The sequence below is a fragment of the Vipera berus genome, assembly GCF_964194415.1.
Source record: "Vipera berus genome assembly, chromosome: 1".
NCBI classification, from domain to species: Eukaryota; Metazoa; Chordata; class Lepidosauria; order Squamata; family Viperidae; genus Vipera; species Vipera berus.
The window spans coordinates 78,702,395-78,824,290 of NC_138202.1; the positions used below are offsets into that span (position 1 = coordinate 78,702,395).

Sequence of the window (121,896 nt, forward strand, 5' to 3'; positions counted from 1 at the left end):
GCTGCAAGATTAGGTAAAGTTGGCAACAAGGACATCTTTGTAAGGTACATTCCTATACCAGGGCAGGATCTGGTTTGCCCAATTTGGCTTTGGATTAGTTAAACTACCTGTATATTTACAAAGTCTTTTGCTTTTGGGGGGTGGGTGGGTGGGGGGAAGATTATCTGGAAGCTACAGCTTAAAATGCAGCAGAATGAGTAGCAAATGCCACTTCTGATTATGCCTATGTGTCATCACTGCTACTGGGTGCAATTCACAGTGCTGATTGTCACCTGTCAAGCTCTTCATGGCATAAGGTGTGGTTATCTGCAGGACTGCCTGTCTCTCATTGTTCCTACCTAATTGGTACATTCAGGCAAAATGGCTGTGCTCCAGGTTCCCTCAATTAAATGTTGTCAGCTTGTGGAACTGAAAAATGGTGCTTTCTCTTCTCACAGTGTCTGCATTCTGGAATAGCATCTCCTCAGAGATACTGTATGGATGGTGCCCTCTCTCTTGGGGTCCCTCAAAACTCTCGGACTGCCTCAATGGAAATAAAATTGGGAAGGCATTCCAGCTATATTTCACAAGTTTGGGATCTGCAGCAAATCCAATGATGAGTTTTAGTTTTATTTGACCTCTTGGATTTGAGACATTCTCAAATGTCTCAGATGCCTTAAATGTATTTAGTATGAAACTACACAGTGATTACTGAATATTTAGGGGAAAATATTCTATCCTGGCAACCCTTTTCTCCCTGTATCACTGCTATGCTAGTATCAGCAGTGATCGTGTTAATGAATGCATCTCAGTACGCTGTGTTTGTAACACCATCAGCCAATGCATCTTGCAATACTTCTGAAAGAAGTGGTAGAAAATTTACCTTTTATTCTCTTGTTTGTGTTTATAGCAAGAGATTATGCCAATGCTGTACAATGCTGCATCATAGGAGAGGCAGCCATCTAGGAAGTCGTTACTGGTTCCTTTGTTTTATTTTTTAAAAGCACATTTTCCATATACAACATGTAACCCGATATAGAAGCACTTAGAAAATTAGGCTGCCATATACTTATTGAGTGCAAATGTTTTCTGCTACAATTCAAAGATGAAAGCAGGGGAGGGGAGGAGGGGGGAAATGTTGAAAAAAATGTTTTTTTTTTATCCTTTAGGATGTTATGACTGATAAGAATAGTTTTGTCCCTTCCCCCAAATGGAACGTAGATGGCTCAGTAGCCCAGTAAGACCACAAATTATCTAATTCTTTTAAATCACAAATGTGATCTCAGGGTAAATAGTATATTAAAGGATAAATGGCATGAGAAGGATGGATTGAGAAAAATATGGGTGCACAAGTCAATCAGATATTATCGTTCCAAGAACGAATTCCCACTGCAAATCATTTCTGAAATTGAATTTTAATATGTTTCAGTAGTGAAATTAATGCATCTATTTATACTATTTGGGTGACTGGTTAATCATCCAACAATCAAAACTAAATAAATGAAACTGAAGTGAATATTAGTTCTCACTAGCTGATAAATAGTTCTAGCCAATTTCATACATTGGCCGAATACTAAAATAAGGGTTATATTTAACCTGAAAGGAACAACAACAACAACAAGGCTTGTCATCTCTGTTAGCAAAGATCTTCTGTAAACTATTCACTCTTTCTTCAGAGTTCTTAAATATTAATCTAAATCATTTGTCATTTGTGTCCCATGTATCCTCCTGCAAGCATCCCCCTCTTTAATTTTTTGCCAGTTGTCTCCTTGACTACCTGGCCTTACCCTTCTTCCAGGGCCTCTGAGTAATGAAACATCTTTTATTGCCACTCACAGAAACAACTAATAACATGCCCCTATGGGACTTGACACTCCATCTGTTCTTGAGCAGGTTTAGATTAACCTAATGAGGGCACCACTGATTCACTGAGATCTCTCTAGAACGCTTAGCAGCCTATATTTCAGCTTTCACATGATATACTAGAGCTGTAAAGCATGATTATGGAAAAAGGAGACATTGTCTGATGTAGCTTACATTAAGATTATCAGCCAGGGATGAGATACAGTACATGTTGCCTTTATGTACACTAGGTTCTGATAACCAGGATTTTGCAGCCAAGATATGTTTAAAAAGGACCCAGATTGTTGGGGGCAATTAAGCTGACTTTGTAATAATGCTGCTTGGGGTGTGTGTGAAAGCCCTAATAAGCAGGCATATACATAGAATGAAGGCTACTGCTAAGCTTGTAAGCCGCCCTGAGTCTTCGGAGAAGGGTGGGATATAAATGGAATTAAAATAAAAATAAATAAATAAATAAAAATAAAAAGAATCTTTTTATGTTAAAATTCTAATGAAAATATTGCTTTGTTTGGTGTAGTGGTTTAAGTCACCAGGCTAAAAACCAGAAGATTGTGAGTTCTAGTCTTGCTTTAGGCATGAAACCAACTAGGTGACCTTGAGCTAGTCAGTCTTGCTTGGAAGAAGGAAGAAGAAAGTAGCAAACCACTTCCAAAATCTTGCCAAGAAAACTACAAGACCTGTCCGTGGAGGTGCTAAGACTCAAGAATGACTCAAAGGCTTGAAAAGAGAGGAGAGGGCAGAGGAAGTGGGGAGGAGAGGGAGACAGAGAAGATAAGTATCTTAGTTCTAAAGTGGAATGACCTAAATTCTAATTTCTCCTCTCTTGGATTGTTCTCTTATTCTTTTCATTAGAAAGCCTTTAGGGATTTTTTTGCAAGATGTTTGTGGAAGATTTTTGTTTAAATTAACCAGAACAAATACAATTTCTCTACAGGGGAGAAGGGATGTATTTAAAGCTATTAAAATGAAATTATTCCCGTCATATATATTATTTTGCCTTCAAGTAATGTGGTGGCCTACTGTAGGGCCTTTAAATATTTGGTTCCTTAGAGACTCCATTACTGTTCTTCTTTAGGATGGAGGGACTTTATTGGAAATAGCTCCATTTGGAACATAAAATGTGTTTAATGTAATAAAAAAGCACCCAGGAAGTAAGACATAAGATGCAAACTTTTATTCTAGCAGGGGATAAACTAAGTTTAGTGAATTTTCAATTTGTATCTCTGAAAGAGTGCAATTCTTAATAGTTTTGAAGCACATGTTTTTCTTGGAAGGTGGATTAGAATCTGATAAGTCATTTTAGCAGGTCCCTCATACCTTCCCAGATCTCAAGCATGCGCTGTCTAACATGATAAGGAGATTTGCTAAAAAGAGCTGCCACTATAGGGAAATGTAATAAAAAGAAAGCAGTCAGTCATAAATCAAGAATTTCAAAGAAAAAACTCATCAGTATTCAAAAGTTAAAAATAACTTGCATTATTTTTAGAGTAGGGCAACAGTCCAGAATTTCTATCCATGCCCTCCAGCTATCATTGGAGGGTTTGCATGTAATGCCTTCACTCCTGCAGTAGATGGTTATTTGGCAGGACATATTGCTAAAGAAACACTTCTCCAGAGAAGCCCGATTGGTGGTTAATCCTTGGCTTTTCCAACACTATATTCAGTACACCCCAAAGGTGCTTTTTTCAAAAGGCAAATGGACTTGTTTTTGCTTATAGATGTTTTACTTGTCATCCAAGAACTGAAGATGAGAAGTCAAATGTCTTCAAGCAAAAACAAAGAAAATCCAGTTGCCTTTTCAAATAGCACCTTTGGGACAACCATGACCTGGAGGACTGAAAATCTCCATAGACATATATTCAGTACTACCGTATGTATGTATGTATGTATGTATGTATGTATGTATGTATGTATATATTTAGATAGGTAGGGATTTATTCATTAATCACTCAATCAATTTGATAAATTATCAAACTTGTATGACACTCAATTCCTAACTACTGTACTCTGGATGACTTATTATAATCAAAATAATGAAATTATAGTTAAAGCAATCAAAAGGAAGGGCAAAGATAAAAGATGGCAAGTTTGACTTTCTATTCCTCACCAAAAACCTCAATGAAGAGCCAGGTCTTCATAGCTCTTCTAAACAGCAACTTAATGGGACTCATCTGCCACAGAGAAGGCATGTTTCCAGAGTCCTGATAGATAACACTATTTAACTGAAGGAACAGGAGCGCAACAACCCTGCAGGATTGAATTGGCCAGTCAGATACTATGGAGATGAGTAACAAGTAACCAGGTCCTAAGCCAGGGTCTTCAAACTTGGCCCTTTTATGACTTGTAGCTGAGGAATTTGGGGAGTTGAAGTTCACAAGTCATAAAAGGGCCAAGTTTGAAGACCCCTGCCCTAAGCCATTTAGGACTTTATAGGTAATGACCAGTACCTTTAATCACATCCAAAAGCAAACTGGCAACCAGTTTTTATTTTCCCAATCCTTTTAATGTTTCACAATTCAGTTGCTAGGTCATTTTTTTAGGCAGTTGGCTATTTATACTGTTTTTAACTACCTGTTTTTATTTTGTTGTTGTTTGATTTTGCCTCTCTCTATGCTTTAATTATATGTTTTAATGGTACGTCTCCTTGAGAGTTATTACAGTAGAACAAAAGCAATTACAACATATTTAACTGCCTTGCTACCAGATGTGGACTGTAACAATCCAGACACTTACTAGATGGCAGGGAAGAGATACAGAAAATTTTGCTACTATGTGGTGGTTATCCAGGTTTTTATTTATTTATTTATCAAATTTATATAGCAGCCCAGATCTTGTAGCATCACCTCACATCTGAGATTTAATGAACTAAATAGGTTTATTTTTTGGGGGGGGGTTTACATGCAGTTGTTTTTAGTTGTCCCAAAGAACGTGGACAATTTGCTAGTATATCAAAATAGCACATCTAAGTAAGTTGTTTGTAGAAAAACTAGTGGGTATTCTCTCTGGTGGGTATTCTCAATTATCTTTAATAACATTTGAGGTATATTTCACTTGTTTACTAAATGTTGAAGATACCTTTAATTGCTATCTGGGTAAATCTTGCCTCAAACAGAGACTGGACAAATCTGCTGGGGATGATTCAATTTTAGTTCCTACACTCAATAGGAGTTGGTGCCCTAAAAGTCCCCATCCAATTCTATGATTTTGTCATAAGGTCTCTATAAAGAGTTCTTTGCATACAAGCATCTGATTTTGTACTTTGGATATATAATTTTTCCACTAGTTCAGTCTTGTGGCAAAAAGGTTGATGATAGTAGTTAATTTTGGATATGTGATAGTGGCCCCAGAGAGCTTTTAAAAGGACTTGCAAATGTTATATATATATATATATATATATATATATATATATATATATATATATATATATATATATATATATATATATATATATATATATATATATATATATAGATCTAGAGTCTCGGGTTTCTTCCCGCGTTCCTTTCATCTTCAGAAAGTTGTGGCGACGTTTCGACGAAATCCCATCCGTCATCATCAGGCCAGAGTGTTTCTCCTGCTGCTACCAGGAGCAATGCGTGGTCTGGCTGTTCCTTTCTTTCCAACTGCCGGTGGGGCTGTGTTCTGACTGGGAGGAGGTGTGGCTGCTTTCTGATTGGGTGGGGGTGTCCTCCTGCTAGCAACATCTCATCAGCCGGAGGTGTTAGCCTGTAATCATTTAACTCAGAGAGCAAATTCTGGCCCTGCAAATGTTAGATTGCAGCCTTTATTATCATTCATCATGTTTGATCTGATGGGTATCATAATCTAGCAGCTCATGAGTTTCCCAGCCGTATTCATTCTGTGCACTGTATTGATTAGAGTCTGAATATTCATCACATCTGTTAAACAAATTCATTTTTGTTTGTTCTATTCTAGCTCTCCCCCTTCTGATGACTTCCAGATAAATTTGAATTATAGCTTTCAGAATTCACAATCCATGTGCCTGGCACCAAGACTGAAAAGCTTATTGTCAAATCACTACCAATATGGTGTAAAAGGCTATCTTCTCTAGCTAATAAACCGATGGTCTGAAGATACAGAAAAATTCTTCTGATGTTGCCTTTCTGTAAAAGTCAACTGTAAATAGATCAGTATGCTCTAAGCAAAAGTCTTTTCTTGAGTTTTCTAAGGATAAGCTTTATGGTATTCAGTGGAGGTTGTACTTCCATAAAACATCTCTGTCTTCTAAAACTAGATATTTGCATTTTAAAACATTCATTTTTCAGTTTAGGTACTTATGGTAGTTCCAAAATTACTTTGATTTAGCTATGGAAATGGAAAGGTCAGGACAGACATTAAGAAAAGGTTTAATGTAAAGCCTTAATGCTACTCCAACTTTTAATCCCCACTCGATTCAACATCACAGCACATTCAAATTAAATAAACCCATATAATACTGTGCTGTGGAATGTTCTTTTTATTAGCAGTCTCTAGACAACTTCTGCTTCACATATATTCCTTGACAATATGGTCATTTTCTCTGAGAAATTATTTCTTTCTGTGTAAGATATTTCACAGCAATCCTACTACTTTTTACTGGATATTTTGCTACAATGATATCTTTAGAAATCATAAAAAATGACTATTCATTTTTATTCTATTATCTGGTATATTGAGATATTCTAATCAAGTAGGGCACTAATGAGCTTACTGAGAACCAGTTTAGTTCAGTGGTTAAGACATCAGCTTTGAAATCAGGAGGTCATGAGTTCTAGTTCTGACTTGGGCATGAAGCCAGCTGGATAAACTTAGGCCAATCATTTTCTCTCACCTTAGAAAGTAAGCAGTGGCAACACTTCAGAAAAACCTTGCCACAAAAACTGCAAGGATTTGCCAAAGGCAATCACTAGGAGTCAAAAATCGAGGCACCCCCCCCCCCCACACACACAAATAAAAATAAAGGCTAATACATGATTTCATGATGAGTATTTTCACTTTAGCCTTAGCTTATTAAGTTGATGTTCAGATGTATCTTAAGGGATGCAAACATTTCTGACAGTGGAGTATTTATGTCCTTAGTTGTTTAAAAGGGACATTTTTGCCTTTGTCAAATCAAGTTTTGAAGAAGAAGAGATTCTACATGGTTCAAGAGAAGCGCCTGAAAGCTAGGGTTGAATAAGGTTCTCCAGTCAAAGCCCCATGAGTTATGTTAGATTTTAGTTCCCATAATCCCCAGCCAATGCATAAGAGCAATACAGGCAGCACAGTGATAGGAGACAATTTAGCCAAAAGATTCAGGGGCCTGAATTTAAAACAATATATATTTTGTGTGTAAGAGTGTAAAAGACTGTAGGCAATGTGGATATTCCAGGTGTGCTTCAGAGAAAATGTAATAAAATAACACTATGCAGGTGTGAGCTGTCACATGGATCCCTAGAGTGCTGTTACTATTCAGTAAAATTACTGGGATAAGACACCAGTAATTTTCTTCTATGAATTCATGTATATAGCATGTCAAAACCCAAGCTGTCCTGCCTTTAAAGGGATAAGGGAATGGTAAAAGAATTGGCCTAACACAATTATTTATTTGTTAGGCAGAAATCCTATGCTTGCAATGCTGTTTGCATTTTTATATCATTTAAAGAAGTTGATATGCAGAAGTATGTTTTTCCTTATTGCTTTCTTAAAGAACCCAAAATTGCAGTCCATGTCTATTAAATTCAATAAAGTAGGAATTATTTCACAATTGGTTCTCAGAAGCTTTTGACACCACTGCTCATAGATTATTGATGGAGTGACTCATTGGATTGAGAATTGGGAGAAGAACAGCATATTGTAAAGAAAGGAGAGAAAGAACAGGATAAAAACCATAATTATTTATTAGTTTTATAGCCAATCTTTTCTACAGCACATAAGGTGACTCACATGGAAATATGTCTTCTTCATTTTATTCTTACAATAAACCTGAGAGGTTGATTGGATCATAAGAGAATAGGTGAGCCAAGTTATCCACAGAGTTTTCACAGCTGAAAGCACACTTGACCCTGGATTTCCCAGTTGTAACCCAATGCTAAGTGATAGGACAGATCTCTCCACAACAAACTATAACCTTTGGAGTTAAATACAGGACAGGCTGTCACATCACAGCACTAGCCTTCAGCAAAGAAGAACAAAGAAATTCTGGAACCCACCATCTGCCAACATCTCTTTTGTAGGACCAAAGCACATAATCCTGCATGCATAGATAACAAAATATTCTAAAGAGGTAAAGGATAAAAGGCAAAGGAGAACCTGTGGCTTTTACTCTGTTAGTCATAGTCAACTTTAGCGAGCGGTACTCTTCTCCATATTTAAACCAGCGGGGTCCAAAGACATATCTGGGGTCATGTGGCCAGTATGACATCACACCACAGCACAGAGCACACAGTGAAACAAGGAGCATTGTTACCTTCCACTGAAGCGGTACCTTTTTATCTACTTGCATTTACTGTACATGCTTTCAAACTGCTAGGTTGGCAGGAGTTGAGGCAAGTGATGGGAGTTCACTCCATTACAGAGTGGTAGAACTTGAACCACCAGAGCACAGACCTTCGCTGGCCTCTTTGAAGCCACTGAGCCACTGCACCTCAACACGAGAGAGAGAGAGAGAGAGAGAGAGAGAGAGAGAGAGAGAGAGAGAGAGAGAGAGAGAGAGAGAGAGAGAGAGAGAGAGAGAGAGAGAGAGAGAGAGAGAAGATATTGCTGCTCTTCTAAGCAACAATCTTAAGTGAGGCTCCATATAAACAAATCAAGGGCACAAACTGTTCATGATTTTACCATGTGACAGTGTAAACAAGCCTCTGCTTGGAATAGTCTAGCGGTTTTTCTAAGGTAGGTAACAAGCATGAAATAATTCATTGGATCCCACTGGATCTAAGAAGCACTGGATCTTAGATCCCACTGGATCTAAGAAGCTACTGTAGCTACTGTTATGCAACATCTATTATCTTGACTACTTGATTAGTAGACAGAGAGTTCAGCAGCCAGAATCATAATGCAAATAATCAGAGAGGTGTTCTCTACTGAGATAGTGGAAAGGATGTAGAGAGGAAAAAGATAAAATAAATATTTCTTTCAGTCCTTGCAGAGCTACTTTTTCTCTGCTGCAACGGCTATTTACCTGTGTGTGTGCTTCTGAGTCACTTTTTGACTCCTGCAGCTTTCTTAGCAAGATTTTTTTTAAATGGTTTGCCATTACCTTCTTTCTAGAGCTGAGAGAGGGCGACCGGCCCAAAGTCACCCAAATGGCTTTGTACTTAACCTCTCAGTTTTTACCATGATGCCTTAACTGCTGTACCCAGACCAGCTAGTAGAATATAATACATATAAACAATCTAAATGATCTCCTTCATTAAGGCAGGGAATAAAAGAAAGAAAATGTGCTGATCCTATGAAATAGAAGGTATGCATTCTCAGTTTAAATAGCAAGCACTTCAAATAATGCTATAACCAGCAAAAATACTAATTTGCGGTTCCCTGGATTATCCAGCATAACAACCACATTGTCATTCTTAAGCAGTGACAAAGCATCAGTTTGCTTATCATATGAGGCAAAGACCAAGGAAATAACTGAGCTACAGATAACCAGTGGCTTATTTATTTCAGATTTTTTTCTTCACAATTATAGTTTAATATTTGGCTTACTATCTAAAATAGTTTATTTGATATCCGCTAGCAGGCAACTAGTTGTGCCTTGAACACTCCAGAAATCATGTATTGTAAGCAGATGTGTGTGTGGGCACACAGGAAAAAGTGTTGGAAACAATTTTTTCCCCCGGGGGAAAATTGTTGGTACTGACTATAATAATATTATAATGAAAAACTTGGATTACATACTTACTGAAAACAATGAAATTAGTTATAGCACAAATGAGATGTTAACGGTGGTTCCTGGATTATTCAGGATAACAATTACGTTATTATTCTTAACCAGTAGCAAAGTCTTCTAGTTCTATTTAGTATGAAGCAAGAAGCAAGGAAGATAACTGAACTGCAGATATACCGTAAGTGACCTATACGTGCCAGAATTGCTTCACAATTATAATTTGATGTTTGGCTTGCTGTCTAAAATTGCTTACCCAGTTTTCTGTGTCTCTAGCTATCAAAGCTGCAGTGAATCTCTGAGGTGGCATCTGTATTGTCAGAAGAAAATAAATGCGAAGCACAAGTTGAACATTAAAAAGAAAACTGCTAGTGGCATTAATTTTGGAATTGCTTATGTTAAAAATTGTATGCTGCTATGCTTGGCTGGCCAGGAGTGCACAGGAATGCTCCACTGTCTTGCAGTCTGTTTTCCTGAGATAGATGGGATGATTTGTTGAGTTATGTGGATGTTTTTGTTTGTGGGGAGGGGGATTCAATATCCATACTGCTTTACATATTTAGGAGTGGTACTTAAGATTTCATGTCTCTCATCACAACTCTGGACTTTTCCTTACTAGTGTGTAACTTTCTAAATGCAACAGACCACATACATAGTTTGGCACATTGACCACTGATCAGGATTAAAGAAGCAAAGTATTCTTTCCTGCCTAGAGGAGGTGATCAAAAGATTTACGTTAAAGAAAATCTCCCTACGTTTGGGAAATCTGTACAGTTCTAGGCCATTCTCAAATATGCCATTTCTGAGACTGGCGATCAGATGTGATGGTATTGTTTGAATTTTCCTTTGGAGACAGAAGGAATTGCTACAGCCACAGAAAGGATCAGACAAAAGGCAGCTTAGTCCGCAGCAAGAATATGGATATGATAAATGTCTCAGGAGAGACACTTCATATTTTTTTGGCATGGCAGAAGAGAAACGTATTTTCAGACTTGCAAGAGTCTGTTTATGTAACTGCACAATTAGAGCTAGGTCATTTGTGTGTACTTCTTCCTGGATTACCTCACAAGGCTAACTAGTCTGAAATATGTTTTCCTTTCACGTTATATACCGAGTTCAGTTAGATTTTACCAATAATTTTCATTGTAGTACTACTAGTCTATTGGTGTGGGGGGAGGGGATTCTCAGCACTTCACAGATAAAACGCCAGCACACAAAGACCATCTTGTGAATCTTTTTTGTTGTTGTCATAGTTCAAGATTAAAAAAACTACAGCATGTAGCTGAAGCAGATTAAATAAACAGATCTATGTATCATTTCTCCCTTTATTTCTGGTGTAATTACTATAAAAGCAGTTAATCACTTTATGTCTCTAATTGCCCTGCCATTTAGGGATTAATAATTTCTCTGCCACCAATTAATGCTCCTGAAGTTAGTGGATCTTAGTTATTACTTCTTGCGTGGCTGTATCTAAGTTCGTATAAGAGTTAATCAAGCGCTTCAGATAAAACTTAGCAAACGCCTCTCATAGCTGGTAGTCTATTTGAGTTTCAGATTCTCTTGTCCCTCTTTCTGTATCAGGTAGACACGATCTTCTTCAAGCCTAGCCTGTCTCCATCCTTAGTGATCCTCCCTTCACTGAGGAACTTGTAGATTCTCAGCAGCCAAAACTGCTTAAATCCCATTTAATTTGTCAGCCATCTTCTTCATCTCTGCAATCCCAACAGCAGCTTCCTTCTTGTTGCTTTCATCATCCACTTCAACTTCGTCTCTTCTCTCCATGAGTGACTGTGGTTAAAATCCTTATCCATTTCATTCTCTTGTATTTTCCCAGGCCAAGCTTATGATTTTTTAAGCAAAGTTTCTATATTTGGGAGATCGGACAGCATAGCAGACTGGATGTATGTTTCACAGCTGCATTTTCTACTGGTGAGCTTCAATTTTTTTTTTGATGCTCAAAAATATAGGCCTGTGTGGGGAAGGTATGCCAAAATGCTTTCTACTGTGTAGGCCACAATATTTAAGATGCAGCAATGATATGCAATATGCTAAGACACTTTGAGTCACTTCCAAGCTTCTGCTGGTACCTCCAGGAGTTCATTGCATATACATGCAAGAGATGAAGGAGGCCCTAGAACTGATGTGGCAACTTTGCTTCACTATTTAGCAATAGGGACCACACTGCTTATGAAGCTTTGCTTGAAGTATCTTTTGAAGTAACTTTACATTCCCCTAAGGGAAGACTAGGGATGCAGTGGCTCAGTGGGTTAGGACGCTGAGCTTGTTGATCAGATGGTCGGCAGTTTGGTGGGTTGAATCCCGAGTGCCGCGTAACAGAGTGAGCGCCTGTTACTTGTCCCAGCTTCTGCCAACCTAGAAGTTCGAAAGCACGTAAAAATGCAAGTAGAAAAATAGGGACCACTACGGTGGGAAGGTAACAGCATTCCGTGCGCCTTTGGTGTCTAGTCATGCCGGCCACATGACCACGGAGATGTCCTCGGACAAGCGCTGGCTCTTCGGCTTTGAAACGGAGATGAGCACCGGCCCCTAGAGTTGAAAACGACTAGCACGTGTGTGCGGGGGAACCTTTACCTTTACCTTTAAGGGAAGACTGGTGGGATGAATGTGGATGTGGTGGGAGGGATACACGGGAAAGGGCTGTACTGCTTGAGAAATATTATCTGGAGCAGTTTGGTCTGGGAAAAAGTCATAGAAGGATGCTTTCAGTGCCCTTTAAAGAAGCTTCTAGAAGAGGCTGGACCTTGCTCTTTTTATTGTATTCTATTTACAGATGCCTAATTAGTATCCAAGCAGTTAAATGGGAGGCTTTATCCAATTAATTATCATACTGAAATAACTCCCAAAGTTAAGTACATTCATGACCAACACACTCTGGAAGAGAACATTTAAAACAATTTTCCTTCTGTTATGAATGCTACCTTCCATTTATCAGTGTTTAATATTTTCCATTAAAAACCTAATCCTTTTTTTTCCAGGATAGTCGATGAAAGTTTTGCAAATTGTCCACTTAAATTAATTGACTGACAGAAAAAATAATTGATTAAATGTCAGATAACTGCTAGTTGAAGGAAATGTCTTAGCTTATCACCTTCTTTAAGATGCACCAGGTACCCTCAAGTTAATCAAGAGGCATTTGAAGGAAATAGAGGCAGAAATATGTTTTCTTAGTCTGAAGATCAGACATGAGATCAAAAAATCAAAAGGTGTTTCATTATTAAATCTTTCAGGCAGCTGGTTCTGCTGCTGTGAGGCTAGGAAAGAAAAAAAAATAGTGCTGCTTTCTGGATAGAACTAGAGTGCAAGTATTATCACTATAACAGAAATGGAGAAAAGAAATAAAATCTTCCAGGATCACTGAAATAAGTGAAATAGTATATAATTTTTTTTCCCCTTCTTGACAGTCTCTGCAGGAACCCTTGTCAAACAGCAAGACATTTTCCTTCACTTTAGCATGTGTGTACTGTATTTCTTTTAAAAAATTCAAAATATAACATTTCCTTCCAGGTTGACTCCTGTGATTACATGGACACAGAATGTTTTTATGTATATTTTATTTTATTTTATTTTAATTCCATTTATATCCCGCCCTTCTCCGAAGACTCAGGGCGGCTTACAAGCTTAGCAATAGCCTTCATTCTATGTATATGCCTGCTTATTAGGGCTTTCACACACACCCCAAGCGGCATTATTACAAAGTCAGCTTAATTGCCCCCAACAATCTGGGTCCTCATTTTACCTACCTCGGAAGGATGGAAGGCTGAGTCAACCTTGAGCCTGGTGGGATGCGAACCTGCACTAATTGCAGGCAGCTGGTGTTACTTTTTATTTAAAAAGTTTTACAATACATTTTGACTTTAATCCCCCCCTCCCCCACCCCTACCTAACCCTCCCTATCCCTCTCCCCCAATCCCTCCTCCCCCCCGACTTCCCAGAGCTAAATACAGGGTATAAAATCAAAAAACAAACATAAGCACCCCTATGTTATCAGCAATAAACTATTAATTCTATCTCCCTCTAGCTCATATAAAATGAATACAAACAATATTAATATTACAAATGAAGTAAAAAAGAAAAAGAGGAAAACAGAAAAAAAGCTTTACTCAGAATAGATTTTCTTAATCCCAGTCCTTATTCATATTAATTTCAAAAAAAAAGGAAAAAAACTTTCACCTACTATTTAGATTCTCCAACCTTTCTCTAATTTCTAAACAAATTCTCAGTTACGCGCCAAAAGCGCCTATCTCTATTAACCTTAATAATCTCCAACCAAACTAAACTATGATCAAAAATAGTTCTTGCATGTATCACGCCAAATGTCTCGCAGTTCCAAATCATCCTTGAGTTCAAATAAAAAGAGTAAAAAAAAAAGGTTTAAGCAGTCTATTAGACAACTTGTTGTTAATTAGGAGCTTACATACCCATTCTTAGTTCAACACATACTTTTAGTCCATAACCCTCATATACTTTTCTAACAAACAAATAACATCAATCTTAAATTATGTTAAATATTAAAAAAACAACCCTTCTTTCTCCTCTATGATAAATTTAATCCATTGACATTCTAATTTAAAAATTTAATCACCAATCTTAACGCCCCAAAGCTTTTGGAGCACATCTGTCATGACCCCCAAAACTTCTTTGGACCGCGCCCCTTCCACAGCTTCACTGTAAGTACACTTTGGAGATTCCATAACTTTCTGCTGGTCTTGCTCTTGCTCTCGTCTCGCTCTTCTTAGGGCGGCACGCGTCATCCTCTGGCCTCCTGCAACATCCGATGAAACTGTATCTTGATCCCCTCCAACACCATTGTCCTCTATCTGTCTATCTGCAACATCTTGATGCTTTCCCTCGCCGTGTCCCTTTACAGCTTCCAAAAATGATAGGGGGGTTGCTTTTAACACATTGCTATAAAAATCACGTGCCTGGGCCACAGTAACCAGACGATGTCTTTTACCTTCATGCGTCACCACCAGTCCAACTGGAATCTCCCATCTAAACTTAATATCACATTTCTTAAGTTCCTGTACTAGAAATGCAAAATCTTTCCTTCTCCTTAAAATCTTCGGAGGAATCTCTTTTAAAACCAAGACTTCTTGCTCAGCCACTACCAATTTAGTATCATAAGCAGCTTGAATGACTTCATCTCTAATTACTCTCTTTGTAAAATAGACCACCACATCTCTGGGTAACTTCCTCTGTCTTGCAATCCATGAATTTACACGAAAAATTTTGTCCATATTTCCCTCAATTTCAGATGCTGGCTGGCCCAATACCCCTTCCAGAGCCTCAGAAATCAGCTGCTTTAAATCTTCTTTACAATTCTCCTTTAAACCCCTGATTCTAATAGCATACTGCATCTGATGATACTGAACAAGGCTCAATTCTCCGTCCATTTTATCCCTTATATTTTCATTTTCTAATACCTTTGCTTCTAATATAGAATTCTTTTGACTGAGATCCTTCACTTTTACATCCAGCTGTTGCACACATTCAGCTACAGATTCAATCATAGACAACATGTCCACCCTCATTGCTCTAAACTTCTCTTCCATCTTCTTCTCCAATTTCTCCATTTTCTCCTCCATTTTCTCCTCCAGCTTTTTCAACTTTTCATCCATCATGTCAGACATCAATTGTGAATGCTTTCCAAGAGTGTCTTGTAAATCCTTAAGCGTCAATGCCGGAGGAGGTGCAGGAGGAAGCAAAGCTTGCAATGAGGTCTGTTGCACCAGGGAAGACCCCGCACTCCGAAGAACTTTAGAAGTTTTAGCCGCCATCTTCCCCCACTTTCACTTATTGCGCACTTTCACTTTAAAGCTATAAAATCCATTGAGCTAGAGAGTAAAGATAAGAGTCCACATCACCTTGAACTCCTGTACCGCTCTGCCTGCATCTTGACAATCAAAAGTATTTCCGTTTGGCAGGGGTGGTTGCTAACGCCTGGCTCTGCTCCATAAATCCCGGAGCAGGGGCGCTGCGCAGCTCGGAGCGACCCAGGCTTTGGGGGGGCTCAATCCTTCAGCCGCCCAAACTCTCAGCTCAGGCGGCCCCGGAGAGCTCAACCCCTACCTGGGGCCTCACCCCCTCCTCTTCTCCCGAGGAGGGGGCTTCAAATCCATCTAAACAGCTGATCGGCGCTGTTTACGATGGAAAAACACAGCTGCGGAGCGGGCAGCCCGAAAACGGCTGTCTTCGGCGTCGCGTCGCCACCGGAAGGCTCAGCTGGTGTTACTTAAGGAGGCATTAGCCCACTGCTCCACCAAGGCTCTATATCAGTATGAAATAGTGTGCCACTAGCCATGCTTTGAATAGTCCATGAATCATGTATTATAAGCAAATGTGTGTGCATGAGGGCCCAAGGGAAAATTGTTGGTACTAACTATAATAATATTATAATGGAAAACCTGGATTATTTATTTACTGGCAGCAATGAAATTAGTTATAGCACAAATGAAATGTTAATGGTGGTTCCTAGATAGTCCAAGATAATAACTATAAATTGGTTAGGATAATTATTCCTAACCAACAGCAAAGTCTTCTCTTAGTACTCAGTTCTATTTAGTAGATGAAGCAAAGAGCAAGGAAAATAACTAAATTGTAGATATAAGTGGTAACCTCTTGAAGAGAAGGACTGAATGGGGAACAGGGAAACTTTCTTTTGGGAATGGAGGTAGTCTTATCTGGAAAATAATATCAAGTTGTAAATAACCTTTATCCTAAGTTTATTTTGGAAATATACAGCATAGATGAGTCAAAAAGCATATATTTACTGAAGTTATACAATGTTTTTTCACAACATGAACAAGGAAAACAAGGAATGTATTTTTTTTATCCATCCAAGAGAGAATATTTCTCTTTTGTCCTACACCCCCCCCCAAGTCAAAGTGTTTCACGAAATGTTTTCTCCAGTAAGGATTTTGGGAACTCAGCATGTTACATGGAAAGTAAGATACTGTCTGTCCCAAAGGAGGAAAACATAATTTTAAAATGTGGAATCCTTGGTGCTCTCTGAGCTTGGTGGTTTGCTTGCAGACATTTCATTACCTGACCAGGTAACATCATTGGTGCACCATCACCACCAAGAACTCTTCAGTCCAGCCCTAAACTACAGATGTTCTCTTCAATTGGAACTTTTAAAAATACACTTTGAAACTTCCTAATATTCTAAAGCATCCTGATTGAAAAAAGAAGAGACAAATATTGGATCAAATAATTTAAAAGTTATTTCAGATCAGAGAGATTAAAGCAATTTGGGGACATTTTTTTACCGAATCGTATCAGTTTGGAGGGAGAACAGAAAGAATTTCGGAGAATTCACACTTCTGATCTCCCACTCTCAAAATTTATTTTAAACATCATGGTTATTGTCTTTATCTGACGGGTGTAGTTTTAGCTCATTTTCCTTTTTCTTCTTTTGCTCCGTCTGTTGCCTTTGCTGACTGTGATTGATTCCTTTTCTTCATTTCTCATCATGCTACTTAGCCCAAAAGGGAAACTGTATATATAGATTGATGGATGGACAGATGGACAGATGGATTCAATAATCTTTTGGATTAAAAAAAAATGCATGTCTGTGCAAATTGTCTTTTCCTGGGTGCCTCAAGCAAAATGGAATCTAAGGATTCAGGGTAGAATCTCATAATACCAGTGACTCTCATGGGAAACGTACACTATTCAGCCCCTTCTCGAGTTTTGAAAAAGAAATAATATGAAGTTCATAGTAGTTACACAGGCAGGAAACAACCATTAGAACAAGATCCTCCCAAAGTGGTTTAATATGGATCCCCAAGGGTTGATGGGGCTATCCAAAAGATTGCTACCATATTTCCCTGAAACTAAGACCGGATCTTAAAAGAAGCCCATTAGGGCTTATTTTATTATTATGGCTTATATTCAGGGAAATATGGTACTAAGTGCATCCATCTGGCTGACAATCTTAACTGAGGCTTATTTTGGGGGTGGGGCTTATATTACGAGCATCCTGAAAATCATGCTAGGGCTTATTTTCTGGTTGGGTTTTATTTTGGGGGAAACACAGTAAATGTCTGGGGGTCAAAAGGAGGTCAGTAAATATCTTGGGGTCAAAACGAAGTCAGTAAATGACTGGGAACCCAAAGGGGGTCAATAAATATCTGGAGATCAACAGGTGGTCAATAAATTATAGGAGGTTGATTGGTATCAATTAATCTTTTCAGGTCTTTGTAGTGCTCCAAGCCAGTCCTAGTCCTGATGGTGATGTGGCTAGCAGTGAGACAATGTTACTCAGAGTTGGCTGGTCACCCATCAGTGAAAGTGGCCTTGAATTGTCGTTAATTTTTATTGCTATTATTACTCTCAGGGCTATTAGTTCAAGTTGGGTAACATCTGTAGTCAGCTTTTTCTATTATAGTTGCTTATATTTAGTTTTGATTAATAATTTAAAAATAATTTAAATGCCTTGTTATACTTTACAAACCCCAGAAAATAATTCCCATGCAGAGAGTTGGCTGCTTTCTATTTTGTTGTTTTTCCCCCTTAAATTAAAAAAGAAAGTCACTTATATATTACTGTGTACTTGTCTATATATGTGTGTTATTTATTTAGTTCAATTTCTTATGGCTGCTCCAGGGCATTGTCTTGTTTATGGGTGTCTAGTAACAGTATAAAAAAACACAACATAAAAAATAAATGCATACTCAGCAGCTGAGATAAACCATGAACAGCCATCAACCTAACCAGTTTACATAGTCTGTGTTCCAACTCTCATGCTCAGTAACATAACCAAGACCTTATGAAAGGTAAACAGAGTTGGGCTAATCTAATCTCTGGGGAGAATGCTGATACCCAGAACTAAAGATGGAAAATCCCTAGAACCTGCAGGCCTTATAAGAGCCACTCACTCATGCTAGGGTTGAGCTGAAGCCTGTCCTTCACCATCCAGATTTCCACAGTCATCCTTGAGTGGGATTATAAAGCTGAATATCATCAACATACTGATATCTCACCCAACACTATTGGATGCTCACCCAGTAGCTTCTTTTAGACATTAAACAGGTTCCAGTCAGTGTTGATGGGAAGACAGGTATACCACGGTCTCTGCAGCATCCAACAGAATTTGACATCAACACCAACTGGAACAGGCCCTGAAGGAAGAAGAAGAAACAGTACAACACAATATGGTGCTGTCTGTCTCCTTCTGCTTATAGATGGTTTAATTTTAATTTAATTCTAAAAAAAAGGCTATTATGACATTTCTATAACTTTCAAGGAACATTAAAGGCCTTAGATGTTTCTCCAAGAGAAAGCATATACTTATCAAATTGGGCAACTTTTTAAAAAAAAATTAAAAAATCATATTTTTTCTGGAAAAGAATGATCTCTTTTCTGAAAGAGATGGGATGTAGAAGTAAGCATTGTAAAAATTCAGAATCTGGAAGAGATGTACAATTTTGACTTATAATTGCTCAAAATAACAAATGCATGACCTAAGAGGATTTTGTCTAATATTGAGGGAATGTTTAAATAAATGTACTATATTAATTATTTATAATAGTCCTACTAAGGATTTTGTAGACACATTACACATTACATCGCATGTTCTAAAAATCTTGTGACTGTGGATCAGATAATTATGGCTGAAGATTTGAATCATGCTTTGGATAATTAATTAGCTCAGAATGCTAACCCATTTAAATCTAATTCTTATGAATCAGATTAAATTAAATTTGATGGACATATCCTTGACAACAAGAATATACTTTTCCCATTTCACATCAAAATGCTCTTGGAGTATTTGCTGCTATATTGATCCTTTTGTTAAAAACATAATTATATTAAAGTTTTAAAAAAAGAAAAAAAATAGAAAAGCTAATAAGACAATAAAGAAAATAAAGACAAAGCTAAAAATGCAGGAAAAAGAAAGAAAACTTTAAGAAGTAGCTTCCAATTTTCTTTATAGCAGTTATACAAAAAATAAATAAATTTGCCTGTTATGCTATGGTTACATAATATCTCTAATTTTTCTGTAATCCATTTCTTTTCTAATTATTAATTTTATTTTTATATCTATCTCCCATCGGCATTGACTATCTCCCATCGGCAATAAATACAGATATTGTCTTTTCTCTGAACAAAAAAGTTGACTTGGCCATCTTAGCAAGTTCCATCATTTTCACCATTCCTTCCTTCCTTATGGGCAGCACTGAATCTTTCCACTTTGTATATATAATAATCTTGCTGAAGTTATCACATATCAATAACTTTTTTTCCCAAATGTTCATCCACTAATCCCAAAAGACAAAACTCTGGTTCAAATTTGACAGTGTTTAAAATCTTCTGAATTAGTGGATGGATTTGAGTTCAATATTTTCTATTATTTTATATGTTCACCAAGCATGATAAAATGTTCCTTCATGTTGTTCATATTTCAGCATAAGTGTGAAGTACCATTATACATTCTAGACAGTTTTTTGAGTGTTATATATCAATGATGCATCATTTTATAAACATTCTCTTTAAGATGATAACATAATGTAAATTTCAGTCTTTTCAACCACGTTTTCTCCCACTGTTCCACTTGTATGCTCTCAGATTGTTTCCTGGTTTAACGATTCTTAATTGAAATAATTAATAAATGTAATATAGGTACTACATCTGATCATGCCATAGTAACATCACCAATTGCTATAAGAAAATATGCTTCATAAAAATATAAAAATACCAAGTTAAATAGAAAAATATGAGAAAGAACATTTTTGAGCATATACGTAAGATGAGTACATCAGTATTATATATAGCTTTTATGAATGCTAATAGGTCTTAATTTATTTTATATACTTGAAACAGAATATTCATTGAATTGAATAACTTATATTGAGAGTAAGGTGAACATTCTTGCAAATTATTAGTTCTTTGACTGAAATAATTATACCAATCTAATATTACCTCTACTTGTATGACTCTCCAGGGTAAAATTCATATATCTCTAGTTCAATATATCAACATTTTATAAATTTTACTCTTGATCATATGAGTCAAATGTAACTGTGGAGGTAATTAATAAAGTCTAATATACTACGTACAACGTAACTCAAATGTGATGAAGCTGTGCCTGTATTTCTCAAAAACAAAAACCATTTTATTTATGAAAGAATGATAGCCAGTAAGGGGTATATATTGCTGTGAATATTGCTGTGGTATATAAAGGTAATTATTCAAATGTCACTTATTCTTTAATTAGTCTCCCAATCCCATATTGATAACAAGCCTTTTCTTTTCCAATGCTGTGCTGTAGTTATTCAAGTCATAATTAAATAATAATTTGTAAATGCTGGCTAATAAATTATCTTGAGTCTGAATAACTATTTCAAATTCTGTCATCTTCTCATGCTTCTTCTTTAAGAATGCCTTTTATTTTTCCAGTTATTTGCAAATACTTTAACCATGGGAGATTCTTTCCTTCATTAAGCTATTCTTGTTGGCTCATCTTAAGTTAAAGTTTTATTGCATTTCCTTTACAAAGGTAGGAGGATGCACTTGAAAAAAAAATTGGAATGGAAGTATAATGTTGACCCATATTCACATGACGAACCTGTGATAATTAGAGGTGTTAATAGCTTGCATCAAGTTGTAGCTGATGAAGAAGTCTTTAAACTCTTAAAATTATTATGAAATTTGAATTGCCTAAAATTTACAAAATTTAAACACATCTTGATTTCACACCTTAGTCCACACAATTCCCAAATTATTTCCAGTGTCTTGGATAAATTTGGATTGATTCTAACTTTAGGGTTGTTGCTTTTTTAAAAATAGCAATAGCACTTAGACTTATATTCCGCTTCATAGTGCTTTACAGCCCCCTCTAACTGGTTTACAGAGTCAGCATATTGCCCCCAGCAATCTGGGTCCTCATTTTACTAACCTTGGAAGGATGGAAGGCTGAGTCAACCTTGAGCTGATCAGGATCGATCTGCCAAACTGCTGGCAGCCATCAGTCAGCAGAAGTGGCCTGCACTATTGCATTCTAACCACTGCACCACCAGGGCTCTTGTAACTTAGTTATAACTATCAATACTGTTTAAAGAAGTGAATGCACTTTTGTATTTTATGCAAAAACTAGAATGTATAAATATATGATGAATTAGGGATTCACTAAACATGGAGGCAAAAATAACAACAAAAGATTCTTCAGTGTGGTGAAGAACATATCAGATTTATAATCACTCCTTGCTTTCTGTTTATGAGCTGGCTCTCTACCAATTTTCTCTAGAAATACTGGTATGTTAATCTGTGTGGTTAGAATTTGTTTGTTTAAATATTACATGAAATTTTTTTTATACAGTATGTAACATTTTGTTTTTGTTGCCTTCTTTTTTACTTGACAATGTAATTTTCCTAATTTCCCTCCTCCCCCTTTCTCTCAATCTCTCCCTTTTTCAATATTAAGGCAATAAAAATACTTTATTTTTAAAAGAACTATAAAGATAAGCACATGCAATGCTCTCTACATGAGGCTGCCCTTGAGGACCACTCGGAGGCTTCAGCTGGTGCAGAATGCAGCCGCGCGAGTAGTAATGGGAGTGTCCTGATACTCTCATGTAACACCTCTTCTCCCTGAGCTGCATTGGCTTCCAGTTACCCTCCGGGTGAGATTCAAGGTGCTGGTGATGACCTATAAAGCCCTAAATGGCATGGGTCCGGATTACCTTAGGGAGCACCTGCTACCAGCATCAGCTTCCCATCGTCCTGTGCGTGCCCACAGGGAGGGCCTCCTTAGGGTTCCGCCGGTTAGAGATTGCTGGCGGGTGATTCCCAGGGGGAGGGCGTTCTCTGTGGGTGCGCCCGCCCTTTGGAACGAACTGCCGATGGAGCTTTGGACTGCCCCCGACCTTCGCTCGTTTCGCTGGGATTTAAAAACCTGGTTGTTCAAATTGTCTGGCCTGGACTGAGGGATTTTAAATTTTAAAGTATTTTAATTAAATCATATTAAATTATATTAAATTAATTTTAAAATTTTAATTTTATTGTTATGAATTGTGGGCTTGTACTAATTTAAATCCATTTTATTCTCTTTTTGTACTGTTTTAACTGCCCTGTGAACCGCCCTGAGTCCTCCGGGAATAGGGTGGTATATAAATTCAACTAATAAATAAATAAATAATTAAATAATAAAAGCAAGAAATATCCTGTCTCTCTGGAAGGCCAAATTTTCAGCATTTTGACTGCAAATATAAGACAAGATATTGATCATCTGTCTCATAAAATTGCACTCGTGAAAAATAATTTTAGTGGAAAAAACTTTACGTTAAATTGCTATTTCTGTAGCTCATGCTACCTGCCTTTCAGCATAGTGTCTGTTAGGACTACATGATTCTAAATGGCACTCCCAAACTGCTGTTACAATTGCATTTCCATTTCTGCTAAACAATAAGTGGTATATGTGTTATTCCAACAGTCGAGATTTATTGTTAAAGATAGATATACCAGGACTTTGTTGTGACTGCTGCTGTTTAAAGTCAAGAGCTAACTGAACTGCTAAAAGGATTTGTATTGTGGAATGTGTGCATGTGCGCATGTTTAAGCTGATCATTCTTCAACAGTTCTTCAGTAAATCCCCAGATAGCCTGAGTTTTGTAACAGTAGCAAAGACCATGGATTCCTGCATTAAATCACACCATATTTTCTTCATATTTTTTTTTCTTTTCCTCCATAATATGCAAATGCTTCTCAATATCCTGCTGGATGAAGAGGCTTTTTGTGATACATCCATACCTGCCGTTTGGTAATGTGTTCTGTGTCTATCCTGGTGCCTGACAAATGCCTACAAATGGCTGTTTTGTTTAATTAATTTATGCCTGATGTGTGCACACAGCATATTTTAAAAAATCTTGCAAAGGTTGTTTGCTTATCAACCTCCCCCTCCCATCTGCCACTGCCTGCTCCTTTATTTCTCATTACCTCCTTTAGCAATGTAATATATTTGCTCAACTGATTGTGACCACTGAAATTAGCAATACTCTAAATGAGAGTATGGAGGGAAACCTAACATACTGACAGATTTTTAGGAATCATATTTCACCTGCTGCATTTTGCTTCCTGGAATTAAAAGGATCGATCCATTTGCTCATTTCAGGCACTGAACATACTGAGGTAACTGCATTGCAAACTGCATTTGTAGCTTTGCATCTCATTGAGAAATACAGAGGAACACTGAAATTATGCAGACATTAATGTGCGTATAAAACTGGATACAAAAACAAACATGTTCACCTCAGTCATCGGGATCATAGTTGTTTCAAAGGAGCTTTTTCCTTCAAAAAGCAACTGGGCTGTTTTGTTTTTTTTCAAGACACCACCTATCTCCAGTCTACAACAGCAATTCCAAGAAGATTCCACAACCAATTGTACCCTGATTCAAGTGACCCTGAGAGCACAGTAAAGGTAAAAGGTAAAGGTTCCCCCGCACATGCGTGCTAGTCATTTCCGACTCTAGGGGCCGGTGCTCATCTCTGTTTCAAAGCCGAAAAGCCAGCGCTTGTCCGAGGATGTCTCCATGGTCATGTGGCCGGCATGACTAGACAACAAAGGCGCATGGAACGCTGTTACCTTCCCACCGTAGTGGTCCCTATTTTTCTACTTGCATTTTTTACGTGCTTTCGAACTGCTAGGTTGGCAGAAGCTGGGACGAGTAACCGGAGTTCACTCTGTTATGTGGCACTCGGGATTCGACCCACCAAACTGCCGACCTTCTGATCGACAAGCTCAGCGTCCTAACCCACTGAGCCAACCCCCAAATGTCCTCAATAGCTCTCAGACAGAGTGTTAACAACCAGAGGACTGCAAAGAAATACAATCCATCAACCCACCACCACCACCACCATCCTTTCAGAACCTATCCTTCCATCCCTCTACAAGTCACAACTGTCAGTACCTATCCTTTCATCCCCCCCGCATCAGAACTGATGAAGCTTCTTGGCTGAGAACTGAAACATTTTTGTCTTCTTCCTCAAGGAAAAAAAAAACCACTCCAGTTGCCTTTTGAAGAAAAAAAAAATGTACCTTTGAGACAAACATTTTCATACCTACTGTTAATTCCATTCCTATCTGCATTTACTGTGTCACAAGAAGTTGGGAACAAAGTTATAGAGATAAATAAGTTAAGGAATGTACTCACATTCTAAGAAAGATATGGAGAATACCCCGAAGTCAAATTTTACTCTTAGTATTGTCTCTGTTGCTCCTACTTTCTTTTCAGTATGCACAGTCTCTACAGAAGGCTGGAGGAAAGACACCATTCCCTACTATCCATGCTAAATCTCCAGCACTCCTTAGAACAATACTGCTCTTTATTGTATCAAAATAAAATAAAACCAAACAAGGGAACTTCCTTTCCAGTCAACTATTGCAAAGATTACTGAGACATTTTTATTGTAGATGACGTTCTGTGGTCTCCTTGATTTGCTGTGTCATACTTCCATCATGCTTAATCAGTTAATCCTTTGTACATATTTTGATGGGAAATATACTACTGTTAGAGAGTGCCTTAATTTCACTTATGGAATTTAAAGAATTAAATCAATGGACAAATGAACACTAATTGGACATTAAAAATGCTAGCAGGCAGAAAGTAGCAAAGATGCATTTGATGCACTAGAACACTCTGAAATGACCACAGCCCAAAATAAAACAAAACCAGAGCAAAATAGGGAAATATATAGAGAAATGAAGTTTTCATATTGGATATAATTAACCAAAATGACATCATGTAATTTGATCTCAATAGCTCAAACCTCCACTCCATTCTGTTACAATGTAGAAAAATTCACTTCCCCCCCCCCCTTTTTCCCCTCCTTCTTTCGTTCTTTATATAAGGTAATACCAATAGCAATGTTGAAGCCAGGGAAGTTGTAACATGTCCATTTTTGTTTTTAATTGTATATTCAATAAAAAAAATTAAAAAAGAAAAGTTATATTGTTGTCTTTTAAGATGCTTGTTTATAATATTCATCTTGCTATGTCTATTCAGTATGATGTTAAAGGAACCCATTGTGCATTTATTTTCAAATAAATGGGATAACCTCTCTAAGAGAATCTTTAGAAAGACACATAGTTTACCAAGTCTTCTTTGCTTTGCATCTTAAAATGTTTCTTGGCTCAGAAATTGCACAACCAAGAGCCATGTGTATTTATGTCACTGATATCCCACTTTTTGTCTGAGACCTTATGATTGCATATGCAGGGGGGTTTCCCTACATATATTGTTCCCTAAAAAAATAACTTTGTGTGGCAGGTTGGGTGAAAGAAAAATAACTAGCTGGGAGGTTCACCCAATGACCTCTGACCCTGATTGGGAAACTGCCCTTACATTTCCTTGATCCAAATCCAGTACCTTGACCACTATATTACTTTGACCTTCATAGCTTCACAAATATGTACATCAACAAGTGTATTTTAACAAGCTGTGTTCAATTTATTTGAGAAAGTTGGATTTGTAAAAAATACCACAAAAAATTAAAACAGAAAGAAATAATCTTTTCTTTTTAAAAAAATCCATCTTTTAAGTGCATGCCATATATTTACAGCACGGGTCCCCAACCCCCAGGCCATGGACTAGTACCCCCAGGCCATGGACTAGTACAGGGCCGCAGCATGCCAGCAACCAGTCCGCACAAACAAGCAAAGCCCCATCCGCGGGATGCAGGCAGCACACAAAACCACGCCCCCTCCGGTCTGTGGGAAAAACTCTCTCCATATAACCGGTTCCTGGTGCCCCAAAGGTTGGGGACCTCTGATATACAGCACACACACACACACACACACACACACACACACACACACACACACACACACACCATGAGGAGGTTTCCCCAAGTTCTGCTGTTGTTTGGAAGAACCATAAAGAGCTGGCTGTTCACTCAGGCCTTTGGCAAGGGAGACTGAGACCCCTCGCTTCATCATACTTGCCATCATTTATTGATTTTATTGTAATGTATTTGATTGTTGTGAGCCAGCCAGAGTCAACGAATGTCAAGTGGCATACAAGTGTAATAAATTATTTATTGTAATGTTATTATACATTATTTATTGTCACTAACAGGTATGGGTTGAATGGAATTCACTCTCAGCCTGGTTGGATCTTATTCATTTGCCTTGTTTTTGTTTTCGTTTTTGCCGTACATGGCATAGGGCTGTCAAATGCTCATAAATAATCATTTGCATAGCTTGAAACTTTTAGCCACCGATATAGAAGAAATCTTCCCTTTCTGTGTGAACTATTTAGAGGATCACTTTACTTTTCTGAAGAAGTTCTGACTTATGCCACAAGCATTTTTTTTCTTTCTTTTTTAAGGTTTCCTGGTTTTGCTATAATAGCCTGACCCGGCTCTTTCTCGTGATTACCTAACTTTTGATACCAATATCTAGGAATCATTCATCTGAAGCCCAAACATGTTTTTCTGTCAAAATGTTTTGGTTGATAAGTCATTTTCTGACATTCATGTGCTTTGGATGGATTTATAAGAATGCCTAACATTTCATGGGCCTGCAGTGTTTTAGATCCATCTCATTTATTAAGGTTTCATCTGGAGATATTTTATTAAAGTCAGTGTATCTCATCATGGAATATATAAACAATGCATCTACTATAGTATATGTTTGATAACTGTTAAGATGTGCTTGTGAATAATGACATGTACTTCTCTACAAATGGATTATACATTTTCTGTACATAGTGATAACATTCCTTAAAGTCTTGAGGACTTCTAAAGAGATGACTACCTTAGCAATTCAAAATTATCCAGGTATTCTCATCTGGCCTTCATAGCATATGTGGCAGGCTTTTATCTATGATGTTGCTGCTTGCAAAAGAACCACAATAGCTGGAGATGTTTGACAGGAATTTGGCCTGCAATAGGAGTTATCAGTCATTACCACCCTAGTTCATTCAATAAAAAACTGTTTGTCCTTTAATTCATCCCCTGTGAAAAAGACAATGGTTGTGCTTCATATGAATCATAAATAACCCATAATTGGAGATTCACATGAAAAATAATTTCTATGATAACTGAAGGCTTGTGGAGGAGCAATAGATCACTTGCTTCTCAGGAAACTGCCTTTTGATGGGATGCACAGCACAGTCATCTCAGTTCACCTCGTCTTATAATCATTGATTTTTACACTTAGAAATTCAGAGTACACGATCAAGCACAAAGTCATATTTCATCAAGATGGGGCTACTAAGGAATAATTTTTGGAACACACTTGCAGGCATTCATATTCCTGGAAGGTCAAGAACAGGAGATGTGGAATAGGAATTTCTCACTTTAAAACATGGTATCCTATCCACTGTGAACTTGACAAGTTACTTGACAGCACATTCATCATCTGGTCAGAAGAAAGTTCAGAGAGGCTTTTTCCTCAGGTAAGTGAAAATAAAATTTCAGGCAGCGCTTGCAATTCTCTATGGGAAGCTTTTTACCACTTAAACAACATTAAACCTGATGCCTTATATGAGTCACAAAAGCTTCAATTTAGCAGAATCAAGCTCTGTCTGTAATTATACCTATATAGCATGTAGTGGTCTAGTGCAGGGGTAGGCAACCTTGGCTCTTTTATGACTCATGGACTTCAACTCCCAGAATTCAGCTACGCTGACTCAGGAATTCTGGGAGTTGAAGTCCATGAGTCATAAAAGAGCCGAGGTTGCCTACTCCTGGTCTAGTGGTTAAGGCGCCAGATTAGAAACAGGGAGACTAGGAGGTCTAGTCCCACCCTAGACATGAGAGCTGTCACACTCTCACAGCCCAACTTACTTCACAAGGCTATTGTTGTGGGGAAACATCTTGCCATCTTGGATTATTTATAAAAATAAAAGTGGGGTATAAATAAAATAAAAAATACAAATTAAGCAGCACTTTGATCTGCACATATTATATTAAATTAAAACACCAAATTATTAATCACGGATCTGAGAAACTTCATGCCTTGGTTCAGAAACCAACTCAGCCTCACTTTCTCTAACTGCCAACAGGTACACAGTCACCCTTTGGGGATAACCCAAGTGTTCTGAAGATGCTACCCATACTTATCAAGTATACTTTAAAAGTATACTTAATAAGTTACTAACTGAACTTTGGTCTATTGAATTAACCTGACGGCTTGGACTTACACAAGACACTGAATTACAAACTGATCACACCAGCTTGGTTTGACAAAAGTAGTTAGCCAGAAAGTAGCTAACTACTTTTAATTTTGTGGGTTTTACTAGAGGGAGAAAAGAAAGAGTAAGAGATGAGCACAGCACCACTGCCTACAAATGGCTCTATTTTATTAGGAGAATCTCTTCCTTCTCTGCTTCAACATCACCAATCCTATAGTAAGCATGTCTGAAGGAGGAATATGTCAAGTGAAGATCTTCCCATTGCCACCCACCTATTATTTCCAACTGTTCTATGCGAAGGAACAGTAATATTTCTTCTATTGCACATTGGGAAGGGTTAATTCTGAAAAGGAGGATATAAATGATTGTAATGAATTAATAAACCAACCTCGTGGGTCCCCCAAGTCAAAGATAGAAGCCAGCCCTTTATTAGCATACTTCGATGTGCATTTGTAGAGCATGCAAGCCTAAATATGATTTTAATTTGTGATTTATATATTTACCAGCCAAATGTGTGTGTGTGTGTGTGTGTGTGTATGCCCAGCTTGAATATATAAATGTTGGCAGCTAACAAACCAGTTCACAAGAAAAAACAGTATTTTTTTTAAAAAAAGAACAAAGCTGCAAAAGAGAACAGAAGACATAGTTAAAAATAAATTCTGTATATCATGCAAAACTAGCTGATGTGATCTACATTTTCTGCCTTGAGAGTACAGAGTTGTGATAAGAAGCAAACAATGCTGTGTGCATCAAACCTATGCCTCATTCATTTTGGGTTCTTCCAGATTTTGGGGTTAGGGAAAGAGGAACAGCAACAGGCAGCCGAGTGAGATCTGGGAGTCCCAACAACGCCCTCAGCGACCAACCCCCCCGCTGTATATCTGCCACCACCAGAAAACTCCAAGACCTGCTTGACGAAGTTAGGAGGAAGCCTCATCCATCTACTCCCAGCAACTCTTTCCACATTTTCGTGGGCGGACGTCCGTGCAATGCCTTGTCTGCTTCCAGGACAGCAGGAATAATTCACAGGCACGTGCCGGTAGCCGGGTTGGGGGGGGGGAGGGGGTTGGGGGTGGGTGGGAAGGCCCTTTCTTCTCCCCAGCGAAAACTACCGACCGATGCCCACTTTTTGCCCCGTAGAGCCACCGGCTTCCGGCAGGCGTCGCTTCTCCAAGTAAACGGCGCAGCGTGTAGGCGGGCAGCAATATAGCCGCTGGGGGTGGTGGTGGTCGGGGATGGTTCCTCCACCGCCCCCCCCCCCCCAGTAGGATAGTATATGGTAATATGGGGGCGCGGTTAAGCCCGGCCTCCTTTTTCTTATGGGAAGCGCGCTGGCTGATCCGAGGAGCTGGGCTTCGGCTTGTCCGTTTCTGGAGCTGGTTCTTTAAGGAGACCCACAAAATGTGACTCACGGCCTGGCTGGTCTCACTGGCGGTGCAAGGATTGTGACTCTTTCTCTGGGTTTTGCCCTCCTTGGCTGCACTAGCAACCCTTTCTGCGGGCGGGACATGTTTTGAGGCTGTAAGTGGATTTTCCTTTATTTACTCGCTGGGTGTGGATTCCTTCTGACTTTCCAAACTTGGACGTTTCCGTTTGCTTACCTGGGTCTCCCCGATCGCACTAGTGAAACACTTTGCGGAGAAGGGGGTGGTGGTGGTGGGGGGGAAGGGGGTGGCTTCCCGTGTCTCCAGGAGTCCGTATAAATAAGAGCTTGAGTCTGAGAAAGAATTGACGCGGCGTTCTCCGGAGTTGTGGAACTACAAGTCCCATTGTCTTGGATCGTTCTGACCCTTCGCCTCCCGAACAGCTATCAATCTTAAATCGCAAACATACTTATTTCGAAGGGCTCTTCCCTAAAACAGGGGGACAGGTGATAGAATCGGGACTGCCTCGTCTTCGTTTCCTTTAACCAACTTAGCGGCTCCGCGCCCAGCTGACGTTAACTTTCTGGAGTTAGAAAGGCAAGGAGAAAAATCATCTTAATTCAGCAGGGGAATAACTTCCTGTTTGTAGGGAAACAAAACGAAGCAAAACAAAGCAAGACCTCTCCGGAGGACAAGTGGTGGTGTTGGGGGAGGGGCGGGGGGAAAGAGAGAGACCTGACAGCTGTTTGATTTGCGGTGTTTCAAAAACATGCCTTTGTTCAAAGAATTCGCAGCCAGGTTTGCCCATGTCTCAAAAAAAAAAAAAATGGCTTAGAACGGTGTGCTTTGAAATTAATGCAGGCAAATTTGGATCTCGTTTCGAGTGCTGCTGATGGATCGGATCGGTTTTTGTACATGCCACTTGCAGAATCAGTCGTCGTGGAATGACAGTCATAATGATAGGAGAAGATTGTGAAAGGGACACCCCAACTACTGACAAGCCAGTGTGGGGTATTGAATTGACAGAAGGCAGGTTTGGGGAGGAGATGCCCCACACTTGATTTCCTGTAACTTTAGCTCCACTATATTCTCCATAGAGCAGCTCCCTTTGTTTAAATAAAGATGGGGGGGAGGGGGCTAGTTGTACGGTAAGGATATTACAGAGCTGGCCATCCCTTCCTTGTTAATTTGAATATTGTATGTATAGAAACATGCCCTACCATGCTGTGTTCCATGGTTCCGCTATTTCTTTCTTTTTCTTTTTCTTTTTGCTATGTGCCAGTTGTAGCATCCAAGGATCATCCTAGCCATGCAACATGGTAGAAAGGGAGGAGATTCCTTTGTCAGCTTCCTCTTTGTGCCGTTGGTGGAACATTGCTAAGAGAGCAGCATCAAGTCCTTGGACAGGTCTTGTCCCTTCCCCCCCCCAAAAAAAATGGGGGGGGGAGAATAGACCAAATATTGTATTTCTGTATCTTGGCAGGGTGGACTGCTTCTCCCCTCAGAGATTTGAGATTCTCATGTGCTCTTCTGATTTTTTTTTCTTTCTTTCTCTCTCTTGTCCGGACGCTTGCTGGCTCTGCTGTCTTTTAGGGGTGCTAGCTATGAATTTTCTAGTGCAAAGTTTCATCTGGGGAGCCAGGTGAGGGAGAACTCCTTGCTCAAAGATCAAAAGCATCTGTGCCAAGAAGAGAAGCGGGTGTGGTCTTGGCAGAAGGGGTTGACTTGCAGTGGACGCACACTTCCTCTAGCTGGTCTAATACATCCTCCTTTGTGCCAGTTTTTTTTTTCTCCCCATGGCTAATTCTCTTTGTTGGTGGAAGGGAAGGGAATGAATGCTGAATTCAGTCTGGGAGAAATGGAGTTATAGCATTTAAGCAGGAAGACAGAAAAACGAGGGGAGGGGGCGGGGTTGGAACAGCATTCTCCCTTATTTAAGAGCTGGGAGACTGTTCTGGTTTTACCTCTACTGTTCCTTCACAGATTCAGATTTCTTTTCCACCATTCGTGAGTAGCAACGCTGTTCTACCTTGTAAGCAAGTTGAATCAGTCTTCATCAGCTCTTTGGACTACAGCCCCAATAATTCCCAGCCAAGTGATATAAAGGACTCTGGGTTTGGGAATATCACTGAAAGTGGTAAAGGCTCTTTTTTCTGTGGAAAAAAAAATCCCCCTCCCCCTTGGGACAATTTGTTGCTGGTAGATAGTAAAGAAATAAAAATGTCCCCTCCCCCTCCCCCAGGTGTGGCAGGTAAGTCTGATCTTTTGCTTTCTATTTTTCTTGGCATTTCACCCTCTTCTTCTCTGTAGCCTGCTTGAGGAGGGGAGGGACATCTTTGCCAAAAAGCTGCTTACTTGCAGAGTACTTCCTTCATTCAGTGCTTGGTTAGGATTGCACATTTTCTTTTCTTTTCTGCTATTTTCCTGTACTTTATATCCCCAACCTCTTGGCTTGTCACCGCTATCAAATTATACTGTAGGGTACGGGCATTTTTCAGACCGTATTCCCTACTCGACCTTGCTGTAAAGAATTTGAAAAGTATTTCATCCTTTTGAAGTATTAGTTCTGTCACTGAACTGTTGCTTTATGTGATAGATGGAAATAAAGCAGATTATTAGGCAACGCCAGTTGTCAGCCCTCAAAATCTGGCTGACTTTCTAAAAGAAATATACAAAGTAACTTTACAAAGACTAAGGCAACAAGTATAGGATCCAGTGTACCATAAATGCTGCAAAAAAGGAGCTGACTTTGAATATCTTGTGAAATAAACTAGGCCTGCTGACAGATATCATAATATTTGATAGCAGGCCTTAAACATTACATTAAAAGTAGTTTAGTTTAGTTTAGTTTATTATATTTGTATACCGCCCTTCTCCCGAAGGACTCAGGGCGGTGAACAGGGCACATATAAAATACAAGGTACAAAAGTTAAAAAGAGAATTAAATACAAAGCCCGAGCTAAAACAATAAATAATAATGTAAAAAACCACAATAAAAAACCCCAACACATCCCCCATCAGGCCAGGCCGGCTTGTTCAAAGTAGTACCTGAGCAATCATATAGCTTGGAGGTAAACAACTTTGTGCCCTTCAGAACATTTGATCAGCTTGATGATCCCTTGCTGTTGAGATTTCTAGCTTTGCTTGCGAGTTACTGTCAAAAGAATCTAGAAAATGTTTGCATTCGTTTTATCAAATTTCTACCCAACCTTTCTGTTTTTTCAATGGTCAACAGGGCTTAAGGTGATTAAAAATAAAAATTAAAAAAAAGTACAATTAAAATAGAATTACATTTAACACTGAAATAAATTTAAAAGCTTGGCAGAGGATAAGAGTTTACCATCTTCCTAAACGTATTTGGAGAGTGGGGGACTGTTCCATAGCCTGGGAGCTTTGCAACAGATGACCTTTTCTTGTCTACTAGATGATAGAACTTTTGGCCACAGAGAGATCTTTTCTAGGGCCTTTCCTGATGCTCTGACTAGTCAAATAGATTCACAGTGACAGATAAGATTATAAACCAAGGAACTGATTGAAGCCTGGGAAACAGGCACCTCATCAGTCAACAGGAGTGCTGATTTACCACCAGTTTATCAGCTACTTAGGAGCTGATCACTTGGCAGCACATGGAAACCAACAACCAGTCACCGGCCATCAACACATCAATCAACCAATAGATAGGTACCACATAAATACAACAATAGAATAGCCCAAAGCACACATTCTGGTAGAGAGAACTTCCTTAACGATGGGCTCCAGCATGAATCTGAAAGCTCAGAAGACTAAACCTCTGGTCCCAATAACTGACTCAGATTGGATCTTGCATTTGTCTTCATTCATGAAAGATAAGATTCCCTGTCTCTCACATTAGTTATGTGCCATCAAGTCATAGTCAACTCTAAGTAACCACGTAGATAATTTTCTCCATGCTATGCAGTTCAAAATCTAGAAGGCCAGACTAAGTTTGAGGTCCAAAAGAACTGAGATAGGAGAAACTAGTTCTTTCCCATGACTCCAAAGTACTACAATTTCAATTAAGGACACATAGAAACTATCTGTTGTTTGGGAATTCGACTTTTTTTCATGAGAATAGGCTCTTATTTTCAGGACAAGCTTTTGTGACTTTTTAGAAATCTTATTTTTTATGTGCTGCAAAATATGACATCAGGCCAATCTCTTCACTTTATGGCATCCTTTGAGTGGGTTTCATGCTTTCAACTTTTCATAATACATTGCTTCATTCATACATTCACAAATATATAGCCTATAAGAACCAAGTCATTATAAGTCAACATGCAATATATAATAACTTCATAGAAACCCTGGTAATATGGTATCAAATTAGATATAAGTTTTTAAATTGTATGAAAGTATTGCTCCTTCCTGGCTTTTAAAGCTGAAAAAAGGCTCTTAGAATGCTTTCCATATCAAAATAAACATCAAATACCATGATTATTGTTAGGAATTCTGTTTTATTCTATAGAAATGATAGATGAGGATTAAGTATTATATAGCCATAGAGATTGATAGCAGAGGATGGTTACATAGCCATATATATCAAATAAAGTGTACAGTCACCATGGGCCCTACTGCTTAACGCTTTCAACTGTAACAGGAAACTCTCCTCAAAACATAAAGAACCATACATTATAACCATAGATGCAAACTAAACACTGCCATCTACTGGCTGAATAATTCTGTAGTTGCTGCAATACAAAATACATTCTAACATGTATTCCAACAACCCCACTCAACATCTACTCCTTATACTAGTCTCATTTATGCTTCCTGTTTCTTATGATTCTTCTTGTCCTTTTTCATTTTCTTCTTCTTGCTGTCCTGGCTCTCTACAGAGCTGGCACTGCTGCTGTGGCTTCAATCTTGGCTCTTTGAAGAGCTGGCATTGGAACTGCTGAGGCTCTGGCTGGGCTAGGCTGGGAGACCCGGATGGCAGCTGTAGTCTCTTTTGAATTCTCCTTTCTGTCTGTGGGTTTTAATGCTTCGCGAGCAACATAGGACAGACTTTTGGCTGGGATGCCTTTATTGCTTCTGGTGTATCTCCTGACTGAAACCTCTTGTTGCCTGGTTTCTGCTTTTAATCCACTTGGATAGTCTTTCTCAGTTAATTCTTCATTATATAAGGACTTCTGTGTCCAAGTCATCTGTGCCATGTGTGAATGCAGTTTGAATGTTTTTCCTTTTTGACAGTATTAAGCACCTGATTGAGTTCAGCTGGTACAGTTTATCTCTAATTTTAACCTTTGCAAGCAAGATATCCCCTTTTGTGATGACCCCTTTAAAGGTCACTATGTTGCCTTGTTTTGTGACCTTTTTCAATGACAAAATGTTAGTTTCAAGAGCAGGAATGTACAGTACATTTTTCACAAGTATCTTTCTGGTGACACTCTTAGAAATAGGACAGTAAAGAAAACCATCTCCTGTTCCTTCTGATTCCTTCTACTATTTTCCCTCTGGCTGTGGTGATTTTTTCTGTTGTACTCTTCTCAAGATGAATAAAGAAATTCCTCTCATTCGTCATGTGACTCGTAGCTCCTGAATCAACATATCATACTTGCAAAGATGAGGTGCACTTTTGGATTGAAAAGATGTTCATTATCTGAAGAATTTTTTTTTTCCTTCACACTTTTGGCTTTTTGTAATTTTAGCATTTAGCTTTCTAGATTCTGCAATCTGTTTTTAAATGACCCTTTCTAATGCACACAAAACATTCACATGTTTCTTGCTTCAGGTAACTGTTTTTCCTATTTTTCATCTTTAAAGCAGACTCTGTGATGAAAGCACTGTCACTATTAATGCTTTCGGTTTTATGCTTATATTCATTTATAAGCTTGCCCTTAACATATTCTAATATTAGTTTATCATCTGAACATGCCTCAAGCACTGTGACAAGCATTTCATAACTTTCTGGTAAACCACTAAGTTGTGGCTGTGACATGAAAATCTTTTATTTCTTCTCCTATACCTCTCCAAGGTATGCCTTATACCCTGGTCTTTCATCAGCTTGGTTTGGTATAGCTTTCTAATCAAATATAGTTTATTGCTTAGATTAGCTATTTCATGCACCTTTTATAATCCTTCCCACATTTCTTTAGCAGTTACACACTTACATATATGTATGATTTGATCATCTTCTGTGCTAAGAGAGGTTGTGCTCAGATTTTTTTTATCTTTCTCTGTCCACTCATCTGAAGAGTATTTTGGCCTAGCTTTATTTATACATTTCACATACCGGTATCTTCCCTTATTAGCAGCATTTTCATCTGGAATTTCCAAGATTGGTAGTTCTGGTTTGTCAAATTTGCAAATGAAATCTTTGTTTCAGCTGTGTTACTGGCCATTTTCTTTTATTCTGTTACACTCTTTTTTCTGTTGCTGTATCTTGCACTTATTTACTGTAGCTGGTTATGACTGGTTTGTTCTGTTCTGTGCTGAACTTTATATTTCTCCTGCAATCTGGGCTTATACTGGTTTTATACTGGGTTCATTTCTGGTTTATCTCTGGGTGCTGGGCCCATAACCTGTTAGAAATTCCATTTTATTATATAGAAATGGTAGCAGAGGATTATTATATAGCCATACAGATTGGTATCAGGGGATGGTTACATAGCCATACAGATAAAATAAAGTGTATAGTATACATGAATCTTGTTGGTTAATAGTTTAACTGTAACAAGAAACTCTCTTCAGAATAAAAAGAACCATAGATTATAACCATAGATGTAAACTAAACACTGCCATCTACTGGCTGAATAATTCTGTAGTGGTTGCAGTACAAAGTACATTCTAACATGTATTCTAACAATAATGATATAGGTTTTCATAACTGGTATCTGTTGGGCAATCTCGCACTTCAGGGTTTAGACAACAGATGTCTAGACAACAGATTTCCTAACATTTTACCAGCAATTGTGGCTGGCATCAGGACAATTGCCTATAAAGATAGGAGCCCAGTCAGTCTCTGGTCAGTTGCCTGTGGTCTACATAGCATACCAAGCACCAACCGTCTACTAGATAAGGGAGATGCATTCTTTCTCTTGGGGGAAGGGCATAATGGCAAGATAGTTCAGAGCATCCCCAAAGTATCCCCACTTCCAACAGAATGGCAGGCCCCAAATAATAGTTACAAAAGCAGGGTTTTCTTTGGGGAGCTGACATACAGCCCCTTAGAAAAATGTCAGGTCCACCTGCAGAACACAAAAATGGGAGATGGAGAGAAAACAAACAAAACAATCACATTAATCGGGTTTGTCAGGTTACTTAGCATGAAAACATTTAAGTAACCTAGGCGCTCTTATGTGTTTTTTGTATATCCATTCATTCTGAGAGGATGGAAGATCTTAAGATGTCAGCCATAGTTGCTGGTGAAACAACAGTATGTCTGTTGCCTAGACCATGACCATTAAACCCTGAAGCCCAATCCTATTCATCAGTTACCATGCGTTTTGATTTGAAACCAATATTCTAAGTGAAACCTAGGAATGCTCCTTGTAACAAACCACTAGCAGCAATGAAATAGACGTGGAATGTTTGCTATATTTCTGCCAGTTGATTTCTCACTTGTTTGGGAAAGATGAGATAGGGATCTAGATTCACACCTCATGCTGAATAAACTATGCATGCATCTTCTGCTTTAAGATGATTTGGCAGGAGGTTTTAAGAAGCAATATATTCAATCAGAAGACCACAGGAGCTTGCAGATTTCTTCAGACTTAGGAAGACAAGTTGTCTTCACATTTATGGGGATGTCTGCAAAATGTTCAGTTAGAGGCTAAAATGACCTGGTGGAAAGCACATCATTAGCTCTGGAAAGAGTAACTTGAGTAGCCCGTGCAACACAAAAAGTTAGAGCTTGTTACTCCCAGTGAGTTGGCTAGTTTACGATTTCCTTGGTTTCCTCTCCCCCTTCCTCATTTGAAAGGCTTAAAACTAAGATGAATATCTTCAATCTAAAACTTGACATTGTAAATTGACTCTTGAAACAACTTAATGTTATGATGATAATCTTGTGCTGCCAGATTTCGGTGGTTCAATAAGAGGTATATCTAAACTGTGCCATTTAGCAAGAAAGGCTCTGTGAGTCTGCAAGTTTATTTATTTATTTATTTATTTATTTATTTATTTATTTATTTATTTATTTATTAAATTTTTATACCGCCCTTCTCCCAAAGGACTCAGGGCGGTGTACAGGGCAATAAATATCAAAATACAAATACAAAAGTTAAAAAAGATTAAATAATTATGCCCAATATAATACAGTAATTAAAAACTATGCTAAAACCCAAACCCAAACCCCAAACCCATCAGACCAGGCCAGATTGTTCAACTAAATAGGTTTTTAGATCGCGTCGGAAGGAGCGAAGATCGGGGGCCATCCGGAGCTCAACCGGCAAGCGGTTCCACAGGTCTGGCGCGCCCACAGAGAACGCCCTCCCCCTGGGGGCCACCAATTGACATTCTCTGATCGGAGGCACCCTGAGGAGGCCCTCTCTGTGGGAGCGCACTGGACAGAGGGAAGTTGACGCCAGCAGCAGGTGCTGCTGTAGGTAATCCGGACCCATGCCATGTAGGGCTTTATAGGTCATTACCAGCACCTTGAATCTCACCCGGAGGGCAACTGTCAGCCAATGCAGCTCGCGGAGCAGAGGTGTAACATGGGAGTATCGGGAGACCCCCAACACCACTCGTGCGGTTGCATTCTGCACCAGTTGAAGCCTCCGAGTGGTCCTCAAGGGCATCCCCTTGTAGAGAGCATTGCAGTAGTCTAAATGAAAGGTCACGAGGGCATGAGTGACTGTACACAAGGCATCCCGGTCCAGATAGGGCTGCAACTGGCGCACCAGGTGAACCTGGGTGAAGGCCCCCCTAGTCACAGCTCCTATATGATCTTCTAAGGAGAGCTGTGAATCTAGGAGGACCCCCCAAGTTGCAAGCCCTATCTACGGGGGGGGTTTCTCCTCCCTGTAATGATTTTTCACCAAGATTGAAAGAAGAGAGAACCATGGATGAATCTTGTGCTGTATTGCTTTCTACATTTAGCCTATGCCATCAACAAATAAGCCAATGACAAAATATAAACTATGAAATGGTGGAGGATAAGATCTTAAAATAAAACTGTCATCCCCAAAGTAGCTTTACTATTTACACTGTAACACACAGTTGTTTGAGAAGTGGGTTGGAACAGGCTCTAGAAAGATTCTTCTAGGTCTGTTTGAATGGCAGAGGATTAAAGTGGGATTACCAGGTTGTTTGTCTGCAGAAGAGTGTAGATGCTACCATGCAGTGGTGGGATTCAGCCAGTTTGCACTGGTTCAGTAGAACTGGTAGCTAAATTTTGCTGCATTCAGAGAATCAGCTGGCTTCCAAAAGTCCAGTCTAGGTCTCGGAGGCCTGGAGGATGCCTCCCAGGCCTAGAACGGCCCACCAGAAGTGCATGGATGCCACCTCTGGAAGTCCATTCTAGCCTCGGAGGCCCAGGCCTGCATCAAATAAGAGAATTGGTTGTTCAGGTATTTGAATCCCACCACTGCTGTCATGCCTCTGAAACTAAGACATAATAAGTTAGCTCTCTGAGAAGTCTTCTGCATTCCAGCTTGAGAACACACACACAGGATTGAGCAGGTAAAGGTTTGATAGATCTTCCTTGCGGACTATACTCTTGTGGACCAAATGTTAACCATCTCTTCCCAAATAACTGGCTTTCTGGATTATTGAGAGAATAGTTTGAATTCTGTATGGCTACTGTTTGTCATGTGAACTACATATATAAACTAAAAAGCAGAGGAAAATATTGCTGTGCTTGACGTCTTTTTAAAAAGACTTTTTGCTATTTCTTATATTGGGTTTAGCAAATGCCTGTTTTACATTTTCTTCTTTAGAATGCCTAACTTTGCAATGACGTTTGTCATACTTACAGAATATTTGCATTTCATCAGTAGTTCACAGATGAGACTGGTAGTTGCCAAAAGATGAAGCGTCAATGAGGTACTGAGCTAGATTTCACCAAAGAAAAATCAGTTTAGCCACAGCACAGTTCTGTCAGTATTTATTTATTAAAACAAAACTCCTTTTTGTTTTATTTAAATTCCCTTAATTCAATCCTGCTCCTCTTATAGTTCCCAAATCACCAGCCAACGGAGCCAGTATCTGGGGATGATGGAAATTCAATACTTCTGAAGGTTATGGTTGGAGAAATTTAGGTTTAATACATATCTGAAAATGACATATTTAGTCCATGAAACATACAAGAACTGGACCATACTTTTTACTTTAGCTCCAAAGTTAGTGTAGCTTTGATCTTGTTTCAGCACCATCGTTTAGAGCAGGGGTAGGCAACCTTGGCTTTTTTATGACTCGTGGACTTCTACTCCCAGAATTCCTGGCTGGCTCAGGAATTCTGGGAGTTGAAGTCCACGAGTCATAAAAGAGCCAAGGTTGCCTACCCCTGGTTTAGAGGGATGGTAAAAGCATGGGCAGAATATGATTCCAGAAAGACTTATATTTTTCCAAGTCCTCTCTAGCTGCATTTGGATTTATATGCTATAGTTGTTTCCAATGCTTTGTCAGCCTGAAACTTAACAGCAGTGAGAAACAGCTTGTGTTAAGAATGAGAAATTTTAGAATGCTGATGAGAAGACAGTCTTCATTAACATCCTTATTCAGTTGCTCTTAAATTTTGGAATCCTTGACTTTTTTTCATTGAAAGTAATGTGCCTTTTGCTATTTATATATCATGTAGAAAAGGTCCTGCATTTTTCAGGCAATCTATCAATTAGTCCTTCTAGGCTTGAGTTCAAATTTCTGCTTAGTTCACACTTTAAAAAAAAGTCTGTGTTCCTCTAAAAATACTGATAAAAATGACTGATGAAGTGATATAGATTGAGAATTATGCACATAAACTTCTAATCACTTGCTAAGCTTTGAGCTAAATAATTTCTGGCCCATTTTCCCATTATTTACAGCATCGCATTGTTCCCCAGTATATATTTTAAAAACATGTCTGCCTTCAATTCCTTATGACCTTCATTATACTATTATACTATTCAGTAAATATTTTTCTCAAAAATATGGCTTCTAGTACTCCTGAATCCATGGACATCAACTGGCATCTTCTTATGCACTGATAATCCCATCCTGGAATAAGAACATCAAAACTAAATGCCGGTATTTGGGGTTTAAAGCCAAATGAAATGGCCTGTTTACACCATGGGAATGTTGCTTTAGAGAAGGAGGAAGCTTTTTTAAAATATTTACCTACAACTCGTAGAAAAGATTAGCAGTAATGGAAAACAGAGTTATTTGCAGGGTTTGAATGTCACAGCAGACAGACAGTAGTTTGTCCTCTCATCAACCTGTGGGAAAATGTTGACTAGACTAGCAATGGATCTTACTTTAACCCTGACTATGGAATAATATTCACACACCCCCCAATGCTGGAGGCTATTAGTTTAAGGTAGCTGACTGGTATGTATATGGAGCATAAACAACTCGATCCCTGAAACAGCCAAAGAGTTCATGGGGAGGCTGCTGTACTGCCTCTGTCATTTACTGCTTGAAACAATCATCCAGCTCTCCATAATGGTAGAACTAACCCTCACTTTCTATTCATCTCTTGGAAATTTCTTCCTTAGCTGTTAGCCATCCCCCTTTTGTTTTGGCTCAGATCAAATAACCATCAAAAGTTCATGGAGATGGCATACACAGTAAGAGAGTTTTCCTAAGTTAGGAATTTTAGCATGGGTGGACTTCAACTTTCAGAACTGCCCAGCCAACCCACACCTCTTAAAGTTTCCAAGTTTGCAAAACACTGTCATAGAATTATGACAGCTGAGGACATCTAACTTCCTGCCCTTGATTCTTTGGCTCGCTGAAGACTGAGAAATACTCTGAATAGCTTTAATAGTGAGTTGGGACCTGAATGGAATGAGGGAAATAATTTAATATATACCATATGCTGCAGTGCTTCCTTTTATCAGAGTTCTTCAGATATTTTGAACTTGCTTTTTTCCCCAACAGAAAAGTCACAAAAAGGACTTTTAAAACAGGATCATACAATAAAGTTTACTTCTAAGCAGCATTTGATTATGTGTGCATTTTGGAAAATAAGCGTTGATTGGACCTGACCTTCACTTTCCATCACTATGTGAATGTACATATAAAGTAGTCATTTTCTGTTGTAGGAGTTTAATTTAATTGTGTCCCTTGCTTCCTTCACCCTTCATACTTAAACCTTACTTCCAACAGTTATTGTGTCCTCTTCAGTTGCAGCAATTCATAGGTCTTAACTTCTTGCAATAATTCTCATTGTTTGTTGTAGGACTTCAGTCACTGAGAGTGTGCTTGACTTGAGCACTGAAAATGTTTTAGGAGGAAACCATAGGTAGTCATCTTGTTCTTGCAAAGACTACTGAATTCCTTTACTCCATTAATTTGCCTGATCCACAGCATTCCACGAACACAATTAATTTTGAAACATTCTCTTTTTTAAAATGATGGTGAAGTTACCAAGTGTTAGAAATGTGGAACACTGAAGAAAATTCGTAAGATTCCAAACAGCCATGCTTTACATGAGCCACACTTGAAGTACTTTCTGATTGAGGCTGGATGAAGCAATGGAACCATTTCATTTTACTTTTTTTGTTTCATTGTGGCCTCAAATGAAGCATTTTTCATATGGCATCCACTCCTTTTCTCCATTCTCACGGAATTTTGTGATAAGGATAGATAGAGTTGGGTATCTGTATCAGACGCTGGGTAACCTCCTTTGGGGCTCTGAAAGTTCTCTAATATTCTCTAATATTGCATGAATCAGGCTCCAGAAAGATGCTGAAAGGGAGAGAAGAATGCTTTCTGGCTCCATTGAGACATTTGGGAGTATATCCATTCTCAGGAAGGATACTGGTTTCATTGAGAAGAATGTACAGGAATGCTGCATGGTATTACAGAAAATACCATGTTGCCAAAAAAAGGGCATTCTAACATAAAGTATGACATTTAAAAGCATATACATATAAAACAAAACTGTGCTTGTTTTTCAAATGTTATCTCAGTTGGTCCTTGGTCCTCTCTGAGCTTGGTTGTTTTCTTGCAGCTTACCCAAACTAAGTAATATCATCAGTTCTAATGATGTCACCGAGTTTGGGTAATGAAGCATCTGCAAGAAAACAACCAAGCCCAGAGAGGATCTCTTACCTCGACTCCGAGCTACAAATATTCTCCTTTATTGAAATGATATTTCTCATATTTCCATCTTTCCACATTTTTGGAAGGTAATAATTTGTAAGGTCTGGCCTGATGGGGGAGCTGTGTTTTAAATTGTCATTTTAGATTGCATTATTGTTTTTTAATTGGGCACTGATTTAATCTTTGTTTTAACTTTTGTATAGTATTGTATTTTTATTTATATGCCCTGTGAACCGCCCTGAGTCCCCAGGGAGAAGGGCGGTATATAAATTAAATAAAACATAAACAACATAAACATAAACAATAATACTGCTTTCTTACAATAAGTACTGTTGAGCCTAGTGAGATTCATTAAAGTAATTATGCTTAGAGGTGTACCTTTAGGTTGGAATACACTGAATACTTACTAGGAAGTAAGTCTTTATGAGGTTTTCCGACCTTATATTCAGGCTGTACTCTTTACACCCTATGTTATTTTGATTTTTTTTTAAAAAAAAATAGCTCTGGACCCAAGCTCAGCAACAAAACTGCAGCTGACAGTGAAAATCTAAATTTTCTTGGCAGCCAAGTCTTACTATTAATATGGAGAGCCTAACTCACAGAAATAAATATGCAGGAAACTAGCCTTATGGGAATCAGACAGATCACAGGATATTTAGCTGATGCAGCAATAACAGCTGAAGCAGGAAGGATGTAACAGCTACTAGGGCTGAATAGCCTTCTTAGGGCTATCCAGCAAAAATTAGTAAACTGTTATTGTGCCCTTAATAGTCAACTTGGGACTGGATGGATATATCTTAATTTATAAACAACATATATTAAAAATAGTATATGCAAAAATAGATCTAGTTCATTGTGGGATATTTGGTCTGAACTTCTTTTTTTAAAAAAAATAAAAATAAACGTGGTTGGAAACAAGCTCCAAGAATAAAGTCTTGTTGTAACAGTTTCTGAATATCTGCATTTTGTATTTGAAAGGGGGGTTAAGACTTTTATGGCAGAATTCTAAATAAAGTATTCTTGGACTACTACTCATAACATTGGTAATAACAGTTATTGTGAATAACAGTAATTGGATGGCTTAGCACCAACACAGTGAAGCAGAAACAGACAGACAAATTTGTTTTAGGTTTTTTATAGTTTCCAAACCTAGCCGCCCTTTGAACAAAAGGTTCATGGTTAGAGAGGTCGTCCTACTAAGAAGCTTTGCTAGTATTTGTTTTGTTTTTTCCAATAGTAAAACTATAAATTGGCTTATGCTGGATGAAGTCACATATCATAGTAAGATATCAGAGGTTCTGTCTTGGTACAGTATGTGAATCTATTCACTGTAGGATATTAAGTAAAGATTTTTAGCTCAGTGTAATGAATGAACAAAGGGACGCGGTGGCTCGGTGGGTTAGGATGCTGAGCTTGTCGATCAGAAGGTCGGCAGTTTGGCGGGTCGAATCCCGAGTGCTGCATAGCAGAGTGAGTGCCTGTTACTCGTCCCAGCTTCTGCCAACCTAGCAGTTCGAAAGCACGTAAAAATACAAGTAGGAAAATAGGGACCACTACGGTGGGAAGGTAACAGCATTCCGTGCGCCTTTGGCGTCTAGTCATGCCGGCCACATGACCACGGAGACGTCCTCGGACAAGCGCTGGCTCTTCAGCTTTGAAACGGAGATGAGCACCGGCCCCTAGAGTTGGAAATGACTAGCACACATGTGCGGGGGAACCTTTACCTTTACCTTTTTAATGAATGAACCCAGGGACTGAATTGTACATTGGTCCATCTAATATTGCCCACATTACTAGAGATATTCAGAGTTTCAGAAAGGATTTCCATCCTAGTCATTCTTGAAAGTTCCAGGGATTGAACCTAGACCTAGAGTCTTTGGTATGTAGCAATGCCATAGAATTATGACTCTCCTCAGAAGTATAGCATCCTATTGGAGATATCTAATAGAAGGGCAACCAATTTTTTTTTGCATGTTTGCCAAGTAACTCAAAGGGTATACTACTATATATGGAAAAAGAACTTGATACAAATCTGAGTAAATTTTTACTCTGTGTGAACTGGGTAAAGAATGTAGATGACAGTAGTAATACAATTCAGGACTTTTGTCTTTGGAAAGATATTCTGGATATATTAGCAAATATGACTTAGGACATCTAACAGTACACTGAAGGTTTGGGTTTTTAATTTTTAATTTTCAGGCCTATTTAATTTAATTCTATTTTATCTTTGTATATTGTATTGTTTTAATTGCCCTGTAAACTGCCCTGAGTCCTTTGGGAAATAGGCGGTATATAAATCCAAATAATAAAAAAATAATAATAAATTATTTTTGTGTCATTGTAGTTGTTTTTTTTTAAATCCCATTTATATCCCGCCATTCTCCGAAGACTCAGGGCAGCTTACAATTTAAAGCACAAATCAATGTGCTTAGCAATAGCCTTCATTCTATGTATATGCCTGCTTATTAGGGCTTTCGCCCACCGCCCCCAAGCGGCATTATTACAAAGTCAGCTTATTGCCCCCAACAATCTGGGTCCTCATTTTACCTACCTCAGAAGGATGGAAGGCTGAGTCAACCTTGAGCCTGGTGGGATGCGAACCTGCACTAATTGCAGGCAGCTGGTGTTACTTAAGGAGGCATTAGCCCACTGCTCCACCACGTTTGTTTTGGTTATGAACGCTACCTGACTTTGGCAATTCTTAAATATTAACCACTTGGCGGGAGAACCAGCCACTGCATTTTCTTGACTGAGAAGCTGAAAAAAGCAGCACTTCTGCTGGAATGATTGTAGACTATGAATCAAGTTCAATTTCTTTTCCTTTTCTTTAAACTAGACTTGAGTTATCTACTTTTATGTACAGGTAGATCTTGATTAGTGCAGTTAATGAATCCCATGAAATGGCCATATTATTTGAAAATACATTATTTATTTATCCTTTCCTCTCCATAAATACACATCCATGTACATCAGATACATTTACTTCTACTGGGAGTCTCCAAATAAGTAAGAAGTGAGATTTTATTTGCTGTTGGTTTCATCCATGTGTCTGTCTTATGTACAAATAAAACTGGGGAATATCTTGTTTCTAATCATAAAAGAGATATGCAGAAAAGTTTTGCTAATCTGTTTCTCTTCTTCTCGGTTAATCCAAAACCAAATGTGTGTTGGGAACTAAAATAAGATGTCGGGAACAATGGACTGAAGGGAGATCAGAAAGGAAAAAGCAGCTGGTTTGCTATCCATTTCCTATCTGTTCACTGGTTCAAGCCTCTTTTATATACATGAACAGAAATGTATGCCCACTCCAGTTACATATACTTCATTCCTAATTAATAAGCAATTGAGAGTTATGGTGTAGTGATTAAGGCATCAGGCTAGAAAGCAGGAGACCATGAATTCTGATTTTGTCTTCGATATGAAGCCAGCTGGGTGACCTTGGATCAGTCATTCTCTCTCAACCCTAGGAAGCAGGAGGCAATGACAAACCACTTTCAAAACTTACCCTAGTACACATTCAAAAGTGTTGCCAAAATCCCTGCAGGGACTAGTCTCCAGGACTCAAGATTGACTTGAAGGCCCCAAAACCAAACAGACAAACAAACCCCCCCACACACACATTAAATTGGACACTGCATCTTCTTTGTTGTAAGATCATATATTACATTCTTGTTTAATTTGTACACAGATGGGGTTATTTGTTTGTTTCTTGCAGCAACTTTTATAACACTGGCCCCCAACAACTCCTGGTGATCTTCAAAAAGCCCATATAAAACCATAAAAACAATCCTGAGCATACATATTTTATATTTATATTTATTTGATTTGATTACCCTCATGATACCCTCATCCCAAGAACCTGGCCTTCAGACAGAAATGTCTATTGGTCTTCAACAATTAACGCCTAAAAGTCCTGTGCAGCAAATGTTTTCATTGATTTCTGAATGTCTGTTAGGGAAGGATGCCATCAGATTTTCAAGGATTTCCATTTCCAGTCCGTTCCAAAGTGCTTGGCAGAACCTGAAGAAGAGCATGTTCTAGCCTCCTTCCTTTGATCTCTTATGGGGGTGCCATCTCAAGTTCGTCATTTGGAATGAATGAAATGGATGTGTTATGTTCTATCTGAAGTATGTTTCCTGCAGTAACCTAAACACCTAGCCAATAAGAAAGAAACCAGTGCAAAACAGTATTCTCAGCTTTTAGCTCTTGCTGACAACCTAGAAGATTATCATGGCCTCTGAGAATAATTATAGGATCAGTGGGATGCTCTTCCCCTAATCAGGTCTGGATGCAGGCCATTCAGGGCAAATGAGACAATTTCCAACCCATGTCCTAATCTGAATGTTGATTGAAAAGACACCAGATTATTCACTTTGTCTAGTGTGTTTTTTTAAGTTGGAGCATCGATTTATTTATTATCAAATTTATATTGAATTTATACTGTATAGCCACCCATCTCACCAAAAGTGACTCTTAGCAATCTCACCAACTAGGAAAGATAGGAGTCTGGCTGCTAGTAACAAGATTTGCAAACTGTAGGGTCTCTTCAGGATGGACTGCATAGCCATCTTCTTCAAGGACAGAGTATAATCTCTTTCCTCTGAGAGGCAGTGACTAATTCCCAGGTTCAACTTCACACCAGCACTTTGTACCTCTCCAAAGAGCCAGTTATGGCACGGGTCAAGCCTTCACATGGCAGACCTCATATTAACGATTACCCCTCTACTTCCTTGGAGCCTATAAGCTTAAATGAAATTTCATGAAATGTCATATGCTCGTTTGCTAATTTTCTGATCCAATTTTACTCATATAGAAAATGAATACGGTCAGTTTTTCCTGCAAAATGATGTCCTAAGATTTTACTACAGCTCTTAGGAAGATATTCCTGTTGCCCATGGCTTCAAAGGACATTTCTTAAAACAGCCACAGAAGCGCTGCCTGTGGATGCAATATGGGGAGAGAAGATCCTTGCTTTGCTAATACGTACAGCCACAATCTAGGTTTCAACAGGCATTCTTACCTGTATTCAATCCAATCATTCATGGTCTTCTTTTGCCCACGTTGCAAGTGCCCTTTGTTTCATCAGTTGACTGTACTCCAACCCTAGGAATTGCCTTTGCCACCTAGAGAGCAATTGGTTCTTTTTCTGACAAGATCCCTGGCTCAGTGTTTTCTTACATCTGTCTTCAATTAAAATTTGGTCTGATCAAGCCTTCTTGGAGAAATCCAAATATTGGTGAAATGACTGAGGGCTTATACATCTCATTTCAGGAAAATACATTGGTTCCTGCTCCACTTTTTTTAAAGTGAGAAATTCTTTCCTTTGCACTAGAGCCCAATTAGTAATACTCTTTGAAACAGCCTAATCCATTTTGTACTTTATAAACCATTTGAATTATTAAAATTCCTATTTCATCTGCTTCATTGTTCCACCATCTTCTCTTTCTCTTCACCAGGTTTAGTTCTCACAGAACTTCCTGTCCTTCCACAAACTGGTTTTGTCACTGAAGTCTTCTGCTTTTGTTTTTGTTTTGCTTACCCAGGCAAGGGAATTCTACACCTTGAACTAATAATAATGTGCTGGGAATAAGCTTGTTTCCATAGAAACTAAGATGGTGTCAAACAGATGCAATGGCACTTCCACAATTTAGGAACAAGGAACATACCAGCTAGATAATGGACTGCATCATCTCTGGAGAGAAAGAAGGCTGAATTAGTGTTTTGATTTCCATAAGTCACAGGGTGTTTTGAGTTTCTAACTTGCATTTGATCTGCAGAACAGCTGTATTCTTCTTTTGCAACTATAAAAAATATGCTGGGAATTTTGCAGTGAATGATGAGTTGTGAGCTGTCATATTGAAAATACCATGGAAGGGAATATTTTTGGCAGTATTAGTAGTATCTTTTACTAGTCCATCAATGATCTGATTGATGTATACACTGGCCTGATAACTGCATTTTAATCCCATCCAGATGATGAATGTATAGCATAGCCATTTCCCCTATCAATGGAAAGTGGATGATATTTGCATTTAATTTAATTCTTTGAGATGTATCTGGTCTAATAAATTCAATCACCATGTCTGTTGTGGTTGATAACTCTGATTTTTTTAAAAAAATGAACTGTTGAGTATTCTTTCAAAATAATAGACTGCCCAGCTCTCAATAGAAAGATATTCCTTAAGAAAAGTGAATTTGTTTCTAAGCTTCAGTTAGATGGAGACATTGCATAGAGAGGTACTGTTTCTCATTACTTTTATGTCCCAGCTTGGATTATATGAATTGCTTTCAGATTATTATTATGAGACACATAAGAATTTACAACATGGAACAAGTTGTAAAGAAGTTGTGAACAGCTTGTGTTTCCAAGCTAGCTTTCTTAACTGTCATCAGATTATAACGACACAATTAATGTGTGCAGTAGCTTTTCCCAGGAGCGGTGTCACGTCTCCAGACAGTAAGTTTTACAATGTCTGGGTGGGATCAGAACTGTGCAGAAAACTAATATTTCTTCAGCAGGCAGTAAGATTTTAGATGATGAAATTAAACTAACGTGTAGTTTTCCTATACCTGGAAACAGTGCTTTTTTTGGAGGTAAAAAAGGTGCCGGCACTCACACATGTCATATAACCTGCCTTGCCTACCCTACAAGGTTTACCTTTGTAGTTGAAAGAAAAACCCTTCAATTTTTAGTGTATCTAAAGAAGACTAGATTCTGTTCAAAGTAAGTTAATAGTACCGTATTTTCCGGCGTATAAGACGACTGGGCGTATAAGACGACCCCCTACATTTCCTGTTAAATTATAGGGTTTGGGCTATACTCGCCGTATAAGACTACCCCTCTTCCAACGCACACCAAATAAAAATTAAAAAACATCAGATTTGATTTTAATATGGTAATTTTAATTCAAATGCTTATGACATGCAGGTGCTTAGTAGGAAAACTGTCACTTATAAACATAAGGCTGTTTGTCATCAAACATGTAAACATAAAACAGTGCAAGTGGATTAAACTATAATAATAATAATAATAATAATAATAATAATAATAATAATAATAAGAAGAAGAAGAAGAAGAAGAAGAAGAAGAAGAAGTAGTAGTTGGAGGGGACCTTGGAGGTCATCTAGTCCAACCCCCTGCTAAGGCAGGAAACCCTATACCATTTCAGACAAATGGCTGTCCAGTCTCTTCTTAAAAACTTCCAATGTTGGAGCATTCACCACTTCTGGAGGCAGGTTGTTCCATTGGTTAATTGTTCTAACTGTCAGGAAGTTTCTCCTTAGTTCTAGGTTGCTTCTCTCCTTGACTAGTTTCCATCCATTGCTTCTTGTCCTGCTTTCAGGTGCTTTGGAGAATAGCTTGGCTCCCTCTGCTTTGTGGCAGCCCCTGAGATATTGGATCACTGCTATCATGTCACCCCTCACCCTTCTCTTCGTTAAGCTACACATACCCAATTCCAGCAACCGTTCCCTATTTTCCTAATTCACTTTTTCACTTTTCCTAATTCACTCTAAAGCTTTCCCTGCGCAGAGCCTTAAATAACACCAGCTGCCTGCAATTAGTGCAGGTTCGCATCCCACCAGGCTCAAGGTTGACTCAGCTTTCCATCCTTCCAAGGTAGGTAAAATGAGGACCCAGATTGTTGGGAGCAATAAGCTGACTTTGTAATAATGCTGCTTGGGGGGGGGGTGAAAGCCCTAATAAACAGGCTTATACACAGAATGAAGGCTATTGCTAAGCACATTGATTTGTGCTTTAAATTGTAAGCCACCCTGAGTCTTCGGAGAAGGGCAGGATATAAATGGGATTTAAAAAAAAAGACCAAATGGGAGATCCGCTCCAGGTTTTCCAGCCAGCCCGCCCAGTTCCTGAGTCAAATGTGTCCTTAGAGCTAAGCCGCTGCTCTGGCTGCTGCCTTCCCCACCTGCCTTTCAAGTTGGGATATACTACAGCTGCTCTTCAACTTTAGAAGGAAAGACGCCCAGACCCCAGCCTGTAAAAAATCACAGACTGCAGCTTCTTCTCCAATTGGTCCCGCTTTCCCTGCGCAGACTAAATGGGAGATCCGCTCCAGGTTTTCCAGCCAGCCCTGTCCCTAAATTTTTAGCACCCGGCGTATAAGACGACCCCTGACTTTTGAGAAGATTTTCATGGGTTAAAAAGTAGTCTTATACACCAGAAACTACGGTATTAATGTTACCATAATGTCCGGACCCACCCCAAACCACGTCTTAGGAAGACAAAACTCTTGGAGTCAAATCTAGTCCAAAAAGAATCTTTACTATGACATACTTGGTTGTAGGAATACAAGACAGGACTTAATATTGTCCCATGAACTAAACCCTTATAAAGAGTTCCCGGTTTAACCCCCCTTAACCCCATTTGGTCAGTCCCCCATCATTTACCTCGTATCATCTTTCTCGTGGGAAAAAGGAACTTAGGACCTTTTATGTTTATTGCTCTCTTCCCTGACACAAGCCAGATGCTAGCCCCCCCCCTTTCGTTTCCCCAGTTCAAAAGGCTTCTCTTTTCCTTTGAAATGCCTAATACCGGTTCAATACACATCCATTCTCTCCTCTTCGGGAGATGGCAGAATCCATGGAATAATGTTTGAAACATACATTTATGAATATGATATAAATGGATTCTGACACATGCACTGTGTGGCTTTAAATTATAAGAAGGCATTTTATTAATCTTTTGGGACATTTATCACTGGCATACCCATTTAGTTTAATGAGTGGAAATGTCAGCTTTCTATTGTAGAATGAAATTGGCCCAATAAAACAAAATTTGGTTGCTTGTAAAAGATTGAATTATTTTTAACAAGTTGCCAAACAAGCTGGAAAAATTTACATTTGGAGTTTAATATGGATATTGACTTGAAACAAATTAAAGTTGAAACTTTGTCAAAGATTACTTTTAATTTACTTTTAAATTAAACCCAATTTAATAAATAGATCTCATTAAACCTCATACTGTAGGTCTACCTTTACATCTGACCAATATATAATTAATATATATTATTAATAATAATACCTCCAAATCACAGAGACATTGGCTTTATTCTTATTCTTTTCCTCTGCAGTTTGAATGTAAAGGATAAAAGACTAAAAAGAGATTTCCGTAGACATCCCAGCCTTTGAACTACCCAAGGAACCGAAACAGCAAAGTTTCACTGTTGGGCAAGCTTCCACGCCAGCTGCCTTTCTTTCCTCTCACTTTGCCTCTTTTTAACCTCACACCCCACCTTCTGTAAGGGAGGGCAAAAGGCTCACTCACCCTGTCACGAAAGATGGCTTCCATGTTTATGTGTCTCCCACCGCAACCATCAGCTTCCACACCAGATGGTCTGACCTAGCCAATCAAGCCATGTTCTGGCTGTGGTGCTCCGACGCCTCATGGCTCCTCCTGCAGGAGGCAGACAGCACCAGAGGGGATGCCGTTCACCCCATACTGCCAGCAGGGCATTTTCAAAAACAAATGATAGGAAGGGAAACAATAGGAAAAGAACGCAACTCTGGAAAATCCATCGAAAAAAGGTGCCGGAACTCTGTTCTGGTGCATTCTATGACAAAAAAAAGCCCTGCCTGAAAAAAAAAACACCTTCCTAGCATCTTTTGATTTGTTTTTATTCATTTATATTATACAGAAGCATACCAACATTCTTTGGGAGGTTTACAGTTAATAAAGAGTTGCCCCACAGAGAAATTTTCCATCCCTTTGCTTTTAATAATTTACATTCAATTTGAGGAAGGAAAAATCTGCTTTAGAAAATATTTCAGGAGAGGAAATGATTTCAGAAAAAAATCATAACTTATTTAGTTATGTGGTGCTTATTAAGAGATATGTTCATTAACAATCAATTATCCAGCAATGTACATTCTTACTACATTCTTATATTTCAGTTAAATCCCATTCTAAGGTAATCCTTTCATTTTTTTGACCTGATTGGGAAATATTGACAACCAGAGTGATTTTGGAATGGTCAAAAAAGATGTAATACTAACAATTGTAGAAGAAAGAGCTTTTATCACTTTCAGCAGTAAAGTAAGCTTAGAAACCCCACCAAGATTAATTTAAGATAAATTTCTAAGTTCTGTGAAAATAAGGCAAATAGAACAAGAAGCTACAAGAAAATACTTCTGAGAAATTGCAAGGTGGATTCAAAATAGCTTTAAAACAAATTAAGTTCATTTTCCTCCTTTGCTTCAACTAAAAATCTGATCTACCAGGTGATAACATCAACTGAAAAGACAAACTACAAAACTATTGGTAACTGTCCCCCCCCAATTATATACATTCTTAAAATAAGGAATGGTCTAAAATCTGCTGTCTTTTTTCAAGAGATATGCTTTTGAGTGGCTTAACAAAGGGTACACATCAAAAATGGCCAAGGTGAATTGGCCATGTCAAGTTGTCCTATAACCTTTTAAATGATAGTCATTCCACCTGCATTTTGTCCTTTTCTATGTATCCCTTCATTTATATATACATATATTCTTCCGTGCAAACAATGGTGAATCTGCAGATAGATGGTCTTCTGATCAATGATCATATTCTATTTGATGTAGTATTGTGACCTCATACATAGAGATATTTCTATTGCTGGATGAAAGGTTCTATTTAGATATGACATTGACTTAACACTTGGCCATTGTTATCAATTCCCTGTTCACATTCTATATAGATATTGGAAACACATCTGATAGTGCCCTTAGGAACACTATTTGAATGCTAAAGGTTTTGTTTTTTCCCCACAAAATTGGTCCTCTCAGTAAGCCACAATGACTTGTCCCATTCTGCATTTAAATGGTGGATAAACATTGCAAGTAACAGAGGATAAAAAAAATATGATGGTATCTCAGTGGTAGAACTGGGAACAAATTCACATGAGCTCACATGCCACATGCTAAGGATATGATAGCTGGAAGGAAAATGGCTAAGAGGAAGTCACCAGTGATAAAATCTGTCCTAAAATAATGAGGCCAACCCCAATAATCTAACAATAATCATATCCATCAGCTTAAATGTAATAGTCATTTGTAAAGTCTAAAAGTGTGAACAAAGATTAATACTATCTTCATATTTTGAAGATTATGCAGCACAAGATAAGATTAATATTTTTAATACATACGTTAGTTTTTCTAAAGTGATCCATTAGGGCTTCTTACTAGACAAAGCAAAGGACATCAGAGAAACAGAGGAGAATGAGATGTCTGTTGCAAGAGATTGTTTTTTTTTTCTGTTCGATCTACAAATTCTATACTTATCTTTTAATTTTCTTTTCAAATGTCTTTGAACAAAAGAATCACTGAATTCTGTCATTCCAAAAACTAATTGAATCCACGTCTATCCAAAGTAGATCACATCACTTTCCCTTTTAATTTCTGGAAACATTACACGGGCATTCTAAACATCCAGCATCTTATCAACAATCTACCTTTTGATCTTGACAGAATACTGTATTACAGTATTAAGCAGAAGAAATGAGGAATGATTGAACAACAGTTCATTGTTTGGACAAGGCCTGTTAGCAAACTACTTTTATATTTTCTGCTTTAGATTCTGTAAGCACTAACAATGTTTTGTTTGGGCAGCTATTTAATAACGAAAGGCCAAGTGTATTCTCATATGCCATGTGTTCTCTATCATAGTGTTTGGTCATGTGGTTTGAGCTTAATTTTTACTGATGGAGCTGGTGGGTAGCAGAGAGAGATGGCACTACGGTAGTGGAGAGAAGACCGCATTCAGAGCATTGAAACTCCTGCAGCTGAACCTCACAATGAGATCAGAAGCAGAGCTGTGAACATTGCTTGGCATTAATGTAGCCAATGTGTCCTGCTGTGGCCTAATGAAACTTTATTAAATTTTGGCATGCTGTCAGACTCTTCCATCTCAGAATGAAGCTGCTTTGAGCCAAGTTTACATTCTTCATGAAAGGTCTGTGCAGTCCTAATTCTAAAATCTGTCAAGAAAAGATGGATAACAAACCACTTCTGATGTTACATGCACAAGCTGTATACTAGTGTTGCATATGTTTTCTGTGCTTTGTTTTTCTTTGCTGTTTGGCAAACAGCTGGGAAATGTGATAACACTGAGGAAGCCAGGGATCCTTGAAATCTTCTGAGTGGTTGTCTAGCTCCTAGGTTTTCTTGCTAGGAAGAGGATACCAACTCTTCAACAGGATGGAGAAGGTTCTCTGTAGTCCTTTAGTTGTGTATTTCCAACCACTATTTTGCCATAAATCATAGGGACATCTTTGCCAAAGAGTGGTCTACATCTATAAATAAATCAGTGATGTCATATGACTATTATGAGTATGTATAAGTGTACTGCATGTTCCTTCAAACTGGTAAAATGCAGACAATTATATGTGGGCATGCAGACAAAATCCTATTATTTACTGAAAAGGACTTCTACTGAAGGACCTGTACTTTAATTAAGCAGAATATAATTTGGGAGATGTGCTGCTTGTGGTTGAATACTGGAATGCCACAGCTGAAAATAGTAAGAATTAAAATGTACCATAGTTGAATGGTATAAATAAAGCAAGAAACAACTCACCAGTTTCTGCTAATCCAATGATTCATTTATCACTAAATGTTCTTTTTTTAAAAAAACATGTCTATATATGTGGACATCACTGGATAGATCACATAGAAATCATACTCACCATGTTATTGGTATAAGGAGGTTGGGGAACTCAGTTATAACAGCAAGGACATAACAGGGGGCTGATTGTGGAGCAGTTTGTGAACCGCTCATGTGGAAATTCCAAATCAATTTAAAACAGATGAACAAAATTAAACTGGTTTCCATGATACAATCTTGAGCATCTGCCTATCTACTCTGTACCTCTATGGGAACTGGAAAAATCACGCTGTGTAATCTATTACATTGTGCAATGTAAGCTATTAAGAATGAATATAAAAAGAGGCAGTCAAAGAACCAGAAACAGAAGAGAACAGTGAACAGGAGTGTCAGGACAAATAGGGGAAATGGCCAAGCAGAAATGAGAAGTCAAATCCAAGAATGTCAAAGAACTTGGGAAGAAATTTAATAACGAATTTCAGAGAGCTGTTAGAGAAGGCAAAAAACAGTATTTCAACATCTGTAAAGACATCAAAGATGAAAAAAGATAAAGTCAATCTTCCAAAAGATATCCAAACTCAAAAGATACCAACCTTGAATTGGTATTATAGAAGACCCCAATGGACAGGTAATAACTGATTTCAAGAATATCACACAAACCTGGAAGGAGTATACTGAAACATTGTACAGTAGAGAAGTATTTTGCAGATATTTCCTATTTACTTCTAGTGCTAGAAAAAGTACTAGTATTCCACCATTGTGGTAATTATCACATTGGAAGATAACAGGAGTAGATGGTATAACTGTAGAAATATAGAAAGCAACAGAAAAAGAGTCAGTTAAGGTGACAGCAAATTTGTAGAATGGCTCAGTTGCCAACAGCTAGGAAGAGGTCAGATCTGTATATCAATACTCAAGAAAAGACACTTGACCAAGTGTGCAAACTATCGCACAATATCTTGAATTTCATATTCTAGTAAAATAAAGTTGTAATAACACAGACATCTCCCTAGTTAGCATGGTTGCATAAGAGAACAGGAGCAGCACAGTCAGACTGCAAGATTATGTTACTATAGCTAATCTAGGTAAAAACATCTTTATTGTTTGGAATTTATTGCTCGGTTTGGTCTGCCACGTGGTGCTTACAATTGCAGACTAGCACTGTAATACAGTAAAGAAAGGAAAGATATTCAAATGTTGTGTCGTGTCTATTTTTACAATGATCAGAAGCACAAAGGCATTGTTTTTCCCTGTGACACTTCATGGATGTGAAAGTCGGACTTTGAAGAAACAGAATATAAAGGTATTGAAGCTTTTGAACTTTGGTGTTGGAGAAGACTCTTCAGAATGTCATAAATAGCCAAGCAAACAAACAAATGGATCATATAGCAAATCCATCCAGAGTTGTCTCTCAAGGAACAAATGTCCAGTCTCAAATTACCATATTCTAAACATATTATGTTAAAACCTATTTCCCTTGAGAAGTCCATAATGCTGAAAATGATAGAATTAAGAAGAAGAGGACAATCAGCAGCAAAGTGGGTGGACTCAATTACAGTGGTGGATGCATGATTGGAGATCCATAGAGAGAAAAGAAGATGACCTTGACAGAGATATGCAAGATCTGTTGCCAGGATGATAGGGTGAAAGATATTTTAGTCCCCAGTGGCCAGACACCTCCCTAATTCACTGAACTAAAAGTGGGGAGGAGGTATAACACTATCAGATTTGCAAGATTCTGCTATTATGGCCAGTCTCAATAACAGTAGTTTTAGCCTTCCTTTGGAGTTTATTTCTTGGTCTGGTCTACCTAATAGGACTGACAGATCTGAAGGGATAGACTGGGAACAGATCGTCTTTCAGAAGGTCTTTCTATATAATCGCTAAGAGTTTAAACTGACTTGATTAAACTGATGTAATTACTCAATTAATATAGCTGAAGAAAATGTGGAGACATTTTTCAAGCTCAAGATAAGCTTATATTAGGAACAGTCTTCCAAGAATTGTTTGCAATGGTGGGTGAGGCAAGAGAAGAAAAAATAGGGTCAAAACTATATTCAAGTTTATTGGCAGTTCCTTTCTCTCTCCATGCTGCCCAAGGCTAGAAAAGTCCTCTTAAAACAAACGGCACCCTTAAAAAATGCAACAATCTCATTGTAATAATAGAGTCAGTGTTTTCAATGTCTGGCAGTTTAGAAGAAAGGTATTACTAATTTTCTCCTCCCTAACTGCTGTGCCTTGTGCTTAAATTCTCACATCTTGATGGTGGAAGAAAGAACCTTCATGTGATTGAAACAGTTTTCTATACTAAATTCTGGGTAGGGGGGAAGAATGAGAAGGGAGGGTGATTAAAATGTCAAGATGGTAGCCACATTCATTTGATTGAACCCTGTCTTCTTTTTAATATGCAGGGCTTTCATCATGCAGTTACAATCCCATCTTGACATTTTGACTCCTGTCTCCACAAATGCCCCTTGAGAGGAGACCATGAACTTATCTTACCCACAAATTGGAAGACAAAGGAAAAGACGCCTTCAGATGCAAGGGCAGGAAAAGAACTAGCTCTGAGCAATCTATGGGCTGCTGTTCCGGGGTATAATATGAAGGGCATGGATATTTTGTTTCTGGAAATGCTTGGCTGTTTGCTTCTGTCTATTAACTTTCATAGCTGCAATACTATGTTGGTATGTAAGCAGGTCAAATCTCCAGTAGTCTCTCTTCCAGATGAAAGAAAACGTAGGTGTGATGTTCTTTGGCATTTCTTATATCCTACTATAATATCCCATCTCAGCTTTTTTTTTAAAAAAAAACAAAACAACAACCAGTCATTAGTATTTACAACATTATATATTTTCAACAAGAAAAAGATAAATGACTAAGTGAGTTCTTTAGCTGTTGTACACCTTATGTTCTTCAACTTTATGTGATTATAAACCCTACTAGTCCCTGTAAGCATGGCCATAAGGACAGGGGATGCTTTAGTGCAACATATTTAGATAGCTCCAGGTTGGGAAAATTGAAGTAGAAGGCTAAGTCAAATATACGGTGTGTATTTCTTAAGCAATACTTGGATAATTAAAGTTTGTATCTGTATTATAGTGGAATGTTTTTATAGTCCCATCTTTTCTAGATAACATGCAGGACACCATTTCCCAGAATTTGTTCCAGTGGATAATGGTGATACAGCCCTTTAAGATGTTAACAAGCCAACCACATTTTCACGTTATTGGTTGAACAAACATGGTATGTTTAGTTACTTTATGTTTCAGTGTGTTTCATGGACTGAGAAAATTAAATTGTGTGAATTATGGTTCAGTCAACCATGACAAAATGAATCCTATAAAAACAACCTGTTTATTTATCCCGATTATGTGTCTATCTATTCTGTTGTGCCAATTATTCAGAAAAATTATAACATGATTTGTTATAATTGTGAGGTTGCCAAGGACTCCCAATGTATGCATATTGCCCTAAGCTATTCTGAAATCTAGACTTTCCACTGCTGTCTACCCAGGTTAAAATGATAATTTACTTCTCTTTACAGAACAGTTAGACATAGTGACAATGGCTTTGTCAATTGATGTGTCCAACTGAGTGAGACTAAGAAAGTCTTGTTTCTTGTAGAGATGCTGAAGGGGAAATACGTTTGTCTTTTCTTCACCCACATCCTGTTATTGGGTTTGAGGAATTTTCTTTTTGTTTCATTTTTAAACCACCCAGAGCCTTGTTAGAATTAAGCAACATAGAAATTGTAAACATAGACAAACAGACTTCTTTCAAATGAAGGGTTGTGCTTCTTTGAAAACACGAAAGGCAAAACAAAGAGCAGAGAGGTCAGGTCACTGTCCTAAAGTCATTAGAATCATAAAAATCATATGATTATATATCTCTGTTAAATAGGCACCTCTCTTGAAAGGTCCTGTGAACACCAGTACTTACAGAGATTTTGCTAGTTATCCAGTTTCTGGATTTATTTCAAGGTGCTGCTTTTGGTCTTTCTAATATTTTATGATTTGGATGTAGACTTTCTGGTGAAAATATTCCCGAATGTACTCTCTTAGTAACAAACCTCTGCTGTGAATGTCACCCCACCCCACCCCACCCCTCTTTGGAGGAATGTCCTGAAGCCACCCAATCTGTTTCCAAGGCCAAGAGTGGGCCTGAAATTATCTCTCCACAGTTCTGATTTAACTTTTTAACCTATATCACCACACTGCTGTTTGTATATTTTATTCTCATTGCTAAACCAGTTTGTATTTTTAGCCTCTGTAGTATATATGTGTTTGAACTTAGCTTGGGTTTCTTTAATTTTTCTAAAGGCAAAATATATGTTTAATTTCAGTGCATCCTTAAAGTGCTAAAGGTAAAGGTAAAGGTTCCCCCGCACATGCATGCTAGTCGTTTCCGACTCTAGGGGCCGGTGCTCATCCCCATTTCAAAGCCGAAGAGCCAGCGCTTGTCCGAGGACGTCTCCGTGGTCATGTGGCCGACATGACTAGACGCCAAAGGCTCCACGGAACGCTGTTACCTTCCCACTGTAGTGGTCCCTATTTTTCTACTTGCATTTTTACGTGCTTTCGAACTGCTAGGTTGGCAGAAGCTGGGACAAGTAACAGGCGCTCACTCTGTTACGCGGCACTCGGGATTCGACCTGCCAAACTGCTGACCTTCTGATCGACAAGCTCAGCGTCCTAACCCACTGAGCCACCGCGTCCCTCTTAAAGTGCAACTAGACTATTATTTGTTATTTTTTAAAACCTTTTACTAAAACTATTAGTGTGCAAGATATATTTTAATTTTGTTATCCCTATTGAAATTTGCCTCTAATGCTTTGGAGACTTAAGGGAACTCATTATTCCTCTAACAATAATTCTAACATTAGAAGAATTACTGTTATGACCCATCTTTTATAATGTACAACAGAAATAGTAGCAGTCAAGCTGTGGAAATTTTGCACATTGCATGTATGGAGTCCTTTCAAGACTGTTAGTGCCTCTGAAGTGCTACTTGAGTTGCTGCATCACTCAATTATTAAGACTATTTTCCGGATTATACCTTTGAATCAGGGCTGCTGCAAGGACTCTCCAGTGATTGATTGCTACAGTTGGTGTAAAGCTGAGGAAACCATATTATCAGAGAGAGTATTTTTGAGTGGAGTTCTGTTTTATGTTTGTGAATCTAATCTGAGACTGAAATCATCTCTACTATTTATGAATCTTCAATAATAGCAAGGTCCTAGTGGTGCAGAGAGTAAAGAAGATGATTTTGAGGGAGATAGACAATATTTCTTACCAAAGTCACAAGGGGTAAAACATACCTTAAATCCACAACAGATACAATTTAGAAGATGCTCAGATAGACAACTCTCTAATTAAGAGAAGTACAAATATGGGTAAGTGGGGGATGGAGGAGGTAAGATTTGCAAGATTCTGTTACTATAACCAATCTCAATAAAAATAGTTTTAGCCTTCCTGTGGAGTTGATTTCCTAAATTAATTTACTTGAGGCTGACAGGTAGAACTGTAGGAAATCTGCCTTATGAGACAGCATAGTTGCTGGATTTACCTCACAATTAGGGTGTATATGTTCTCACAGTGGTATAAAAACTGAAACTAACGTATAAAGATGTCATTAATGTATGTGAATTGAGACATTTACCAGATAAGGAATTCAAAGGCAGGTGAAAAAGATGTTCTACAACAACAGCTGTGAAATAACTTGAACTTCACTGAGGATAAGGGAGGGTAGATTTACAGCATTTTCAGAAGAAAGAGGAGAAACAAAGTCAATCTATTTATTTATTGCTTCAGAAAAAGGGGAAAGTAGAATACGGCTACTTAGAAACTCCCAGGAGCAACCAAAATCTCCCCTGACTTCTCTTTGCCTCAAAAACACAGTTTCAGTCTTTGATCTGAATGTGATAATTGCCTAGGAACACATATAATTTTCAATCTCGAAGCTCATTGAGATGATAATAGGAAAATGAGGGGAGGCAGTGCATTTCTTAGGAAGTCCTGAGCCTAGTCCAGCCATACACCCCACCTATCTGAATATAGGTCACAAACTGAATTTAGAATAGAGGGTTCACCTAAGTCTTTGATATCAGCTGGAAATAAACAGGGAGATATTAAAATGAAGGAAAATAGCACAATGGAGAGCAGGGCAGAGAAGCTAGCAGTATTTTGAACTCTGTCTGCCTATAATATCTTTGAAAATTCCAGCATTATGTCCTATATTCTCATTCAGAAGGAAAACCAACATCATAAATTTCATATCTCTAGCAGCTCCATTATTGCATTGTGGAATGCTTAATAGAATGTAAGCCTCTTACAGCAATATGAATTCACATCCAAGCACGATAAAGAGATCCTCTCTCCATTCTCTAATGCAAGCAGCCTAACTTCAATATGGATAGGCAATTTGATATGATGATAATCATTGTTGCTTTGTGTTATTGCTCTTTTAGACCATAAGAATGGAGCAAGATGAAATGAGTTTGTCTCAAAAGACAGGGCAGTGGTTAGAAAAAAAAAGGTTCACAAAAACCCAGCAACTCGTGGCTGTATCTTGAGCACATGAAAGGATATTTATCAGGTTGAGAGTTGGGATCAAGGATTGAGCAGTCATATTGTTTAGCAAAAGGGCCAAATGGGATAAAGGTTATGAAAGATTGACTACAAAGCCACAAGTGTATAGAACAAACACGATGAATCGTGGATGGCTGCCAAGAATTGTGCAGTGAGTAGAAATCAAAATTAATAACACAATTTTCAAGAAATATCCCTATATCAAAAATAAAGAATTGGTTATATTTGCTTGCATGATTTGATCCCTGACTTCTGGCCAGTAGTGGGATTCAGCCAGTTTGCACCAGTTCAGCAGAACTGGTAACTAATTTTTTGTTGCCCAGCCCAGCGGTATCCACACAGAGAACCAGTTGTTCACATACAGTATTTGAATCCCACCATTGCTTCTGGCTACCAAAGAATATTAAAACTGTATTCCTCAGCTGTCAAAAGGCATGGCATTAATCAAGAAGATCACAAGGAATTGGAAGAAGCGCTTCAGTAGCGCTGTTATCTACTGATCACTTGAGGCATAATTATTTTCGAATCAGACCACTTTATCCATTCAGACTTCAGAATTTATGCTTGCAAGTTATTTGATCAAGGCAGTGAGATGATCCTCAGACAGTCACTGGCATATCTGGAACCCTCCATTTCCTCCTATTTCTAAGACATTTTACAAGTAGCTTTTGACTTACAGCCATTCATTTAGTGAAATTATAATAGCACTGAAAAAAGGGACTTACAATTGTTTTTCACACTTACGACCACTGCAACATTCCCATGATCAAAATTCGTATGCTTGGCAATTGGTTCATATATATGACAGTTTTAGTGTCCCAGGATCATGTGATCACCATTTGAGACCTTCTGACAAGCAAAGCTATTTGGGAAGCCAGATTCACTTAACAACTCTGTTGTAATTTAACAATTGCATTGTTCACTTAATAATTGTGTCAAGAAAGGTCACAAAATGGGACAGTTGTCACTTGACAACTGTCTGGCTTACCAACAAAAATTTGGGGCTCAACTGTTTAAGTCGAGGACCACCTGTATATGAAACTAAAAGCTGATTAGTTTACTATCATTTTCCTTGAAGCTGTCATTAATTTTTTGCTCATCTAGATAAATTTTTTTAAAAACTTAGCATATTAGACAGAATACTAAGGTGGGACTTAAACAAAGGCCAAATATAAGTTATGCACATTTAAACATAGCTGATGTTCTCAATTACATCAATAAAAAGAAAACATGTTCTTACATTTTCTTGTGAATTACTGCAAAGATACTGGAATGCTCAAAACAAACAAGACAAATTTAAGTTTATTATTTGAACATGTCTATCTGTTTGCCATTAATATTTTCTCTCCTTTTCATCAAATGTAAAGCAATAATAATTATGTTGCAGTATAAGAAGTGGAGGAACTGGAGAAAATCATGAAATACAAAGACCTGCAACAGAAGTAGAATGACTGTGGCGAAAGAAAGCAAATATAGTACTATTACAATAACAACAGGCACCTTGGGTGCAATCTCCCCCCAAAACTGGAGCACGTGAACATTATTGGCATTGACAAAATTACTATCAGTCAATTGCAAAAGGAAAACTTGGAACAGCATACGTATATCCTGTGATGGTATCTTTAATACCATCAAACAACATCTGCCTATTCCAGGTCCTTGGGAAGACTCAATAGGTGGATAAAAATGCCAAAGCTTGTCTAAACATCTGGCTGCAAGCAACCATAATGTACTAAACTTATATATCACCCAGTCCTAAACAGATCTGGATAACTCACAACAATAACTTTTGTATGTTTTGATTTTTAATTCCCTGTAAACCGCCCTGAGTCCTCAGGGAAAGGGCGGTATACAAATGCAACTAAATAAATAAAAGAAATTACAATGGAATTTTCAAGCTTGAAGCTTGCTTTGCTGGTGCAAGAATTATTGCTTCTTAGCTTGCCAATGAACATGGGGGGAGAATGGGGAATGCAGGCTACAAAGATAAAGAAGGCAGATCATGAGAATCAAGAACAATTCACCAGGTGCCTGACCCAACTCAAAGACATTTTCTCATAACAATATAACTGCACCTAACTGGGCAATGTGACCTGTTCATCGACGGGAGGAGAAATTCTATTCTTTCACTATAGGGCTTTGGGCTGGTGTTTGCTAGAGCCGGTTTTGCTTTTGTATGTGATGAAATGATGTACTCAATAAAGTCTTACATTAAGAAATCGGAATGTCTCGAAGGTGTTTGCTTAGTTGGGTTCATCGGTTGGAACCTTGACAGGAATAATAAAACATGAAAGAAAAATATATATAAAAATGAAAAGCACAATTAAACAAGAAGTCTCCCTTTCCCTCACTAAAGCTCTTTTAAACAGGAGGATTATTGGATTTTAAGGGGAATTTCACTGTAGAAGGCCATGCTTCTGGGATCCTAATGGATATAAGGGAATGTAGGACACGGTGGCTCAGTGGGTTAGGATGCTGAGCTTGTCGATCAGATGGTCGGCAGTTTGGTGGGTCGAATCCCAAGTGCCGCGTAACAGAGTGAGCACCTGTTACTCTTCCCATCTGCTGCCAACCTAGCAGTTTGAAAGCACATAAAAATGCAAGTAGAAAAATAGGGACCATTATGGTGGGAAGGTAACAGCATTCCGTGCGCCTCTGGCGTCTAGTCATGCCGGCCACATGACCACGGAGATGTCCTCGGACAAGCGCTGGCTCTTCGGCTTTGAAACGGAGATGAGCACCAGCCCCTAGAGTTGGAAACGACTAGCACGCATGTGTGGGGGAACCTTTATCTTTACCTCTTTAGGAATATCCGTGAGGAACAAAGGGAAGCACCATAACCAAAGCAACAGTCAGAGAAAAGAAATCTGAGTCCAGAGCAGAAATGTAATTTGAGTAAGAGTCCCAGATATGGATGTTCCCTAATTCTCATGAAGATAAAGATAAGGGGGGAGGGGGGAAACCACTTTCAGACTTGCAAGATTCCTTACAATAAAGTAGTATTAGAATTCATAATTCCACTGTCCCAATTTGGTCTACCTTGAAGGACTGACAATAAACGACATTGTTTAATCAAAAGAACCCAGTTCACATCAACTCTATGGGATCAAAGTGGCTGGGCAAATGTAAGAGTGCAGGCAGTATCTATTTTTTTATCTACTTTTACACATTGTGGTTATGCTCAAGCGAAATGGAATCTGATTTGGCTTGGGCTCCATTGTTGTATCAAAAATGCGTGGAACTCTCGGAGATTCTTCATTGGTGAAACTGACAAACTGACTGTGCAGCTTGATGTATTTAGCACGGAATAGGAAACATGACCCATCTGATGAATATAGCTATTTGTCTTCGGTTTTCTTCTCCTCTTCCCCAACCCTTCCTTTTTTTTAAAGAGCGAACACAGACACCTTCTGTACATTTGGAAATTTGGAAAGCAATTACCAGCCAAGTAATTGAGTGGGCACTGTGTTTAATTATAGTACATACTTAAGGAGCCTAATAGAATAATTGAGATGTTTCATGTTTCTATGATGAAAGAAACCGATTTTTATCTCTCTCGAGATGAAAAGTTTCAAAACAAAGAGACATTCAGGAAGGCTATCAATCATTAGTCTTTTGGCCAGAGAGCTTGTACAGTATTTCTTTTGTGCCCTTATCTATAGGAGAGTGTCTCTGCAGAGAATTGTGACCCACAGCTGCATTTCCAGTAGGTCAATCAATGGTAAGTATTAGAAATGCTAGCTGGAGAGCAATCTTTATAGTTATGCATTTTTTAAAAAAAATAATGCTGGATGTAGCATAAGTAAGTAATTGCAGACAATTTCTGTTAAACCACTGCATAAGATATTATTGTTTTTATTTATTTAGCATATAGCGGTGTTACATTAGCCAGGAGACTATAATATTAATGCAGAATAGTAGTTTGGATGCCTGTTTGTTAGCTCTGTTTGGTTCACACTTGCACACTTCTCAAGATGCACTACAGGAAGGGGAGTTAGCTCTGCATGGGAAAGATGAAGGGCTTTCCTGCAGTGTCATCTTATGCCTTCTCTCTCCACAGAAGCTGACTCACAAATGGGCGTCGCAATCAGTAATGTTCAGTGCTGGCAGGATTCTAACTGTCTGCACAAAACAGCCGCTCATCTACCCACCAAAATGGTACTTATTTATCTACTCGCATAGAATGTGCTTTCAAATGCTAGGTGGGCAGAAGCTGAGGAGGTCACCCCACCATGCAGTGCTAGGACTTGAACCACTGGAGCAAAGACCATCTCCAGCAGCATTAAGTCACTGAGCCAACACGCCTCTTAGTGTATTAATTAGGACCTTAATTAGAAATCTTATTTGAGATATTTATCAAAAATATATTGCTTCTGTGCTTAGAGTCTAAATTAATAAATGAAGCACTCATTCTGAAATTCCCAAGTTTGGCTAGTACTCTAGTTGAGAACCTAGCCATGGTAATTTAACACCATGTATTTAGACTGCTGTACTGCACTTTACATGGGATTGGTCTTAAAACGTACTCAGAAACTACAATTTGTTCAAAATGCACTGAGCTACATGTGTTCAGACTCCCACCACTGGGAGCGTATTACATCATTACAGATCCTGCTGTAGTGAGCTGTGAGAGTAACCTTGGGAGACGGGAGGAATTGTTGAAGCCTAGACCACAGTATGATGAATGAAATCTGAGTCCAAAGCAGGAATGGGGGCAGAAAAAAACATCTCTGAAGGGACCCTCCCTAATTTCTTGGAAAATAAATGTAGGGGAGGGCAGAAGTGCTTTCAGCAAGATTATGTTACTGTAATTTCACAGTAAAGATAGTGTTAATAATTATAGTGTTGGATTTCTGCCTGGTTGTCTGGAAGGGCTGACACCTTAATTGGTTACTGATTGGTTTCTGAATCGAATTTGAAGTACTGCTATCGACTTATAAAACCCTCATAAAAGCCAACCAATGGTACCTTCAAGGTGAACCTTCTGGATCACCTACTCCTATCGATAGATTGAGAAATTAGTGCTACCAGAGAGAAACTACTGCAAATCCCACACTTTCAGAAGATTCAGGAGTTGAGGTGAAGCAGTATCATAGGACAACCTATCTGTGAAGACCAGATTAGCTACTTCTTTGCTGACCTTTCTTAAACTCCTGAATCACCTGATGTGAACATTGCCATGTTTATATTTATCTGCTTTTTATGTAGAGTATAATGCATGGTTTTAATTTGGTGAGATAAAGACATTAAGTAAATAAAATGGTGTCTACCTATTCAATCTAAGCCTGTTTAGGCACGGTTCAGTTTTCTGACCTAATCTTTGTGCTAAAATACTTGCACAAAATATTCTAATTTACATTTACATGACATTACAGGTAGTCTGGATACCTGTGGGTTAGGATACTGAGCTTGTCGATCAGAAGGTCAGCAGTTTGGCGGGTCGAATCTCGAGTGCCATGTAACAGAGTGAGCGCCTGTTACTCGTCCAAGCTTCTGCCAACCTAGCAGTTTGAAAGCACGTAAAAATGCAAGTAGAAAAATAGGGACCACTACGGTGGGAAGGTAACAATGTTCCATGCGCCTTTGAGCCACATGACCACGGAGACGTCCTCGGACAAGCACTGGCTCTTCAGCTTTGAAACAGAGATGAGCACTGGCCCCTAGAGTTGGAAACGACTAGCATGCATGTGCAGGGGAACCTTTACAGGCAGTCCTCTCAATAACCTTTCCATTCCCTGTTATTATCTTTGGAAAGTCAATGCTAGAAGTTTGCACACTAAGGAAAATTGGATTTTATTTTAGCTTTAGCATTCAGTTGTCTCTTCCATTTCAGACTACTTTCTATGCTCAGACAAGCTCCATAATATAAACTTGTTTTGTACATTTGAAGCATTGTTTTTAAAATTGACTAGAAAACCCCCAATCTGTTTTATATCAATAGATCTCAGGATAGAATACAGTCAGTGAAACAGGTAGATATAATAGATTGGTAATCAATATCCTGATTACTCGATGCCTGTTCCAATTGATTTTTCACAGCAAATGATTGTGTAGGTAAGAGCATAATTGGTGAGGTTTTTTTTCCACTTCTGTTTTTTTAGGAGTCAATTCAGTTTCATTCAATGTACTCCCTGTTTAAGGTCATGAAACTATTAAGAGGTTAGTAAGACCTCACCACAAGTATTGTATCTAGTTTTAAAAATATTCAGATGATCTAAAATAGAAATCCAAAACAAGGCAGGCAGATTCATCAGAAGAATAGAGATTAAGTTTCGTAAGGTGATACAAAGAGAGTTGACTACATTTGACAGAACGAGATGTAATAGTACTCTACAAGTACTTGAGAAGATAGAAGATTGCAGGTCAACATCAACGTCAATTCTCCCTGAACCTGAGGATGCAGAATAAATGGATTTAAATTTTGAGAAAGCTGATTCTGATTAAACATCAAGGAAAGCATGTCCCAAGGATATGAGCAATTAAGCACTGAAACCAATTACTCAAAGGGGTGATGAGCTCCTTTTGGCTGGATGTGTTCCAGTGGAGGCTAGACAACCACCTGATGAGGATGCTTTAATTTGGATTCCTGCATTTAGCAGGGTTTGGTTGGTTGTCTAAACATTCCCTCCCAGGCTTTTGATTCTGTGAGTCAGACTCACCAGCATTTAAGCATGCATTTTTAAATGAGAAGTGGAAAACCTATGCCTTCTCACACCTGAGTGAACTACAATTTTTATTGAACTCCTGCTTTTAGTGGAACTAATGGCCAAAGGGGTGGGATGCCAGCAACTGCAATTCAGCATATTTGGGGAAACTGTTTCCCCATCTATGCTTTAAATATGATAACACTCACCAGAGTCTTAGAATCTGACATTATGTTAAAAAACATAAATAAATATCAAAGTCAACTTGCCATGAATGCATTTGTAAAGCAGTAAAAGGATTTAAAAGTATTAACACCCTCAAGTCATGCTTGTGAACTCCTTGTGGTTGGCCATTATAGACTAGAGAAAATAGATGAGAGAATATTTGGTATGCTTAACTTCTGAATGATGGAGCTCTTCTTAAAGACTGAATGAATGAAGTTAAACTGGGGCCAGGTGGTCGAGGATGACAAAACTGTGCTGCCAAGTTTTAGAATGGCAAGCTGTTAAATTCATCATGGATGAGCTACCCCTTCTAGAAGGCTAAACCTTCTCGTTGCCTGGAAGGGTAGATTCTAGGACAGGATTTGTTCATTGTCTCACCCAGGGCTTTTTTTTTGTCATGGAATGCTCAGAACGGAGTTCCGACACCTTTTTTGGATGGAACCTTGTAGGGTAGGCGAGGCGGGTTGTATGACATGTGTGAGTTCCGGCACCTTTTTCTTTTACAAAAAAAGCACTGGCTCACCCATACACTTACAATGTCAATTCTTAGTCTTAAAAACTGTTTGAAAATATTTGGGAAGAGTTAACTAATATAAGGAGGCGGCTGCCCATGTTTTGCCAGATTTGTTGGGAAAGGAACAACAGTAACAAAATTAGTTTGACTAGTTCTGAGTGCTTCTTCGTTTATCAGTATTGACAGGAAAGTCCAGAGTTTCTGAAAGAACTTTTTCATACCATCCATTATCTTCTCTATCTCTTTCTTTCTTTCAAAGCTTGAGAGGAAGGTATGCTTTCTACCATCAAGCTAGCAGAGTTAGAATACAAAAAGAAGAGAGAGCAGTGGTTCAGCAATAGAAAATTTAATAGATACTCTGGGATAAATGTTGCATGGCCAGTGTTTATTAACTTACACATTAGATTAAACTAAGGAACATTATATGCAGATTTAGATGAATGTACGCCCATCCTACCTTGAATGAATGTTTGCTGATGCTGAACTCCCTCAGCCTTTTCAAGGCAGGAAGCAATTTGGGCTTTTTGTGACTGTAAAATAAAAAGCTTTTTCTTTTAGTTAATTTGTATTCCTCAGCTTTACATTTTTAAAAAATCTCTTTTGGGTCCACCAGAGAAATATCAAAGAAATATCATCTAAAAAAAAATCACCAGACAAATTTAATAACTTCTGCATTCTGTCTCTTTTGTTTAGTCATTCCGTGATAAAAGAGCAAGACAAATTAAGAATGCACATTAGAAATCGCAGGTCTGGCATGAAGAACATTGAAATCCAATATTTAGTAGCCAAAAGTTAGATGTGGTATGTTTCCCAAATGCACCCTCAGCAAGATTTCACAGAGTTCATCTTAAAAGAAATTTTTCTTACAGATGTCTGAAATGTACTGTAGTTATTAATGTGACAAACGGTTTACAAGATCTGACTCAAGCCTTTTCATTAAGAATTCAGACTTGACCTGGTAGGACAAAATAAAGCATATTTAAGGATAATTTGCTGAACCTAGTGTTATCCATGAGCTGTGGATGTGGGCTATTAGTCTCTACAAATAGAATAGATGCACATTCATGCAAAGAGGATTCTTCATATTTGCATAGTACAGAACAATCTATTTCTAATTCCTCTATATTTAATATAATATCAAATGAGATTCTTAGGCAAACCAACCATCTATTCTTTCAAGACCATGTTTAGAATAATGAGAATTGTTTCAAGCATCGGATGATTCAACCATCAGTTGACATTTTTGCCATGTGGAGCTAATTTTGCATGCACATTATCATAGGCCATTCATCTAAATATGTTCTCCTGAGAGGATTGCCATTATTTCTGGAAGGAAAGAATGTTCCTTATTATTTAGAGTAGGTTGCACCATTTCAGACATCTTGTTATATCTGGTTCAGACTTGCAAATTATTCACTATATTGCATGGTACAGGATATTAGAAAATACTAGATGTTTTGTACCTTGCTTTGGCCTCCCATCACTTTTGTACAAAAAATGGTTAAATCAGCCTTATATAATACAGAGGATTCTTCCTTGTGGGAAGGTTGCAGTTTTGGGAATGTTTGGTTTTGTGGTATTTTCCCAAAATATCCCCAAATGACTGAAAGCATTTATCATGAGCATATTTATTCAGAGCAGCAACCACCATACTGACTATTTTATTGCCTTTCTGTCTAAAATTTGCACTGAGCTGAGCTATTCTGCAGGGAGACAAGATATGCATGTTGCCTTTGAATGCAACTGAAGGAGTTGGAAACACTCTAGGAACCATGAAGGTGGAGGCAGAGTAAGCACCACATGCAAATTTTAATTTGGAGGAGAATATTACTACTTCAGAGGAGCACAATGGCTCAGTAGTTAAGGATGTTGAGCTTGTCAACTGGACAGCCTGGGTTCAAGACCTGAGAGCTGCACAACAGGATGAGCTCCCATTACTTGTCTCAGCTCCTGCCCACCTAGCAGTTCAAAAGCATGCAAATGTGAGTAGATAAATAGATACCACTTCAGTGGGAAGATAACAGTGTTCTGTGTGCCTTGGCATACAGTCATTCCAGCCACATTACCATGGAAATATCTTTGGACAATACTGGTTTTCTTGCTAAGAAACAGAGATAAGCACTGTCCCCTATAAAGTAAAGGTAAAGGTTCCCCCGCACATGTGTGCTAGTCGTTTCCGACTCTAGGGGCTGGTGCTCATCTCCGTTTCAAAGCCGAAGAGCCAGCGCTTGTCCGAGGACGTCTCCATGGTCATGTGGCCAGCATGACTAGACACCAAAAGCACATGGAACGCTGTTACCTTTCCACCGTAGCGGTCCCTATTTTTCTACTTGCATTTTTATGTGCTTTCGAACTGCTAGGTTGGCAGAAGCTTGGAGGAGTAACAGGCGCTCACTCTGTTACGTGGCACTCGGGATTCGACCCGCCAAACTGCCGACCTTCTGATCAACAAGCTCAGCGTCCTAACCCACTGAGCCACCACATCCCTTACTGTCCCCTATAAAAGGTAAAGGTAAAGGTTCCCCCGCACATGCGTGCTAGTCGTTTCCGACTCTAGGGGCTCATCTCCGTTTCAAAGCCGAAGAGCCAGCGCTTGTCCGAGGACGTCTCCGTGGTCATGTGGCCGGCATGACTAGACGCCAAAGGCGCACAGAACGCTGTTACCTTCCCACCGGAGTGGTCCCTATTTTTCTACTTGCATTTTTTACGTGCTTTCGAACTGCTAGGTTGGCAGAAGCTGGGACGAGTAACAGGCGCTCACTCTGTTACGCGGCACTCGGGATTCGACCCGCCAAACTGCCGACCTTCTGATCGACAAGCTCAGCGTCCTAACCCACTGAGCCACCGCGTCCCACAACTGTCCCCTATAGTCAGATATAATTCAACAGGGGAAAACTTTACCTTTATTCAACCCCCCCCCTTCTAAATTATTTAGGCACCAACCAATGAAGTGAAAAGAATTATGAAAAGAATGGCTAAGTTGATAGAAATCATCCTATTTTGATACAAAGCATTCCAGTTCTCTGATATCTGATAACACAATATCAAATCCAGGAAGAACTATAAAATGCTAGGTATTAGATTTATAAATTCTGATTTGATTCTTAACCAAATAAAGCTTAAGAAAGTGACAAACACAAAAATGTGTTACATAAAGATAACACTTTATAAACTGGACGGTATCTCTTTACTCTCCTACCATCTGGTAGGAGATATAGGAATATAGCCAGCCGTACCAACAGGCTGAAAAATAGCTTTTATCCGTGGGCTGTTAGGCTTTTAAATGGGACATAATCTTACGCAGAATTGACTTGGGAGGCCGGTGTGTGGTGTAGTTGGTTCACATAGTGTGGTGGGATGGAGGGTTTGTTGTCACTGTGTGTTGGGGAGAAAGAGCACAGGGGGAGGCTCAGCTAATCTCAATGTACACATGTTGTACTTTGACAATAAAGGTTTATTATTATTAAAAAAACATATCGGTAAAAGCATCTGACATAAAAAATATCTTTCATTTCATAAGGATGACACACTTTAATTTGTTCCAACATCTGTTGAAAGGCAGGCAAACTCTAGCAAGCATGGTCCTTCTTGGAAAATGCTGGCTTGTCTTGCTGACAACTTTCTCTTTCAGAAGGTAGAAGGCATAAGAAAATCAACATCATGATCCTTATTGGATACAGTCATACTGTAGATTTTGACTCTGCAGAAACTTAAACTTGTATCTGAGAACATTCTTGGCAGAAGCTCACTGATATGACATGGGTAGATCAGTTTCTTCATCTGAAACTAGAATGATGCAAAATACACATAGAAGAATCACTCAGTGTAAATACACAAGAATTAAAGCCCACATATCAATTTATGCTCCAGGATTGAAATGTTAGGGGTTTCCCTCCTTTTTTACTCAGTTGGCATTGGGCCATTTCCTTCAAGACCATTGAATTCATGTGGATTCAGTTGGTTCTCCTGGGGACTGCTGATTCCTGGTTTGTTAGCTTCATTCCTGACAATCTTCATTTGATGTTACTTAATAGGAAAGTCTGGGACACTGGAGGAAGAATTTAGGACATTAGAAAAAAATGTCACACTGGAGATCTTCATTTTAGGAAAAAAACTAAAACTAAATAAAATCAAATGTGTATCTCACACTTCAAAAAAGCAGACATTAATAAACTAAAGCAATGCTAAGTCTACTCCAATTATATATTTCCACCAGGTAATTTTGATGAGTCCACCAAATGTGATAAAAGGTGCCTTCATAATGATTATATTTCCAGCATATACCATTATACATCTTTGACAATTTATCCAGTGTTAAATACTAATGATACATCATCTTGTAGAAATTCTCTTTCAGATTATAGCTCAAAGTGAGCTTCATGTTTTCCCATTGATCTAGCATTATATTACCGGTATATCATTTTGCCCACTTAAGTACAGTCTTTAATATATTTATTTTTAATAAAAGTCTGTATACATCTTGGCTATGATATCCTCATCATCACTACACAAATCCAGTTCAAATTCAGTTTTCTCATTTGTAAAACCAAAATTCTAATTATCCAATTTAAATCTTTAATTTATTTATTTATTTATTTATTTTATTTATTTTATTACATTTATATACCGCCCTTTCCCGAAGGACTCAGGGCGGTTTACAGGGTGATTAAAAAACCAAGATACAAAAGTTAAAAACAAATTTAAAAAAAAATTATATTTGTCCCTGCATAAATAAAACCCCAGTTAAAATAAGATTACCGTAATCCTCAGCCTGGGCCAGAGAGCTCGAAGAGCCAGGTCTTCAGGCCCCGGCGGAATGAACGGAGGTCGGGGGCAGTCCTCAGCTCCACTGGCAGCTGGTTCCAGAGGGCAGGCGCCCCCACTGAGAAGGCCCTATCCCTGGGTGTTACCCGCCGGCAATCTCTTACCAGTGGCACCCTGAGAAGACCCTCCCTGTGGGAGCGCACTGGACGAAGGGAACTTGATGCCGGCTCATAAGAAATCATTGATATATGAAATCCCCCTTTTCTAATTCTTCCCTTGTTTTTTAATTTAAAGTCTCCCTTTATGAAAGTAAAGTTTATGTGGCTATTATTTCTCCCCAAGAAAAGCTTTTTGGGGTATTTCAAAGGATAAACCAGTACTTTATGAGGATTTTCTTCATATTCCCAGTACATCTGTTTAAGGCACTTGAACAGATTCAATATAGAAAATATATAATCATTGATTAAGCTCTAACTTATATAATCTAAAGGTGTGATATCTTCCAGAACATGTTTTGCTGCATATATCAAAAACTTCTTTTACTTCCTTTTCTAACCCTGAAAGATGCATAGGCTATTATTGGATCACTGAGAGCCTATCTATTTGAAAAATATATCTCTACATCTTATTGTTGTTTTAGCTAAAGAAATATTAAAATACCACCATCTAGTCTAATTGAACCATTATTGTGGAATGGGCTAAATAAAGCATTAGTTATACTTATTTGAACTTACAACTTTCATGCTTTCTCATCTAAACTGAATTCCTCAATTTTTGTGCAAAGAGCATTCTAATTCTGGAACTCTTTTTCCCCCCTCTGAAATCTGTTTCAAGTTCAATAGTGGATGAAAAATTACAATTAATTGGTCTATGTGTAATTCCCAAACCGAAGCGGATATATAAAAAAAGTTTTATCTTTGGTTCCAAAACTCTGAATTTTTACAATCAAAAATTTTTACTAGCAAAATTATGTAATAAATCCTTTGTGCCCCAAATCCCTCTTTCAGCTGTAAAATTAAAGGAGTTCTTAATTAGATTTTCTGTCACTCTGTGCATATGAATCTGATCAACCCAGCCTATAATCAAAATATATTTTTCATCAGGGAGAATATAAATGTTTCCTGAGAAAACAACTTCAGGGTGTATTATCATCAATTTATGAAATATCCTCTTCCATTTTATTATACCTCTCAACACTGTTGTGTTTCTTAAAGCAAAACAATTTGAAAAAACAATTAACAGTATCAGTTATATTCTTTCCTAGAATGGAAATAAGTTTAGATTCCAAGTCTTAGTTAAAGTACAAAGTTCAAAAAGGAGTTGGGTTGAAATTACAGTATTACAGTCATTATATCGAATGATTCACCCATGGAAGTACAGATGGCTTTAACTCTCCTTGTTTTTCAGAAGCAAATTAAAGTCCTACTGCAGTGGACTTTTTTCCATTTATCCCTAAATAAAATATAAAAAGTCAAAATGACAAATACTAAAAATAGGCCAATAAAAAAGAAAAAACCCAGAATTGTGACTGCCATATTTTTAAAAAGTCATGTACAACATAAATAAATTAACCACAAAACCACAAAAATAAATAATAAAATAATAAAAACTAATATTAAGATAAACTAATTCTTTAAAGATCAGGCCACAGAAGCTCTTTTTCTTTCCCTGTTAAGCTGCAAATCCTTAAAAAAGGGGGATAAAGATGGCTCATTCTGTATATATGTGATAAATTATCCTTCCAATCATACAACTAATTTCTCAATGAATTGTGGTAGTGTTTCTGTCATAATTTGAATACCAACAGTCAACAGTCATTTCAGGATCATAGATCTTCCTTGAGCAATATCTCAGGACAGCCAGAAATGTACAATACAAGGACAAAATCACTACCATTTGTTGCTTAGCCATGATATGTCCTTGATGAAACTTTATGTTTACCATATTCATATTCCAACCCTTCTGGGAATAACATTAGATTTTTTTTACCTTATATTCAATAACTTTTGCATTCCTGGCTACTTGCAATACATTAATAATGATCAGAAAGACTTTTACAACAACAGGTTTAGGATTTCAAAGACAGTCATACTCTGAAGGCATATGAAAAACTGAAGCAAGCAATTCATCAAGGTCTACATGCTCTGAATGTGTTTCTCAATGGCATTTGCAGGGGGTTGTTTATCTTTCTATAATGAAAATTCAGAGCATGATTTTTTCCCCTACATGCTTGACTTTTTCTTAATATTGTCTAATATTTGGCTATTTTTGCTTTTTTTTGGGAAAAAAATCATTTTACCCAGTAGAAGCTACTTTACCAGCATCTTCTGAAAGTCATCCCACTATCCCTCTCTTAATGTAGCCTAGCACTGCATTGGCTTTTTTGGCAGTTTCAGCACACTGCTTGTTCATACTTGTGTGGTAGCTCACTCTAACACCTAGCTCCCTCCCAACAGTTAGAACCAACACCATGCCAAACTTGCCAGAAGAGCCAATGCAATCCTAGGCTGTATCATCATCAAGACGAGAAGTGATAGTACCACTTTACACCATGCTGATGAGACCACACCAGCATGTAATACTGTGTCTAGTTCTGGTCACCATGATACCAAAATGATGTTGAGACTCTGGAAAGTGTGCAGAGAAGAGAAACAAAGATAATAAAGGGTCTGGAAGCTAAATTACATGATGAATGGTTGAGGGACCTAGCCTTTTATACAAGAGAAGGATGGGGGGGGCATGATAGCTGTCTTCCGGTACTTGAGGAGCTGTCAGAAAGAACAGTGACTTGACCTATTCTCTAGGGCTGGGGTAGGCAACCTTGGATCTTTTATGACTCATGGACTTCAACTCCCAGAATTCCTGAGCCAGCATGGCTCAGCTCGGAAACCTCTCCCTTTCCCCTCAGCATGGCTGGCTCAAGAATTCTGGGAGTTGAAGTTCATGAGACATAAAAGAGCCAAGATTGCCTACCCCTGTTCTAGGGCATCAGAGTGCAGGACAAGAAGTAATAGGTAGAAGCTTGTTCAAGAGATAAAACCTAGAAGTAAGGAGAAATTTTCTGACACTAAGAGAAATGAATTAATGGAATAGCTTGCATCCTGGAAGTATGGGTATCCTGTCACTGGATGTTTTCAAATATGCCCTGGAGAATCAATTTACTGGGACAGTATAAGACTGTTGCCTTGAGCAAGGTCCCTCCCAGCCTTATGATCCTGTGAATTCTATGACCTCATCAACTAATTTCTGTTAAATTCACCAACCACTCAACACTTGTTCTGTATCATACAGAAGTATTAGCAGGAATTTCTGCTGTGAAAATCACTTTCGAAAAAGAGATTTCAAAGTGTTTCAGCAAAGTCAGCCACAGCTGTGGGGGCTGTCCAGGGAAGAAGCCATCTGTTCCATGGGAGGAGGTGAGACAAAAGAAGAAAAACTACACCTTGTATTGACAAGGCATTTTATCTGCCCAAAATTAGAAGGGTGAGAAAAAAGGCAGACTTGTTTATTATTATTATTATTATTATTATTATTATTATTATTATTATTATTATTATTATTATTATTATTATTATTATTATTATTATTATTATTATTATTATTAGTTTTTTTCACTATAGTCAAAAACTTGCTGAAGGAGAGAAATAACTATCTCAACAAACCCCCCCCCCCATCTTGCCAGGATTCCTGACAACTAATTAGTTACCTAACTGGCTTGACAATCAAATTCAAAGATGTTCATCAAATTGAAAAGCGGTATCAAATAGAGTGTCAGAAGGATTAGTCCTGGATTCTTTACCATTCAGTATTTTCATTAATAACTTGGATGAAGAAGTGGAGAGATGGGGAAATGAACTGAAAAGTAGCAGAGTATCAGAAAAAATAATATTCCAATGTCGTTCAGTTTAGGAATCCACAATCAAACGTGATCATCATGTGATCATCATTCTTCAGAAGAAATGCAGTTGTAAGTTGCATCAACCGAACAACATTTCCAAAGCACCTGTAGCCCTTCTTCTTCGTATCACAGCTGGTGCTGATTGGAGAAGCGATTTCACCATGGGATCCCCTGGCAGGATCTCTTTCAATCCTTTGCAAATCACTCTAAGCAAAAGGTTGCTGTCAAAATCTTCCATCAGCTCAGAGGCTCTGTCTAAGGAGTAATTTCTTTGTTTTCTGGGCATATCCACTGAGAAAAATATAAGATCTTTGTAAAAATGTGCTGGGAGAACAACAGTCATAGATAAACAAATGGTATCTGAGGATAATAACTTTAAGTAACATTAGAGTAATACAATACAATGGGGTGAATCTCTTATGACCCGCAAAAACATCAAAACTATCCTGTTACCCTCTCTCACACATACATGCAGAAAAGTAAGCAGTCTCCTTAAGGAGACTTCCTATTGCTTTGGCTAAAAAAAGCTGCATAAGAATCTTCCTTCCTTCCTTCCTTCCTTCCTTCCTTCCTTCCTTCCTTCCTTCCTTCCTTCCTTCCTTCCTTCCTTCCTTCCTTCCTTCCTTCCTTCCTTCCTTCCTTCTGAAGCAAATTGGTTGAGAATTTGGACACTTGAAGTCCCCAAAATTTTGCTTTAGGAAAACATTTCTCATCAATACGGCGATTTTTCTTTGTTTTGATATTTTGTTCAGGTTGCCTAATTCAGTGCACATAAATTATCTCTTTCTCTTTTTTTAATTAACAGCAGTAGAATGATTAACATTCCTCATGCCGTATCAGCGCTTCTGTTAATTGCTTTGTATCTATTACATAAGAAGAACAAAATGTATTGGGTAGATTTTATGTTCTATTTTCCTATCTTTTCTAATTGCTTTAAAAGTCCTTGTAGTCCAAGTTATTGTATTGCATCTAATTTTAAAATGCCTAAAGAAATCAGTTTTGTCCTCAATAGCGGGGGAAAAAAGTGTTAGGAAATTAAAAGAAAATTAGGAAGAGAATAAATTATTGAGCTATAGTATTTTAATGGGATTTCATGTTTTTTTAATAGCTTTACCAAATGGGGTGTTCTCTAGATCTCTGCATTTCAACTTATGTAAATCTTGTCTACCTTGGGAAGTCCATGTTGCATGTTGATTAGAAAAATTAGATTTTTTTTCTCCCTAGAACAACTTCGTTTTTCACACTGTTTCATGCTGTGGTATAGTTTTAAAAGACTTTCTCATCTGAGGTGCCATTCAAATATGTGGACAGAGAGAGAGAGAGAGAGAGAGAGAGAGAGAGAATGTTTTCCATCTCTGTGGTTAATGGAAGAAAGCACTTTTCTAATATGAATTATAATTAACCCATGGAAACAAAAATGCAAAAATGAAGCCAGTTTCCAAAGCATACTTGCTTAAAAATAATTTCAATAGAATGGATTATTTTTTTTGTAAAAATGATCACGAGAAATGTTCATATGATTTGATCATTCCAGGTTCTGGACTGTAGCTCAGTCCTGACCCCTTTCTCTGCCATTTTTTTTCTCATGGTACCACAGTCTCTCACAAATTGGTTTATATTACCATCATAATTGCTGGATTTTAATTTATGCTATCTCTCTCTGCATCTTGGCCATGGGGGCACACTGGCATGACTAAATGCTATACTTTCTTGTATAGCATTTAAAATAGAACTGGTAACAGCAAACCTCCTATAATCCTTTTGGAATCATAAGCCTCCCCCACTTTCTATGAGCCGGAGGGAAGACAGGCTCTTGGCTGATAACAAAGCTTCCCACACCCACTATAATTAATAAGACGAAGCACACAAAGCAGCTGTCTTCAGTGGATTTCAATAACTGCCCTGTCTTGTTTCAGAACCCGGGAAGTCGGCAGATACCAAAAACTTTAATCTGTGACACATCTCCCTCCAGATGTATTGAGAATATAGCTCCCAGAATTCTCAGCCAGCATGGCCAGAGATGACCACAGACTTATCTAGGTGATTCCAAAGTGGAAATGGCTGATCTTCAGGAATGTGAACATCCTGATTAAAGGTTTCTATTCTAGCAGCAGCTGTTAGGAACTGATCACTTGTGCCTGGGAAATGCCAAGTTGGGGAAAGTTGGCTCAGAGTATTAGTTAATGATAATAGAAATCCTGGTTCCCATTGCCCCTTGGATGTTAGTGATTGTCTTTGAGTAAATCTTTCTCTGGCACTAGTAGAACACATGGATTGTTATGGAAATAACATTGGAGTGGAACCAAATGTTAGGTGCTTACAAGGTTCTAGGGCAGGGGTCTTCAAACTTGGCTGTTTTAAGATTTGTGGACTTCAATTTCCAGAATTGCTCAGCCAGCCATGCTGGCTGAGGAATTCTGGAAGTTGAAGCCCACAAGTCTTAAACCAGCCAAGTTTGGAGACCCCTGTTCTAGGGTTATGCACAAAGAGGTTGTTCTGTACCAGCCTGCTACCGGCCCTGCAGAAAAGGCAGGGACAACCCCTTTACAAACGGCAAGAGGCTGGAATTAAGCCTGCCAAATTTATTAACATAAAACAGAGCAAAACAAGACACCAACCATGAAACAGGAACTATGAAACAGGAACTATTCAAGCGGTTGCCTTCAGCAAACCAGCCCTCCCACGCATTCCCCTTTTATACAGTTCAGGGCATGGCTTCTCTCTGCCTCCTTCCGAGGTGCCCCATTGCCTTCCTCTCTTTACTCCTGATTGACTGCCTCCTGCGTCGGGCGTCCTTGAACAGGGCCAGCTGTGGGTCATCTTCATCCACGCTGTCAGGCTCATACAGCTGGGTCTCCGTCATGACCAGGTGGGAGGGGCCTGGCTGAGGGCTCTCATCAGCAAGCTCTTCAACCCCCCCTCAGCAAGCTCTTCAACACCCCCCTCCTCCTCTGAGTCGTCCGACACAACTGCCGAACCCACAGGCTGACCCTGAATCACAACAGAGGTGTTTTACTTCAGCAATGGTTCAAGAAAAGTGACTCTTGGTTTTGCTCAGCAAGAGCTTCTTGTGTTCAGATACTGTTTTTTTTTTGAGGTAGATAGACCAATTGATGCTGATGAGTCCCACCTTGGTTTTTCACCGAGGCAGGGTAGAGTCATGGGCCAAAATTTTGCAGTGCCAGGGTGGTATGCAACACCTTTGTGAGGCAAGGCAGATTATCTCACTGAAGCAGATCCCTGTGATTGCTTGCCCCCCTGTTTTGTGAGCTGAATCCTATGTCTGAGAGTTTTGTTGCTGTTGCTTCTCCAGACTAAGAAGCATGAAAAAGGTGATCTTGTAAATGTTTAAGAGTCCTTTGAGATATGACTTGAGAAGCAAAATTTATTGCCACGCTTGCCTGTTCCTGTCAAAAGTTTTCATGATTATAGATGCACCATGAGAGGGAATCTTAGTGTGCTCTCATCATTCAAGTGGAAGTATCCAAAAAATATTTGATGGTTGCAATTGTTGGGGGTAATTAGATGTTTGTAACAAAAAGAATAAAATAGTTGACATACTGTGTTTGGCTAAATCATTTACATTAAATGAAAAAGATGTCCATGGACATCTTTAAAAATATCTGGATTTGGACCTCCCTAAGAAGTATGTTTTTTTCTAATTTATCTAACCTCTAATCTGTCTCATTTCAGTTTCTGCCCAAGCCAGCAAGTACCCGCGAGTCACCATGGCAACCAAGCAGCCTCCCCCTCTGATGAAGAAGCACAGCCAGACAGACCTTGTGAGCCGTCTGAAGACAAGGAAGATCTTAGGTGTTGGTGGGGAGGATGATGATGGCGAGGTTCATAGGTCAAAGGTAATAGGCGGCCAAGAGTATCTATAATTATGGACCCTTAGAATCAACAATTTGTCTTGCTGAAACAGTTTATATACTTATATGCTTTGAATACATACTGCAAGAACTGCAGGAATTGAGGTTAGGCAGGGATGAGCAAGATTCTATCCTCCAGAAATTCTTAAAATTCCAAAACCCATGAATCCTGAATGCAGAGCCCTTTGTGAAGGTTGGCAAGAGTTGCAGTCCAGCAACTTTTGGAAGATGACAACTTGACCATGTCTTGACTAAAAAATTTTAGAATACTTTCTAGTTCTAAAATCATATTCCTGGTAGAACAAGGGGCACTTGGCTGGACAGAAGAAGCTGGTGGATTCCATAAGAGCTACCTACCTAAGATGAATACCATATGCTGTGTTCATAAAAACATCCAGAATCTGAATTGCCTTTCAATAGAGGATAAAAGTAGAGAAGGGAACTAGGGGATTAGCCATATTGGATTTAATTCTCACAAACAGAGAAGAAATGATAGAAAATGTCGAAGCCACAGGAACCTTGGGGAGAAGTGATCATGCAATATTGGAATTCAACATTCTGGAAGCACAAGCAATAGAACACAGCCAAACTAGAGTCTTGGACTTTAAAAGAGCTAATTTCAATAAACTTAGAGAGACCATGGGAAGAATTCCATGGAAGAGAATCCTAAAGGGGAAAACAACTCAAGAAGCTTGGGAAATTTTGAAAAGTGAGATAATAAAGGCCCAGTCTAGTACAATACCAACAAAGAAGGAAAATAACAGCTCTCAAAAGAAACCAGCATGGCTGCATAAAGAACTCTCTGATAAATTGAAAGATAAAAAGGACAAGTATAAGAATTGGAAAGAGGGGTACATAACTAAGTCAGAATATCAGCAAATAGCCTGTGCCTGCAAAGATGAAGTGAGGAAAGCTAAGGCTCAAAATGAACTAAGGCTTGCGACCAAAGTAAAAAATAACAAAAAATGCTTCTTTCAACATATAAAAAACAAGAAAAAAGTTAAGGAAATGATTGGTCCATTAGTGGGGAAAGTGGCAAGAAGGTGACAAGCAATAGGGAGAAAGCAGAGCTATTTAACTCGTTTCTTGCATCTGTCTTTACACAAAGGGAAAAAACAGTCCAACCTACCAAAACCAGTGCCATAAAAAACAGAATAGAAACGCAAGTTAAGATAGGCAAAAAAAATGGTAAGTGAACACCTGTCCAGCCTAGATGAGTTCAAATCACCAGGACCAGATGGATTACACCCCAAAGTACTCAAGGAACTGGCAGACGTGATCTCAGAACCACTGAACTATATTTTTCAAAGATCCTGGAGCACTGGGGAACTACCAGAGGACTGGAAAAGAGCTGATGTAGTTCCCATCTTCAAAAAAGGGGAAAAAATAGATCCAGGAAACTACAGACCTATCAGCCTGACCTCAATACCTGGGAAGATTCTGGAAAAGATAATCAAACAACAAATCAGCGAACACCTTGATGTAAACAAAGTCATCACTAAAAGTCAACATGGGTTTGTCAAAAACAGATCATGCCAGACAAATCTTATTACATTCTTTGACCAAGTGACAAAATTAGTGGACCAGAGGAATGCCGTAGATATAATTTACTTGGACTTCAGTAAGGCATTTGATAAAGTAGATCACAACCTACTACTTGATAAGATAGAAAAATGTGGGTTAGATAGCATCACCACCAGATGGATTCGTAGCTGGCTGACAGGCCGTACTCAGCATGTGGTCCTCAATGGAACTGCATCTACATGGAAGGAAGTGGGTAGTGGGGTGCCCCAGGGCTCTGTTCTGGGCCCAGTGCTCTTCAATATCTTCATTAATGATTTGGATGAGGGGATAGATGGGGAACTCATCAAATTTGCAGACAACACCAAGCTGGCAGGAATAGCCAATACTCCAGAAGATAGGCTTAAAATACAGGAGGATCTGGACAGACTCGAATACTGGGCACTATCTAACAAAATGAAATTCAATGGTGAAAAAAGTAAGGTTCTACATTTAGGCAGGAAAAATCAAATGCACAGGTATAGGTGGTACCTTGCTCAATAGTAGTAACTGTGAGAGGGATTTCGGAGTCCTAGTAGACAATCACTTCAATATGAGCCAGCAGTGTGCTGCAGCTGCCAAAAAAGCCAACACAGTGCTAGGCTGCATTAACAGAGGGATAGAATCAAGATCAAGTGAAGTACTAATACCACTTTACAATGCTTTGGTAAGGCCACACCTGGAATACTGCATCCAGTTTTGGTCACCACGATGTAAAAAAGATGTTGAGACTCTAGAAAGGGTACAGAGAAGAGCAACAAAGATGATTGGGGGACTGGAGGCTAAAACATATAGGGAACGTTTGCTGGAATTGGGTATGTGTAGTTTAACGAAGAGAAGGGTGAGGGGTGACATGATAGCAGTGTTCCAATATCTCAGGGGCTGCCACAAAGAAGAGGGAGTCAAGCTATTCTCCAAAGCACCTGAAAGCAGGACAAGAAGCAACGGATGGAAACTAATCAAGGAGAGAAGCAACCTAGAACTAAGGAAAAACTTCCTGACAGTTAGAACAATTAACCAGTGGAACAACCTGCCTCCAGAAGTGGTGAATGCTCCAATACTGGAAGTTTTTAAGAAGAGACTGGACAGCCATTTGCCTGAAATGGTATAGGGTTTCCTGCCTGAGCAGGGGGTTAGACTAGGTCCAAGGTCCCTTCCAACTTATTATTATTATCATTATTATTATTAAATCTGCTTAACACCCTATTAACGTTAATCAGATAGAATGAGCATATCTGAGAGAGGGTGTAAGTGTGTTTGGGGACTAATTATGTTCTTATTTCCTCTAAGTTTCTAAAAAAAGATGAGAGTTGATGGAATGTAAACCAATGGCCCCTGGGTATCCTTAGACTCCAAATTCTGTCAATTTCAGCCAGAGTAAAGAATGTTGTGGTCTGTATGCAAACAATACAGATAATTCCCAATCCTCATGTCAAAGGCTGTGTATATGTAGAATTATTCAAAACTAACAAGAGCCTGTTCTGTCCCTTGACATGTTGATTTTTGAAAGATTGTTACACTTGGTGAGGGAAAGAAAGAGTCTGTCTTCATCAAGCCCTTGCATCTGTGTTTCTTGAGGCTTTTTGATGTTCTTGTTTGGTCATACCTACAAGCAAAAAACAAATGCCCTTTTTTAATCCAGAATTGAGGATTGGAGGATTATTAACCTAATTACTCAAATATTTTATTTGATCAGAAAGGAAGGGTGGTTGTAGGGTATATGCGTGAAGAAAGAAGGTGGTTCGGAACAATGTTTGCAAGTCGCACAAAAATATCTTGAGGTGGGACTAACTTTTTAATAGTGGTCAGGCTTGTAGGACAAACTACTCAGAATGTTTAGCAGAAGTTAGCTTTGAGAGGCTGTGTACATGAGTTCGTGGAAACCATGATTTCTCCTAAGTTCAAAGCAGCATTTCAACAAACAAGATTTTTTAAAAAATAACCTTTTTGTTATTTGGAAAGAAGGGGTTGAATGATCAGATAGAAAAGGAGAAGCAGTTAATGGCAGAGTGGAAATGCTACATTTAAGCCTCGGTCGAAGGAATGAAACTGCACTTGAAAGGCAAGGCGGATGAGACAGGAGAAAATGGAAATTCATAGTTTGTATCTATTGCTTTGGTTTCCCCTTAATTTTATAATTTTTCTAATCAATTGCATAACTCTCCCCTTTCTACTGACACATACATACAGAAGTGTTGGTGTATGTGAATTAATTGCAAAAGCTTGAGGATAGCTTCACAGCTGTGGGTGGGAATTGTGAGGCCTATGGGGATGGGTGGTGGGGGTGGATGGTTGAAGCTGCTGTTCTCAGCTTATTAGAGACATGTCTTTGTAGGTGTAAGAAAACCTATGGTTCTCTAAACTGAAAGAATACAGAGCTTTGATTTCTAGGTAACTCAAAAAGTTCATCTTTTTTTCAGTACAGCTATCGTATCTGTCTTCTTCTCTCTTTGTGCCATTTTCTCGCAATGTTCTCATATTAACTGTTTTTGCCTTTGATCGATGATGTGCCACAAAGCATCAATTGCCTTAAAGGGGGATGACCAAGAAGTGTACAGTTAACCTGTTGTTTGCTTTTCAGAATGTTTCATCAACTTCTGGACTAGTCTAAAGTTCTACGCCCAGCGATTTCCCATCCAAGGGTTAACCACATCGCACCTTAAATAGTTTGGATTTTCTTAAATGGGCAAAGGCTATCTAGGTTGCAACCCAGCTAGCATGGACAGTTATCACATGGTGTCTGTTACATATCAGTTAGTGCAAATTTTGATGAGACTTTTTGAAGTTTGCTACATAGCTTGACCCATGAGTTATAAACATGCCCCAGCCAGCTGTTTTTTTTCCTGCCACTTCTTCATGTTGTTGCCTTCAACTCATCCACAACTCACACCTGAGGCAGCTTAATGTCCTCCTTAGTGATTCTACAATTAAAGTAGTTTTTCAGACAGTCAGCCAGGAAAATTTCAGTGACCATTTGGTCAGTGTGGACTCAACTTAGCACCTATGGTCACTTTATGTTGATGTACTAGTTTTTGGGTATTGCCCTCTGGTCCAGATGTTTCCAACTGGTCTTTTTCTCTCTCTCTCTCTCTCTCTCTCTCTCTCTCTCTCTCTCTCTCTCTCTCTCTCTCTCTCTCTCTCTCTCTCTCTCTCTCTCTCTCTCTCTCTCTCTCTCTCTCTCTCTCTCTCACACACACACACACACACACACACACACACTTATCAGTGAGCTTGGAAACAGAAGAAGCAGCTGACCATGGGTAAAGGTGAAAGGTCTTCAGAGTGCACTACCATTTACTGTAGCTTTCCTGTGGCAGGATAGAAATGTCACTGAGATGCACATTTTATGCTGATAATATTCTGCCAGCATTAAAACTGGTGGATAACACTTCAAGTGAGATAAGCATGTCCTCTGAGTGCTCCTCTTTGAATGGGCAAAACAGCAGAAAGGAAGAATTTATAGTGTTCCCTTCCCTTTCCTCCTCATTGCATGCCTACTTCTAACCGTATTCCTTGAGCGCTGCTTCTTATTCAAAAACAAAAATTAAAAACAAAAATGAAATACTTTGTCCTGAATGAAATGCCCTTGGGCAAAAACTGAAAAGGAAACGGAAGGAAAATTCAAGGAAACATTAATGGCTGAGAATCTGCTGATGCTGACTCATTGTTGAATGAATGCATTTTAATAGGACCCAAGAGGGTGAATTCGACAACCCACTTGTTGCAAAGTTGCAAAGTGTGACCTCTGTGGCCAAATTCAAAAGCCAAGTTGTTAGAGGAAAAGATAATGTTTTGCTTCTTTTTCTGGCAAATCTAAGCCTAGAATGTACAGATCCAGTCCTTTCTGATTGGGGCGATGCTGTGTGGTGAATTTAGGCATCCATACTACCTTTGTGTCTGGGATTTTCCAGGGCTGTTGTAATCCACTGCTTCCATTGCCACTGCATGCCATTCATTCCCTTTTTCTGCTCTAGATTTTTTATCACCCTTTCCAGAAGAGCAGTTTATTCTACTTGTGATTTTTATTTATTTATGTATCAAATTTTAAAAACTGCCTATGTCCCTCGCAGCGTGAAGAAGTGGTGTTGTTAAAACAGGGAGAAGGTTCTTGGGTCCATAGGATTGCAATGTCCATTTCTCTGTGTGAACTCTGCTTCTTACAACTGGTTGTGTTTTTAATCAATGGATTAACCTTTTGTCGCTGAACCCCAGCAGTTGCTTAGCAACTTAGAATGATCCTTGTCAGATGACTTTCTGAACAGGTGCATTTCATGTATGTAGCCTTTTCTGTTCTGAAAGTGGAATTACAGTAACCTTTTTTTAAAAAAAATAGAATTAGCTTAAAATGCTGGTAATTTTAAAAGGTCATTGGAAAGAGTCCATAGTACAGTTACATAGACGACAAACAATTTCTGTAAAGAACTAATTTAGTGCTCCATTTTGTTTTATGGAGGGTTTTTTTCTTGGCAGATTCTTCCCATTGTAGATAGTTTAAAAACTCTCTCCTTCTCTCTCTCTCTCCCTCTCTCTCTCTCTCTCTCCCCCAAAAAGTATGACAAACTTTTAGACAAACACTAGACTTCTGGCTAAGAGTTCACAGAATTTGGAACAGTAAGAGGACCTATGGGCAAGAGTAACTCATGTCCTGAAGGTATCCATGGTTACACAACACTCTAATTGGCATGTGAGGCTTAAAGGTCACATAGGAAAAACAATTTTATTTTTTACATAGTAATATGCTGGCTTCATCCTGTAGAATCCCAAAGCTTGGGAGCTCTGTCCCTATGGTTTGGTGATTTCCTTTGCAATTCCATCCCATCCCAAAGAATATCACTTTCTTGAAGAGGAAATTGATCTCTGTTTAAGATGAGGGGTGATGGGTTTTTTTTGTATTGGGGAAACCTAACTATGTTTCATTATTCTGCTCTGTGGCCCAATAAAGTAGCTGGCCTATCCAGTGAGCTCAGAGAAGGCTATCTCTCTCTTTTTTTTTCTCTTGCCAACTTTTCAGTTCCTTTTGTATCATTTGTTAAAAGCAGGAAATAACTACGTAATGCATATGCAAACTGTGCTTCCCTAGCTGATAATGCTAAGCCGGAGATGGCAGGAAGCAACTGAAGGCTGTTTAAATTGCCTTTGTTCTTGCTTCCTTGGGCCTCTCTCTTTCCTGTGATTTGTAGTTTCTTGATTACACCGAGATACTTTGCTGGGGTATTCATTGCATTATTGTCTTTTTTAAAAAACTATGTTTAACCATCTTTTTTAGGACACTTCCCTCTCTCTGCCATGAGATGGGTAGAAAATAAATTTGATAAATTAATAAAAATAAAAAATAAATCTCTGCAACAGGCTGCAAAATTCTGCTTTTTAAACTCACTGGTCTGTATCTTAAAACTAAAATCCATTCTTTTGCCTGTTGTGAATATTGAGTGCAATCCATTGGGAAAGTATTAAACATTTTCTGGTTCTCTTCCCTGGAGTCATCCTAGTAAGTACTAAACCATGTTGGGAATGCTGCATTAGATGTAACCTATAATGAGCACTGGTAATTTGCAGTTACTTTCAGATAACTCTCTGTGGATTCCACAATTTTTGTCACTGATATTTCTTTGCCCTTTTAAATTAAAGCCTGCGTAATTGTCTTTTTTAAAAACCAATTTTAACTCTCCTTTTTCTTTTGAAGAAAGGATGATCTGAAGGCTTTTATGGCTTCACCATTTTTCCTTGAGTCATCTGGGACTGTTTGTTTTTCAGGCAGTCAACTTTGAGATACTGAGTATCTTTGCTCCCATTTCCCATCCTCCCACTTACTTGTTCAAACTTGCACAATCAGACCATGCTGTTCCCCCAACATGTTTGCAAAAGGATCATAAGCAAGTGATAAATTACATTTTCTTTGTGCAACACCCCCCCCCAAGTCTGTTTTAGCAGGCCAAGATGTTTGAATCCCTGGAGAATTGCTATCAGAGACACAGGAGAGGTGGAGGAATACTAAACTGGAATTTTCCTGACTTCTTGATATACCAATTCCCTATATTTCAGATGTCCTTTCCCATAGATTAAATTGCTGAGAAGTATCTCAATACACCACTTTACCCAGTCTTCAGCCAAACCATCAGTTCAACTTCCTGCCATTTCTGGCATCTGGGGAAGGCTGATACTGCTGATTTCATACAAAGGGTGACTGTTGATTTGTACGTAGGCAAACTTATTTGCCATCTGTATAAACCAATCCTTCTCCAAACTGGCATTCCCTAGATGCATTGGGCTCATAATTTATTGACAATATGACTAGTTTTGAATGTTGTAGACTACACATTATGGGAGTAGCAGCTGGTATATGGTTTATTTGAACATTTTATTTCCAGCCACAGGTTTTGGCAAAATTCAGATAAAATTGCAGCAGTCCATTGGCAATTCAATATATCCCCTCTAATATTAACGGCACTATTTGTCAAGATGTGCCTTCTTATCTTTCTTGCAGCCATTGCAAAAAATGCAATTTGTTTTGTTACAAGTATGTTTTCGTCAGGCAACAAAAAAGTAGATTTTATTTTCTTCTAAACTAGACTGATTCAGTTGGATTAACAAGGGTACAATGAATCTAGCCTTGCATTCCTGACAAACATGAGTAACAAGCCAAATCTTCCACCTGTAAGTTATTACAAATGCAAACAGGTGTGCAGTTGGCAATAAAGTAAAACTGGTATAAGGTGGTTTAGAGCATAGTGAGCTATTTTACTAGTCATAGTTTCACTCGCAGCAAATATCATTTATTTTTCGTGTGTGTGTGTGCGCGCGCGCGTGTGTGTACCTGAAATATAATATGCATGCATTTTTTTCCTCAGTCTTTTTTTCAGGCTGGCTCTGTGTCAGGTTATTCATTCTGTTCATTTGAATTTCAGATCAGTCAAGTCTTGGGCAATGAAATCAAGTTTGCAGTGAGGGAACCTTTGGGGCTCAGGTAAGTTCCATTCAGAACCTATGAGCCAAGGAGACATAACAAGGATGCTAAGTATTTTACTCATCTTGGATCCAAGCATGCTTGCTTTTCCTGCAAATACGTACATGATCATTCTGGAGCCGGAAAAGCCCAATGTGGCAGGTGCAACCTTGCCTCTAGAGGAATGTCCTGGTTCCATAGCTTTTCAATATGAAGAATACTATCTGGGCATGTTGTTGTTGTTAGCTGCAAAGTCATGTCTGACCCATTGCAACCCCATGGACAATGTTCCTCCAGGCCTTCCTGTTCTCTACCATCTTCTGGAGTCCATTTAAGCTCACGCCTACTGCTTCAGTGATTCCATCCAGCCACCTCATTCTCTGTCGTCCCCTTCTACTCTTGCCTTCAACCTTTCCCAGCATTGGGCTCTTCTCCAGTGAGTCCTTCCTTCTCATTAGGTGGCCAAAGTATTTGAGTTTCAACTTCAGGATCTGGCCTTCTAAAGAGCAGTCAGGGTTGATCTCATCTAGGACTGACCGGTTTGATCGCCTTGCAGTCCAAGGGACTCGCAGGAGTCTTCTCCAGCACCATAGTTCAAAGGCCTCAGTTCTTTGGCACTCAGCCTTTCTTATGGTCCAGCTTTCACAGCCATACATTGCAACTGGGAAGACCACAGCCTTGACTATACACACTTTTGTTGCCAGAGTGAAGTGAAGTGAAATAGGCCTTAGAAAAGCTGAGCAACAACAAAGCTAGTGGAGGTGACAGTATTCCAGCTGAGCTTTTCAAAATCTTAAAAGACGATGCAGTAAAAGTGCTACACTCAATTTGCCAGCAAATTTGGAAAACTCAACAGTGGCCACAGGATTGGAAAAGATCAGTTTACATGCCAATTCCAAGGAAAGGCAGCGCCAAAGAATGTTCAAACTATCACACCATTGCACTCATTTCACATGCTAGTAAAGTTATGCTTAAAATCCTACAAGCTGGACTCCAGCAGTATGTGGATCGAGAACTACCAGAAGTACAGGCAGGATTTCAAAGAGGCAGAGGAACTAGAGATCGAATTGCCAACATACGCAGGATCATGGAGAAAGCTAGGGAGTTCCAGAAAAACATCTACTTCTGCTTCATTGACTATGCTAAATCCTTTGATTGTGTGGATCACAACAAACTGTGGCAAGTTCTTAAAGAGATGGGAGTACCAGACCATCTTATTTGTCTCTTGAGAAACCTATATGCGGGTCAAGAAGCAACAGTGAGAACTGGACACGCAACCACTGATTGGTTCAAAATTGGGAAAGGAGTCCGGCAAGGCTGTATACTGTCGCCCTGCCTATTTAACTTATATGCAAAGCACATCATGAGAAAGGCAGGGCTAGATGAATCAAAAGCTGGAATTAAGATGGCCGGGAGAAATATCAACAACCTAAGATATGCAGATGATACCACACTAATGGCAGAAAGTGAAGTGGAACTAAAGAGCCTCTTGTTGCGGGTGGAGAAGGAGAGTGCAAAAGTTGGCTTGAAATTTAATATTAAGAAAACCAAGATCATGGCATCTGGCCCTCTGAATTCCTGGCAAATAGATGGGGAAGAAATGGAGGTAGTGACAGCTTTTATTTTTCTGGGCTTCCAGATCACCACAGATGGGGACTGTAGCCAAGAAATTAAAAGACGCTTGCTCCTGGGGAGGAAAGCCATGGCAAATCTAGACAGCACACTAAAAAGCAGAGACATCACTCCGCACTCTATCTGGGGATATGTATGCAGAAATCGAGTGGGAAGAAGGTTTTAAGTTTAGAGGTCTTAATTATAGTTGGCTGTGGGGTATTTGCAATTGGCTACAGTATGTTACTGTATGTTACAGATTTCTCCCTTCAATATACTGTCAAGGATGAGATACTATACTGCTCTAAGTATCTCTTGAAATTGGATTTAAAGTGCTGGCAGGGTACATTTTAAAGCAAGAAGTTAACCTTGAGTTTCAATGGCTCTAAAAAGGAAGAGAGTTCAAGAGACAGTGGTTAAGATGTTGAGCTTGAACTAGGGCAGGGGTAGGCAACCTTGGCTCTTTTATGACTCATGGACTTCAACTGCCAGAATTCCTGACCCAGCATGGCTGGCTCAGGAATTCTGGCAGTTGAAGTCCAGAAGTCATAAAAGAGCCAAGGTTACCTACCCCTGGACTTGGGTACTGCAAGCTTAAATCTGTATTCACCTGGTGACTTGGACTTTTCTCTCAGTCCAACCTATCTCACAGGATTATCTAGAGATAAAATTAAGGGATACCCTGAATTTTCCTGCTCTGAGTTCTCATGAAAAAAATAAAGGTGTGAGGATATAAATATAAACAAATGAATTTGTTTTTTTGCTCAGCTTGTGGACTTTGGAATAGAAAAATCTGCCATGTTGTTTCTGGATAAATATGTTTCTTGAAGCATTGGTGCCCTAGTTCAGAACATAAGAAAAGGATGATGGGTCTGTATCTAATATTCTTCCAAATGCTATAAGGTAGTATCTCCCTGAATTGAAATAGTTTATATTTTGAGATAGCTGGAGATCGCCATGTAGTTGGAAGCTACTGATGTTGACAGTCAATTATCAGCATTGTCAAGGAACATGACACTGGAAACAGTTAAAAAAAAGAAAGAAAGTTCGCTCCCCATAAAGAGGAGGATATTCAACAAGTCCTCTGAGCATGTCTTTCAGATATTTTGTTGTCAGTGAATTGCAATATTGTTTCTTGTCCCTTCCTTCATATGTCTTCTTGAAAGGAGAATGGAAATTAATCTATAGAACAATCAGCTCTCAAAGCATATCAGTTGCTTGACAATCTTGTACTTCATGTTTATAGAAGTGAGTAATCGACAAATAGCCAGATGATTCTTTAATAAGATAGTGAAAACATACATACCAAAGTGTTCTCTCTCTCTCCCTCCCTCCCTCCCTCTCTCTCTCTCCCCTTGTGTTGTGCCTATGTGCATGTATACACTGAATGCACTCCTCCCTGTGCATATGACCAAGAGAGAAGAGGGCTTAGAATGGAGCAGTTGGCAGCCTTCTGAGCCACTGCTCAATTGCTTTTCCCATAAAGATACATTGAGGGTTTTTTTTCTGAATTGTTTTGCTTCACATCATTGATTGGATTCAGCCTGCTCTCAAACTCTTTTTTTTTCCACATTACCTGGGTGGGGTGGGTGGGTGGGGCTCTCTTGTATGAAAAGCTAGCCTGCTGATATATTAGCAGATGTCCAGAGTTCCTTTACATAACTTATTTTTAACATGGGGCAGAATAATTAGGGAAAATATGTCTGATAACTTATTAATACTAACATGTATCTTCAGAAAGCGTCCCAGTTTGGCATGTTTGTCTGTGGGTAAGGCTGAGTGCCTATTGTGTGCTTCAGTTTTGATTTCTGATAGTTAAATGGACAAGTTCCAGCAGTTTTTCTGATAACTTTTCCATGGTGGCACAATGATTAGAATGCAGTACTGCAGGCTAATTCACTGCCTACTGCCCACTGTGGCTGAGAGGGGACTGGTTCAAAGTCACTGAGTTGGCTTTTATTGCCAAAGGCAGGACTAAAATTCATGGTCTTTTGACTTCTAATCCAATATCTTTAACCACTACACCAACTGAAAAATTTAGATCAGGGGTGTCAAACCCGCAACGTCACGTGATGTGTCGCGACATATCACACCTTTTTCCATTACTGGCAATGGGGTGGGTGCAGTTTCAGCATGACGTATCCAGCCTGTGGGCCAGCAGTTTGACACCCCTGGTTTAGATGATGTAAATAAGGTGGTAATAATAAGGATAAAAATATCCCTTAATTTTTCTAACAGTAATATTCACCGTAGTTTTATTGATGAGAAGCAATTCAGTAAAGTTTTCAAAAATATGTGGAATGTGACTCATTCCACAATATAGGGACCATCATACCTGCAAACACAATACTACTTACATGATTAGGATGATGCATCAGAGAACAAGGTCTATTTCCCCTCTCAGGTTCATCAGGAACAACAAATACACTCGAGAATGTTTTGGAATCAAAACATTCAATCAAGTGTTTACAGTGGTGTGTAAAAAAATAAAAGCACATTGGTTGTACGTGTCATTGAATTCCCCAAGTGAAGAGAAGCTGACACAACCTCTTCCATGGTACAAAGTTAAACCTATCTTTCTATAGATTCAAGTGTCTTTATGGGCTGTCATGTATAGATTCAGAATAAAAAGCAGTAAATTTGGCAGAGGCAGGAGACTGGACACACACAAACATGCACATGATATTTTTTATGTTATTATTGTAAAGTTTTGAATAGGCTTCAAAAGATGATAGACTACAATTAGCTAAGTGAAGACAATTTAAAAATATTCAGAGTTGTCTAACCTCTTAGGCTATAATTATAGTTTCTTTCTACTTCCAATAATCATGGACTCATCTGAGATTTGAAAAATAGTAAACAAAAGCAGGAGGGCTATAGAAAAAAACAACCCTCTAAATGCTTCCAGCTTCCATTGTGATAGACATCACTAAGAAATGAAAAATATTGTAAATGAATTTTGCAGCTAAAGAAAAATATGAAAGACCAAGAAAAAGGATCAGAACTGCAAAGCAGAAGTCACAAATCACTCTAAACAATAAGTTGAAAAGTTTAGCTGATCCTTTTATGGATGTGTAGCTGTACAGTTGCCCTTTGAACTATTTGGTCAGAACCAAACATGATACATTTGGAGGACAAGGCTGAAATATTTGAAGAAAAAATGCAACTTTTTGCCAACCATTAAACACTGTATTGGATCTATTGTGTTTTGGAAGGGGAGGGGGACAATCAGCATTGCAGGAGTTTCTTTTATGGGTGGAAAAAAGAAGCATGGATTCAATTAGCGATTAATGTATCCTAAACACTAATGTCCCACCATCAGTGAAGAAGTTGATATTTCAGCAAGATGATGATCCAAAACATTTTTCTGAAGTGCTGTCTGCTTCTTGGGAAAAACAACTGCAGTCAGGCAGAAATACTTTCCACCCCCATTTCCCCAAGGCCCAGCACAGCTCATGCTTCTTCCTAAAAGTCAAGGACCACAAGCTATAGTAAACAGCAAATCCTGGTGGGATTCCTACCTTAAGCTTGGCTTGGGACCTCATCCAAGAGCTCAAAAGTAACACTGCTGAAGATCAAGCCTTAGAATTTGGCCTGGAGCTCAGGAACAACCAGAAAAGGAACAACCTCATTCTGTGCAGTGCAAGAAATTTTGGAGGGAGGCAAAAGTTGTATGCCAACTTATTTTCAGATTTTCAGATTTGTATATTAATGACACATTTATGTGGCATGAACTTGCAAGGCTCCAAAGGATAATGTTAACCCCAAGTAACAGTCTATTGTTGGAAAAAGTGTGTGCCACAATAATATTGTGTGCAGTTATCTGCCAAAAATAACCTTTGTAACCTCCACAAAACAGAAGAATGGAGCTATAAGAGTTCTTTAAGGATAGGTGGAAAAAATATCCAAAAACAAGGATAGTAACACTTGTAACTGATTAAAGAGGAAACATTTAGAAGCTGTTATTTCTGCCAAAGGAGGTGTGCTGGCTGAAAAGTTTTTCAAAGTCTAAACCTACTATAGTCACTTTTCTAAATCTATAAACAACTGCACATAAATAGTAAGTATTCATTCAAATATCCCAAAAGAGGACAAATTTAACTTTGTACCATGTAGATCAGTTTCTCTTCATTTAACAAATAGAATTTGACCAGGAGTGCCTAAATTTTTGCATGAACCTGGGGTATTAAACTCTCTATCACACTGTTTATTGTTGTTTATAGAACGATAGAACTTATAGTTCAATAGACCGTGAGGACTGCTGGGGTGTATATATAAGTATAGCAGCACTCTGCTAGTAAACTAAGAGGCAAATTCCTCAGAGGAGGTATTAATTATAGTAATCTCTTCTTGAAATGGCATAACTGAAGTAAGTTCATTAATTAATTTCAACATGGCTCTGTAAATATTTTTAAAAACTTCCCTTACTAGCTGGAACTTCCAATGTTTGGATGGTATTTGTGATAGGCAATTAGCGTTTACATGCTCTTTCCGAACTGCCTGGTGATTTTCCTCCCCGTGTTTTGAAATTGCTTTTAAAAAGCAATCTTGTTCTCTTCTATACCATTTTATTTTGCATTCTTTTGTCAATAGGAATCGCTCAGATGACCCTTTTTGGCAGAAGTAGTAATTATTTTTCATTTATTGCTGGGTGGAGGGGATGCCATAATTAAAGGATTGTGATACTTAACTTTTTTTTCCCCATTTGAACCTGTAGGGTTTGGCAGTTTGTCTCAGCCATCATATTCTCTGGGGTCGCCATCATGGTAAGTGTGGGAAACATTTTCATATGAAGGCGAACATCAAATTACTTAAATGTCTGTCCTTAGACATGTTTAGCATTCTGTTTTTCTAAATTTATAAAACTTCAATGACAGGATATGGATTGTTTATGAAGATTGAATGTAAAAAGTAATTAAGATATGTATAAGCTTAAACATTATTGATAAATGTAATAATGATGTTTTTACTGAGTTGATATAATGAGAACTGCATTAGCTTAAATATGAGACAGTAGATGTTAAGGGGAAAAGAGAGGAAATATTTGATATTGTAACTTGAGATTTGTACTAAAGATTTTCATATGTTATCAAACTATTGATCAACCCAGCCACCACATTGCTTTTTAAATACTTAAATGGAAAAATGGAAAATTAATAAAATATTATTAAAAAAAACTTCAATGAAATCTATAAAAAAATCTGTCCTCAGGTTCAGTCCCTTGACCATTGTTCATCAATGTTTCTTCAATATATTGGAGAGATAGCAAGTGATTCTCAACTCATTAGTTTTCATTACTAATGTGAATTAATAAAAAGATTAAGTTCAAGTTGTATCAGCTTTGCACGTGTCATAAACTTGAGTTGGATATCTAATACCTTTCTCTCCTGGTGGGCTGGTGGTCGTGGGAGATGGAATGGTTCTGTGTGAGCGGCAGGCACAAGCCCACTGCTTGTGTAAATGAAGCTGTGCACGTATGCATGCACTTGGCCACCACTTGTGCAGCCTGGTTCTGAACTGGCCACAGCCCTGCCCTAGAAGAAAAAAGAACACAAGAAATTCAAAACAATATTGATAGAATAGTAGGCTGTAGTAACGGAATGAAACTCAATAGAGGCAAGTTCTTCAGTCATGAATCAAACATCAAATGCTTGGGTAGAGGAAGGGGGACACCATGCTTGGTAATAAGATTTTGTGAAAGATTTTTTAGTAGTAATTGATCCATATTGAATATGATCCAATGGTGAGGTGAGACTGCAAAGAAGGCAAATACAATTTAAGGCTGCATCAACACTCTCTGTATAGTATACAAGTATAATTTCAAAATCAGAAGAAGTAATCATGCCACTCTATTCTGCTTTGGTTAAATCATACCTTGAGCATTGTTTCTAGTGGTGGGCACCACTTTTAAGAGGGATTCAGAGAATTGGAACAGATTTATACAATAGCAAGGTAAATGACAAAGGGATCACAGATTAAGTCTAGGAAGAGGCTCGGATGGTATATTTTAGGCTTTCGTTACTTCTAAAAGAAGATTTAGGAGGAAGCAGTAGTCCAAGAACACTTTTCAAATACAGGTAATCCTCAATTTACAACCACTCATTTAGTGACTGTTCAAAGTTACAAAAACACTGTTCCTTACAACCAGTCCTATCACAACCATTGCAGATTCCCAATGGTCACATGATCAAAATTTAGGCACTTGGTAACTGGCATCTATTTATGACAGTTGCAGCATCCCAGGGTCATATGATCACACTTTGCAACCTTCCCAGCTGGCTTCTCACAAGCAAATTTGATGGAGAAGCCAGATTTGCTTAACAACCACATGATTCACTGAACAACTGAAGTTGATTCATTTAAGAACCATGGGGGGGGACTTATAAAATTAGCAACAACTTAACAAACACCTTGCCTAGCAACAGAAATTCTGATCCTAATTGGGGGTCATAAATCAAGGATTAAATGATGTCACAATCACATGTCACAGAAGATAATCAAGACCTGGTATCTTGTGTTCCAAAGCGCAGGCTGTGAAATAATGTATTTAGCTTACAGGAAAACAGGACTTGATAGTATGATCAGCAGTTTGACTGTGGAACCAATAAAACCAGAGAACTGGTAGTCTTTTCTTCATTGGAGTTATTCTAATGGAGGCAAGACAGTAATCTGTCTGGGATGCTTTAACTGAGATTTGTACACTGAGCAGGATTGTCTAAATCAGGGGTAGGCAATCTTGGCTCTTTTATGACTCGTGGACTTCAACTCCCAGAATTCCTGAGCCAACCATGCTGGCTCAGGAATTCTGGGAGTTGAAGTCCACAAGTCGTAAAAGAGCCAAGGTTGCCTACTCCTGGTCTAAATGTAACCTTCCAGTTCTATATTTCTTTGAAGTAAAGATTGGATTTTCTCTCTATCTCTCTTTTCTTTTTTTAAATATAAATGTTATTAAAAGTTTTAATAAAACTAACACAAGCTAATACAGGAGTAAAGAAAACAAAAAAAGATATGCAGCAAAGATAAGTATGGTTACAAAATTATATCTATAATTACAACAAAAACTCATTTTTTTCTATTATCCATTTTTTCCCCCAACCCACAATTCCTAATGCATTTTTTTTGTTTCATGCAATAGTGGATTTACAGCATAAAAATAGATAATTGTTCTTTCTCTAACCAAGGGAGTCAATTTAGCCATCTTTGCAAGCTCTTATCATCTTCACCAACCGTACCTCAATTTTTTCCATTTTTGAGTGTACAGTAATCTCACAGAGTTGTCATGTATAAGAACAAAATTCCATGTTTTAGTAGCTTTTCTAAAAGCTTCTCTCTCTCTCTTCCCACTGCTATCTGCAACAGCTGCTCACTTGCATGGATGAAACAGTGGTCCAAGTGCACTTTTCTTTGTGAGCATTGACATCTGTCTGAAACAGATTTAGTTATATCTGATTTGTATTTTCATTGAAAATCCTTTTCTTTGGACACTAAATAGTTCAGTTAGAGGAGTTTTGCTTTTTTCTTTTTAACTGAAATTTATTTTTCTCTTCCAGGCTCTCACCTTTCCAGATCAAATCTATGATGCTGTCTTCAAGGAAGAGGTAGTCAACAGTAAAATGCCTATCCGTCTCTATGGAGGAGCTTTACTTAGTAAGTAGTCCATGAGCATCCAGATGTTGATGTAATCTAATCTGTTGGGAATAGCTGAGTGAATCCTATACAGGTAGTCTTCAACTTGCAACTGGTTGCTTGGCAACCTTTTGAAGTTTCAGAGCAGTCACACAGCCGCATTTTAAAATGGTTTTGCTGAAAACCAACATTGACTTCCATTTTGGGGCAAAACTGTGCCAAGGCAAACCACTGATTCTCTTAATGACTATGGTGTTCACTTAATAACTGTTGCCAAAAAGGTTGTAAAATTGGATCAGTGACATGACGGCAACAAACAGGGTCCATTATGGTCCTAAGTCAAGGACTGCCTGGAAGAGTGAGAAGTTATTTCCTGGGGAATGAAAGGTGAATGAAGTATGCATAGAAATTGTCTGAACTGAACCTAGGCCCCAGTTGATTTTGGATTATAACTTTTGTAATCACTTGCCATTGGACAAGAGGTAAATTAATGGAAGGTTTACTGTTGATCTTCATAAAAGTTTTTTTCCATGGAATTTTGCCCAGAGGAAGGAACACGTACTGTGCAATCAGGTTGGGCTTTGAAGTCATTTAACAGGCTCAGGAAAGATAGTATTGGTAAATAATTGTCTTGAGTCCCTAGGGGCAGAATACATCTTCATCATCACCATCATTTGAAATAATGATACTGAAATTGCACTGTTATAATTTGCTCACTGAGAGACAAAGTTTGTTAGTTGAAATGGAAACATGCTGTTTTGAGTCTCTAATATATCAAATAAACTTCATTATTCAAGATGCTCCAAGAGTTTTTAAATTATTTCATTTTAAGTTACCTTTAATGCCAAGGCAAAAATATATCTGGGAAACTAGGTATGATAGTCTAGATCAGGGGTCTTCAAACTTGGCCCTTTTATGACTTGTGGACTTCAACTCCTAGAATTCCTCAGCCAGGCACGCTGGCTGAGGAATTCTGGGAGTTGAAGTCCACAAGTCATAAAAGGGCCAAGTTTGAAGACCCCTGGCCTAGATCCCTTGACAAGTGAAATCAGCCATATTTTTTTTCTTTCTACACAAACCTTGGAAGCAGTATTATTTGATCCCATAATGCCATTTCTCAGACACACAGAAAATAATGCTGTTTTAATTATGGAAAAAACATTTTTGATTCTTAGGGTTCATTATATACTTACTAACTTGCCACATTTGATGTATGAATCAATTTCAGTGGTATTACGTCTCTGTTAATGGGTTCAAATTGCTAGCTGTGATGGTCACCAATGTTGGATATGATTCCATTGTGACAATTTTGTGTAACAATCTATGTGTACACTCGTCAAACTGAGACAAAGCCAAGGAACAAGACCTTATTCATGAGTGTCATAAGCTTGACCTGTTGAAATGCAAAATTGGGATTTACTAGGCATATAGGATACTAGAATAATTAAATGTCAGTTTACCGTAGCACAGAGATTAGTTGTCATGATTTTACCACCTCTTAATCAGTTTCAAAGTTATTCTGATGCTTTATTTACAGCAAAGCTATCAATGGTAAATGAAATTGTTCCTGGACTATATAATTCTAAAGCACAAGCAATGCATCTGTGATAGAACTAAATGGTCATTTCAAAATTGTAATTTTATAAAATGGTGTAAAAGTGGTTCATTTTGAAATTCTGTGGGACAAGACTCTATTCTTGGCATAGCCACAAGCACTGATTAAAGTCCAGTCATTTCTTTCCTTCCCTGTTAAAAAAAATCCTCCAGGAATGAACCTATAGGCTTGTGAAATGTACACATGGACATATACATTTTAATGTATTTCTTCAAAAGACATCCCTTCCACCCACCTAGGAATCACTTAAGTTGATTTCTCCCACCCATACAATCTGTACTCAGTCAGAATTAAAATTACATGTGAAAGAAAACAGATGCTTTAATTAGAAATTTAAAATTTGTGGAGGGAATCCCTCGAAAATTATCAGGGTAATTAAATGATTAAAAAGATCTGGTTAAGGGAGTCTCAACTCTTGGCCAGCCAATGGTGTCTTTGGGATAGGCCCTCCATCTCTGCACAAGCTTTCTTACAGACTTGTCATTCTGGTGATATAATTAGAGGAGATATACAGTGTGTGCAGAACTGTGAGCAATTCCAGAGAAAATGGAACATAAATTGAACAAATAAAGAGACCCAAACTCTACCCTACAGACATGTGCTATAAAGTAGAATAAAATTAAACTAATCTAGTTGGGAAGGATGAGCTATAGCTTGTTCGGCTTGTTTCTGTGGGTTTTTTTTTTTAATGTGAAAACATTTATCCAAGCTGAACCACAGCTGCTGGCTTGATGATTAAAATGATCTGCTTTAGGGCTAAGAGTCATTTTTAGAATTCACAACACAGTGCTATTTTGTGTTCCCATTCCCACTGCCTTTCTGGGAGAAATTATAAATAAGGTTGGGACTGTATGGGCACAGCTATTAGAAGTCATACACTATGTTTGCATGGTTGCAGGAAGTCAAAATAGATTTGAGTCTGGTTGTGAAAGGGAATTTTTTGCGCAGAGGGAAAACTTTTCCTGTCTTATTCTTTTTCTAAGTCTGCAGCAGCATCTGCTGGCTGCAAATAAAAATACAGAGAAACTTGGCTATGCCAGCACTCTCATTTTTAGCAAATTTTGTTTGTTCTCTTTCTTCCACTTCAAAAGGGACAGGCTTAGATTATGGGAAAACACACCACATTGGTCCCAGTTTAATGGAGAAACGTTGTTGTTAGCTGCGAAGTCGTGTCCGACCCACCGCAACCCTATGGACAACGTTCCTCCAGGCCTTCCTATCCTCTACCATCTTCTGGAGTCCATTTAAGCTCACACCTACTGCTTCAGTGACTCCATCCAGCCACCTCATTCTCTGTCATCCCCTTCTTCTATTGCCCTCAATCTTTCCCAGCATTAGGCTCTTCTCCAATGAGTCTTTCCTTCTCATTAGGTGGTCAAAGTATTTGAGTTTTAGCTTCAGGATATGGTCTTCTAAAGAGCAGTCAGGATTGATCTCATCTAGGATTGACCGGTTTGATCGCCTTGCAGTCCAAGGGACTCGCAGGAGTCTTCTCCAACACCATAGTTCAAAGGCCTCAATTCTTTGGCGCTCAGCCTTTCTTATGGTCCAACTTTCACTGCCATACATTGCAACTGGAAAGACCATAGCCTTGACTATACGCACTTTTGTTGACAGGGTGATGTCTCTGCTTTTTAGTGTGCTGTCTAGATTTGCCATGGCTTTCCTCCCGAGGAGCAAGCGTCTTTTAATTTCTTGGCTACAGTCCCCATCTGCAGTGATCTTGGAGCCCAGGAAAATAAAATCTGTCACTACCTCCATTTCTTCCCCATCTATTTGCCAGGAATTGAGAGGGCCGGATGCCATGATCTTGGTTTTCTTAATGTTAAGTTTCAACCCAACTTTTGCACTCTGCTTCTTCACCCGCAACAAGAGGCTCTTTAGTTCTTCTTCACTTTCTGCCATTAGAGTGGTATCATCTGCATATCTAATGTTTCCGGGGGAAACATTCGCTTTGCTTTCTCCCAAAGATGCTTTTTCATGAGGCAACTGGACTTTCTTGTTTTTCTTTGAAGACATTTTGCTTCTCATCCAAGAAGCTTCTTCAGCTGTGAGCTGAAAAAGCTTCTTTGCTGAGAAGCGAAACATCTTCAAAGAAAACAAGAAACTCCAGTTGCTTCATGAAAAGCATCTTTGGGATAACTATGACCTGGATGACCGAGAATCTCCATAGTCAATTAGCTTTGCTTTAGCTGTTTATTCTTGAATACTTTATTCTTGTGAACAGGCTGTAGTTGCAGGAATAAATTAGTGATATGTGACCTGTCATTCCTAGAGCTTCTGCAGGGATTTTATTGCTTATATTTCTCTTTCCATTGATTGCTGAAGTACACAGACAATCCAAAGAGAAGGCATAAAGATTTTTGCTGTATCAGACACACAAACCTAGTGAGGAATATGATAGATTATGTTGATTGATTACATACCATCAAGTGTGTCCTGGCCTCATCCTTCAAGTCCACCTGGACTTCTTTTTCCTTCCATCTTTCCCAGCCTCAGAGGCTTCTCAAGAGAGACTTCTGAAGATAGTAATAGGAGATGACCACAATAGAATTCAAAGGTTTGGCTCCTGACAACTCTTCTCCGGATTAAGGAGAGGATAAGGATCACCCTTATTCTTCTGGGAAGAAATTGTGAAATAGCTGTCTCCAGCAGGGTTTGAGAGTTCTTGAAGCTTTTGAGGCAGGTGAATCATCTTACCTAAGCAGTGATTTTGCATCTTCAAATTGAACACTAGGTTTGCCTATCTCCTCCCTTAACAAAGGTCCTTTATTCTTGAGTTTCTATATATATTAAGAATCTTCTGAAGGGCAAGTTTCTGGAAGAATCTTGTCTCACCCTGGATGGAAGAAATTAAATGTAAGTGTAAGGATTAAAGCAGACATTTCAAACTCGCAATGTCACATGACGTCACAAGACGTATCGGGACTATTTTGCCATTGCCGGCAATGGGGTGGGTGTGATTTCCAGATGACATGTCCTGCCCGTGGGCTGGCAGTTTGAAACCCCTGGATTAAAAAGAAAAACATTATTTTGGGGGGAAAATGGCAAAAGGGAGACTAGAAAGTTGACTTTAGTTAAGGGGCTAGATGGACTTAAAGGAATATGTCCTATGGAGTGTTTAACAAATGGTCATTAAGTGAGGACTACCTGTAAAGAAGAAATTAAAAGTATTTGAGAACAATTTATTCAGGAGAACCACAGATTTTCTTGGATAAAACAGAGATTGGGACTGATTTGAATTTGGATTTGGAGTTTCAAGACAATGCTGCATTACAAAAGTGATATGGATAAAGATGCTGTGGATCTCAAAAAGCATTTAAAACTTCCAGAATATGAGTCATATGGAACAATGGTCACGATGGATTTACAAATAAAACTGGTTGATGTCTTCATAATTAAAGGGGACATATGAATAAAAAAATAGATGAGTGACTCGGAACATGACTTTGGAATATGTGGACACAAGAAAACTTTCTAAGAATAGATGAAAAGAAAATTATAAAAAAAAATCAGCTTGTTGGACATCATTTCCCAGGATTAAAAATCAAGAAATCAATAAAAGTAAACAAGGAATTCAAAGTGGACTTATTAGATGAGGATTAATATAAGTTATAGTAAATGACAGCTATTAATGGAATCTCCTTTTGAGCAGGACTGAACAATGAGGCTTTAAATATCTGTTTGTAAAATGAGGAGGGATTTTTATTTTGCTTTATTTCTTACAGAAAGCGATAAGTTGGATACAAAATAGATTTATGGATTTATTAAATTAAGGTTAAAATATAACATGTTACTATTTCTGGTAGCTCTTAATAGATTTTTACTGATTAGGACCTAATGATGACTTTTTATAAATTAATTATTGATAAGGAATGAGATATGGGAAGAAGATATTTTTTTAATCGAAATATTAGAAGAAATGTTAAGTTGTGAAATTATTTATACTTATCTGCAGGGAGGGAGTCATTTATACTGTATATCTTTTTTTTATTTTCTCTTTCTTTCACCTTGCATTTCTCTTTTTTTAAAAATTTTGCTTTTTGCATTTTTCTTGCTTTATATTAGTCTCTTACCTCTGTATTTAACATACTACAATCTTACAATCTAAATGAAGAATGGCAATTAAGATGGGTGACCACAAACTAACAGATCACACCGTTCCAACAAAACCACTTCTAGGAATGCAGTTGTACCACACACACACCCAAAAAAAAAAATTGGAGCCATCTGAACAGGATCAGGACAAGCCCTGTCAGAACTAAGGCAAAGCTCTTTAAGTGGGGAATGACCAAGAGCCTGCAATGCAACTGTGGTGCACCAGAACAAACTATAACATGTATAGTTCAAGAATGTCCCCTCAGGAAATTTCAAGGCACCTGGGATGATCTCATCACAGCCACCCCAGAAGCAATTAGATGGTTAGCTTCCTTAGATATTGAACATTTAGCCCATTGCAATTCTATGGCTCCATATTATGGTGATTTTATTGTGGTTTTATCTTAATTTAATATATGATCTCCTGTAGTGTATTGCATTTTGTGTTTGTGTGTGTGTGGCTTGAGGAGCCATGGAAAGATACATGCTTGGCATTACAAGAGAAGATAGAAAGACCTGCACATGGATTAGAGAACAAACGAAAGTATATGATGTCATCAAAAGAGTAAACGAATGGAAACGGAAACGGGCTGGTCACATAGCAAGAAGAACTGATGGCAGGTGGACCAAGACAGTCCTAGAATGGATCCTGCTTGATAAAAAGCATCCATGAAAGAGACCTAAAACAAGATGGATTGATGACATAAGCAAGTATTGTGGGCCCAACTGGCAAAAGAAAGCTCAGGACTGTATTGGTTGGAAACATGCAGAAGAAACCTTCATCCTGCAGACAATGGCTAAAATTATGATGATTTTATATAGAAAGATAGAGATAGGGATAGGGATAGAGATAGGGATAGGGATAGGGATAGATAGATGATAGATAGATAGATACAGGGCTTTTTTTGTCAGAGAACCTTCGGAACGGAGTTCTGGCACCTTTTTTGAATGGAACCTTGTAGGGTAGGCAAGGTGGGTTGTATGACGTGTGAGTTCCGGCACCTTTTTCTTTTACAAAAAAACCACTGGATAGATAGATAGATAGATAGATAGATAGATAGATAGATAGATAGATAGATAGATAGATAGATAGATAGATAGATAGATAGATAGATAGATACTGATGGTTTATTTAAACTAAATTTGTATATCACTGATTGCATGACCTCTGTAGAGGCCATACACTAAATAAATAAAAACCTTGTATTTGTAAATCCTAATAAAATGATGAGAGAGAGAGAGCTTTCTCCAGAGACCTAGATCTTCACATAATGTGCCCAAAGAAGAGTGTGCTACTAGGAGATAAACATCTATCAGGAATGCAGGCAGAGGGAGAAGGAGGAGTTGAGATTTTGGTAGATTTTGGAGAGGGGAAAGATACTGTAAAAGTATATATGTGATAGAGGATAAAATTACATAAGCACAGTGAAATTTTTAGTTTTATTGATCCTAAAACTTGCTTCTTAGGAAAATATTTTCAGAACTGAGTTAAAAAAACAACAACACCAAAATCACAGCCCAAATAATTATTAAAGTAAGGTTCATCCATACACACATATAAAGAAAGTAAATGGATAAAACAAATAAAAATGGAAAACAATATACAAATAGGAAATACAAAGAACAAAATGTACAAAATGAAACTGTTGGCAGATAGCCAACAATTCTAAAATAGTATATAATTAAAATATTCTGATACATCATAAATGCTTAGAATATTATGTTACAAGTCCATTTTTAAATAAAGCATGTCCCTTTTAAATTATGGATTAAAATTACTTGGTTAGTGCATTAAAAGGGGGGAGAAACTGAAGGGATAAATAATTTGTTAAGATAGTACTGTAGATTTTGTGTCAATTTAACATTGAAAACTTGAGTTTTGGCTGTGGCAAACTCCAAAATTTGCAAAATGAAAGGTGCTTAAATTATGGTACCTGTGAATCTGCAATATCTCACCATTTGGAATTTGTCCTTTCATAAAGTTTTGGTTAATAAGCATCATGAATGGCAGCATTTGTCTGTTCATACTGTAGCTCTCCTTAGCCTGTCCTGAATCAGCTAATCTGATACTCTTCTTTTTTCTCATCCAATCTGCAATAGGTATCTCACTCATCATGTGGAATGCCCTCTACACATCTGAGAAGGTCATAATCCGTTGGACCCTACTGACCGAAGCTTGCTACTTTGGAGTACAATTCCTGGGTAAGTCAAGGTCTTTTGGAAACAGAAATGAAGGAAATGTCTGTCTGTCTGTCTCTCTTTCTCTCTCTCTCTCTCTCTGTGTATATTCCGCAAGGAATATATCCCAGGATGGAATGAAACCTGCAAAAACCTGTACCAAAAACATCTAGAGAATGGTGATGCTGAGATAGCCGATGAACTTCTTCATAACCTTGACCTGGCACGCAGGCAGAAATGGGAGCAAACTACGTCTGGACTAGACTTTAAACACTCAAGCAGGAAGGCATGGAGCCTACTGAAAAAATTGGGAGGAGACCAACCAGCTCAACGCAAACAACAAGAGGTCACTCCAGATCAAGTAGCAACTCGAATTGTCAACTTAACTAGAGTACCCCATGACAAGAAACATACTAAATTAGTGAAAAGAGAACTAAAGCACTTAAAATCTTTGTGCTCGCCTTGCCAGGAATATGCTCGACCCTTCCAAGTGACTGAAATAGATACTGCCCTGAAGAATGTCAAAGCTGGAAAATCTCCTGGTTTTGATGGAGTAATGCCTGAATTCATCATCCATTCCGGGCCTCGCACAAGAGAATGGCTGGCAAAATTCTACACAGATATCCTAACTTCCAGTAAGCTCCCTCCAGAATTTAAGAGAATCAAGGTAATCGGCATATTAAAACCTGTAAAAGAAAGCAACAAGTCAGAAAACTATCGCCCCATTGCTCTGTTAAGTGTTTGTTATAAACTACTTGAAAGGTTGATACTTAACAGAATTGGACAGAAAATTAACGAACAAATACCGATTGAACAGGCTGGGTTTAGATCTTATCGGAGCTGTGCCGATCAAGTCCTTAGTCTTACTAGCCACATTGAAAGCAGCTATTAGAATAAATTGAAAACATCTGTTGTATTTGTGGATCTCACAGCAGCATACGATACAGTGTGGAGGGATGGTCTATTAAGCAAATTCCTCCACGCTGTCCCTTGTAGTACCATGGACCACCTAATAAATAACATGCTCTCAGCAAGGACCTTTCAAGTCATCATGGGCGATAAAATTAGTAAGCAAAGACATCTGAATAATGGACTCCCTCAGGGCTCTGTATTGGCCCCATCCTTATTCAACTTATATATTTCCGATATACCACCCACGCTATCAACAAAGTTCTCTTACGCTGATGACTTGGCATTAGCATATAGCCACAAGGACATCGAAGTTACAGAAGGTGTACTTACAGCCGACCTTACAACTCTGAGCACATACTTCCACCAGTGGAGGTTAATCCCAAGCGTAAGACAGTCACATCATGTTTCCACCTTAATAATAAACTGGCAAACAGAGAACTCAATGTATACTTAAATAACAAATTGCTCCCATATGAGGCAACTCCAAAATATCTGGGGGGTCACCTTAGACAGGACCCTGTATTTTAAAAAAAACATATTCAGAATATGGCTGCCAAGGATAACAGCAGAAACAACATTCTGCAAAAACTATGCAGAACAACTTGGGGAGCTTCAGCTCCAACTCTTCGATGCACAGCCCTTGGGCTTTGCTACTCTGTAGCGCAATACTGTGCACCTGTATGGATAAACAGCTCACATACAAGACTTGTTGATGTTCAACTCAACCATACGATGAGATTAATTACTGGGTGCATAAAATCTATACCTATTCGCTGGCTACCAGTTCTTAGCCACATACTTCCCCCGCACTTACGACGACAAGAAGCTCTCATTCGGGAGTATAGTAAGATCCTGCTAAACTCCTCTCTACCCATTCATGCCTATACCTCTGATCTCTTAAGATGTTGATTAAAGTCAAGAAATCCACCACTCCTTACAGCACTTAAGCTGCTGGCCGAACATCAGAGCACTATAGAAAAGTGGATGGAAGCATGGAGTAGCTATACCTCCCAAGATATTTCTGAGCATATTAATCCTAATAGTATACCTCCAGGATTTAATCTACCCCAACACATATGGGTGACATACAATAGAATTAGAACGACTCATGGGGTGTGTGCCGATTCTCTGTATAAATGGGGAAAGACACCTTCAGCACAATGTGATTGTGGGGCTCCCCGACAGACTATCCAACATATAGTGAGGGAATGCACTAATAGAAGATACCCAGGAGATTTTAAGGACTTCCACTGCGTAACAATGGCAGCTACTGACTGGATCTCCAAACTCGACATTAAACTCTGAAATGTTATTTCTGTTTTCCTCTTAGGTTTTATAATTGCTTCTTTTTTAAAAAAAAAATTGTTTTAACTGTTCTAACTTGTAAATATGAAATGCTTTTAATTCTGTGTGTGACCAGCCATATGCTAAATCTCTCTCTCTCTCTCTCTCTCTCTCTCTCTCTCTCTCTCTCTCTCTCTCTCTCTCTCTCTCTCTCTCTCTCTCTCTCTCTGTGTGTGTGTGTGTGTGTGTGTGTGTGTGTGTGTGTTTGTGTGTGTGTGAAAAGAAGCAGTCCCATTATGGTCTAGATATTTCCTAACTATTTTGAGAGAGCAGAGCATGCAATTTGAACCAACAGTGATATTGAAACTCATATTTGCTCAGAAAGAAGTGCTGAAAACTCACCAAAGCTTCTAAGTTCTAAAAACAAAGCAATTCGCAAGCTTGATTAATTTCATTAAAAAAACCTGAGCCTTCCCTCTATTTTTCAAATATTTTTTTCTTCCAGGGCTGGCAGGGAGTTGCAGTAGAAGACCTCCAAGCTCCCTTCCAACTCATTCTATATTCTTTCACCAACTGATAAATGTGACTTTTCTCCTTTTGCAACCATTTGTCCCAGAATAAAATTTCTAATGGCAGAAATCCTGTCTATCTTGCTCTTTCTGTGATGTTTGGAAGGTGCTTTCTCATCACAAGTCTGTGGAAAAAGTAACCCTTCGTGATGACAAAAAAGCTGTTAAAAATAAAAATAACAGTGAAAATTAAAAAGCTCCTATGCCTACTGGAATCCCAAGCAAAATATATGATCTGCTTTGGTTTGGATGCTCAGGTTTAAAGGGAAATTTATTCAGTGAAATCAGCTTCACTTGTTGTTCTGGTTATTATAATTACTGCTAAGCTGTCAGTGAAATCTGAATCTATGCATCCTATTTTTTTGTGCACTCATCTTGGCTTTAAAACCTCAGACTTCCTACCCATTGCCCAATCTGAAGCAAAGTTTATATAACATACCATGTTTCCCTGAAAATAAGACTCAACCAGAAAATAAGCTCTAGCATGATTCTTCAGGACACTTGTAATATTAGCCCCACACCAAAAATAAGCCCCAGTTAAGATTGTCAAACAGATGCAGATGCATTTAGTACTGTATTTCCCCGAATATAAGCCCTGACTTGAAAATAAGCCCTAATGCATCTTTTGGAGCAAAAAATAGTATAAGACCTGGTCTTATTTTCAAGGAAACACAGTAGTTAAAGGCAATCTGAGTTGTAGGGATCCGTCTTCAGAGAAACAAACATGTGCAGGCCAACCTTCTTCATCTTTTAGCTACAACTTCCTTTTCATCATTGTCCAAGAGGTCCAAAAACCTTGGATGGTTTTTGTTAAAAACCAAGAGTAACATGGCCATCCTGCTAACTAAGAATGCAATAAGCTAGTCAATGATCTCAAGATGAGCTCTAGAAGCCGTGGTGGTGCAGTGGTTAGAATGGAGTACTGCAGGCTAACTCACTGCTCACTCTAGGAGTTTTTGATCCTGACTGGCTCAAGGTTGATTCAGCCTTCCATCCTTCTGAGGTTGGTAAAATGAAGACCCAGATTGTTGGGGGTCATATGCTGACTCTGTAAACTGCTCAGAGAGGGCTGTAAAGCACTATGAAGTGGTATATAAGTCTAAGTGCTGTTGCTATTGCTAGAAGGCAGCTAATATGTTAGTTTGTGGGGGTGTCTTATTTTAGCCTTTAGCTGTCTGCTTTCTCTTTCAGTGACTTCAATCACCTTGGTTGAGAATGGCCAAGTGTCTACGGGAGCCACGTTTCTTCTCATCAGCCGAGCCCTCTTTGTACTTATCAGCATTTATTACTACTATCAAGTTGGACGCAGACCCAAGAAAGTCTAATGGCCAGAACTTTGGGGTGGGTGGGAGAACCTGGTTGGTTTGGAAAGACTGGAGGGCTTTTTTTATTTTATTTTTTTTCTGTTTTCTTTTCCACATTCCTTTTTGATCACATTAGTGCATTGTCTTTAAAAGCAGGAGTCTTTATAGCATGCATCAATGTGTCAGTGCAGTTCTGGTCTCCCGTCTCCCTGCCACAGTAGACAAGAAAAAAGAAAGATCAAAACTGAGCTCTTTCCTGCCTAATCTCTCTTTGGGAAGGACAGAGATAATGAGGCCCGGTTCATGATATGGAGGAGGATGATTCCCAATTGTTAGCCAATTTACACTATAAACCTAGATGATGGTCCAGGATTTCCCATTCTACTATCTTCCAGACCCACTGGTCTGAACATCTTGTCACAACAGCCAGTGCAGGATGGGGATGATGGGAGTTGAAGTCCAAGTATCCTAGACTTGGAAAGGAATTTCTAGCACCTTTCCAAGATTTACGTAGACAGACCCAGCAATTACACGGAAATTGCAGTGGACGTCTTAAGTATATTCTTCCTTTTCATTTGCCATTTGTGATTGGATCTCTTGTCAAGTCTGTCTACTAGAAATTTACAACCAGGACTGAAACAATGTCTTGCCTTATGGGGGAAATCCCAAGGGCACATTATACAGAATGCTTAGAAAGTTGAATATTGACATCTTTTAATGCACCTCTTAGAAGATGATATCATGACCGTTCATCTGAAACCTTGACATAAACTATATTAATTTTTTAAAAAGATTCAAGTTCTTTTGAAGAAAACCTCAATCTGCTACTGCTTTTAAATATACCTTTTTTGGGTCATTATTTCTCCCTGTCTTCTCTGCTGTTGGCCACTTAGTACTGTTCTAGTTAGTGGTAAGTTGTGTTAACTAAAATACTCTCAGATAATTCTAGGATGAGGAACATTAGAAGAGGAAACTGAAATCGTGATTTCATAGGTTTTTTTCCAAGATAAAAATAAAAACACAGGGGAATATTTACCAGTTTTTACAAATTATTGTCAAGTGTTAGTGCAAATGAAGAATGCACAAGAGCTTGGTTATAAACAAGTACCTAAAATGGCATAGTAAATACTGAACACGTCTAGGTTAGCTTGTATTGTATATGATGGAATGATTTGTGAATGTGAAAATGTCTGATTTTGGTGGTCTTTTCATCCTTCTTGAAATGGAAAGATCAGTCAAATTGGTATTTATGTGCACGTGTATGTCTAGGAGCACCAAGGGGGAAATTACAACTGATTTAGTTATTTCTCAGGTTTGGCAGTTTATTACACGAACTAAATCAGTTTACTGGGAACTTTGACTCTGCAAGATTCCCAAAGAGGTTTAGATATGGATTGTCCTCTGTTGTAGTTGCAAGAGGCTGCTAACCTAGAATAAATTAATTTATTTGGAGGTAGGGTTGAGCCCAATCCAGGTTCTCTGTATTATCTATGTAATGTTTGCCAATTACAAATGGCAGTCTTAGCATGTCCTTTTATCCATTCTGTTACTTAGCCAAAAGAGATAAATATAAGCTGATTTCTTCAGACTCAGAACCAAAGTTCTTAATGATATGAAAAAGGGCAACCATAGACTAAAGTAAGAGAAATATTGCTCCAGATATACTCATGGGTCTACTCAACCTGCAATTCATTGTGTTCAGTTGGGAAAATAAAGCAAATTTGCTTTTTTCCTGCCTTGTTCCCATCAAAATATTGGGAAACTCAGCAGATAATTTTAAATGAAATCAGGAATTGGTTGCTATTTCCATACAAACCAGAACATTATCCATCACTTCAGGATGAAATCTAGCAGTTTACCTTTTACTTTTTAATCCGTTCAACAGTGAGTATCATATTTTTCCCCACTTTCCTTAATTTTCCTTATAGTGGTTTTTGTGTTTTGCCTTACATTGAATTTACACCAAGTAATTGTCTTCTTGAAATGGATTGCAAAAGTTTTATTAGCATATATCTGTTAAGATGGACCAAATCTTTTGGACTGAACACAGCGACTCTAGAAAAAGGGTATATGGTTTATATTGTGGAAAGACCTGACTCTATCCATAAAACTGGATAACACTGAAGACTGAAGTAGCATTTTTTCATTTTCAACAAGTAATGGTATTTGGAAAATCTAAAGACTTATTCATGGATGGCCAATAATATGTGCTGATTTTGCCTACTGTGCTCTGTTTTTCCCCTGCTCAACTATTTCCAACACTGCTGCCTTGATCCACTTAACTTTGTATGCGCATGATTTTGGACTACCATGTATGCTGTAGCTGAAGACCATACAAAAAAACATGAATCAAATAGAAATTCTTAAATTATTTGACTTTATGATAAATGTGGTGATTCAAGTGGTGAACTTAGAATTAAGAGATAATGCCTGAAGAGATTAAATTCCTGTATAGGAATGAATTTGTTAGTGCTACTTTCAGTTGTTGAAATTCTTGGTCTGTAGAAAAGATGATTTGTACACTTCATGAAATAAGTATGACTCCAAGCAGTTACCATCTGGTATTGAGGTTTGTGTTCCAAGGTAGAAAACTGAATTAGAGGAAGGAACACTTTTTAACTGCGCATTAATCCAGTCTCCAAATCTTTAAGGTGAATTTTGGTTCAAGGAAAAGAATTATACGCACTTATGAATAAAAGATGTTATATTTCTATAGTAAATATGACTCATTAGTAAATTATAAATTATTAAAAATCATAATTGTTCCTTTACCAAGGCTCACCTTAAGCTTTTGGAAATAGTAATACATAGTAAAAAAAAAACCTTGCCATATAAGTATCCATGTTTTATTATCATAGATTTTCTAGGCTTTTCACCTATATTTGTGAAACCAAGAGGGATGCATGTAAATTCAATCATATTGAGTACAATGTGATTGAACAACTGTAGTATATTGGTAGAGTGTCCTTTTCATGTATATTACTATTATTTATTAAATTTATATGTCACCCGTCGCACTGTCAGGTGATTCTGGGTGACTTACAACCTCATATAGTTTCTCAGTCCCATCACACAAGTGTACCTGCGTGTGTGCAGGCCGTCCCACCACACACACACACCTTTGCATAACCTGGTTCTGAATAGGCCACAGGCTGGTAATGGGCTACAGCCTGGAGGTTGGAGACCCTGTCCTAGATAGATTGGTCTGATGTATAGTAAGGATAGATTTTTGTCCTGGGTCACAGCATCAGGGGCTTCATCATACACTGAATTATTTTCTTAAAGATGAAAGACTTGACTGCTGTTCTGAAACCAAATATGGCCAGGGATTCCATGAAAATGTTAGAAGCTATAAACTGTTCCACTGAACTAGAAAAATGTGGACCACCAACACTTCACATACTGCAGGAAAGCAGCAGTTCAACATAGATTACTGAATAAAAGTACTCATGGGCTTCCCAAGTGTGTGAAAATCAAATGCACTTATTAAATGAAAGCTAATAAATAATCTCAAGCACCCAGACTTTATTAGCCTTTCAATTATTTTTGCATAAGTAATCATTAGGCAATAGACCAGCAACTTCATTTTTTATTTACAAAATTCCATATGCCTGCTTACGCCAACAAATCTGGAATTGGTAAAATAAATTATTAACAATTGAAAAATCTCTTACAGGCTGCTTGTCATAAAGTTCATTTCTTCTAATACCATCTGCAGTCTTTAAAACAGAAAGACCATCTGGGGTATTTGGACATTTTTAAAGATGTGGAACATGACACCAAGAGTAGTAGTCAAATCTTTCCCCAAAAATATTTTGTAAAGGAGTGGTGAAAACTTTGCAGATATTAAAAGTTATTTGACCATCATGTTCAGTTATAAGTTCATCTGTTCCTGAACTAATTGGGTTACACCCCAAGATTCTCAAGGAACTGGCAGAAGTGACCTCAGAACCACTGAACTATATTTTTCAAACATCCTGGAGCACTGGGGAACTACCAGAGGACTGGAAAAGAGCTGATGTAGTTCCCATTTCCAAAAAAGGGGGAAAAATAGATCCAGGAAACTACAGACCTATCAGCCTGACCTCAATACCTGGGAAGATTCTGGAAAAGATAATCAAACAACAAATCAGCGAACACCTAGAGGTAAACAAAGTCATTACTAAAAGCCAATATGGGTTTGTCAAAAACAGATCATGCCAGACAAATCTTACTGCATTCTTTGACCAAGTGACAAAATTAGTGGACCAGAGTAATGCCGTAGATATAATTTACTTGGACTTCAGTAAGACATTTGATAAAGTAGATCACAACCTACTACTTGATAAGATAGAAAAATGTGGGTTAGACAGCATCACCACCAGATGGATTCATAGCTGGCTGACCGGCCATACTCAGCATGTGGTCCTCAATGGAACTGCATCTACATGGAGGGAAGTGTGTAGTGGGGTGCCCCAGGGCTCTGTTCTGGACCCAGTGCTCTTCAACATCTTCAGCGATTTGGAAGAGGGAATATTTGGGGAACTTATCAAATTTGCAGACAACATCAAGCTGGCAGGAATAGCCAATACTCCAGAAGATAAGCTTACGATACAGGAAGATCTGGACAGACTTGAACACTGGGCGCTATCTAACAAAATGAAATTCAATGGTGAAAATAGTAAGGTTCTACATTTAGGCAGGAAAAATCAAATGCACAGGTATAGGTGGTACCTTGCTCAATAGTAGTAACTGTGAGAGGGATCTTGGAGTCCTAGTGGACAATCACTTCAATATGAGCCAACAGTGTGCTGCAGCTGCCAAAAAAGCCAACACAGTGCTAGGTTGCATTAACAGAGGGATAGAATCAAGATCACGTGAAGTATTAATACCACTTTACAATGCCTTGGTAAGGCCACACTTGGGATACTGCATACAGTTTTTGTCACCACAATGTAAACAAGATGTTGAGACTCTACAAAGAGTACAGAGAAGAGCAACAAAGATGATTAGGGGACCGGAGGCCAAAACATATTGCTGGAATTGGGTATGTCTAGTTTAATGAAGAGAAGGGCGAGGGGTGACATGACAGCAGTGTTCCAATATTTCAGGGGTTGCCACAAAGAAGAGGGAGTCAAGCTATTCTCCAAAGCACCTGAAGGCAGGACAAGAAGCAATGGATGGAAACCAATCAAGGAGAGAAGCAACCTAGAATTAAGGAGAAACTTCCTTACAGAACAATTAACCAGTGGAACAACCTACTTCCAGAAGTGGTGAATGCTCCAATACTGGAAGTTTTTAAGAAGATACTGGACAGCCATTTGCCTGAAATGGTATAGGGTTTCCTGCCTGAGCAGGGGGTTGGACTAGATGACCTCCAAGGTCCCTTCCAACTTTATTATTATTATAAAACTTTTATTCATTAAACATGAACCTCAGTCAACTGAACATTCAAATTGGCACTAATGGTTGACACAGGTTGCTGCCAGCATCCTAAGTATCAACCAGGTATCTCCTTAAAATGTAAGATGTTCCAGGTAGCACAGTTTTTTGTAGCTTTGCTGGAGTTATTGCAGGAAGCTGCAATTTCTTGATGCATTTTGCAAAGTTTTTGGACATCGTTCCCAGTGCCCTGATGACAATGGGTATCACTGTTACATGTTTTTTAATTATTATTATTATTTTGCCTTTTGTCTTTCTTTAATATGAGAAAATCTGACAATAGTACTTTTAGCCATAGTCTTTGACAGCTTGAAATGGTTGTGAAGGATGAACAACTTCTAGCAGGATTTTTGAGAAATTTTGTCCGCTGCCCCCAAAAGGAATGAATTTTACAATTATTCATATATAGAAGCAGATCTGAAGTAAAACGACAAGTAGTAAAGATGTTTCTCCAACAGTAAGACACTGATAGGATTAGGTGTACACTTAGGATTTGTGGTTAAAGGATGAATAGTTAGCTGCCAAGCTTTCTTCCATCGTTCCTTTCATCTTGTGATATTTTTCAGCAGTTTTGGTTGGTTGTTCATTTACTTTACTTGAAGGACAGCCATTCCCAGAGGCTATAGGCAGCTAAACATGAATAATGGGGAAAGAACCCTACAAGCAAAAACAAAATCCCTAAAAAAATGTGCACAATATAAAACTGCCCTCTCTTATGCCCCAATTGGAAGAGGAAGATTTTTCCCCCAAGTCTCCTAAAGCAGGGGTCCTCAACCTTGGCAACTTTAAGACTTGTGGACTTCAACTCCCAGAATTCCTCAGCCAGCAAAGTTGGCTGAGGAATTCTAGGAGTTGAAGTCCACAAGTCTTAAAGTTGCCAAGGTTGGAGACCCCTGTCCTAAAGAATGAGATGTATGAAGCACTTCGAAGTGCAGCCAGGAGGCCGTTCCAAAGAATAGGGTCAGCAATAGAAATTCATTCCCTTAAGTCCCATCAGATGGCAAGCTCCTCAGCTTCAACACTTTCACCTTACAAATTTTTACTGTTACTGTTTGCTGCTACAATTTTTGTGCTATTTTTTAAAAAATTGAACATTGCTCAGATATGATCTCAGTCAGGAGAAACCACAATGCAATGCCATATGCCACAGCACTTTTGGACCTATGGGACATCAGAAAAATGAATAAAAGGCCCTTCATTTTTTTGGGAATCGGATGTATCAAGGTTGTGAAAGAACTAGAGATGATTACTTGGAAGGGTGATAGTAGGCATCCTTCACACAAAACAACACAGCCCAGATTAATTGGGTTTTTGGGAGGAGGATTGTTGTCTCATATTGATTGTTCCCCAAAGTAGGTTAGCTTCATACAACATTCTATGCTGGCCTAGGGGAAAAAATAACATCAGGCTTATCATGTAAATCCCTCTCCTGGGTCTTCACCTGATATAGCAGTGTTCCTCAAACTTAGCAACTATAGAATGTGTGACTTCAACTCCCAGAATTTCCCAGCCAGATTGTTGGGGAGTTGAAGTCCACATATCTTAAAAGTTACCATGGTTGAGAAACAGTGCTATAGTTAAAATGTAATCTCTGAATCCATGCTGGCGGGAGAATTCTGGGAGGTGAAGTCTACGCTTCTTAAAAGTTCCCAAAATTGAGAGACACTAGTCTCCAGATGTGGATGCTCCAAAACTGGAGGTTTTTAAGAAGAGATTGGACAACCATTTGTCTGAAATGGTATAGGGTTTACTGCTTGAGCAGGGGGTTGGACTAGAAGACCTCCAAGGTCCTCTCCAATTCTGTTAAAGCACAATGCTTTCGGGAGTAGTTAATACAGGCTGGATATTAAACTACTTCAGCAGTTCCTAAAAGCATTATATGGATTCATTGATCTTCCAGAACTCCTTCAAAAGTTGGTACTCTTGTAGTATTTTTAAGAGAGAAAGGAAAAATTACTAATTACACAGAGGAGAAATTCCATTTCACCTATTTAATTTCACATCTACTATAACATTTAAATATTTGTGACCTTGCCACAATAAAGTTTTGGAATGAAATAGGAATTAGGGAATACTGAAAAAAAAGATTTCAGGGATTTGTATGGTGAATATGCCATGATGTGGTCAAGAGGGAGATTGAAAAACATGCTATGTAAATGAACGTCTTACTATGCCTTTAGCCAATCAACCCCAAAATGGAGTATCATGCTTAAAATAAATAAAATTAGCTTAATACAGTCAGTGTAGATATGTCCACAATGAAGAGCTATAAATATTAGTGTCCAAAAAATATCGATGAAAAGAAAGTTCTAAAAAAAATATTCTGTTCTATTCTAAGGTGTATCTATTCTAAAGCGGGAAAAATCTCCCTCCCTATCTGCAACTAGAAAATTACTAAAACATGGATGTAGTTGTCTTGTGGAGCACAGCTGTGCAAGGCTGTGCCCTGTGCCTTGGGTAGAGTCTGTGCCTATTCTTGGCAATTGCAAGAATTCTGTTTATTTTTCTCCTATACTAAGGGAGAGATAACAAAGGGGAATGCAAAAAGCCCCCCAGGAGCATCAGATTCTTAAGTATGCCAAGAAAAGAGGCAGAATTCTAACTGAAAGAAGAGGCGATGTTGAATAAAATTTGGGAAGCGCAATGTAACTTCATACCACACATGAATATTTCATTGTTCATGAAATGCTGGAACACGGTGAGGGCGTTGGTCAGGCCAAACGGCATCACCGTGTATTCAAAATGTCCGCATCGAGTACCAAACACCGTCTTCCACTCATCACCTGACCGAACTCTGACAAGGTTGTAAGCTCCACGCAGGTCCAGTTTCGTGAAGATCTTAGCCTCCCAGAGTCAGTCCAGGAGTTCGGGGATGAGGGGCAGCAGGTAATGATTGCGCACTATGATGGCGTTTAATTTTCTATAATCGCAGCAAAACCGCAATTCGCTGGACTTCTTTTTGACGAAGAGCACGGGTGCAGACACTGGCGAGGATGAGGGCCAGATGAAACCCCAAGCCAAATTCTTATCCAGAAAGTCCCGCAATGAAGCCAACTCAGGGTCCAACATGGAGTACAAACGCCCCACTGGGAGAGGTGTGTCAGGGACTAAATCAATGTGTCAGTCATAGGGCCTGTGCGGGGGTAATTGATCCGCCTCCGTCACACTGAACACATCAGCAAATTCAGTCAGTTTGGAAGGCAAGGAAACCCCTGGGGAACCCTCCACCTGGCCGGCACAGATATGGTGGGTGTGATCCATGCACTGCAAGCTTGGGAAGGTGACCAAGTTCTGTGACCAATAGATCTGTGGGTCATGCGTCTGGAGCCACGCCAGTCCCAAGACCATGGGGAAATGCAGATCTGAGGTGATATAGAACTGGATGGCCTCCACATGGGAACTGATGGCCATACATAATGGTTGTGTGGCGGCCTTAATTGGCCCAAACAGGAGCACTGGACCATCGATAGTCTCCACTAACATGGGCGGTTCCACCGGGCATTGGGTAACAGCCCATTTGGCCACAAATGTCGAGTCCATAAAATTTGTTGTGGCCCGAGTCAATTAAGGCATGGACTGGAATCCCCTTCGGCTTGCTGGGGAGGATCAGACATGCCTCCAATATCAGATGCCATGGAGGTCCACAGGCAGCATCGGAAACATGTCGCTCAGTGTTGTGGGATGCCCGACCTAACACACCTTTTAGATCGGGCTCAGGGCATTTCCCAACAGAGGAGTAGGGGGCTTTCTTGGGGCAGACTCAGTCACTGATGCCCGTTGTCGCTTCCTTAGGCAGAAGGCAGCCAAATGCCCAGGGTCCCCACAGTAAAAACACAACCCCCTCGAACGTTGCCTGTTCATTTCTGCCACCGACAGACGAGGCCTGGCAGCACCTAGCTCCATTGGCTCCTCCCTTTGAACTGGGGTCTCACAGACAACAGGGGCCACAGGGGTTTCTTGGGTGGCATGGTGACTCCTTCGCTGCTGTAGCTGAGCGTTGATCCACAGACAGAGATGAATCAGCCCATTGAGGTCTGAGGGTATATCAACATGGGCCAGCTCATCCAACATTTATTTAATTGAATTTATTTAATTGAATTTCTATACTGCCCTTCTCCTGAAGGACTCAGGGCGGTGTACAGGGCAATAAAAGCATTACATACAAAAGTTAAAAGTAGATTAAATTAATTAAGCCGTTACAATAAGTAATTAAAAATACCCCAAACCCTTAAACCAGGCCGGATTGTTCAAAT

General features: G+C 38.6%; 1 protein-coding gene across 4 annotated transcripts; it reads left to right on the top strand.

Moving 5' to 3' along the window:
- The first annotated feature begins 30,099 nt into the window (after positions 1-30,099).
- TP53I11 (tumor protein p53 inducible protein 11) lies at positions 30,100-116,032 on the top strand. 4 transcript variants are annotated; one of them, XM_081313087.1, is made up of 9 exons: positions 30,103-30,380; positions 66,268-66,326; positions 80,567-80,690; positions 82,344-82,507; positions 90,988-91,046; positions 97,354-97,402; positions 100,187-100,283; positions 108,076-108,177; positions 112,110-116,032. In XM_081313087.1, exons 4-9 carry the CDS (start codon positions 82,379-82,381, stop codon positions 112,241-112,243), a joined length of 570 nt encoding a protein of 189 aa, XP_081169213.1. In that variant the 5' UTR covers positions 30,103-30,380; positions 66,268-66,326; positions 80,567-80,690; positions 82,344-82,378; the 3' UTR covers positions 112,244-116,032. The 4 variants fall into 4 exon arrangements, with proteins under 4 accessions (XP_081169214.1, XP_081169213.1, XP_081169212.1 ...); XM_081313086.1 differs by lacking the exon at positions 80,567-80,690; XM_081313088.1 differs by lacking the exons at positions 66,268-66,326; positions 80,567-80,690; positions 112,110-116,032 and adding an exon at positions 110,855-111,259 and having other exon boundaries at positions 30,100-30,380.
- Positions 116,033-121,896: the final 5,864 nt, after the last annotated feature.

Coding starts and splice junctions, on each gene's coding strand:
- TP53I11 (XM_081313087.1), top strand. CDS start 82,379: ATGGCAACCAAGCAGCCTCCCCCTCTGATGAAGAAGCACAGCCAGACA. Junction 82,508..90,987: donor GCGAGGTTCATAGGTCAAAG/GTAATAGGCGGC, acceptor TTTGAATTTCAG/ATCAGTCAAGTCTTGGGCAA. Junction 97,403..100,186: donor TCTCTGGGGTCGCCATCATG/GTAAGTGTGGGA, acceptor TTTCTCTTCCAG/GCTCTCACCTTTCCAGATCA.